The sequence below is a fragment of the Eubalaena glacialis genome, chromosome 14, assembly GCF_028564815.1.
Source record: "Eubalaena glacialis isolate mEubGla1 chromosome 14, mEubGla1.1.hap2.+ XY, whole genome shotgun sequence".
NCBI classification, from domain to species: domain Eukaryota; kingdom Metazoa; phylum Chordata; class Mammalia; order Artiodactyla; family Balaenidae; genus Eubalaena; species Eubalaena glacialis.
In genome coordinates this window covers 40,004,367-40,148,545 of record NC_083729.1, presented here as the reverse complement: position 1 = coordinate 40,148,545, position 144,179 = coordinate 40,004,367, and the positions used below count along the sequence as shown (strand labels likewise).

Sequence of the window (144,179 nt, the reverse complement as noted above, 5' to 3'; positions counted from 1 at the left end):
TGAACTGTCTCTTTATGTCTTTTGCTCATTTTCTACTTGGATTGTGTATTTTTTTTATAACCGAGTTTCAAGAGTTCTTTATATATTTTAGATACTAGCCCTTTGTGGGGCACATGCTTCGCACATATTTTCTCTTTGTAACTTGTCTTTTTAACATGTTTTTCTTCTTAACAAGCTTTCCACAGAGAAAAACTTTTTAATTTTAATGAGGTCCAATTTATCAATTTTTCCTTTATGGATCATGCTATTAGTGTTAAGTCTAAGAACTCTTTACCTGGCCATAGATCCAAGTTCTATGGTTTCTCTTTGATATTGAAGCCCATGCCCCATTTTGAATTAAAAATCTGTCTCTCAAATCCTAGTGTTCCATCATTGAGCTGGAAGTCCCTCCCACTCTCTGGACTCAGCCACCTAATTCTTTGTCCAAGAAATAAAAGACCTGTTACTTCAACACTTGCTCCCCTCTCCCAACAGAGGCAGCACTGCTGGTAGCGAATGGTGTGACTATGAGTTCCTAAGAATGTATCTTCTAGTACCTTTGGGTCGCCCAGTCCCCAGCTGACCTAAAGATACAGTAAGTGCACAAATGCACACAGGGCTAAGGCTGGCGGAAAGGGGCCTCCCAGAGCCCCACCTCCCCCAGTCCAGCTTTAACAGAATGAGGCCACCTCAGTTCTCAAGTTGCTTCTTCCAGGTCCCTGTGTGTCTGTTTCTAGGCAATTTTCTGAGCCAAGCAGGGGAATGCAAACAAGGAAAGTGTCTGGGATATACCCTATAAATACTGAGCTAATGAATGGGGACGAGGGCTTGTGGGAGGAGGACCAGGAAGGGGCCTTTCTGGGTTCCTGGCACCCAGGTCACCCCCAATGGCCCCTGAAAATTTTATTCTGGATTCCCTATGCTATGGACTGAATTATGGTCTCTCTAAAATTCATATGTTGAAGCCCTGACCCCCCAACATGACTATACTTGGAGAAAGGGTCTTCAGGAGGTAATTTAGGTTAAATAAGGGTGGGGCCCTAATCTGATACGACTGGTGGTCTTACAAGAGGAAGAGAGATCTCTCCATGGCCACATACTGAGGAAAGGCTATGTGAGGATAAGCAAGAAGGCAGCTGTCTACAGGCCAGCAAGAGAGCTCTTACCAGGAACAGAATTGGCTGACACCTTGATCTGGGACTTCCAGCCTCCAGAACTGTGAGAAAGTTAATTTCTGTTGTTTGAGCTGCCCAGTCTATGGTATATTGTTATGGCAGCCCAAGCTTTGGTACAAAGAAGTGGGGTGCTGTTGTAACAAATACCTAAAACTGTAGTAGTAGCTTTGGAACTTGGTCAGAGGCAGAGGCCAGAAGAGTTTTGAAGTGTATGCAAGAAAAAGCCTAGACTGTCATGGAGGGATTGCTGGTAGCAATACAGATATAAAAGCCTGCGCCTGGAGGCTCTCAAGTCTGCCCACCTGGACCACGGCTCTCAAAGCTGCCAGAATGCAGAACTCAGGCTGCCAGCTGACCGGGCCAACACCATTCATCCATAATATCCTATGCCAGAGCGTTGTGCTGGGACAGAAGGGCTGGGAACCCTTTCCTGGAAGTAGACATTCCCAAGGCTCCCACCGCCACCATGCTTGCAAGATGGGACCCACTTCCATCCATCCCAGGGTTCCCAAATTTCACTCTTGTATGTCATGATTTTCACTACATCTGTGTTCCATCTTCCATATTATTATTAATTAAGTATACTTATTTTAATCAATTCATTTTTTCACTTGAATATAGGTTTTTCTTAAAAGTAAACTTTATGTCTTTAACAATGCCATAAAATGGAACATATGATCCTTGCAAGACAGGAAACTCTACAAATATAAATGCAATTCATCCATTCAAAATATATTTATGTGGAAGTGTTAACCAACCCTGCTGTGGTAATCATTTTGCAATATGTAAGTGTGTATGAAAGGGTTCAGAATGAGCCTCCCCAAAAAATGTTACTTTTGCATGAGGATTATTTTGAACTAAAGGCAATCAAGACCCTGCGGGTTCAAGGGAAACTACGTGCCTCCCCTAACTACCTAGGAGAACATAATTGGGGATCTTCCCCAGAATAAAAGTTATTATCAGAGATAAATTTTATCTGAATGACCTGTCTGTATGGCAGGGCAAATATCTAATTACCAAACTTCTGCTCTTATTATCATCCTGTGAATGACCCTCCTGTCCTTGGAAGCTCAGGCCCCTATCCCACTCCTTAGCCAGGATGGCACTGATACCTCAGTTTACCTTTCTGTCTCTGAACCTCTCATGTATGTGGGGTCTTCGACCCTCTCATATATGTGAGTTCCCATAAATACCATAAATACATACTAATTAAAGTTGACTTTCTCCTGTTAATCTGTCTCACACTGATGTGATTATTAGACCAGCCGAAAAAACCTCTGTAGAGAAAAGCAAAAGTGTTCCTCCCCAACATGCATCATGTCATCACACTGTACACCTTAAACTTACACATTATATCTCAATAAAGCTGGGGGGGGGGCGGGTTGACTTACACCTCCAAAATATGCATTGCCTCCATGTAAATTTCTGGATGGCCTACTCTGTGCCAAACAGTGTTCTAGCTAATGGGAATGGGCAGTCTGTCTTCTCCCTGGGATTCGGGGGAAACTCCCATGGAGTGGGGTTAATGGCAGCTGTTTCAGGAGGTTCTGCTTTAGTTAGGTAAGGGGAGTTCAGTTAAGATTTCAAATGTTTTCACTCTAAAGTAATCCTTATACCAGGACAGTGATCCCTTCACTCTCATACTCCATATCTAGCCCATCAGCAAATGCTGTCGGCATTACTTTCAAAACATACACAGAATCCACCACTCTTTACCTTCTCCTCTATTACCCTGGTCCGAGTCCCACCATCTCTACATTGGATCAGAGCATGGCCTCTGAACTAGTCGTCTGGCCCTGTCCTGTCCTGCTGCAATTTATTCTCAACTCGGCAGTTAAACTCAGTGTTTCAAACTTGTCAGAGAACCACCAAATCTACCGGGTGAATCTCATTTGGATACCGATGAAAACGCATCAAATGTGAAACAAACAAATAAATGTGTGTTTAAGACAATCTGCGAGATTTTATTACAAACTGGCTATTATATGATACCAAGGGATCACCGTTACTTTTGATACAGGTGAAATAATGGCATTGTGGTTTTATAAGAAAGTGAGCTTTTTTTTTTTTTTTTGAGATGCACATTGAAGTAGGAGTAAAACAATGTGAGGTCTGAAATTTCCTTTAAAATACTTCAGCAAAGAAAAGAGACCAAGAAACTGACAAAATCTTGTTAACTGTTGAATCTGGGTAATAGCATATGGGAATTCATTTTACTATTTTTCTCTACTTTTGAAGTACTTTGAAATCTTAACATGTTAGATTATGTTATTTCTGTATTCAAACTTCTCCTAAGTACTGACAGGGTTTAGAACATGCTACCCCAAAATACAGCATGTTGGTATATGTATTGAATATTTTAAGCTGAAGGAATTTGAGAAAATGGCAGATGCAGGAAGTTCACTCTGACCTTCCCCCACCCTTCTCTCCTGAAGCAGGTCATAAGACCCTCAATGCGAGGTGCCCTCCCTGTACCCAGAGGAAAGAGCAGCTTAATCTCCAAGACAGAGGGACACCCAGAAAAACCCTAATGACAAGCCCTGTTGAGTTTCCCCCAGTTACTACCCTGAGCTTATACCTGCTTTGTCCTGTGGGTGAGGAGCAGTAATTTTCCCTCTACCTTTCTAAGTTCTCGGCTGAGACCCTCTTATAACAAAAAGACAGATTAACAGGAGAAAAACAAAGTTAATTAGGTGTGTATGTATGAGAGCCCCACAAAGATATGAGACCCAAAGAAGTGACCAGAGCAGAGAGCATTTATACCTTTTGGACAAGGAAACAATACATTTGTAAAGGATTGACCAGACAAAGGGGCTTGGACTGGGGGCAGTTAATGGTGAAGACGAAACAAGGTTTATTTACATAGCCTTCTAAGCCCTAAATTCCCTGACTCCGGTGATAAGGATGCCTCCCTTCCTGCTGGTACAGGGAGGGTACATTTCACATGTACCTGTTGCTGCTCTCAGGGAAGAAGGGCGAAGGGGTGGGTGTCAGAGTGACCTTCTTGCTTCTGCTGTTTTCTCAAACTCCTTGAGCTTAAGATATGTAATATGCCAAGGTGCCGTATTTTGGGGGAGTGTGTCCTAAAACCCATCAGTTCCATCATGTTTTCTCACGACTTTGTACTCTTCATCAAACCCAGCATTAAAACACTCAGGTTTAACTGCTTCTTCAGTTTCTCATTTCCTTAAGAAGGCTCCCGAATCATGTAGAACTTACATTAGATAAATGTGTATACTTTTCTCAATCTGTCTTTTATTACAGGGGCTCCAGCCAAAAACTTCAAAGGATGGAGGAAAAAGATATTTTTCCTCCCTGACAGTATAAAAAGGAGCATTTCATTCCCTTCCTGCCTTCCTCTCCGGCTGCTTACAAGGCCTGCCCCTCCCCGCCCCGCCCCCGCCCCCGCCCCGCATCCCCCCAGTCTCCAGCTACACTGTGACCGGAGAAGCCTGTCCTGCCCCTGCCCTGCTGCGCGTTTTGCCTGGAACTCTCCCCGCAGCTTCCCTTCCCTTAGGCCTCCCCTGACCACTTCATGTAAAATAACTGCCCGCCCCCCTTTACTTTGACTTGTTTTCCTCGATCACACTTAATACCGTATGACACAGTATTTTACCTTCTCCTTTAAAAAATGTCCTACGACTCTCACTAGAAAACAATCTCCAATAAGGTAAGGTATTTATTTTTCATTGCTGTGTCCCTCAGCTGGATCAGAGCCTGGTGCAGGACAGGTGCAGTAAACATGCCTGAACGAATGAATGAATGAGTGGAAGCACATAGCGTGGACACACAGGCACACAGAGCCAGTGGGGCTGGGGTGCTGGGAGAGGTTTGCAGCCCCAGGGCCACGTAATACCCAGAACCGGTCCGCTCCACGCCGGTGCTGGGCCTGCGTGCAGCCTTCCCATTCCCTTCCAAGGAGTTCCCTGGGGTACCCCGTGTCATCTTCCTTTAAAAAAAAAAAAAAATATGTGTATATATATATATATATTTATTTTTGGCTGCGTTGGGTCTTCGTTGCTGCGCCCGGGCTTTCTCTAGTAGCGGCGAGCGGGGGCTACTCTTCGTCGCGGTGCGCAGGCTTCTCATTTCAGTGGCTTCTCTTGTTGTGGAGCACGGGCTCTAGATGCGCGGGCTTCAGTAGTTGTGGCGCATGGGCTCAGTAGTTGTGGCTCTCAGGCTCTAGGGCACAGCCTCCGTAGTTGCGGCACACGGGCTTAGTTGCTCCGCGGCATGTGGGATCTTCCCGGACTAAGGGCTCGAACCTGTGTCCCCTGCATTGGCAGGCGGATTCTTAACCACTGCGCCACCAGGGAAGTCCCTTCCCCCCCCCCCCCCTTCCTGTGTCATCTTATGATCTCAGTCAGGGTACCCCAGGCCACAGAACTTTTTAAGGAAAACTTATCCTCAAAAAGAAAGGGGTCAGAATATTGATCCTTTGCTTCCCAAGAGGCTCCTGCAATGGTGTCCTTATAATTTGTTGTCCAAACTGGCAAATGAGTCTGAAGGGGGCGCTGTTATGTATCATCAGCATACTGGGCACAAACGGAATGGTCCAACCCAAACCCAGACATACAGCTACCCTCCCCAGACTCCCTATGCAAATATGCTCTCGCTCCATCCTCACCAGAAGTCAGATTTAGAGCTCTAAGCACAGGGCGGCGCAAACTCTTGTCTTGCAAAACACAAAAGACAAAAACCAAAACACACCGGCATACACCTTTCACCCAGAACAAAGGGCGCCAACCACACTGCATCTGCTTGAGCACAGGGAGCAGGGGGGGTCTGCAGGGGGTGACCGACAGAGCACAGGGCAACTTTACAATGGCAGCCTTTCTAGCTAAAAGGATAAAAAAAAAAATTGGATGTCTTCACCAGATATAGCTAAATCAAATTGACCTCTGAAGCTAAACTATAAAATATTTATCAGAACAGAGTTATACAAAGTGTTATAGAGATCAAATAGCTCCCTGTTTCCCCCAAATGCCCTAATTGAAAGAATTAACGCATCAAAAGAAGGAATCCACAGGTCGGAAGGGCTGTGTGTAAAGAGTGAACTGCAAAAGCAATCACTGGCTGCATGTTTCCTGCAGGTGTGTCCCTGCAGCTGAGGTCCTTAGACTTCCCTGAGCCTTATAAGAATCACCTGGGGACTTAATTAAACCTGCAGATAACCTGGGCCCAATGCCAGAGATGGTCAATTCTTAGACCTGAATTGGTGCCCAGAAATTCACAGTTGTAACAGACACATCTCCTAGACTGGTCCAGGAATGGATGCATTGCACAACTTGGGAGGAGGAGGGCTCCCTTTGCGTACTCTATGGGAATGGCGTCCCCTGGGGCTGTGTAATGTCATGGCCTTTTATTGGGCTATCAGCTGATCCCAGCCGTTAGGATCATCAAAGACGGTCCAACACTCACCAAGCAACCTCTGGGGACCACTGGGCTTTCCCTGTGCTCGTCTTATCCATTGATCTTTGTGGGCTTGGCTACTGTGAAATGTTCTGTGGAAACTGATCACTTCTGGGTGAACAAGCAATGAATTTCTGAGCCTAGGAAATCAAGCACCAAATGGGAAGGTGATGCCCTCACTGAGGTCTTGCCACCCATTGCCCTGTCCCTGGGGGACTTCTCTCAGTTGGAACTGCATTGGCCTTCCTCAACTCGCCAACTGTCTTAAGGTTCCTAGAGGAAAACCTCACAACTTCAATGCTGTTTAGATAAGATATTGGGCAGTAAGTCAGTCAATCAGTGAGTCCTCATGTTTAGAGAGGAAAAACTCTTCCTCTACCCTCTTAAGTTCAGTATTGGTGTCCTGTAAGTTAAATGGACAAAAGATAGATTAGCAAAAGGAAACAGATTTTTACTCACCGGTATAAGGGAGTTCATAGAAAAGTGTGACTCAAGAGGTAGGTAGAATCTGGAGCTTATATACCATCTTAATAGGGGATGGGGAGGGGCATAGGGGCACTTCTGGGAGAACAAATGACTTCTACGAAAAGTAAATGGGCCCTCAGGAGAATAGATGGGAGATATGATAGTTTTATGACAATGTCTATTTAGGTGATTTCTTATCTAGGTGCTGACCTGTGCTGACTTCTTGAGTAATAAGTCAGTCTTCCCTATTGGGAAACTCCTGGGGAGGGAATTTAGGACTGTGGGATTCTTTGGGGAGACTATACTTTTAGGAAGATAAAGGAAGTTCAGAAAAAAGCTTCTTCCAGAAGCAGTTAATTCTCAAATGTCTTCAGCTCAAAATAATCCTTATGACACTGTGGTGAAGGGTAGCACAATATGCTACCCTAAAATATTCTGTTTTGGTATATTGGTTATTTTGAGCTGTAGGCACTTGAAAACCAGCAAAGGCAGGGAGAGGTTTTCTCTGAACTCCCCTTATCTACCTAAAGACAGATCCCCCAGAAAGAACTCAATTGTCATAAATCCCCTTCCAGGGAATTTCATCAACCATCACAGGAGAGGAAACTAGAAGTTAACAACACACCCAGACAAACTTTGTCACAGATTATCATACCTCCCATTTACTCTTCTGGGGGCCCATTCATCTTCCCTAAAAATTTACTCTCCTCTAAGAGGCCTACATCCCCTCTCCCCTTTCCCTAGTAAGATGGTATTTAATCCTGAATACTAAGCCATCTTGGGGGGCCTGGGTATCGTCCATGTACACATGAGGCATACATGTTCATAAACTTCTGTTTGTTTCTCTCTGGTTAATCTGTCTTTTATTACAAGGGACTCAGCCAAGAATTCAGAAAGGTAGAGAGACAAATTTTCTTTCTTCTCTAATGGTGGCATCTTCTGGACCTTTCATCATCAAGCTGAGACTGGCACTGGGCCTGGAGTGGGAGGAAGGGGGATGGGTGGCCCAGAGGAAGGAGAGGACATCCCCTTGGCCCTCCAGGAGCCCCCGCTCCAGTGGGGAAGGTGCTGTCTCCACGCTGAGGAAGTTCCTGGCCAGACCCAGGAGTCACAAGTCAACCTCTTAGGAGGAGATGCGGGTGGGAGGATGCAATAAAGGCAAAGAATATTACGTGTAATGAACAATGCAGCAACAGCTACCGTGGCTTGACACTTACTATATGTCAGAGACGTTAAATGCGTGATGTGAAATTTTCATTTGATTTTCACAGCAACACTGTTTTTCAGGTAAGGAAGTGAGGCTCTGAGAGGTTGAGTAAAGTGCCCAAGGTCACACAGTAAGTAAGGGAGAGACAGGGACTTGTAACCCAAGCATCCTTCGTCCCTCTCACTGAAGGAGAAAATCTTGAGATGCCTGCCTTGCTCCTCCTCCTATAAAAACAGCCCTTTGGGTAAACTGAAGGTGTGAAGAGCATCCTGAGAAGTGTTGCAAATCAGTGCTAGGATTCTCCACATCTTCTCAGATTTAATTAGTCATAAAATTAGCTTCCTCAAGAAACCCAAACTCCTCCCCCCACCCTCCACTGCACATACACATCAGCATCCCACAATCAGCATCTCTGGGCATACGAAGAACTTTGCTGGAATTTCTAGGAATGGGAAGCGCCAGATCAGGACTCGCCCTGATGCACTGCAGATGGTTGGGGGACCCTAGGATACCCCCAAGTGAGGCCCTGAAACACCTGCTTGAAGAGCTGCCGTCCCAGAGGCATTTCTTGGACTTGGCGACGGTTCTCAAGCTGGGCCCTGAGCAAGAGTCAGGGAGGGAATGGGGGTAGGGGGTGTTATGGGTTACTGACAATATTTCAAAAAGCCCAAGTAAAAGCTTCAACGTCTCTGAGACGAGGCTGTACTGCTAGCTAAAACCCCAGTTTCTTCGTTTTCAGCTGGACTTATATCATCTGTGTAACAATTTTGCTCATCTCATACTCACCAGAAGCTTGGAGAGGAGGCTAGACTGACTTCTGAGTAATCAAAATTTGATTATTAGAAAAGAATCCAATTTGCCTTCTAGAGGCATCCATGGTGGAAGAAAGGAACCACACTCATCACAGGAACCACAGATCCCGGGCAGAGGGCAGTGCCTCTCGTTTCCGCCTCCTTCCTTCCTCCCTGTCCGCCTCCCACTGTCTCCACAGTGAACAGAACCAGCACCCAGGCACCCTTGACTAGGGTCCAAGGCACCTCGATCGACCTCAAGAGAAAAGCTCTGTCCCTTTCTTCCTGGTGCAATGCCGGCACAGCGCTGTGATGGAGACCACATGAAAATAAGAACACTTTTGTTTTGCATGTCTGGGTGCAGGAAATCCTCAGCATCTGGCCTCAGGAGGCTGGGTGTCTCAGAAAACAAAGATGTTCTCTGGGCTCTGGGACTGGGCGTTCTGGTGGTGTGTGGTTCTGCATCTCAGATAATGGACATCAGGGAGGCTTCTGGGAGGCAGGAAGGAGGAGAAGACAGGGGGCCCCTGCCGGGCAGCTCTGCCACATACTCAGCCTGGCTCAGCTGCCAGAGGGTCCCGTGCTTGGTGCCTGGCTCCTCTGGTGCAGAGTAACAGGGAGAGTCTGGGAGGTGGCCTGGAGAAGGACAGAGCTATTCTACCAGCGAGAGCCCAGCAGGCCAGGCCAGGGAGGATGCTGAGGGAGGAGATGGGCTTCCTGCCCTGGCCAGCTCACTCCGTCTGGTCTGGGAGCTGCACTTTGGGGATGAAAATAACGTATTTAGAGAACCAGATGGTTAGGACTGAGGAAGGTTAGGACTGAGCTCTGCCTGCCTGGCTGGCTGTGTGGAGAGATGGAGTGGCATTTAATCACGTCTAAGGGTACACAGAGGCTCAGCTTTCCAACAGTGAAGCCAGGCTTATTCCCTGTGAATAAGGGAAGGGGGTTTAAACTGCAATGTGATACATTTAAGTTAAACACAGGGGTACCTTTCTCCAGGGGCCATTCAACACAGTGCAGGTTCTCCCAGCTTAGAAGCACCAGCTCAGTCTCAGTGGGGTGATCCAAGCCTTCTGCGCCTGCTAAGTCCTCTGTAGTCTCACCCCCAAGCCAGGCTCACTTCTCATCCTGCCTCAGGCTAGAGTGCTCACCACCTTGGCCACTGATTCTCTAAATCCTACCCATCTGGAGGCTAAGTGTATGTACCCCTTCCTCCAAGAAGCTCTTGACAGCAGGCGCTGTTGGTTGCCTGTCATATCAGTTTAGATTAGGTTCACTGAGAGCATCACCAACAATAAAATAAAGATGGTTGAAACCAACCAGAAATGCATTTTCCTCTCTCTCTCATTCAAGAAGTCAGTAGGTGGTGGTCTAGGGCTGACAGAGCGCTCCATGTGCCCAGGGCTCAGGGTCCTTCTAGTTCTGGCATCTACCATCTTGAAGGTAGGGCCTATAGTGGTTTTCATGTTCAAGGCAGAAGGCCGGAGGGAGAGGACATTAAGGGAAGAGTACGTGCCAGCTGCCCTTTAAAGAAGGCTCTGGGAGCTGCCCTCAACTCCTTTGTTCACATCTTATTGACCAAAACTTAGTCACCTGGCCTCTCCTAGCTGCAAGGGAGGCTGGGAAGTACATTCTGGATAGCCATGTGCCCAGCCAAAATTAGGGCTCTGTCACCTCAGAAGGGGAAGAGGGATATTGGGGACAAAAATTCTAGCAGAGATATAATTTGTCTGGATGTGGTTCCTTCTCCTACAGGACTCAGGAAGGATGCCAGCTCTAGAGCCCCTTGGCTCTCCCATCTGAAGTACGTCACCCCACTCCTCTTTCCAGATCTCTCATATCCAGACTCAGACCCTTCTCGTCATCTCTGCTGCCACCACCCTGCTCCAAACCACCAGCAACTCTCTACTGCAAACACATGAAAAGATGCTCAACGTCATTAGTCATCCAGGAAAAAAAATTAAAATCACGAGATACTACTATACACCCACTCAAATGGCTAAAATTAAAGACTGATAACACCAAGTGTTGACAAGTGAACTCTCATACTTGCTGGTGGGAATGCAAAACGCACAGCCACTTTGGAAACTAGAAACATTACGCGTATACTTATCAACTCTGTTGTATCAATACTAACTTCTCCCCCTGCTTCTACCCTTAGAATAGTCCAGACTATTCTTTTCTTTTATTTTTTTTAAAATTAATTAATTATTTATTTATTTATTTTTGGCTGTGTTGGGTCTTCGTTTCTGTGCGAGGGCTTTCTCTAGTTGCGGCAAGCGGGGGCCACTCTTCATCGCGGTGCACGGGCCTCTCACTATCGCGGCCTCTCTTGTTGCGGAGCACAGGCTCCAGACGCGCAGGCTCAGTAGTTGTGGCTCACGGGCCTAGATGCTCTGCGGCATGTGGGATCTTCCCAGACCAGGGCTCGAACCCGTGTCCCCTGCATTGGCAGGCAGATTCTCAACCACTGCGCCACCAGGGAAGCCCCAGACTATTCTTAATACAGATTAATCCCTTTAGAACCAACATGTGATCACATTTCTCCCCTGTGCCTAACCTTTCACTGGTGTCCCTTGAAGAGCAAAATGGCTGCTAAGACCCCCAGATGATTTGCCCCTCCTCCTCACCTCTGTGACCTACCACCTCCCACGCTCCTCCCCCAGCAAACTTCCAGCCTCACTGGAACCGAACAGAGAACTGAAATGGAGGTTCAGAGATGCTTACCTGTACTGCTGCCCAGAGTAACTCCTTTTAAAAAGGGCTCTTCCCGTCTCACAACCCCTGGCCAAGAAAGTGCCCACTTTCTAAACTTGCTGTTCCTCAGAAATTCCACACCTGCCCCTGGCTCAGATCTTTCCATTCCTCCGTTCCCTTTTCCCAGAACACCTTCCCCAGGTATCTTCGGGGCTTGCTCCCTCACCTCCCTTTGACCTTGACTCAAGCATCCCATTTAAAATTACAATCCTGAAGAGATATGGGGATATATGTATATGTATAACTGATTCACTTTGTTATAAAGCAGAAACTAACACACCATTGTAAAGCAATTATACTCCAAAAAAGATGTTAAAAAATATTAAAAAAAATAAAATAAAATAAAATTACAATCCTTGCTTACCCTGCCCCCTGCTTGATCTGCCCCCCAGTCCCCCACAATGACGCTCACTGCCTTCTAACTGACTCTATAGTTTACTTATGTCTCTCTTCCTTCCAGGATGCAGGAATTTTTATCTGTCCATTTACTACTATTTCCCTGGGGCCTGACACATGGAGCACACTGGAGCCCCAGACATTTGTTTTTCTTGTATTTCTTGTGTGTTCATTCCCCCTTCTTCCCCAGGCCTGTGAGCTCCTCGAGGGCAGGGACCTTGCCTTGGCTTCCCCGGGCATCAAGATAGGCTTGAAGCATGCCGTGGGTACCCAGGAAGTGCTCAATTCAGGTTTTGTGGGAAGGTACAGCACACCTTGTGATAGATGGACAGTTGCTCTTCGCTCTAAGCCTTGGATACTTCTGCTGAGAAAGCCCCTGGACGCAGGACAGTGACATCAGTCATTTCAGAAGAAGAGGTTATTAAATAAAAGAGAAATTGAAAAGGAAAAGTCAATTAGGATGGGGAGACCGCTGCTCTGTTACATCCGTTTCTCCCTTAGCTGAAGTGGTTTTTGATTGGACTGGCCTCTCTCCGAGTTGGGGCAGAAGCTAATCAAAGGCCGTTTTCTTTCTTTGCAAGGAACAGTGTTAATCAGAATAGTGAGAGCTGGGCCTTCAGGCTCTGCATTTATATAAAAGTGGCCTTGGGGGCTTCCCTGGTGGCGCAGTGGTTGAGAATCCACCTGCCAATGCAGGGGACACGGGTTCGAACCCTGGTCTGGGAAGATCCCACAGGCCGCGGAGCGGCTGGGCCCATGAGCCATAATTACTGAGCCTGCGCGTCTGGAGCCTGTGCTCCGCAACAAGAGAGGCCGCGATAGTAAGAGGCCCGCACACCGCGATGAAGAGTGGCCCCCGCTTGCCACAACTAGAGAAAGCCCTCGCACGGAAACGAAGACCCAACACAGCCATAAATAAATAAATAAAAATTAAAAAAAAAAAAAAAGTGGCCTTGGGGATGAATGTGCAACAATTATCCTTACCAGAGTCCTTTTCAGGAAGGACGAGCTCAAGATTAGTGGTTAATGTGAATCCTGAATCCCAGGAACCCACCCTGAAGCCTGAGGAAATCATCCCAATACCATCATTCTGATACTGTGCTATTTCCAGCTCAAGGTTGTCTGCAAATGGGGCCTGCGCTTTCAAAATGGAAAGAAAATTAGAGAGTGGGCTCTTTTTGGAAGGGGTGGTGGTACTGTTTTTAAAAGTTGTTAACCCAATGAGGGAGCACAGTGGGATAGAAAGAAAAAATCTCATGTTCCAGTGCAGAATCCTGCCTCTTACGGGCTGTGTGACCCACACAAGCCACGTGGCTTCTATGATTCTCAATCTCCTCGTCTCTAAATGGTGGCAATGATTTCTGCCTACCTTCTGGGACAATGGTGTCAATTAAATTAGACTGGGGACTTCCCTGGTGGCACAGTGGTTTCGAATCTGCCTGCCAATGCAGGGGACACGGGTTCAATCCCTGGTCTGGGAGGATCCCACATGCCACGGAGCAACTAAGCCCATGCGCCACGACTACTGAGCCCGCGCGCCTAGAGCCCGTGCCCTGCAACAAGAGAAGCCACCGCAATGAGAAGCCCGTGCACCGCAACGAAGAGTAGCCCCCACTCGCCGCAACTAGAGAAAGCCCATGCACAGCAATGAAGACCCAATGCAACCAAAAAAAAAAAAATTAGATTGTACCTGGGAAAGTACACAGAGAAAGTAGAGTCCTCTACAAATGTGGGGTATAGTATTATTTAGTAAAGCCATATATTGCACCACTCCACACTCCAGGAGTCCCAGCCTGGTTGGGGAGAGGGCTCAGGACACAGAAAGGACAGTGTGAGCCGAAGTGTGAATTGGGGTCACCCTGCCCAGGATTTCTCTGTATTCTTGGGGGAGGGGCAGAGTTTACAATCGCGAGGCAGTCGCGGAGGTGGGTTAGTAGGTAGTATGGCCCAATGGTTAGGAATGGTTAGGAACTTTGGAGTCTGTCTGGGTTGGAGTGCTAATTTGCCAGTATGTGACCTTGGGCAGGTTATGTAAGCTCCCTGTGCCTCGGTTTCCTCATCTGTAAAGTGAGGATAATGGCATATACCTCATTGAATTATTGTGAAAATTGACAAAGATTCTTTCCGTGACCAAACTTTAGTCAGGGTCCTGAACCTTCTTATAGGTCCATCTGTGCACTTTCCTATAAAATCCAATTTTAGCCAGAATGCTGCTAAGTGAGTTTAATCAGAACCCCTAGCTCAATATCTGAACCCCCTCAAGGTCCTCATCCTCCACCATCTCCCAGGTGATGTGTCATCACCCTGCCCTCCTTCAGCAAGAATACTTTTAAGTCGCAGTTTAGCCAGAATCCCCCTTACCCCTGCTGTTTCTCTTAGTAATTTTCCACTCACTCCCCCCCAACCCCCATCCTCACCCCCTAGCTCCTTGGCTATAAATTCCCATTTGCCTATGTTGTATTCAGAATTGAGGCCAGTTTTATACTGAAGTTTCTTTTCCCCTATTGCAATAGTTCTGAATACAAACTTGTTTTTACTGCTTTAACTACTGTCCAGCTCTGGTTTTTCTTTGACAGGACTAAATGAAGTTATGGGCAAAGTGCTCTAAGCTTCCCTAAACAGAGGTTCAGTTTAGAGATTCTCTCTCCAGCTCAAATGTGCTGGTCCTACCCTGTGCCAACCACAGAACCTGACCCCTCTCCTTGGCTTATTTTAAAACAAAGGCAAAAATAAAAGCAAAAGGCACAAGCACTTCAAGGCTATTTTGGTCATAGAAAACTTCACTGAAGTACTGGAAGAGGTGAATATACACAAAAACAACTTAAATTTAGACAGCCTGTGTTTAAAAGTAAAAGTCCCAATGGTGCATCTACCAACTGGCTGCTGCCATGTCATTGGGTCTCTGTTCTTTCCTTTTCGTGAGCAAATGCCACGTCCTGTGAAAAGTAATTCGGCCCTCACTTCCTTCAGTTCCATCCTTCCAGTTCCTGCCCAGGGGTCTATCTTCTCACAGCCAAATGGCCCCTGACATATTTTCCTACACAAAGACAATTTCCTCCCTAAGCAGTGTTCTGGTGCTGTTAAGATGGTCCACGCTGTTTTCTCACCTTGCTACAAACTCAAGAAGGATGAGATTGGAATCTGGGTTTTGAGGGGTTGAACATTAGAGGAGAAAGGAGGAGCTCCCTGACAGAGGCCAAGGAGAAGACAGACAGGCTGGGGAAGAGGATTTCAGGGGACTGGGAAGGAGGAGAGTGGTATAAAGGGGGCCTGGGCAGGGGTGGATGCTCTGGATTACTGGCATACAGGAATATGCCAGGAGGCCTGAAACACCCAGTGATTGGGAGAAAGGCAGCTTTGCTCCTATTTGAGCCTCTGCTGAGCCCCCAGGGCTGGCTTGGTAGAGGAAGCCAGGGGCATCTTCTCCTCCCCAGCTTTTCTGAGCTGGCCCGACCCACAGGTAAAGCAGGTAGCTACTCGTGCTATGGGGTTGGAGCACCCTTAGTTTCCTACTGCTGTTGTAACAAATAACCACAAACTTGGTGGCTTAAAACACCACAGCTTATTCTCTTATAGTTCTGGAGGCTGAAAGTCCAAGATGATCCTTTTAGGGCTAAAATGAAGGTGTCAGCAGGATTGGTTCCTTCTAGAGGCTCAAGGGGAGAATCTGTTTCCTGGCATCTTCCAGCTTCTGGAAGCTACTTGTATTCCTTGGCTCATGAGCCCTTCCTTGCATTAGTCTGACCTCTTGGTTCTGTCATCACATCTCTTCCACCTCTTCCATCATCATATCTCCCTCTGCCTTCCTCTTACATGGACACTTGTGATTGTATTCAGGGCACACTCAGATAATCCAGGATAATCTCCCCATCTCAAAATCTTCAAATCACACCTGCAAAGTCCCTCTGCCATTTAAAGTAATACATTCACAGATTTCAGGAATGAGGACATCTTTGGATATCTTTGGGGGCCATTTATCAGCTGACCACAGATCCCCTTCCTAGAAACAACCCATTTCTGGCCCTTCAAAATCTCAACAACTAGTTTAGGGGTCAGTGTGTGTGTACAGACTCCACTTTGCAGTTGTGGGGCTGGGAGATGCTAGGCAGCTTATTTGAATGGGCTGAACTATCAAACTGGAGGGAAAGCTTCCCTCCAAACCCTGAGAACTGGTTGGGAGGAATGGGTTGAGGCATGGCCCAAAGAAGGGTGTATCCCAGCTGCTGATCCAAGTGCCAGGAGGTAGCTTGCAAGGTCAGAGGTCACACCTCCTCCTGAAGTGTCTTCCCCACTCTCACCATTCACCCCTGCTCTATGGAGGACCTGTTTTGCTGTGTGACCTTGGACAAGTCACTAAACCTCACGAGTCTGTTGCCACTTCTGAAAAATGGAGCCTGGACCACATCATCTCTGAGGAGCCCTTTTAGCTCCAGGGCTTTAGGATCATCACACATGGTCCAGTCCTGGGATTATGGCAGATGAGGAGAGGACCCTGCCACAGTTTGACAGACCCTGATCTCAAGAGCAGAAGCTACCAGTCTGGCTTGGGATGGCTCTGATTTCAGAGCTGGAAGCAGACATCAGCCTTAGAAGTCACAGGAATCAGGAAACCCAGGCTCTAGACTCGGGTCCACTCCTGTTTTGTGATCTTGTGAAAGTTGCTTTTAACATCCTAGAGTGTCATTTTTTCCCCCAAGCATAAAATAAGAATAAAGAATATTTTTCTCACCTATCCCCTAGAAGACACTTCTAGGGGATAGGAAGTTGGAAAAAGCAAGCGTATCATGGTGTCAAAGACAAAAACTGGACCTGTAAGGAGATTAGCTTATTCAGGATATTGCAATAAGTTAGCGCTCCCCAGATGGGAAGATCCGAGTGTCTCAGTGGTTTGCCTTAGACTTTGATAGGGAAGAGTTACAAGTGAGGTGATTAGAAGTTGTAACTACGAGTTATAGGTGGGGTGATTTACAGTTAGATTCGTGTTTGTAATCAGTAGAAGTATCAATTAGCTGAACAGGTAATGCTCATCTATGTCTAGCTAGTTTCAGGGGGACAAACAGTTCTAATCTTAGCTGATTATTCTGAGATAAAGAGCTTGGAAGTTGGTGAGGGGCAAAAGGGAAAAGGTCTGTCTGTGTTTGACCTTTACCAGGGCTCTAAGGTAAGGGTAGAGTCCTTTGTGGGGCATTCAAGGCCCTTTACCATCTGGTCATGCTCTGTATTTCTAGGCTCACCTCCCCCCTCCTCTTCCCCACATACACACACATACTCCAGAGTCCCAACCCCAAACAATGACCATTCCCCACATCAGATGTGTTTTCGGTTCCTTTCTTTGCCTGGAATAATGACTCATTTTTTAAGACTCAGTTCAAGTGACCCCAGCTCTGAGAAGCCAGGCTGAGTTTGGGGATCCCTCCTCTGTGCTCCCAGGCAACTTGTTCTGTGCGCCCATTAGACCACATTAAAGGATGTTTCTTGTCTATTGGTCTCTCCAGCCAGAGCCGAGCTCCTAGAAGGTGGGGCTGGGTCTCACCGTGATTCCTGCAACCTCCATCAAGACTGATTTCCCATAGGTGTTCTTGACAGGGACAGGGTAAAGAGACAAAGTAGGTGATTAAATAGTTAATCCCACTAAGGGATTGTAAGTAGAGAAAAAAAGTATGGGAGTCCCCTGGAAGTTAACGATCACTCAAGAAAGCAGGCTTGCTCAACAGCTAAACCAAGCGGGCTTGCTTAGCAACAAAACCACCAATAGAAGCATAAGACATGCCCCAAAACAAAACAATGGTGGAATGAGACCCACATCCTGCCCAATGAGGTCAGTAAGTTAATGATTCCTAGGACATGCTTCTCTGCATGCACTAAAAACAAAAATATAAGGAAAAAGATAACATTATACTGAAACCTGAGATGATTTACCATATTTTAATATATGTCACCACCTTTTTATTCACTTCCATAGTACCATGACAGGGCCATATAGGGTCAAAAACTCCCCCTCCCGATGTGTAGGAGGAGTTAATGATAGAAGACTCAAAGAATGAGGAAGAAGGTGGTCTTCTCCCCCTCCCCACGTTCCTTTGATTATGAAACTGTAGCCCACTAAGTTCTCAGGGTGGCACTCCCTTGCCTGTCCACTTGTATCTCTCACAAGCATCCTGTACTAATAAATCACGTCTTGCCTGTGGCTTTGCCTCTCGCTGAATTCTTTCTGTGCTGAGACAAAAGAACCTGAGCTTTATTAAGTCCTGAGATGAGTTCTGCAGTTTCAGACCAGATGAGCGGTTTTAATTAAAAAGACAGTGGGTTTGAGTCCCATCCCCTGGGTTCAAGTCCCAGTCTGAGGTGTGGCTGAGTTTGAGTTTCATCTGAGGAGAAGGGCGGTTTCATTCTCAGTGGAAAGAAGCAATGAAAGGAGGGAGGGAAGAAGGCACACAGACATGAAGAACCTTCTGCAACACTGATGACATCATGTGCCTCCACGTGCAGTGTCTCCTCATGCTTAAAAGCCAAGTAGACACCCCTCAGCCTGGCACGGAAACAGCTCCAGAAGGTAGCCGCCAAGCTACCTCCACCCTCCCCTCCCCCTCCTCACCACCACAAACTGGCACCTTGGGCCAGATCGCTCTTTCTCAGCCCTGAACACAAAATGCTTGCCCACCACTTTGCCTCTACTCCACAGTTCCCCACCTGGGGCCCCCCACATTGCCGTGTACACAGGCTCCACCCACCTGCAACCTCCAGGATCAGCTGGTTTCTGCTCACCTTGACATCAGTCTCAGCATTGAAGGAATCCTCAGTCTGGCATCCAAAGTAACTGAAAAACAGTATAAATCTTTACTACAGTCATCTGATACGATATCAAAGGCAGATGATAATAATAGCACAGAGGACGGCTTGATGACACTATCCACCGTGGCTCAGCCCTGCTCCTTCATACTCTCAACCAGCTCACTTCCTGCCCTTTCCAATATAAACTAAATCCAGCCACTCTTAAAGTGTCCACTTCTTCTTTATACCAATTTATACCATAAAAGCCCAGACACCTAGGTAGGAGGTGGAGCTAAGTCTGTCTTCCCTTAGGTACCATTTCCCCACCCTCTGGGAGGTCTGTCCCCTGCCCTCCAGCGCCCTGCTCCCCAGGAGGTACTCCACCCTGGCTGCACACTGGGACCCCCTGGGTCCTACTCCAGGGGCCCTAGTGATTTGTCTGGGGTCTAGGCTGCTGATCCTGATGCACAGCCGATGCTGGAGAGGGTCCCTGTTCTCACTGTCATCTTGTGAGGACGTCTTTTGCTACTGAGTGTCTGTCTGTCTGTCTTTCCTCACCAGACTGCACGTAGTTCCAGGCAGGTTTGATTTTCATTTACCTTTGAAACTGTTGGGGAGGAAGACATTTTCCTCTACCCTTAGAAGTTCTGGCTGGTCTAAGAATTAACTTGATACGAGACAGATTAACAGGAGAAAAATCAAACAAAAGTTTAATAACAAGTATACATGGGAGAGACCCAGGAAAACTAAGTAACTTGCTGAAACCCTCACCTCAAATACCATCTTCAGCTAAAGACAAAAGAGGATATTGGGGGTAGTGATTTGAAACCTCAAAGGGGAGGAAGGCAACTGACATAAAGAGGAAATGCAAGTGTTTGGTAAACAAATGTTTGCTGGGCCCTGCAGAGACAACAGGACACAGAGAGGAATTCTAACAGACAGATTTGCTGGGTTCCTCCCTGTCTACACACCTAGTTCATACCCTAGTCATCCATGGGGACAGCTCCCTTCCTGCAACAGGTGCATTCTTTAGGCAGTTAGGGGGAAGGTCGAAGGTTCTTCCTGGGTCTTTTGGGCCTTAAAGTAATCAGCCTAAATTAATCCTCATGCCAAAGAGAAACATTTTGGGGTGACAAATTTTATTTCCCTACAAATGCCATCCCCACCCCCAAAGCCCAGCACCTGGTTTGGTCTTACAGACCTTTGGTGCCAGAAGAGAACTTAGGGGTGACCAAAGGCAAAGCTCTCATTTTGCAGGGCTCAACTGAGGCACAGAAAAGTTCAACGATGTGCTAGTGGTCACACAGGTGTCCTGGCTCCTGGAGCCCCAGGATTCGTTCAGAGCCTCTTTCCCTAACCAACCCCCAGGCACCACATCCAGGCAGACCCCCTGGGGCACCGCAGCCTGCAGGACTCCAGTAGCCAGCGGATGGAGGAAATCCCTGCCCCATAGCCTCTGAAGACCATTTCTAGGCTAGGCTTGCAGGTTCTTCGATTTTTTCCACAGCTTGTAGAAGCCACAGCAATGCCCCAAGAGTCACAAAGGGCCCTTTTTTCCAAGATCTATGTTCTCCACCAGCAGCGCCAGCCACAGACATCGCTCTTAGCATGGGCGCTAGGGACCCAGGGGCCCAGAGGGAAAGGAAGGGACCCAGGTGGTCTCGCCTGGACCAGCTGCTGGACCCCCTACCTGAGGTGGAAGCTTAGTGAGGAGATTCTGCTGGGAGAGGGGAAGTCTGGGCCTCCCAACCAGGAGGGGGCCCCTGAGAGGGCTGCAAGATCCAGGCCCTTGAGGGCAGAGGTATCATAAGTTGGGGGGGATAGGGGGGGACTCTATGAGGCTGGAGCCCAGATAGGTGGTGGCCAGGAAACCTTTTTTAGGGTGACCAAATAACCTTCTAGATTCCTAAGGCTGTCAACAAATCACTACAAACACAGCTTAAAACAACAGAAATATGCCTCACAGTTCTGAAAGCTGGAAGTCCAAAATCAAGGTGATGGTTGGGCCATGAGCCCTCTGAATTCTCTAGGGGAGGAAGGCTCTAGAAGGGCTCTCTGGACTGCATCCCTAATGGGATGTTGATTGTGAGCAGTAAGCTACGATGTCAGGACAGATCTGCAGAGATTTTGATATAAAGATCCCAGTAGCCCTGATTCAGATAAAGACCCCGCCCCCAGCATCCCTCAATAAATAAGATATGCATAGAGTAACCCAAACCCCAAGATTGTTGTGCAAATAGTCATAAACACTTGCCATTCTGCTGCCCTACATCTGACCCACCCCCCTTAGGACTGAGGATCCCCCTCTGTAACTCTTTATGGGAGCGTCTGGCTTTCCACTGGAGAAGTTGAAAACGCCACCCACTTCCACCTCCAGGGTAGTCGGGGTGCAGGCTCTGCCCCGGGGTTCACTCATCAGGCATCCAGGGCAGAAGGGGGTGCTCATCCTGGAGTGACTTGAAAGGGCAGCACAGAGGTCACTCCCAGTGGGCCCACGACTGTGTCGGAGCTGGGCAACAGGGGTGACAATTTGTGCTAACAGGTCACCTCAGCCTCTGGTGGCCTGTGTCCAGCCTGGGTGACATCTAGTGTCTGAGGCCATGGGGTCCTCACCTCCTCTTTCCTGGTTCCCACCTGACTTCTGAGCTGCATGCTTCAAATTGAAGGCAATTCTGTGAGCTCCCACCCAAAATATTCACTAGATTCTTTTTCTGCTTAAATCCGCTGTTACTAAGAATCTGGCTGAATCACACATTAACTGAGAAAGCATATGAGAAAGCAGTTTGTAAAGTGTAAAGTACCAGGAAAATGTGAACTGTCAGTATTCAAGGCCTCCTGGCAGAAAGTCCTCCCAGACACCCACCCTCACCTGGCCATAGCAACTCCCACACAACACTCCTCTGCCCTTGGGGCCTGTGGGGCCAGACCCCCCAGATCCGCCTGTCTGTGGTCCGCACTGCCCCGGCAGGCCAGGTAATTCCAAAATGGAAGATGTTCCCTGAACCTTATCTTTCTTTCCAGAGAGTCAAGGACATAAGATTGGAAAGAAATATACGAGCAGGGGGGGTGAAATGGGGTTCGCTCTATTTCATAGCCACTGTTATTAGTAATAAATAGGATGTGATTGCTGTCGGAGCAGCTCGCTGTGAGCCCTGGAACACATTTGCCTATCTCATCCTCAAATCTGAGAAAGAGGGAGTGACAGGGATTAAGGTACCCACTGTCCCAGAGAGGGTGAATGATTTGCCAAAGTCACACAGAGCAGAACTGGAGCTGGGACCAGGCCCGCGGTCTCCAGTCCACACTGGGTCCATGGACCTCGACACAGACGGTGCCTGGAGGCGAAGCTTCAGCTCATGGCACATTTCCACCTGCAGAGCACTTGCCATCTTAAGATAAACCAGCCAGGCCCTCGGGTGGCTGTGCCATTCAGCCCAGGGCCTGCGAGCCCAGAAGGTTTGTGATAGAGGGAGGGGGAGCCTGGCAACTCCTAGCACTTTACCCTAGAGATATATTCCCACCCGTGTAGGACACGAAGCACATGCAAAGTTATTCACGGCAGCTGTTTGTAGCAGCAGGAAACATAGGCAACAGCCCCTGTGTCCATCAGCAGGGCACTGGGTAGTGCCCTGCAGTATTTCCACACAGTGGCTACTTCTGCCACTTAAAAAAATATGAACAGGCTCTGTATGACTGCTATGGAGAGATCCCCAGAATGTATTGCAAGGTGAAAAGAGCAAGTGACAAAAGTGGGTGTAGTAGCTACCACTTATGCAGCAAAGGGAAAAAGAAAATCTCTGACTATTTATGCATCTCTGGAGAATACGTGAGACTGAAATATCAGTGGCTTCTGGAGAGGTGAACTGGGTGTTTGGGAGACAGGAGTGGGAGGGAGAATCTTCACAGAATATCCTTTTGTTCCTTTGGAAGCTGAAACTATGAGAATGCATTACCTATTCAAAAAAAAAGTGCACGTGATAGTTTTTTGTTGTTGCATATGTTTTTTAAAAAGGAAAAGAACTAAAAGGATGGATTTCAGATGGACAGTTTTCAGCCATCAGTTTCAATATCAGAGGGGGATATTTGGGGAACTGGAGGACAGGGCAGGTGTGCCTCTCCCGTTTGCACAGCTGCACAGGCATGGCTGCTGCCCTGTGCTGAGCAGGGTCACCAGGAAGACACCTTCCCGGAAAGCATTTCCCTGGGGGAATCACTACACCTGTTATGTCACCAAGAGGGCTACATCCTCTTTGGTTTAGGTGTTGCCTTGTCCCAAGCTCCATTTTCAAAATATACACCCCTTCGCTGTGGAATCAAGGGGCATCCGACACACTGTTCTAACAGTAGTTTATCAAACTTTTTCACCTGGACAGGAGGAGCCCAGGTGAGTTAACAGTTTCTGCAGTGGGTTGAATAGTGGTCCCCCCCAAAAGATATGTCCACCTGGAACCTCAGATCTTCTGAGGTGATAGTATTTCAAGAGGGTCTCTGCAGATGTAATTAAGGTAAAAATAGAAAGATGTGATCATCCTGGATTAGGATGGGCCCTAAATCCACTGACAAGTGTCCTTCTAAGAGACAGAGAGAGGACACAGAGAGACAGAGGGGGAACCACGTTAGGAGAGTGATGCATCTACAAGCCAAGAAATGTCATGGCTTGCGGGAGCCACTGGAACTTAGAGGCAGGCATGGAAGCCTCTGGAAGGGACCAACCCTAACCACACCTTCATTTTGGACTTCTGACCTCCAGAACGGTGAGGAAGTAAGTTTCTGTTGTTGTAAGCCACCCAATTTGTGGTATTTTGTTACGGCAGCTCTTGGAAATGAAGACAGCCTTAGAGCTTTGCTGAGGACGAGGAGGGGGCTCAGGGCACCAAGGGTCCCTCAAGGACTTTGCAAATTAAGGGCTGGCCCTGCTGCTGTGTGACCCTGGGAAAGAAGAACGGGGTGGCCTGTTTGAAGACAAATGTCCAGGGACGGCTGGGCCCCCTTCTGGTCTGGGGCACCTCTTTCCCAGTTCCCTGGGGCAGAAGCATTCCTTGCAGTGGGCGTTTTTCTCTAATGGGGAAGGTGTGCCTGCCTGTCGCTAGGAAACAGGGAGCCGGGCCTGTGGGCTCCCAGCCTGGAGCGCAGGCAGATGGTGACAAGATTAAATAGTGCCTTTCATTTCAACATAGGAAATGTTTTCAATTCTCCTCTCTTCATGTCTCTAAAAAAAGGCAAGTGGCGGAAACGTCCCGCTGGAAATTTATTAACAAAAGCCCAGGCAGCCCAAAAAAAGCAGACTTTTTTTTGCCCCACATGTCTCTCCAACCAGCCTGCAGGCACTCTGTGAGGTTTCTGCCCTATCACCACGACCTGCCAGCCACCGGCGCTGAGCCTCATTCAATCCTCCTAGTCACTGGAGGAGGTAGGGTCTATTGCTATCCCATTTAACAGATGAGAAGACTGAGGCCTACAGAATGAAAGTAACCAGCTGGTAATTTATGAGGCTGGATACTTAATACACAATAGCTCTATCTTTCGTTATATGCCCCTTAGTGATGATGTTTGTGAAAGTACTTGGAAATGGCAATACAAATCCAGAAACTCATTGTTACTAATACAATGAGGATCAGTAACTACAGGTCTGTGTGTACAATAAGCACAGCAAAGAGGAAACAGCTTTGTTTTCTCCACAGATTGCTTTGGGGGCAAGGAACTAAGTGGACCAGGAGAGACTAGACACAGAGGTTAAGACACTGCAGGTCAGAGTCTGCTGGCTGGGTCAGCGTCTCCTCTGATCTGACCACTTTGGGTACAGCTTCAGGCTCCACAAAACCCAGTCTCTCACGTTGCTCAGCCACTAGCAGTGGCTATGCTCCCCTGGCACAGTCTCCTCACTACTGTGTGCTTGTAGTGCGGCAGAGGAAAGGGGGAAGATTGCAGGTTCCCCAGGACCCATGGAGTCAAGTGCTCAGACTACAGATGGGTAACTGGGAGAACAGTGGGGCACAAAGAGAGGAGAAGAGAGATGTGTTGGGTTTTAGATCCATCAGGCTGGAAAGGATAGAGGGATGGCTTGTTGGACAGACATGGCCCCAAATAGTCCCTATTCTTTTCCCAACCTTACCTCCCTCTGACCTAAAATAAACACTGCTCACCATGTGAATTGTTCCTACAATCGTCATCCCTTCAGTGTCTACAACCTCTCTCCTATCAAAGTAGTTTCATATCCATCATATCACATGATGCTCATCTGAGTCCTGGCAGATGGGTGGAGCAAGTGCTGACATGCACCCCCAGCCTCATCGTGTACAAGGAGAAATTGAGGTCCAGACCCATCTCCTTACCTCATCCTCCATTTCCCGCGGTTTCTGGGTAGTGTTGATTCTTTCTTTGTAATAATACTTAAAATTCTGCCTCCTTTTTTTCTCCTAATGCCAATATCTTAATTCAGGTTCTCACCAGGCCAAGGCTGTGTCTGCTTTAGTCTCTCCCCAGACCAAGCTGTCCTACATGCTGACCTTCAGTGATGCTTCCTAAAGCTCTGGGTCAGCATAGTCAGTCATCACAGCACTCCACAGTGTTCCTTATTTACAACTATCCAAAGCCTCTTTAATTCAATGTCACCCAGCTACTTTGTCTTATTACCTCTACTTCACTACACACACACTCTGCTCCAGACAGACCACTCTCTAACAATGATGCCCATTCCCTGCCTCAGTGCCTTTGTACATGCTGTGCTCCCACCTGGCCTGCCTTCCCTCCACTCATGGAGGGCTCTCCAGTGGCTAGTCATTCTTCAGGATACAGAGCGAATCAACCTCTTTCATCAAACCAAACCTAATTATCACAGAGATTTTTCCCTTCTCTGAATTCACACTTATATGCAGGGGACAACACTTCAGCACTTGGTAGCTGGCCTCTCCAATGGCCCCCAGTGATCCTCAACTCCTGTGCAGTCTTCTCCTTCCATGAGTAGAGCTGACCTGTGTAGCCAATAGGATGTGGCGGAAATGACAGTGTGAATTCCAAGGCTAGGTCGTAAAAGACAGTGTGACTTCTGGTTTGTGCTCTCTTAGATCACCTACTCTGGAGGAATTCAACCGCCATGTCAAGGTCAGGAGGATGCTTAAGCAGCCCTGTGAAAAGGTTCATGTGGTGATGAGCTGAGGTTACTAGGCAACAACCAGTACTAATGGCAAGCATGTGAGTGAGCCACCTTGGAAATGGATCTTCCTGTCCCAGTCAAGCCTTCAGATGACTGTGGCCTTGGCCGACATGTTGGCTGAAACCTCATGAGAGACCCAGGGCCAGAACCAGCCAAGTAAACTGCTTCCAGATACCTGACCTACTGAAACAGTGTGAGATTATAAATGTTTATTGTTTTAAGTGGCTAAGTTTTGGGGTAATTTGTTATTCAGTAACTGATAACTAATATAAATGTCTTGTTCATGAAGTATCTTCTCAAATCTATTAAAATGCAGGGACTGTGATTTGTTCCTTGCATTTCCCATGACTCTTGCCACAAAGATGGACACTTCGGAACAAGCACAGCATGAGGATGTACTTGCTCATTCATTCACTCATTCAACAAATATTTACTGAGTACCAATGTGCTAGGTACTGTGTGTACCAAAAGGGGCAAAATAGATCAGCTTTCTACCTAGAGGAGCTTATGACTCAGTCATTAAATAATCACAAGAAAATATGTAATTACTATGAACATGCTATGAATACAAAGTAAAGGTAAAATGGACAGGGGGACCACATTTACACTGGGAGTGGGGAGTAGTCAAGGAAGGCTTCTCTGTGGAAGTGATGTTTAAGTAGAAGCCTAAAGGATGAATAGCAATCACTCAGGCAACAGGAAAGGAAGCAGGGAAAGGCATTCCAGGTGTATGAGTGTCTTCGGAGCATAAAGACTTTGGTGGGAAGCAGAGCCAGCCAGGGGGACATCAGCATGTGACAAGGTTGATGAGGAAGCCTGGGGCCAGCCATCAGGAGTTCTTTGAATCACGTTAGGTAGCTTGGATTTTATTCTAAGTGCACTGGGCAGTCACCGGAGGGCCTACAAGCAGGGGATCCACGTCTTTGGGAGGAAGTTATGAGGATAATGTTTTGGAGATGGTTAAGAATAGTGTAATGATGGGACTTCCCTGGTGGCACAGTGGTTAAGAATCCGCCTGCCAATGCAGGGGACACAGGTTCGATCCCTGATCAGGGAAGATCCCACATGCTGCAGAACAACTAAGCCCGTGCGCCACAACTACTGAGCCTGCGCTCTAGAGCCCGTGAGCCACAGCTACTGAGCCCACGTGCTGCAACTACTGAAGCCCGCGCACCCGTGCTCCGCAACAAGAGAAGCTACAGCAATAAGAAGCCCATGCACTGCAGCGAAGTGTAGCCCCTGCTCGCTGCAACTAGAGAAAGCCCGCACACAGCAACGAAGACCCAATGCAGCCAAAAATCAATCAATCAATCAATACAGTTAAAAAAAAAAGAATAGTGTAATGACAATGGTCAGTGGCTCCTGCCATCACCCTGGAGGGAGAGGACAGTGGCTTGGGGTGGGACAGTGGCAGAGGGAATGAAGAGAAGTGGACAGTTGCAAGAGATATTTTGAAAGTAGAATGGGCAGGAACTGGAGGTGGACAGAAGAAGGGGCAAGGCAGGTGTTAAGACTCACAGGTTGAGTGGTTAATGACGCAGAATCCCTCAGCTGACATTCTGCAGAGGCTGCCTTGGCCGGAGCCCTTTCCTACCTGGAATAAAATGGGACACCTTCCTCTGGCCCATGATCTCATTTTCACTTCCCAGCAGCTCTTGCCAGGCCCAAGTAGCCCTGTTAGATCTGCCCAGCAGCTGTGCCAGATCTGTGTGCCCCACAAGGCGGATAACAATATCCATTTTTGTTCATTGCTGTATGGCCAGGGCCTAGCCCAGTGTCTGGTGCAGAGCAGGTGCTCAATTAATATTGGATGAATGAATGTACACTGAATAAATGAATAAATGAGTGCATGTCGGTCCTCCTCCCACCTTTCCCTTTGATCCAGCCCCAGAGAGCTCCTGCCAGGGCCTGAGCTCTGAGCCCTGAGCCTTGCAGGCTGGCTTGGGGCAAGTGGGAGAATTCAGGAGCCAGAAGGGGCACAAGTCCCAGTCTGTTGGTCTTACCTGAAGTCCCTTCCAGTCCTAGACCTCTTCCCTGGGTCCTGGCTCTGGCCCCAGTTGCCTGCCATGAACCTCAGAGAGTCCTGGTTCATATCCTGAGACCCGCTTCTCACCAGCTCTGCTCAGCTCTTTGCCAAACAGGAAGAAGGCCTTATTGAGCCCCGCTTCTTATAGCTTACCGTATATCAGAATCACCTGGGAGCTGGTTCAAAGTACAGCTTCCTGGGGCCCTTGCTCAGATAATCTGATCCAATAGGTCCTGAGGCCCAGGAAACTGCCATTTTAACAAGTGCCCCAAATGTTGCAGGTGGTTCCTGGATGACACTGTGAGAAACTCACTGTAGAGTGTTGGGGCCTGGGTGATGCCCAGATCAAACTGGGCCAAGCTAAGCAACCTCAGAAACATGGCAACAGGTGGGCTGGGAATCCGGCTTTGCCCAAATGTCAGGGTCCTCTTGGTCATTAGAGGACACACCTGGGCCAGGCCCTGGGCCTGCTGACCTTAGGGGACCTCCCACATCATAGCAAACATTAAAAGGCACCCATACACTATTCTAAATATCTCTTTGCTCCAGAAAATTTGAAAGGACTTTTATACTTTTCAGCTTTTTAAAATAAATTATCCTTATTGTTCTTATTATCAGATATAAATACATTATATAATAATATAACTACTTGTTTATTAGCCATTTATATGACAGTAGTGTTGAACTGTAGGTAACCATTGACATTTTCTGGGCATTTAATTAACATTTACTGATTTCAAATTAGAAACTTTTGTCTCTTAGAACCAGTGCATTTTAAACTCAGGTTTCAAATATTTTCTAGGGGCCCTTAAAAAGCCAGCAGACCTGGGACTTCCCTGGTGGCTCAGCGGCTAAGAATCCACCTGCCAATGCAGGGGACACGGGTTCGAGCCCCGGTCTGCCAAGATCCCACATGCCGTGGAGCAACTAAGCCCGTGCTCCGCAACAAGAGAAGCCACCGCAATGAGAAGCCCACGCACTGCAACGAAGAGTATCCCCCGCTCGCTGCAACTAGAGAAAGCCCGCACGCAGCAACGAAGACCCAACGCAGCCAAAAAAAAAAAGCCACCAGGCCCAGGGCATGGTGCCCATAAAGAGGCACCACGCCACCTAAGTCAGCTTTTCTGAAGCCATTCGGGGCTGGGTGGGAGGCCTGGGTTAACACAGGCGCGGGGAGCCTCCGTGTTGCCACACAAGCCCCGGGAGCCATCCTGACGCTGCTGGGGTGGTGAGCACAGTAGTGCTGGGCTCAGCGTGGCAGATGTCCATCTGCCACCTGGGCACTAAATATAGCGCATACACAGAGCCCTCTCTGCCTGGGACCTGCAGAGTAGGCTTAATTGGCTGGAATTGCCACAGAGAGAAGCTCTGTTAAAAGGAGTTGAAAAAAGGCTTCGCCCCAAAATTCTGGGATGTGGAGGTTCATAATTAGACAATGGATTTTTTCCTGCCAGCAACACAGTATTGCTGGGTTTAGTCACTGATAAATCCTTCAGCTTGATGATCTCAGGTGTTGAGGTCAGGCCTGTGTAGGTGTCAGGGGCATACTTGCTTTCCACGGTGACCCGACAAAGTAGGACGTTTCCTCCCGAGTGTTCTGATCCTTAGTGCTATGGACCCAGTGAGTGTGTCCCCCTAAAATTCATGTGCTGAAGCCCTAATCCTCAGGCTTTCTCTGAAGGTGGGACCTCTAAGGAAGTGATTAAGGTTAAATGAGGAGAGGGACTTCCCTGGTGGTCCAGTGGTTAAGACTCTGCACTTCCACTGCAGGGGGCGTGGGTTCGAACCCTGGTCGGGGAACTAAGATCCCGCATACCAAGCGCAGTGAGGCCAAAAAAAAAAAAGGTTAAATGAGGACATAAGGGTGGGGCCTGATTCAGTAGGATTATTGTCCTCATCAGAAGAGACACCAGAGCGCTCCCTCTCTGCGCTCACAGGAAGGGGTCATGTGAGCACACCACACGAGATGGTGGCAGCCTACAAGCACAGAGAAGGGGCCTCAGAATGAAACCTACCTTGCTGGCACCTTGAACTTGGACTCCTCGGCCCCCAGAACCGTGAGAAATACATTTCTGTTGTTTGAGCCGCTCAGTCTGTGGTGTCCTGTTACGGCAGCCTGAGCTAACCAGCACCTCCCAGCCCAACCCCAGGCCCACCCAGCCAGGGCCTGTATTGTAGCAGGATGCCCAGGTGATTCAAAAACACAACTCAGAACAAGGTGTTGGTCCCCCTGGCTAGCAGTGATTTACTCCTGAGTATGAATGAGGGATCCTAGGTGGAAACTGCCGAATACCTTAGGGTGGGAAAAGAGAACACTTCAAAACTAAACGTAGCTGCTGGCCTGTCAGATTTGTCCAAGGCAGTCTTATACAACTCCATTCATGGGTGGTCTGATCTGGGGCTCTGAACTCAGCTAGCCTGGAGGTGCAATGGGGAAGTCTTTAAATAGCCTTCAACTGATCCAGGGACACAATTTTTCCCAAAGGAGGGGTAGTGGTGTTTAGAATGCATATCTTGTCTTGTTGAAGAAATGATAACAGATTTAGACTTTTTTGCCCTTTCACCTCCACATGCCCTGGGTGACTGTTGGCTTGGCGGGGATTTAATCTATGTACAGACTCTAATCAACTGCTAACGGCTGCCTGGAACGCTTTGTTGAAAAGAACTTTAAGGCCTCCTCTGGGATCCATGAAAAACAGAACCTTGATGAATTGGCAGTGTCTGCCAAGAACATGGGGTGGGAGTGACTACCCAGTATGTGTTGATTCCACTCTAATGCAAACGGCCCTTACAACCAATGCATAAAATAATTAACCAAGTGATTAGATCTGGTTCTGCTTGTGCTATTATCATTTATTTGTCATATATTGTCATTTATTTGTATAAATAAGATTTCTTAACTTTACTCGTAAAGAAAAAATGAGAATAATTAGAAAAAAAGTTGGACAAGAAGAGGAAGTGGGGGAATTAGTCCTACTAGATAAGTACCATAATTCATTGATTCTGCTCTCTGTCTGTTGTTGTTTTTACAATTTAACATCTCTGAAATTGAGGTGTGTCATTGAGGTACAGTCAGGAGGTAATTGTCATCACCTGTCCATACACAAAAACACTGGCCAAGATTGTCAGCGACTTGGAAGGAAATCCTGGAGACAGTAGTGGGGTATTCTTTTAAGAAATGCTGCATCATCAAAGTGGGACTCTTGAAGGCACAGAGGACAATATTGGTTGGAAAAACAAGGACATCAATGGCCAGAATCAAAATATGAATGTGAAGATCTTTTAGAACTACTTTAGTCAATTTATTTTGCTCATACAAATTTTCTTTCTTATATATGTCCAAGTGTGATATATGATAAACTTCTGTGTCCACATAAGTCTAAAAGTGCTCTTTCCATAAGTATAAATTAAAGTTTTAAGTGGTAAGAAAGCATTGTGTTATGGTTTGACAGCAGTACGTAAAATAGTGGTGCACTTTACAATCAATGGCATCTTGGATTAAATGAAAAATAGGTATTATAAAGCAACAATAAATAAAATGTGCTACTAGAGCATAACAGATTCATTCATTCATTCTTTTAGTCAACAAGTATCTATGGAGTACTTAGTATATGCCCCTTCTAGATGCAAAAGAGTGTCAGAAAAGAAAATAAGTTTCTGCCCTCGTGGGGGCTTTCGTGTTGGCAAGAGTAGATAGACAATAAATGGACGCACAAACAAGTATATAATACTTCAAGGTTGGTAAGTACAGGGTAAGAGAATAGAAAGTCAGGGTACAGGGTAGGATTTCTATTTTATATAAAGATGTCAGGGAAGACCTTCCAAGAAGGTGGCATTTGAGTACAGACATGGAGGAGGTGAAGGAGAGAGCCTTGTAAGTAGAGGAAACAGCATGTGGTAAGGCCCTGAGGCAGGAGTCCTCTTGGTTTAGTCAAGGAACAGAAGGGGGACCAGTGTGGCTGGAGTTCAGCAAGCGGGTGGGTGCATGGAAGAGAATAAAGTTCTGAGAGGTAGCTGGGGGCCAGATTAGGTGGATCTTGGAGACTTCTGTGGGACTTTGGGAGCCACTGGAAAGTTCTGAGCAGAGGAGAACAGGATATGACTACATTTTAAAAGGATTACTCTGGCTGCTGAAGGGAAAATAGTCTTGGAGAGCAGGGTGGAATCAGGGCTGTCACAGAAAGATTGGTGAGGAAGCCATTGCCATAACTCAGGTGAGGGATGATGGGCAGTGCTGGAGGTGGTGGGAGCTGATTGGATTCTGGAGCTGACAGATCTTGATAGAGTGGATGTAGAGAAGAGAGAAGTCAAGACTTGAAGATTTTTGACTTGAGTTATAGAAAAAAATGGAGCTGCTGTTTCTTGAGTGGGAAACGTTGTGAGAGAAGCAGGTTCTGGGAAAGACAAGGAGCTTGAATTCAGAAATGTTAAGTTTGAAATTCAGATGAAGCCTCCAAGTGGAGACTGAAGGGACAGCTGGCTACATGGGTCTGGAGTTCAGAGGAGAGATCTGGGCCAGAGAAATAACGCCATATACCATCAATGCACAGCTGATACTTAAAGCTGTGAAGCCAGATGAGATCTGTTTGGCAGAGAGAAGGGAAAATGTACTAGGATAGCACAGGATGGGTGCCATGAAACAGAGGAGGGGAGAGGAGGAAGAGCCAGAAAAGCAGGCAGAGAAGGAGGGGCCAGAGACACAGGTGAGAAACAAGAGAGGGCTCTCTCCAGCTGTGTCCCCAGAGAGTGCTTGCAGCAGACCCATGGGCCAGAACAGAAACCCCACACATAGACACCAGTACTTGGAGAAATTCAGTATACAGTAAAGGCAGCATTTCAAACCAGTGGGGGAAAAGGAATTATTCAATAAATGAAGTTGGGGGAAAAAATGAAGTTGGATCAGGATAAGTTTCAAATGTGTCTAATATCGAAATGTACAAATAAATAAAAGTTAAAAACATACTAGAAGAAACCACAGGGAAAAGATTTTTGAATAATCCTTTGTTGGTGTAAGACAAAACCAAAAAATCTCGAAAACAAAGACTCATAAATGTGCCTACATAATAATAAAAACTATACGAAAACCATCTTTAAAAAGTCAAGTGACAAGTTGGAAAAAATATTTACTACTAATTTAGGGCTAATTTCCATCATTGTAGAGGTCCTAAATAAAAATTAATAACAATAACAATAATAAAAGAACAATAACCAATAAAAACATGCATAAAGATTGTGCACCAACCACCCAAGGAAGGACAATACAGCTGGCTTCTGAGTCTCTCTGAAAGATGTTCAGACTCACTCACGATAAGAGAAATGCAAATTAAAACTACATAAGAGAGACTTCCCTGGTGGTGCAGTGGTTAAGAATCTGCCTGCCGATGCAGGGGACACGGGTTCGAGCCCTGGTCTGGGAAGATCCCACATGCCGTGGAGCAACTAAGCCTGTGCGCCACAACTACTGAGCCTGCGCTCTAGAGCTCACGAGCCACAATTACTGAGCCCACGTGCCACAGCTACTGAAGCCTGTGCCCCTAGAACCCATGCTCCACAACAAGAGAAGCCACTCCAATGAGAAGCCGCACACTGCAATGAAGAGTAGCCCCTGTTCGCTGCAACTAGAGAAAGCCCGTTCGCAGCAATGAGGACCCAACGTAGCCAAAACTAAATAAATAAATTTATTAAAAAAAAAAAAACTACATAAGAGAACAGTTTTCATCAAATGAATTATTAAAAAAAAAAATAAAGTTTGATAAAACACTGATTTAGGGACACCATTCCCTGTGGTGGGAGTGTCTATAATCGGTAAGGCCAACATGGAGAGGGATATGGGTGATATTCATTACAATTAGGAATGCATAGGCTCTTTTTTAAAAAATATTTACTTTATTTTATTTTATTATTTTCTTTCTTTCTTTCTGCTGCGTAGGGTCTTAGTTGTGGCACATGGGCTCTTCGTTGCGGCATGTGGGATCTTTCACGGTGGTACTCTTCGTTGTGGCGTGCGGACTTCTCTCTAGTTGTGGCACACTGGCGCTCGAGCGCACGGGCTCAGTAGTTGTGGCGCAGGCTTAGTTGCCCCGTGGTATGTGGGATCTTGGTTCCCCAACCAGGGATCGAACCTGCATCCCCTGCATTGGAAGGTGGATTCTTAACCACTGGACCACCAGGGAGGTCCCTGTTTTGTTTTGTTTTATTTTAATTTTTTTCTTTTTTCTTTTTCTTTTCTTTTTTCTTTTTTTTGGCTGCACCATGCAGCATGTGGGATCATAGTTCCCTGACCAGAGATTGAACCCGCAACCCCTGCACTGGGAGCACAGAGTCTTAACAAACTGGACCGCCAAGGAAGTTCCTGGACATTGTTTTGAGAAGTAGATTTTCCTACCTTGTTTGTGAGGAAAACTGAGGCTTACCAGAAACTTGACCGAGCATCGTTGACCCCTCTTAGGGTCCCCAACTGCCTCCCACTGATTTCCTTTTCTGGCCATGCACCCCATTCTCAGGGGGCCCCAGCAGCCTTGTCTGTACCATGTGACTGTCCTCTGGCCTTAGCTGATTGATTGACCAGGAATGTGATACTGAAACCAAACTGGGTCAAACAGAATCTTGAGAGACATGAGACTTGAAATTAAAGAATGAGAGACACAAAGATAAGGAATCACTGAGGTCGAGACAGGTTAGTAGCTGCACTCTGGAGAAAGGCCACTGACTTCTACAGTTGAGTTGTGGTTGTCAGCCCTGCCATGTGATCCTTCCAACAAATTCCCCTTTTGGCTTAAGCTAGCCACAATCTGTTTCTATTGCTGCAACCAAAAGAGCCTTAATTAATAAGCAAGAATCAGAGGTGGGATTTGAATTTTAGACTCCAAAGTCCTGCTCTTTTCTACTATATGACACCATGACTCCTGGGAACCATTTAGTCACACTAACAAATATACATATCCACCGCTCTCTATTCTACAAAGGCTTTTAGTGGGATCATTCCAGGCCCAAATTACTCTGGCCATTCCCCTGGAAAGACCATGTGGAGAAGGCAAACCCCTGGGATGATATAGAGAGGCCCAGCCATCCCAGTGTGCCCGCTGAGATGTTCCTGCCAAGGCGCCAGACATGTGAATGAAACCATGTTGAATGTTTCAGCCCCAGCTGCCGTGTGACTGTGGCCACTTTAAAAAAAAACACAAAAAAACAGTCTTTTCCCACTTAGCCTTATTCTGAATTAACATATGTGAACAACCTAGAGTGTGTCATCTGTATTTTTCTCCACTTACACGTAATCATATACCAGCATGTATAAATGCATCTATATGTATATATGCGGACACATTGGCACATAAATGTGTTATGACTTTACCAAAAAAAAAAAAAACGAGATTGCATCATGCAAAAAAAAAAAAAGAGAGAGAGAGAGAGCCCCAAGCAAGACCAGCACAGGGGCCACCCCACTAAGCCTGAGACACCTCACCACACAGTGAGAAATACGATGATGGTTGTTTCAAGCTACTAGGTTTGAGGATGATTTGTTACGCAGCGATGGATAACTAAACTAGATGGCTTCTTTGGAAAGGTGGTGTGTAAGATGAGAACTAAAAGATTGAGGGGAGTAGAGCGGGGGACCCTGGGGGAAGGCCAGCCAAAGCAGAGGGATCAGGAAAGAGCCTGGTGCATTTGAGGAGCTATAAGAGGTCAGCGTGGCTCAAGTGCCTGGTGATGGAGAGGGTGGTACCAGATGAGGTGAGACGGGGAGGTGGGCCCTGATCACGCAGGGCCCTGCAGGTCTTAGAAGGAGCCTGGGCTTTATTCTAACTGCCTCGGACGCCACTGAAGTGTTTTAAGCTGGGGGACGACATGATCTGATGTGGAGTTTTCAGATGTCTCCCTGGGTGTTGTGTGGGAGGGTGGATTGATTAGAGGCAGGCGATGGGAAAGCAGGAAAGACCAGTTGGAATGCCTGTAGCAGTCCCTATGAGAGGCAGTGGAGGCCTGACTGAGGGTGGTAGAAATGAAGGTGGGAGAAGTAGAGGAGCTCAGTGCACATTTTGGAGGGAGAATAAACAGAACTCGGTGATGGATTGGATGTGGCGTATGAATGAGAAGGAAGTGCCAAAAATGACTCCCAGATCCCTGACTTGACAACTAGGCGGAGGCTGGTGCCATTTACCGAGATGGGGAAAACTGTGGGAGGACGAGATTTGGGTTAGGGGTGCCGATCAAGAGTTCGCTTTTGCACACTTTACGTTGGAAATGTCAGGGAGATATCAAGTGGAGATGTGTGTCAGCAGTTGAATATATAAGTTTACATTTTCGAAAAGTGATCTGGGCCAGGGATATACTTTTGGGAGTCATCAGCCTACAGATGACATTTAAAGCTCTAAGAAGAAGTGAGATTTCCTAGAGAGGGAGGGGGAGAGAGAGAAAAGCTCCAAGGGACAGGAAACCCCAGCAAAGAGCCTGACTGACAACTTAGGACTTCCCTTTGGAGTGCAGGAAGCAAGATCAAGATGTTTCTGCCTTGTAGCTGCTTGGATATTTGAAGACGGGGTGGTGTCCCCCGAGGACCCTCCTCTAGATGACATCCTCCAAGTTCCCTGTGTCTTTCCTGGGAAGGCATGCATGTAAGTCCATCACCAACTGTGCCATCCTCCTCTCAAAGTTCCTTTAACTGAGTGTAAATGTCCAGGTGAGACTGAGCAGCCCAGAAGGGAAAGAGACCAGCTGATCAATGTGAGAGACACTGAACAAAGAGTGACTAGGGGACAGCTGAGGACAGATGGGCCACTCAGGGTTGTTGCTGAGGGATTTTCCATTGATTTTCCCATCTGTGGGAAAGGGCTGGAGATTCAGAGAAAGCCCCATAAACAACGGAGTGAGCTCAGGCACTCTTACTGCCTGACAGCCTCAGTGGCAGAGAACTAGATTGTTTCCCTGGGCAAAAAATAAATAGTGGAAAACTTCTAACAAGACCGTCAGCGGGCTGCTTGCCTGCTTGATAGCAAGACCTCAAGATGGATTGTTTGGGAAAAGCCAAAACCTATAAACACAGAGCAGAAAAGTTCTCCATCTTTTCCTCATTTACTCCACAAACTTTTTCATTGCTGAGATGCCAAGGCCCAAATAAATACACAAGCAGAGCAATTGTTCCAAGTCCTGACTGGAACAGGAGGCCTGTATTCTCCACCAATGCTGTTCAGATTCACCATGTGAGTTTTCTGCTGTGGTTACGACAATTTATAGATAAGGAACAATAAAAATGTGTGTGCACACGTGTGTGCACACGTGTGTACACACATGCACATGTGCACACACACATACACACACACACCACACACCATACCACACACCCTCCAGACTCCTGGATGTGGTGTTTGGAAACTTGTGCTCAGTATAACTTTGGCAAGAAAGTGTTCTTCATTCCTCACTTCCTTTCTTCACAGCTACCCCATGTGGATGGAGTCTTTGCAGGGACAGAGACTTGGTCTAATAACACTGCAAAGATTCCCTGGGAGAGGCCATCAGCGCTATTGAGACCAGGGTTGATTTGTCTTTTAGATACTCCAATCTGAAGACGGAGGGAGACCAGAGAAAGACCAGACCATATGATGATCTTAGTGTTTTAAAGAAAGGCTTGGCCTTTCCTTGGGCTCAAGGGAGGGAGTATAAGGATAGTCTTTCTAGAGCGGCGCTTCTCATAGTGTGGTTCCACCACCCAGCAGCAGTATCACCTGGAAACTTGTTAGCAATGCAAATTCTTGGGCACCACCCCAGACCTCCTGAATCAGAGCCTCTGGGGGCGGGGCCTGGCGATCGCTTGAACAAGCCCTGCAGGGATTCTGGAGCACGCTCATGCTAGAGAAACTGCTCTAGCGGTGGGACTTTCTTACCAGTAATGAACTATATCTTCATGCTCTGTTAGGTGTTATGTGCATATAATTTTATGTTTGGGAAGCAAGGGGGAAACCTTATTTTTATAATACAAACTACAGGATATTTTGGACGGACAAGAAGAGGGGACACAATGGCACATTAGAATCCCAGAGGTAGAGTTTTATGTTCACCAAAGTGGGGCAGGGCTAAGGTCATGAAACCCTGATTTAGAGAAAAGAAAGAAGGTCTCTCCACGGCAGGCCCTGAAGGCTCAGTTCCTGGGGGTCCATGCAGTAGGGCCTGTGAGAGAAGGCCCAGAACTCCTTCCTGCCTCACATGAAGGGCCTGGAACAGGATTTTCTTCAGGCCTGTTAGTTAACCAGCAGACCTTATGGGGGAGTAGTGTGCATGGGCATGTGCATACTCACCGGTGTGTGTGCACCTGTGTGTGTGCATGGGGGATGGGCAGGGGGAGAAACAAGAGGGTGTGGGAAACATCGGTCATCCCACTACCACCAGCAGCTCCAGCCCCAGGGGTGGTGTGGTCTGCAATGTACCAGAGACCCCAGAATACAAAGGGGGTTGATTTCTAGTTTCCAGGGACTCCAAGGATGGTTCCTGAGCTACTTCCTCACTGGCAGTGGTTCCCAGATTCAGTACCCACGCCCCCTCCCTGCAGAGAGCCAATGATTCCATTGGCTTGGTGCAGGGCCAAGAAATCTGCATTTTAAACAAGCCCCTCCCACCAAGTAATTCTAATACAGGAGTTTGGCAGTCTGTACCTAGGATATTAACAGACATTTTTATTTGGGGAGATGGTAATGCTTGGGGGAAGGGAGGGGTGACACTGCGGAGCCAGGAAGGTAATATCCTCAGACATGGGAGTATCTGACGGGTTTCGTCATCCATTCAGTTACTAACTAGCAGTGAGACAGAAGGATAGCCTAGTGAGAAATGTCACTGCCAGACACAGAGTGGTATTCGTTTGGGCAGTACATGTCAGGTCGTTAGTTGATCCTGGGAATGCCTGGGGGTTGCCTAGCCAGCCTGTATCAGAGGCATGCTACCTGTTCTTTCTAGAAGGGAGGCCTCACAAGGCCAGGGCAGCCAGGTCTCTGGGTTGAGAAAGAAGCTTGGGGGAGTCAACAGTGGGAATGAAGCCTCTGAATGTCCACCAGAAGGTCAAAGGATCACGTATGCAACATCGATGGAATGGACAGGTCCATATAAAGGGGATTTGATCAATTTTGTCATGCGTCTCTCCCAGACACCTGCAGGGCTCTCCAAGAGAGCCTTCTGTGATGACGGAAATGTTCTGTATCTGTGCTGTGCAATGAGGTAGCCACTAGCTACGTGTGGCTATGGAGAACTTGAAATGTGGCTAGTGCAACAGGAACTGATTTTTAAACTTTAATTTATGTAAATGCAGGTTTAAATACCTTCATATGACTGCCATATTGCATAGCGAGAATCTCCAACCAACCCTAGTGAAAATCTCAAATTATCGTCTCAAGGCTGGGATGGAGGCAGCTCACCAAGGGGCCCACCCTCAGTGAAATGGCGGCTTTTTCCTAACCCAAGGGAGATCTGGGTGTTTAGTACGCCAGAAGCTGTGGATGTGAAGCATCCTGTCTCCTTCCAGCTCTTCTCTGCTCTGAGAAGGAGGGCGGTCTCTGCTCTGAGATGTCTCCGTGTTATTTCACAGTAGCCACACCTGTTCCAGGGCTGTCAGCCTTGCCTGGCTCAAGGTCAAGGGGTCCATCTGCGGCTGGAATACGAGCTCTGCTCTGGAGCTGTGGAAGGAACGTGCAGGGGCAAACTGGGGGAAGGGATCTCGTGTCCCTTGCTTGGAGCAAGCCTCTCAATTGCTCCCTCACATGCTCTCCATTTCCCACTTAAAAGATAAAAAGGAAGACCGGACATAAAATAAAATAAAACTCGTCTAGATGATGACATTTTTAAAAGGCAAGTACATAGACACTGTGAACATCCAGTTGTGAAAAAAAAGATGAACTTTCAGCTCGCCTAACAAGGCCGCCCTAGTGGTCCATCAGGATCCCTGGGAATAAAAATCCCTCACACGGGCAGAATACTGGCCTTCAGCTACTTCAGATTCAGCCCTTCTCTGCCGAGGTTGCCAAAAGACTCCCAACTTCAGCTCCCACCCAGGCTGCCCACAGCAAGGCTAAAGCCTGTGACACTGGCCCTAAGCTCCAGACCCACCTGAGGCCAGGCATAGAGCAGGGGGTGGGCACAGACCTAAGTGAGGGTCAGTTTGTGACCTGGGCGGCCGCAGAACACAGAGTGGAGATAAAAAGGGGCACTAACTCTAGTACTCAGTACCAGGAAGATGGGGAAGGGCAGGAGGAGACTCTGATTCCGGCCTCCGGCTCCTTGAAAGTGGGTCCCGGAGGGAAGTGTCTGTCCTCAGCTGGAGCGGTCCTGGCCCTTCTTGCAGGACAAGGTGTCTGGAAATGCCACCCAGCAACGAGTAGCTTTTCAGGTGTTACCTTTCCAGGGTGAGGGCCTGGATGTTCTTCTCAGAACATTAGAAGAGACCACCGCTCTGGCCAGAAGAGCTCTGGTGTGGGCTAAGGGTCACACAGGGGAAGGGAGTGAGAGCAAACTGAAACCTTGGGGAAGAGCAGGCTGCTGTGAAGACAGTGACACAAGTCACTCCTCCCTCCCACCTTCACAGACCAGCCCCCACCGTCGCAAAGAGAGAACAGTCCCAAGGGGCCGCTCCAAAGGTACGAATGCTCCGGTTATGACCAGAACGACTGGCTGGCTCTAGCTCTTCCGGTCAGGAGTAGAGCCTCTGATGGTTTAAGGATAAAGAACGGTAGAAGAACTGTGAACAGGGGCCAGTCAGTCACGTAGCTTTGCAAAGGTTGCTGATGAGGGATGACAAAGATCTCAAGCCCAAGGCCATGGCAAGAGGCCAAGCCTGGCATTTGGAATCACCAGTGCCTGCCTCCCCCCTCCTTCTCCTAGAGAGGCCGGGTGCTGGCAGGTCAGCCTCTCAGGGTGTGACTCATGTCTCCCTGCCTGGGATGCTGGCAGCCACCCTCAACCAACAGCCCGCCCTTGCAGGCCTGTTGGAGACAAGACTGCTCACCGCTTTTATTTATCCCCTGTTCCTCGACCACCTCTCCTCACCCCAACCCGTGACTAATGTGCTCCCACCGCCCCAGCAGGGCATGCTGGGAGGGCATCACCACCACTGCAATTATCTGGATCATTCAATCCCAAAAGAGTCTCCCCACTCCCCAGCATCAGTTTTGTTTTGAAACTGTGATTGTTTTGAACCCCAGTGGTTCAGATGCGTGGTCTACACAGTGAGAATGAATCTTCAGTCACTGGTTTCCTCTGGCTGTGAAGGGTAGCTCCGACTGGCCAAGAATTCCTGCATGTTACCTATTTCACCATGGGGAGTAACTCAGAACCCCAGAATTGGTATAACAATTATTTTCAGCTGTAGACAGTTGAGATTCAACAGATGCAGAAAGAAGCCTTCTCAGAGCTTCCCCTATCTGACTAAAAGCAGAAATTTTGAGAAATCAGGACTGCCATAAATTCCCTCTTTGGGATGGGTCTGCTTCTAAGAGAGAGACCAAGAGCAAATATACCATAATTTAACAATCTATTAACTCTCTCTGGGGGAGTTCTGGCCCTGAAGAAGTGGTAAAGTCCACTTGTACCTGTATAGACAAACATTATCACAGATTCTCTTATCTCCCATTTATTCTCCTAAAAAGCCCATTTGTCTTTCGTAAAGAAACCCATTTGTTCTCCCCATAAGAGCCTTTTCTCTCCCTTCCATTCTTCTACTAAATTAGGTATATAAACCCCCAATTCTAACCACCCTTTTGAGTTACTCAACACTGAGCACTTCCACATGTATGCATGATGCACGTAAATAAAACATTTTCTTCCTGTTAATGTCTGTTGTCATTTTAATTAACAGGCTCTGGAAACTGAACCTATAAGGGTAGAGGAAAAGTTTTTCCTTCACTACATCACCATCCTCTCCTACCTCAGAAACATGGTTATTTTACAGCTAATGGGATTTCAGAAATGAGTTCATCCAGTGATATACATAAGAAGCATCAACATCTTTTAAAACTCAGACGGGTCCAGGCCGCAGAGATACCCACCAGGAAGACTAGTACGAAATGTAAGTGCCCACTCACGTGCCTCACCTCCTCTCCTGCACACAGAAGGGCCTAACTCCCTGGACAGACATTCAAGGCTCTCTGAGTCTGTCCAACACCCTCCAGACCTGCCACCTATGTCCCTGAGCTCTCCTCTCAGCTTTTTGGTCAGACTATTACTCCAGCCTGACATGCCCTCACCACTCCTCATGTCTCCTCCTCTTGGAAGCATCTCCATTTCCCACCCTGGTTCCCAGCCTAGTTTACAGTGAGCCCTTCCTCCACCAAACCTTCTCTGCCTGCGCCCAGGGCCAGTCGTGCCTGCCCGAGAGCTCACACGGCACTGTGACATTGACTTTGGGATTTAACGGGCTGTGGATTTGTCTATTTATTTTGGAATCTCCAGGAGGGCAGGGGCTCTTGCCCACAGAGGGTGCTGAATAAATGTGAGGCTGTGAGTTGACACTGCACCAGCTTCTCCCCGTGGACCACCCTCAGGGGAAACACACTGCACCTGCGGATGTTTGCTTTAGGAACTTGCCCACCTTAGCTCCTTTACAGATTAAACTGACATTTTCCATTTGTGTAAACATTCACAATAAGACAGAAAGGCCAGCCTGCTCTCCAAACAGACCAGAGAGGAACAGGGACTGGGTAAGTGCTGGGGGTCAGGGGAGGGGACCGTCCTGCACCCGGGATGACCAAGAGTATGTAGGAAGCATATAAGAGGTAGTAAAAAAGGACTACTGGTGTCAGCCAACAGAACAGGAAACATCAAAGTTGTGATTTTAAAAAAACTCAGGGAGCCAATTCGGAGCCCAGCTTCTTCCTTCTGCCAGTTTCATCTGCAAGGACACAGTTGGCTGGAGACAGGTGGGGTTGCCAAGTGTGGACACCGGGAGGGCAGACATTGGCCTGCCGGCCCCTGCCATCTCCTGCACACTAGAAAGGGCACTGCCCGCCCAGCGAGGCTGCCCAGCTGGGAGGGCAGTCCTTGCCATCTGCCCACTCCCTAGGGGCACACGTACCTCCTTGCTGGTGGAGGGTTCAGCCCAGAGACCAGTCCTGCCGAGGTCTCTCTCACCAGGAGAGTAGGTGAGGAGGTGGCTGGGATCTGTAGCAGCTGCTGGCAACTTGGGGGTATGGGACAGGCAGCTCTCTGTAGGGACCTACAATCCAAAGTAAAGCAGCCATGACCAGGAGTTCAGGGCAGCCCCAGGTGAACGATGGGGAGCAGCTGCGTGTTCACAACCACCTGTCTTCCACTCTCCTCACTGCTACAGTCAGCACAACTTACCTCTCTTTAAAACCCTGCCCTTTGCCTCAGGGCAGGCCCCTTTCCTTCTTCCCTGCTCCATCTCCCTGCCTCCCCTGACATACTTGTTTCCCCCTCACCCCTTGCACTGAATTTCTTTCAGTCCCCTATACAATCATTTCTGGGGCTCAGTGACTTTGCCCTTATTATTCCCTCTATTAGCAGTACCCTCTCCCTGATGTCTGGCAAACTCCTATGCATGCCTCAAGACCCAGCTTAAATGTTACCTCTTTGGTGAAGCACTTCCTGACTCCACTATGCACTGTCTTGTCACTATTATGGTACTTATTGCATTGTTTGGTAACTGTTTACATCTGTCTTGTTCCCTCTCACATCTAAATAGTGAGGTCCTTGAAGCTAGGGGTTATTTCTTTAAATCCACTATGTACCACAGTGTCTAGTACATAGAGGTTGTCAAGAAATACTTGTTGAATGAATGAATAAATGTAAATTCTGCTTTCATCCTTCTATTCCCTGTTTCATGACCTTCAATGGTGCCCTCTTATCTGGAGACTAAATTCCTAGCGATTGAACTCACACACTTTCCATACACATCATGAAGTAATTACTCCCATGTTTGGCATTGTACAGAAATACAAAAATGCAAAAGTGTCTCCACCCTGAGTTCCAAGGAGTAAGACAAGAGCCCAGATGAAACAATGAGGAAGGCAGTGGATGCCACTGGGACATTCCAAATGAAGTGAGCATTGCATCCAGCAGGGATGGATCCAAGACGGTCTCCTGGGGCATCAGGACACATGCGAGTCAGCCTCAAAGGGTAGGTAGATTTTATTTTATTTTTAAAATATTTATTTATTTTTGTCACACCTGGTCTTAGTTGTGGCATGCAGACTCTTAGTTGCGGCATGCAAACTTAGTTGTGGCATGCATGCAGGATCTAGTTCCCTGACCAGGGATCAAACCTGGGCCCCCTGCACTGGGAGCACAGAGTCTTACCCACTGGACCACCAGGGAAGTCCCGGGTAGGTAGAGTTAAACAGTTAGACATGGGCTGGGGGGCATGAGGGCCTGGGAAAAGGGCATTCCTTGTCCCACAGGCAAAAGTATTTAGGATACATTTGGGGGCTGTCTGGCTGAAGCAAAGGCCACGTGGAGGGAACAGGGCTTGTCCAGGGCATGGCTCTCATCAGCCCATCACGTGGGCTCCAGAAGGACTCATTCAGGGCTGGGGGCCCTCAGGGCTTCTGAGGAGGCACCCTGGGGGGGCAGATATTATCAGCACTCCAGCTGTCGCAGCCCAAGCAGGGGGCGAGGGAAAGGAGCAAGGTGGGAATGTTTTAGAGTTTCCTCACCTCTCCAACATTTCCTAAAGTCCATACCTAGTAGGAGCTTGGACCAAAGGGGCATCTCAATCCACCAGCCTCCAGCAAGGTAACCCACAGAACCTCTCCCACCCTCTCTCTCCTCAGTAGATGGGGACCTCTCAACCACAAGACGCACAGATATTTCTTAGGCACTGTCTACTCGAAATGTAGCACGTGAAACACGGTGGGAAATAACCAAGGATAGAAGACACAGACCTCTAGTAATTAACCACATACAGGAGAAAGCACCCACAGAGCCAGGCCAAGCCAGGGAGTGGTGAGTATCAGGTGAAGACAGGAAGCAACCAATCTCAACTTTTCAGGGAGACCATATAAATTATTGTCCAGACCAGGCAAGCAAAAGGGGGAGCTATTAATAAATATGCTACAACATAGGCATGAGCAGGGACCATCCCAGGCCAACCATGATGGTGGTCATCCTACCCATTTGATTCTTAGGATTCCAAAATTTCCATCTCCAGACCTGTCCTTGGTCCTGAGCTCAAGACCTACAGTCAGTTGCCTGCTGGGCAATTCCATCTGGATATCCCACAGGCTACTCAACCACAATGTACCCAAACGGAAGTCAGCAGTTCCCCTCCTCCCCTACCCCTTACCACTGGCTTTACCCCCTTCTGCGCTCCCCACCTAGAGAAGCAGCACTGATCTCTGCTCACATGTTCCAAACCAGACCCTGGAGTTGTCCTGGATTGCTCCCTGCCTCACCAAACCCAGGCAGTCACCTCAAGAGCTATTGGTTCTCCCTCTGCCTGTACCTCTCAAGTCCATGTTCCTCATGGCAGCAGAGAGATCTTTTTTTTCTTTCTTTTTTTTTTTGGCCGCACTGCGCAGCATGCGGGATCTTAATTTCCTGACCAGGGATCGAACCCGTGAGCCTGCAGTGGAAGCACAGAGTCTTAACCACTGGACCACCAGAGAAGTTCCCAGAGAGATCTTTAAAATACACAAAACCTCAGTGGCTCCCCTTACACTTTGATACTTTTGGGTGGTAGGTGAGACCTTTTGGGTCCCCCCCCCGCCGCCGCCAGTGCTCATGTGTTCAGCTTCACCTCCACTTGCCATCCCACTCCCTGTCGGTCAGCTCTGTAGAAGCTCTATGCTGCCGCCCTCCGAGCCTTTGTTCATGCTGCTCTCTGCCTGGGGGGCCATTCTGCCTCTGGTTCTCCTCTGCCACCAGCTGGACTTCAGGTAGCACCAGCTGCACAAGCCACCTTGCTCATTAAGCTGACCTTAAGCCTTAAGCTGACCTAAGTGACCTTCCTGCTACTGCAGCCATTCATTCATTCACAGAAAACAGTGTCAGATGTTGGGGCGTTAGAAATGCATATAACAACATACAGAGATAAAGCAAATGTGGCGAAAATGCAATCAATCAATCCATCTAGGTGAAGGACTTGGGGTGCTGATTGTACCATTCTTGCAACTTTTCTGTGGGCTTTAAGTTTTTCAAAATAGAAAACTAGGTAAAAAAATGAATAGAATATGGGCCTGAATAGAAATTCATTCAAACCTAAGTTTACTGTGACCTGATTTGAGAGGACCAGTATCCACCGAAATTCAGGCACAAGGTTTGCTGTTAAAGTTCCACATATATCAGTAAATTTGTTGTGTTTACATTTAAACATATACATGTTTAACTGGGGTGGGGGGAGATTAGAAGAAAAAACAGATAAGTGGACAAAAGAAAAGAAAATTATCCATAATCTCAGCACCCAGAAATAACAATTACAACTATTTCAGAATATGCTTTCCTGGTAATTTTTGGGTGTAGATGTATTTTTAGATACAAAATGGGTTATGCTACACACAGTTTTGTAACTCCTTCTTTTTACTCTGCAATATATTACAAATGACTTTTCATATTGATAAATACATTGGCATTTTAATAGCTGCACTGCTTTCCATGGAATAGGTGCCATATAATTTATGTAACCCCATGATCTTTCCCCTACACACATGAGCACGAGCCCCAGCTTCCTGATTCTGACACCTCCCATAACTCTAACCCAAAGAGGGGGTCAAAGTCAATGCTGGCCCTTTGTTTAGGGAGGTGATACGTTGCTATTTGGGCTTCAAAGGAAAAAATGAATACTGACAGATTAGAATTAACTGGGAAAAGCTCCTCGTCTCAAATGTCACGAGCATTTTAATAAGTAGAGTTCAATCTTCCTGGCAGCTCTGCTCGGGGCGGCCAATAGAACTTCAGGCCACGCCTGGCAAGGGTGAAAGGAGCTAAAAATAGACCCAGAACTAAGCGTCGAGACTTTTCTGAATTCATAGGCATAAAGGCTGCCCCAGAAGGACTTGCTGCACCAACATTTTCCAACTGCTGCGTGTCATGGTGCCTGAAATTCCTAAGGGTTATGGTTTTCTAAAAGGCTCCTGTTGGAAAGTATGCAGCTGTTCTGTGAGGAGGGTGGAGTGAGTCCCCATCAGGACCCAGTGGAGAAAGTCAGGGCTTTGGAGTCAAACAGAGTGGGGCTCAAGTTCCAGTTTTGCCCATCACCAGCTGTGTGACCTTGGGTCAAGTCCTCAACCTCTCTGAGTCTCTGTGTCCTCATCTACAGCAAGGGGATAAAAGGCCACATCTGCCTGTTGTGAAGGTAGAATGGGATGGTACCTGGAACAGAGTTTAGGAGGCAAACAAATGCAGCTTATTGTTATTACTAAAGACTTGAATTTTTTCTCAGATTGGCCAGGTGCCATTTTAGGAGAGCTGAGTTTTCTCAGAGTTGGTGGTAAGCGTGAGAGAAGTGCATTAGAGTTCCCACACATGATACACGGCCCAGGAGACAGGGCTGCACACCCAGGGCCACTGGGCACCCTTCAAGCAGGCTGGATGCATGCTGGAATGGCACAGGGACCCCTCACTCTTTGCCACACCTACAGCACTCACAGATTTAACATTCAGGACATCGAGTATCCTCCAGTTGATTCTGAAGATTCGTGACCTGTGATAATTTCTGTTTGGCTGAGGCATTCATTTGGACCACATGGACTCAGGGAGCAAACGTGTCTTGTAGATTTCCCAGGAGTGGCCCCTAATGAGGCTTTGCAGCAGACATGACCCCAGCCCCTGACCCCAGGCCTGACCTCTGCCGAGATCCCAGTGGGGCTTGTCACGCAGGACCCACTCACCCTGATTGTGATCGCACCACATCTAGGGCCTCTGGGAGTGGAGCAATGAGTGGGACAGACTTGGGGAGGATGACTGATGGATGGGTCATACTGGCACCATTGACTGGCAGGGCACAGACAGTGTCACTGCTCTTTAAATGGGTGCTCTGGACTGAGGTGGCTTTTACCTCTGTCTTTGTTTCCTAGGGCTGCTGCAAGAAAGCACCACAAACTGGGTGGCAGAAAACAACCAAGATGCACTGTCTCACAGCTGTGGAGCCCAGAAGTCTGAAACCAAGGTATTGACTGGGTCCTGCTCTCTCGGAAACCTGTCGGGGAGAATCCTTCCTTCCTCTTCTAGCTCCTAGGGTTTGCGGGCAGCCCTCGGCATTCCTTGGCTTGCAGATGCATCACTCCAGTCTCTGCCTCCATTGTCACATGAGGATCTTCTGCCCGAGTGGCTCTGTCCTCTTCTTATAAGGACACAGGTCATATTGGATCAGGGGCCCACCCTACTCCAGTCTGACCTCATCTGAACTCATCACATCAGCAACAACCCTGTTTCCAAATAAGGTCACGTTCTGAGGTACTGGGAGTTAGGCCTTCAACATATCATTTTGGGGGGACACAAGTGAACCCATAATAACCTGTAAACCCATCTTGAGATGAGCATTCTCTCTTCAGTGCCTGAGCCCAGCTCAGAGCAACGTCAAACATCCTGTCCGCAGCCAGGAGAAGAGTGCTCAGGACAGGCCCTGGTGAACTCTGGCTCGTGCCCTGCACCTGTGTCAGAGGCACATCGGAGGTGGGGGATGGAAAACAGACCCACTGAGATGGTGTAGACGGACGCGTCGCCTTCCCTTCTCAGTGATCGTCGTGACTCAAGTCCTCCTTGTGTCCTGTAGTGCACCCAGGGTGCCAGGGGGCCCCAAAGTCCTGGGCTTTGCCTTCTGGACACTTAACAGCCCCTGTAAAACAGGGAGTGAAGAAACAGAACAGAGAGAAGTGTCCCCCCGTCCCCTCCTGCTGGCTCAGCTCATTACAGCCCAGGCAGGATATGTGGCCAGAGGAATGGCTTGAAGGGGTCTAAGACCCCACTTCCTGCCCCTGGGACACCCAGCTACCCCTGGGGGCCTGCCAGGGCAAGAGGCAGGCAGGGACTTCCTGATCCAGTTGCTCAGATAAATTTGAAAGGGGAAAGTGATGACAAAGCTCTTTGCACATTTCTTAATACATTTTAAAATCCTTAACAAAACAAACCTCAGGGCCTGAATAAATTGGCTCCCAGACGCTGGCCAAGGAACAGGCTGCTTGGAAAGAGTGGGGAGTTGGAGAGGGGATGGGTCAGTGAAAAGGGTGAACAAACAGCCTGTCCCCGCACCCAGCGCCAGGCAGCTTCCTAATGAGGTGCCTCTGTGGACAGTCTGGGAACCCAGAGCTCCCAGATCCCCCATGCAGGCAGCGGGGGGCCTCCCTCCTCACCGCTCTGGTCCCCTTCTCCAGAAGCAGCACCGGGACAAAGGCTATCGGCAAATCCCCCCCGACGCCCCCTGAGAGGGAGCAGGACAACGGCTCAAGCCTGGCCTCCCACCTCACCTGCCCAGGAAGAGGCCGGCCTTGAAATCCCCCCAGGGAGGTGGGTCATCTCAGAGGCCAAAGGGCAGCTGCTGGCACAGCCTGTTGGGAGCAGAGCTGGAGGAGGCCCTCGCCAAACCTCTCCAGGCTACAGTCTACCCTGCGGCGACTGACACCGGAGGGGTCAGGTCGGAATCTCCCTCCTGGTGGCAACGACCTCTCAAGGCTTTTTCCTCTCACTGATCTTCCCAACTCAGCAATGTCTTCTCTAACAGGCTTGGGGTGAGGGTGAGTCTTCTTTCTCTGAGGGCACCATCCTCTGTGACTGACCCCAGCAGCGGTCAGACTGGTCTGGCTTTGTGTCTCCCGCTTCAGCCCCTGGTCTGCCCACTGGACACCAAGTGGAGACGCTTGACATGGACCCTGCAGCTCGGGGAGAAGGCAGGGCTGAAGATAGAAACGCCAGAGTTTGGGGGGTAGGATTTACAGACCAAGAAGTTCCTATCTAAGGTTTGGCCTCAGATAGGAACAGGGACGGGTCTTCCGTTGTGACAGGAGAGAGGGGCAGGTGGGCAATGGGGGGGACTGGGGAGAGGTCAGTGAAGGAGTTTCCCCCTAATGGTTTGTTTTCTCCATGAAGGATGAAGTGGAGAGGGAACATGGGTGTGAGGGCAGGCAGGACAGGGCTCCCCTAGGAAGCCGTGTGACGATGGCCTGCTGGTGTCCAGTGCACACGTGAGGTTTGGCGTCATAAAGAGAAAGAGGCCACGCAGCCCAGATACAAGCTCTTCTACAGCAGCTCTCAGCTTCTCCAGCACAGCGGGGAGGAGCTGGGGTTTAACAGAGGGGGAGGGAGGCAAGGAAGTTGAGGGTAATTGCAACAAAGGCTTGATAAGATGGACCAGGGACTCTAAGCTGGGTAAGGGAGGGTGGGGGAATGGCAGGGTCAGCATGATGCCACCCTGGGCTCCAGGCCTATTGACAAGACTTCTTGGGACCACTGAGGACAGCGTGCCCCATCCAGGTGCAATAAACCAGCTCCTCATCTGAGCACAGTCAAGCCCGTCCTCCGTGTCCCCCACCCTGGGATGAGGAGGGGACAGGTGAAAGCAGGCAATCACGTGTGTCATGATCAAAAGAAAGGTATTTTACAAGTTATCTGTGGCTAATAATGACAAAGTGAAGCTTGGGAATGATTTTCTTTTTATTGAGCCTATTGAAGGTTATCTCTATCAGGTCACTTTATCTCACTTACACCGGCTAAACTTTTTCAGAGAAATGCCTAGAGTTACACCAGCACTGTAGATAGTGGGCAAAATCAACAGTGTAGCTTTTTATGCTGACCCGTGGTGTGCAGCATCTCAAGTAGCCACAGGGGCTTTCCTCCTTGTGAATGGCAATGCTTTATGGATCTCTGTGCCCAGTAAATGGCTCACGTTTGCTATTCCAGCTGCAGACCTTTGTGGCACATGGAGTTGGGGCCACGCAAATTCATATTCAGAGGTTGCCATGGAGATCCCTGGACGTCCACCATCATCTCTTTTCCTCTTCTTCCAGAGTAGGAGCTAGAGCCTGGAGTGGTTGGCCAGCCCACACTGCTTGCCAGCCTCCCTGTGGGAGTGCACAGCCATGTGACTGAGTTTGAGAAACTTGTGTGCGTGATGTGTGCCACATCCATGCCAGTGTCTTTGGCAAACTGGGCCTCCTTTACATTCTCTTTCCAATTTCCACAAACTGGAGCACAGAGGAACCTGCAGCCTGGCTTCAGCCAAGGGCAAAGCCGAAGGGATGGCAAAGAAATGAGATGAAGAGAACCTGGGCCTCTGAGCACGGCCAAGCCACCCACCAACCAGGAAAGCTCTCTTTACACTGTGTCTTAGGTCAGCTCACTTGGAACAGACGGTCCCGGAGGCGTACTAGGCTACACCACTCAGGAACCAGCCAGGTGCAAGAGCAGAAGTTGAATTGCAGTGAAGTCGGACGAGGGTCCTCAGCTGGTCCAGAGGGGAGCTCTGGATCTAGGATGGCCCTTCAGAGTTGTCCCAGATGGAGACAAAGGGGTGGGACCTTCGTTCTCCATATCTACCAGTCTTTTTGGGATGCAGGCTGCCTGCGCAAGGGCCATAACTTAGGTGAGGCAGCTCCTTTCGCCAAGGGTAATTCTCAGAGATGGACTCAGCTATGAGCCCTCAACAACTCCCCACCCCAGCCCCCCAGCACTGGGGAGGTGGTACCTCAGTCTTAAAGGCGGGATCTGGGTGCTGCCCTACAATATCCACTGCAGATTGTCACTAAGGGAGAAACTTCTATGTTCTTTAAGCCATGGCTTTATTGTTGGGTCTCTATTACAGCAGTCTCTCCTCACCCCCATCTAATAAAGGTCTCTGCTTGTTTACAAGTGCACATCCTGCCCTCAGCCAGAGAGGAACTCCCTGAGACACACACTAGGTCAGTGGTTTGCAAGGTGTGGTTCCCAGACCAGCATCACCCAGAAATTGTTTTAACTGCAGATCTCATGTTTCATTCCAGACCTACTGAGTCAGGAACTCTGGGGATGGGGCCCAGCCATCTGTGTTTCAACAAGCTCCCTAATGCACAGTGCAGATTTGAGAACCACTGCTCTAGGATTTCTTCCTTTAGACTCAGAGCACTAACCACCATGTAGAGCACACGGTGGCCTGGAATAGTCATTCCTTGAAGTTCTGGGGCTGTGCATTAAGGTGTCTGGGTCCCCACCCTTCCCCTCTGAGCTGGGGAAGGAGTAGGGGGCAGAGAGATCCTCACAGCTTCGGGGCCAGACTGATCTGGTTTCCAGTCCCAGCTGTGTCGGCTACTGGCTGACTGACCTTAGACAAATGGCTTGCTGGGCCTCAATTTCCTCATCTATACAATGGGGATAAGACCCATCCTGCCTAATTATTGTGGGACCAACAAGAGAGAACAACCTTAGTGTCTAACAGTGCCTGGCTTCTGGCACTCACTCCATAACTGTTAGCTCCGGGCCTTCAGTATCCTCCAGGGCCCACCTGCTTTGTTCCAATAAAGATTTCCAAGAGTAGGTCTAGAGCTCATTCACAGGAGAAGGTAAATTACCAGTGACTAAAGTACTGTGACCCTCCCAGGGGAATTTGCATTTTAGCTGCAGTCCAAGGATCAAATTACAACTTTTTTTTTTTTTTAAATATTGGGTGGTGAGGAGGGGAGGCTTCCTTCCCAGCTCCTGAAATCACACTCCCTCGGGGCTCTCCTGGTATCCCTGGACTCACCCCTGGTATGTCTGGACTCCTGGTATCCCTCCCCCAAAGGCCTTTGACCTTGAGGAGGCTCCATTCTAATAAAAGTGCCTGTTTTTACAGACAGCTGAGCAAACCAGCTGGGCTTCAAGTGGTGACACTTGGAGTTGTCAAAGGAGCCCCAAGCGTCCCATTTGGATCAGAGTGCAGATCCTCTCCAGACCTGCTTCTTTCATTTGAAAGTTGAAAATCATCCCCAAGACATCTCATGACCCAGATCTCAGGGTTCTCCAAGGTCAGCCTGACCCAAAGACAGAGAAAGTAAGGAATTTCAGGGACAACAGGGAGATCTCCTGCCCCTAAAAACCCTCTCCAACCTGCTAGTCAGGAGCTGATAGCCCTTAACCCGGGGCCAAAACCGCCCACTCTGCAGTAGGAGAGCAGACACCTGAAGAAGGGCCAAGCAGCTGCCATTTGCATCAAAGATGAAGTGACTGACAGCAAGCCTCTCCTGAGAGCTCGTCATGGTAGGTGGAAGCTCTGGGCAGCTGAAGAGGGAGTGTGGTCAGCTCAAACCAGCCACAGATTCCAGTTCGCTGATCACACTCAACTCAGCATGAGGCTGGCATTTCATCCCAACTCTTGCTTTTCCCTGAGGTCTTCATTAATTCTGCAAGCTAACTTTCTGCATTCTGTGTCAGTGGCCAGTTACAGGAGGAATCCATTCCTGTCACTGTATCCACCATCCGTCCCCCTCCACAGCCCTGCTCTGAGAGGCTGCATGTTTGAGAGGTTCAAAGGGTGCATCGGGGGAGTCAGGCCTTGCGATGTCTGTCTCCAGGGCAACCCAGTGGTCAGGAGGGATCACTCAACTCTGTTGTGTCTTCCAGGTCCTGCAGAGATCTTGTGCCACGTCCCGAAACAGGGAAGCTTGTGCTGAGTCAGTACCAGTTATGACCATTGATATTAGGACAGAGAGTTCTGGAACTCCCCAAGCTCTTTCCCACCCATCTCATCTGTCCTCCACCTCACCCCTGTGAGGAAGGGAAGGCAGGCTTAGGCAGGAAGCAGGCTCAGAGAGGCTAAGGGATTTGCCCCAGGTACACAGCTAGTGAAGGGTGAGTTGGGGCTAGTTTCTAAGTCTCCAATCTCCAAATCTGGGGCATTTCCCATTGCTGAAGGAAAAGTCCCAGCAGCAAAGCCTAGAGCAGGTCTGCTCATTCCCATGCCATCCACCAAAGAGGAAGAGGAAAGAGGGAGGTCTGGGCAGAACAACACCCTGGAATCCATGGGAAGAGCCTGCTGTATTTATTTCCCCAGAGCTGATAATTATCATTCTCCTTCAGTGCTGCCCAGACATGTGTTTTGAGATCTTATAATGGCTTTCTCTTGTGGTTGGGGATAGCACCTTACTTTTCCAAGGAGACAGAGGTCTGGGATTAGATGAGTGAAGACACTTTGTGTATTAAAACTTTTCTCCATTAAAGACTCCAAGATGGATCAGGATGAGAGAGTCTGGATTTAGAAGAGCAAAGTAGACAGAATCTAGCCTCGGAGGTCACAGCCACAGGCCTGGGGCCTTAGAGAGCTGGGAACTCATGGTCTCTAGAGATACGACTGAATGTTTACATGAGGTCATGTGCATGCCACCGCCCTGCTACAGTCCTTCTGGAAGGGAGTGCGGGCATGGCTCGCCTGGTGGACTGCCCAGCGCAAGTGCAGCTGATCCCTAAATGTTCCTGCCAAAATTGGTGTCTCTTCAGACCAGTCTAGTCAGTTGCCTTGAGGCAACTGAGGTAGCTTGGCAGGCTCTTCTCCCCGCAATGTCAGAACTGGAGCCAGGCTGACTCCTTCAGAGACTGCTTTACGGAGCAAAGGATGTCTGCTCTGTCTGGAAATGGGATCTCACATGCCCCATGCTTCCCTGGGATCCCTGGGACCCTCAGTGAACCTTCCTCCTTTACTCTGAGCGTTCTCAGAGATACACTGTGGTGGTGAGAGGGGTCTAAGCACCTGTGATGTTTTGACAGTAAGAGAAAAACTTCTAGGTTTGATGTAACACACAAAAAAACCCTCCTTATCTTAGAGAGGAAAAGGCTACTCCATGACACCATCCTAACAAATACATTAAACGGTTTTCCTGGCATTAGCAGATGACAAGTATGTCCTGTAACTATTTCATGCCCACTTCCCATGAACATGTTTGCTCATCCTTAGAGCAAAGATCTTTCTTGTTGTTTTCTCAGAGAAGCTACTTCACCATACCCAAAACACTACAGTCTTAGCGGCCTGATAAAGATCTTTAAATATATTTTGGTAATGAAAAGATGCTCAACATCGCTAACCATTAGCGAAATGCAAATCAAAACTACAGTGAGGTACCACCTCATTCTGGTCAGAATGGCCATCACCAAAAAGTCCACAAATAACAAATGCTAGAGAGGGTGTGGAGAAAAGGGAACCCTCCTACGCTGTTGGTGGGAATGTAAATTGGTGCAGCCACTATGGAGAACAGTATGGAGGTTCCCTAAAAAAACTAAAAATAGAGTTACCATATGATCCAGCAATCCCACTCCTGGGCATATATCCAGACAAAACTATAATTCGAAAAGACACATGCACCCCTATGTTCACAGCAGCACTATTCACAATAGCCAAGACATGGAAACAACCTAAACGTCCATTGACAGATGAATGGATAAAGAAGATGTGGTATACATACACAATGGAATATTACTCAGCCATAAAAAAGATTGAAATAATGCCATTTGCAGCAACATGGATAGACCTAGAGATTATCATACCAAGTGAAGTAAGTCAGAAAGAGAAAGACAAATACCATATGATATCACTTGTATGTGGAATCTAAAATATGACACAAAAGAACTTATTTATGAAAAGAAACAGACAGACATAGAAAACAAACTTATGGTTACCAAATGGGAAAGGGGGTGGGGCAGGGATAAATTAGGAGATTGAGATTAGCAAATACAAATTACTATGTATAAAATAGATAAAACAAGGTCCTGCTGTATAGCACAGGGAACTATATTCAATATTCTGTAATAAACCATAATGGAAAAGAATATGAAAAAGAATATGTACATATATATAAAACTGAATCACCTTTCTGTACACCAGACACTAACACAACATTGTAAAACAACTATACTTCAATAAAATAAAAAACAAACAAACGTAAATATATTTTGGTAGCTATTATCAAAACCTCATTTAAGAACATGTTCAGTGGATAAGGGCTTCTTCATTTTGCACGCATACAGGACCATGTGTAAAAGCAAAATGGTTAATTTCCAGTCTCCGTTGGATCGAAACAAGTCATGGATGAATAACAGTGTGATTTAAGGAAGGGCCACTGGTCCATCCCTTGAGTGGTCAGAGGCCAAAAGGATTTGAGACATGGACATGCCAGGTCAGGCCAACTCTTGGTTATAAATGAGCCTCTAGCTGATCTTGGCTTCACATTTTTTTTTTGTCACTTAATGTTTCCTGAAAAACTGAGATGCCTGTGACCGCATGAGACAAGGAATAGGAATATAATTCACCTTGACTTCTGAGTTATCAGTATTTTATTTTCCTGGAACAGACACTGTTGATATGCTTCCCAGAGCTCCTAGACCTCCCCTTGATCGTTTCTGTGCACCTCCTCCCCAACTTCCATGGGCCTACACCAGTGGCTACCTTAGAAGACAGCCCTTTGGTCACTATTATTCCCAGCTGAAAGCACCTGGGAGCTTGTATGCCCTGGGATAGCCCGTAGCCAAGGACAGACTCCTGCAGAAATAGGGCAGATTGTAGTTTCCCAAAATGGCCACAGCAACATCTCTGGTCCTACATGTTCTTCCAGAACCTTACTGCTGCCCCACCAAGAGCTGGAGACTACTCCCCCTCCCTTTGAAATCGGGTGGGCCTTTGTGACTACCTCAACACAGAATGTGGTGAAAGTGACGCTGTATGATTCATGAGGCTAGGCTATGAAAGGCAATATTGCTTCCATCTGCCTCTCCCTCTCTAGACACGTGGCCTTGGAACTCAGCCACCATGTTGTGAGGAGCCCAGGCCACGTGGGGAAGGTATGGATGGATTTGTTGGTCTCAGCCTAACTGCAGCTGGGATGGATCGCCAGACATTTGGGTGAGTAAGCCTCCAGAAGATGCCAGGCCCCAGCCTTCCAGCTGCTTCAGCTGAACGGAATGAAAAAGAGATGAGCTATTCCCACCAAGTCCTGCCCCAAATTGAAGATTCATGAGAAAAATGAGTGTTGTCGTTATTTTAAGGTACCACATTTGGGGATGGTTTCCTGTGCAGCAATAGATACCTGGTACAGATTGAGGGACCTGGAAGTAGGATGCTGCCGTAATACAGCCCCCAAATGGGCCATTGGGACTGGGTGCCAGGTGGAGGCTAAAGGGACCTTGAGGAAACGACCACTGAAAACCTAAAGGGCTTCAAAGGGACTGTCCAGACAAGCTGGGTAGCTGTGGAGATCCACAGCAATATTTCCGGTCCCACAGGCCCTTCCAGAATCACACCACTCCCCACGAAGAAGTGCCGCTTTATCTCTCTTCCCTTTGAAATTGGGCAGGCCCCAATTTTGCCTGACTGAAGAGAGCAAAATTATGACTGTCATTGTTTTAATCCACTGTGTGGGAGGGGCAGGGAAAGATGGACTCAAGGGGCTAATCTATCAGTTACTCTAGACAAACACTTTAAAAACCAAATATACATAGATTATTCCTAAATTTAATAATAAAAAAACTAACAATACCAGGATTTTTATTTACTTTTTCATGTTCATACTTAATTCTAAGCCTTCTCTGGGTGAAAAACTCTAACTTGCTAAGGGAACAATAATTTTATCATTTCAAGGGAATCAGGGTTACCATTCTAAGCAAATTGGGGTGACTTTCTTGCTAGGCCAGAGTTACCCATACACCACATTTTCGGTTGGGGCATGAGATCTGGAGCAATAGACACATAAGGGCATTTTTCTCATGACAACAGGGATAAATTGAGCCCAATTATATTGTAGCTCTGCTTAAACTTGGCGATTCCCAGTCCACTCCCTCCAAATGGGGTGGTCTCACAGCCTGCGCCCTGGATGACACCTTCCCTAATTATCAAGGTTGGTCTGAGTTTGCAAACCTCACCTCGCCCTCCTCCCACCCCCATTCCTTCTGCACTCCATTGGAACTTGTCTCTTGACTGTTTAATGCTATTCTGAATTCTTTTCATGCTCTTCCGGTCTGGCAGGGCCACGCCTCTTGAATGTATTTAAGTCCAGTTGGATTCTGAGCATCCCTCCTATCTTTGTTGGTCTCCCTTTGAGGCCATTTCAACGACAGACACAAAGATGATTCTTGGAGCATCATTTCTAACAGCCTAACGATTGGAAACAAATGAAATGCCCAGTAAAGAAACTGTTGAATCTCAGTTAGGTCACACTCGGGGTAAGACAGCAAGAGGGGAAGTACACTAGCGGCCCAGCCAGGCCTAGGAAAACCTTTACAACAGGCTGGGGCACGGGAGACCTCAGCCACATACAGCACTTGGGATCCATAAGCCACACACCACCTTAAACCAAAACCAGTGCTGACTGCATGAAGCAAAGTCTTACAGCTCCCCAAGAGAGGGGAAAAGCAGTGTGTCTGTTCACTGCATACCTGCTTCCAGGTACACAGAGGCACGTGGGACATAGGCGAAGAACTTACCTCATACCCGCACCCAGAGCCTGAGATACAGAAACCCAGCAACTAGAACAGGCCTGCAATCTCTGTCTCCCTCCCAGGGAAAGACCGAATAAACTCATTCATACCGAGGGTTGGAGGTGGCTCTGGAATGTCTATGTAGGAAGGGCTTAGGGAGGGCAATCTGGTTGAAGAGGAAGCTGGCAGACTTGGGTGGAAGCTGTGTCAGCCTATCAAGTAAGATGTTTTTATTTGTAAATGGAGATTACATCTCACCACTCTCGAAGCCAGCCCTGGGCAGGCACCGCCTCTATCAGAGACCAGCAGCAGTAAAGACCAGGAGCAGTAAAGAGTCGCTGTTAGAGACTCTACTCCATCCCAAAGACCCTCTACTGTGGGATTCAGGCGCCAGAGGTAGGGACAGGAAATTGGACTTGATGAGGGAGGTCCCTTGAGCGCAGAAAATCCCTTGTAACAAAATGTCATCTGGCTTAGTGAGCAGATAGATTGGTAAGAGTGGCTGGGAATTGCTTTCCAGGTAGGAAAGCTGAAAGAGAAGATCACGCCTGGGCAGGCAGAGCTCTCCAGAAGGCCCCACGGTTTATCACCTGCTCCTCCAAGTGCTGAGTCAGCAGAAGACCTCGGCGGTCATTTACTTGTGTATCTAGCCATGTCTGTACTAGCGCCAGCCCCAGACTTGGAATTAATCAGTCTTCTCCTCTGTCGTCGGTGCTTGTCGTGTGCATGTTGAGGAATCACAAGCGAGGAGGAGGAAAATCCAAGCTGCTGGCTAGTGCTGCTTTCAGCTGCACACACAGGGCACACCCCAGGCCAGGGCTGACAACCTCGGAGAGGGTACAAGGACAGGGCATGGGGGAAGGTACTCACGCTTCATGCTGATGGCTTGACCTCGGAAGATTGAGCAGAGACCACGACTGGGGTCGTGGAGGCAGTCCCTGGCCGCGCCTGCTGGGCCCTTTGTGCCAGAGGAGGTTAGACGCTCTGCCAGCTGCAGGCAGCTCAGCTAGCACTGGGTGTGCTCAGGCAGCCCAGCTCTGTGGCAGGTGCTGTGTGTTTGGGGTGAGAGTGGGGTCTGGGAGAAAAGCAAGAAGGCGGGGCTTCCTGAATTAGAGGAAATGAGAGGCTGTGGGCCAGACTCAAAGCACTAGGGCAGGCAGGGGTGTGCATCTTCCTGGCCACTCGGGATCAGAAAACCTGGGCTCCAGGCTCTGTACCACCAGTCAGGGCTCATACCATTTTGATACAACCGTTCGACACATGATTTTAAACTACAACACAGATAATATGTCTCAAATGGCAGCATTTAAAGGAAAGGGCCCAGCAACAGGAAGCTAGATATGAAAGGCCGCAAATCATATGATTTCGCTTTTATATAATGTTCAGAATCGGCAAATAGACAGAAAGCAGATTAGCAGTTACGAGGGGCTGGGGGCAGGAGGTAAGAGAGAGTGACTGCTCAACAGGTACGGGACTTCCTTCAGGGTGATGAAATGTGTTGGCACTAAAGAGTGATGTGGGCTGCACAACTTTGGAAGTGTACTCAATGCCACTGAACTGCCCACTGTCAAATGGTTAAAAGAGTAAATTTTATGTTATGTGTACTTTATCACAATTTTTTAAAATATGGAAGGCCCCACTGATTTCCTGCATGGCTTGAAGGGAAAAAACTCTTGGCCTTCAATCCCCTTCCTCTGTAACATGAGGCTCTCAGGCCTGCCTGTCCTCCAGGGCTATAGGAGTCTGTGCGCAAGAGTGGAAAGGACACAGGCCAGGGCTCCAATCTCACCCACAACCCTCACTTGCTGTGGAACTTGGGCAAGTTACTTAGGCCCTCTCAATCTCCATGTCGCCATCTGTAACTAGGGTTGTTGGGAGTCCAGACTTCTGATGCGTGAGTTTGAAAAAAAAATTTTTTTTTTAAATCTACTTATTTATTTTTGGCTGCATTGGGTCTTCGCTGCTACGCTCGGGCTTTCTCTAGCTGCGGCGAGCGGGGGCTACTCTTTGTTGCAGTGAGCAGGCTTCTCAATGCGGTGGCTTCTCTTGTTGCGGAGCACAGGCTCTAGGCACGCGGGCTTCAGTAGTTGTGGCACACGGGCTCTAGAGCACAGGCTCAGTAGTTGTGGCACACAGGCTTAGTTGCTCCGCAGCATGTGGGATCTTCCCAGACCAGGGCTCGAACCCGTGTCCCCTGCATTGGCAGGCGGATTCTTAACCACTGCGCCACCAGGGAAGCCAGAAAAAATTTTTATAAGAAAACAAACATTTATAAACCGAGCAAAAAATGTAAAAAAGTGTGTGTGACGTGTGTGTGGTGTCTGGCATAGATACCAGGGCTCTCATTAAATGGAAGCCCTTATTAATTATTATTAGTTAATAATTAAGTATTTTAAATAAAACTACTCAAAGTGAAAGCAAGTTGTAAAATAAAACCCCTAATTAAACCTGGAATTGTTAGTAGCATTTCATAGAAAAATGGGATTTGAATCAATCCACTTGAGATTTGAGAGGTGAGATTTGGACAGGTAAGTGGGGAGGGGAAGGACAGGGCATAAATAAGCAAAGGCTTATAGATGGGAGCATCTGAGGCCAGTGAGAAGACTAGTGTGACTGGAACAGAGTATTTGAGGCATGTGGAGAAAGACCAGATGTTGGGCTTCCTTGAATACTAGGCCAGGAAGTTTGGACCTTATTCTGAAGGCACTGAGGAGTCATGGATAGTTCTTGAGCATCTGAGCAGTATGATGCTCAAGCAGTATGATGACTATAGTGACATAAGAGGATACATCTATCCCACTCTATGCAGAAATAATTTGGAGATGAGCAAGGAGACCAGCCTGGCTTTAACTCAGTACGAGGTTAAATGGATGGGGCATGAGTGAGGGAACTGACCAATCTTAGAAACGCCCAGTGGAAGAATCCACAGAAGTTCTTCTGGGCTCCAGACTCACCTGACACCACTACTTCTTGGCTTCTGGCATCAATAGCACCAATCTGCCTATTTCTCATCTGTGGGTGTTTTCCTTGAAAAACTTAGAGAGTAGTAGTGTCCAAGAAAATGATTCAAGGGACATATGCAGATCCGAGATGATGAGCCCAGGTCAGGAAGGATACGCACAAAGCTGAGGGTGAGGAAGGAGCTGGCTTTCTTCAAGAGAGGCTCAATCCTGCTTCTGTGGGTTTGGGTGCCAGGCTTGGGTTAGGCATGAAGCTCCAAGGCACTTGGGTTGGTCTTGCAGGTCTGCAGGATGGTAGCCAGAAAGGCTTGTCAATCCCCAAGTGGCAGCCATATGGCACTCCCTGGCAGGGAAAGTGGGCAGTTGCCGATACCATATGTTCATAACCACCTCCATATTCCCAGCAAGTGGCCCCAGGTCTATTGCTACAGATCTGGAGCTCACCTAGTAGGTGACCAATCCATGTTAAGATATGTGGGAACAGGGCTTCTCTGGTGGTGCAGTGGTTGAGAGTCTGCCTGCTAATGCAGGGGACACAGGTTCGAGCCCTGGTCTGGGAAGATCCCACATGCCGCAGAGCAACTAGGTCCGTGGGCCACAACTACTGAGCCTGCGCATCTGGAGCCTGTGCCCCGCAACAAGAGAAGCCGCGATAGTGAGAGGCCCACACACCGCGATGAAGAGTAGCCCCGCTTGCCACAACTAGAGAAAGCCCTCGCACAGAAACGAAGACCCAACAAGGCCAAAAATAAAAATAAATAAAACAAATGTGGGGTTTAAAATGTTCTGATTAAAAAAAAAAAAAAAAGAGTTGGCTGTTTATTAAAAAAAAAAAAAAGATATGTGGGAACACAGTTAAACAGTTACCCTGCAGAAACCTGGACACTGAATACTACAAAACATTGTTGAGAGCAATCAAAGATATGAACAAATGTGGTCACAGCTCATAAGACTTAGTATTGTTAAGATGTCAATTCTCCCCAAATTGTTCCCTAAAGTCAATGAAATCCCAATCAAAATCCTAAAAGGCTCTTTTGTAGAATCAACAACCTGATTCTAAAATTTACATGGAATAACCAAAACCACTTTGAAAAAGAAGAATAAAGCTGGAGGAACATAAAGATAGACAAACAGATCCATGGCACAGAATAGAAAGTCCAGAAATAGACCCAGGTATAAAGGACAAGTGTTTTTTCAGCAAAGGTGCAAAGGTAATACAGAGGAGAAAGAAAAGTCTTTTCAACAAATGGTGCTGGAACAACTGGAGAGCCAAATGCAAAGGAATGAACTTCATACCTCTCACCATATACAAAAACTAATTCAAAGTGAATCATAGACTTTAAGGTAAAGCCTCCAATTATAAAACTTGTAAAAGAAAATAGGAGAAAATCTTTGTGGCCTTGGGTTAGGCAAAGTTTTCTTGATGTAACACTAAAAGTATGAACCAAAAAAGAAAGAAACTGATGCATTGGACTTCATCAAAATTAAGAATTTCTGGGCTTCCCTGGTGGCGCACTGGTTAAAAATCTGCCTGCCAATGCAGGGGACACGGGTTTGAGCCCTGGTCTGGGAAGATCCCACGTGCCGCGGAGCAACTAAGCCCGTGTGCCACAACTACTGAGCCTGTGCTCTAGAGCCCGTGAGCCACAACTACTGAGCCCATGTGCCACAACTACTGAAGCCCATGGGCGTAGAGCCCGTGCTCAGCAACAAGAGAAGCTACCATAATGAGAAGCCCGCGCAACACAACAAAGAGTAGCCCCCGCTTGCTGCAACTAGAGAAAGCCTACACGCAGCAATGAAGACCCAAAGCAGCCAAAAATAAATAAATAAATAAATTTATTTAAAAAAATAAACTAAGAATTTCTGCTATTTGAAATATACTGTTAAGAGAATGAAAAGATAAGCTACAGGTTGGGAGAAAATATTTGCGAATCGTGTATCTGATAAAGGACTTGTATCCAGTATATATAATGAACTCTCAAAATTCAATAAGAGTATAAGCAACCCATTTTTTAAAATTTGGCAAAAAATTTGAACAGACACTTCTCCAAAGAGGATACAGATGGCAAATACATGAAAATATGCTAAACAACACTAGTCATTTTGAAATGCAAATCAAAATCACAATGAGATACCAATACACACCTATTGGAATGGCTAAAATTAAAAAGACTGATCCTACCAAATGTTTGAAAAGGTGTGGAGCAACTGGAACTCTCATACACTGCTGGTGGGAATGTAAAATGCTATGATCAACTTAGAAAATGGTTTGCTAGTTTCTTATAAGTTAAATATTCCACTCGTAGATATTTACTCTGAAGAAACCAAAGCATATGCCCATTCAAAGATTTGTACACAAATGTTCATAGCAGCTTACTTGTAATAGCTCCAAACTGGAAACACCCCAAATGTCCATTAACTGGGGAATGGAGAAACAAATTGTTTTATATTCATATAATGGACTACTACTCAGCAATAAAAAGGAATGAACTACTAATATAAGCAACGATATAGATAAACCTCAAAATAATTATGCCAAGTGAAAGAAGCCACACTAAAAGAGCACAAGCTGTTTCATTCTAGAAAATGCAGCTAATTTGTAGTTTGATCAGTGGTAGCCTGGGAGTAGGTGGGGAGAGAGGGGCAGGAGGGAGAAATTATAAAGGGGCACAAGGAAACTTTGGGGGATAATGTTCAGTCTTGTGTTGATAGTTTCATGGACATATACACATGTTAGACCTCATGAAATTGTACACTTCATATGTGTGCAGTTTAATGTTTGTAAATTATACTTCAATAAACCTTTTGGGGGAAAAAACAAACCTTTAAGTTCTTTGCATTCTATTTAAAATAAAAGCCAAAATCCTTACAGCAGTAAAGCTACATAGCTGGCTGACCTCTATTCATACTGCTGTTTCCCCAACTTTCAGAAGAGTGCTTGGAATACGGAAAGAGCTAAATAAGTATTTGCTGAATGATTGCCTAGGGCCCCAACTAATCAATTAATTGCTTTACAATTGTTGTTAAGAACGAGGTGGGTTTCCTCAAATGATTAAACACAGAGGTACCACATGATCTAACAATTCCACTTCTAGGTATATTCTCAAGAGAAATGAAAACATATGTCCACACACAAAAAATGTACTTAGTAGCCAAAAGGTAGAAACAACCCAAATGTCCAACAACTGATGAATTAATAAGCAAAAGATAATATATCCATGCAATGAAATATTATTTGGCCATAAAAAGGAACCACATACCACAACATGGATGAACCTTGAAAACATTATGCTAGATAAAAGAAGCCAGTTACAAAAGACCACGTATTATATGACTCCATTTATATGAAATGTCCAGATTAGGCAAATCTATAAAGATAAGAAGGAGAGTTGCTGCTTGGGGTGTTGACAGGGTGATGGGGGGCGATAGTTAAGGGGTACAGGGTTTCTTTTTGGGGTGATGAAAATGTTCTAAAATTGTGGTGATGGCTTATCTATCTGTGAATAAACTAAAATCACTGAATTATACACTTAAATGGGTGAGTTGTATGGTGTGTAGATTATATCTCAATAAAACTGCTTAAAAATAAAGAGCAGGGGGGCTTCCGTGGTGGTGCAGTGGTTAAGAATCTGCCTGCCAATGCAGGGGACACGGGTTCGAGCCCTGGCCCAGGAACACCCCACATGCCGCGGAGCAACTAAGCCCGTGCGACACAACTACTGAGCCTGTGCTCTAGAACCCGCAAGCCACAACTACTGAAGCCTGTGCACCTAGAACCTGTGCTCCGCAACGAAGAGTAGCCCCCGCTCGCTGCAGCTAGAGAAAGCCCAGCAATGAAGACCCAACGCAACCAAAAATAAAATTAATTAATTAAAAAAAAAAAAAAAGAGCACGGGAATTCCCTGGCTGTCCAATGGTTACGACTCCGCGCTTCTGCTGCAGTGGGCGCTGGTTGGATCCCTGGTTGGGGAAATAAGATCCCACGTGCCACGCGGTGCAGCCAAAAATATAAAAATTTAAAAATTAAATAAAATAAAGAGAATCCTGAGGATTAAAAAAAATAAGACAAATAAAGAGCACGGTGGTGTGTGGGGAAAGGCACGACGCTTGCTCAGAGTTTGAGTGGAGAGTGGTAATCCCTTGTTATCGTCCGTTCATGGGCATGGTTAGGACCCCATCAAATGCCCCCTGAGAATGGAGGTGGCTCAATGTGCCCAGCAGAGAAGGGGCAAAGGGCTCAGAGAGGGCTCTGGATTTGCTGAGGTCACCCTGAGGGTGAGCTCCGAATGGAGGAAGGGCCCTTTCTCTATGGACAAGCAAATGAGAGCAGATGGTTGGCGGCCCTGCAGCCCACAGCTGGGGTTCTCACAGCTGCCTTGAGCTGCACTGAGCGACATGACATCCCCCAGTTGCCTCACAATGATAATACCTTCTATTTATACCAAACACCTCTCCTCCCAGGAGAGCGCTGTGTTTTCCCAACATTGATTCAGTAAGCCAGCCAGACTGAGTTGAATTGAAATTCAATTCAACAGCCACTCACATCAAGCCTCCCCCTTGCCCCTGCCTGTCCGCTCCTTCAGACACTGCTGTGACACTCACAGTAAAATAGGGAAGTTAAGACCATTGGTCTTCTACACACCCACCCGACTTGAGGGTCCTCCACCCCCAGCCTGCTCCAGACCTGGTGGGGGTGTGGGATTTGTGTCACCCCAGGGCCCTTCTCTCACAGGAGAAATACAATGCAGAAGAGAGGGGTCTTCAAGTGTAACATTCTCCCCTTTCCATAAATAGTTAAACCATTAAAACTCAAAGGTGAGAACTGCTAATGATAGGAGATCAGGCACAAAAGAGAAATGTATCTCAGGTGGCACTGGAGGCTTTTCCACGTCTTAATTCATACCACCTAGGAAGCTGTCTATTTCATCCAGGCAAAATGGCGACACAGACTCCTGGTTGGCATGATCGGAGGGCTCTCCAGTGGGCAGAGACCCCTGGCTCGCTGGAGAAATGAGAAGAAAGGGGCTGATGGGCTCTGCCAGCCCTTTCCCCTTAGTACAGATGCAACTGGCCCTGCCAGTCTGTATTATCCATGGCCTGAGGGACAGAGAGCAGGGAGGGGCCCAGGGAGGAGCCTGCACTGATCTGACTGGATTGATGGATGGACAGACGTCCCCAAACATCCCCCCACCATCACCACACACACACAGCCTCACCCTCTCGTGCCTCTATCCTGCTCTGATGTGTGGCAGAGGGCCATGGACCAGAGGGATAAGGATAAGGGGTCTCCAGCTCACATGTCCACTCCTGGCACTGCTACCCACAGTCAATGAATCAATCAAGAGCGAGTCCATTTTTAAACAGTGTGTGCCTGTCCTGGGCTGCCTGCTGTGGGGAAGAGTACATCGCCTGCCCTGCCTGGGGAAATGCAGATGGCTTGAGAGACAGGAGCCTGAGAGCACCTCCCAGAGCAGGAGGAAGGCACGTGGCACAAAATCCTCAAGGGCTGCAGTTCTAAAGAGCTTTTCTCACCCAGCCTGGGATCTCAGGGTGGGGAACAGCCTAAGGGTCATTTAGTCACCCCCCCACCCCCCGGCCAACCCCAGCCCTCACCCATCACCTGCATCCCATTGCCTGCATCCCATTGCCAACATCCGCAGCATTGAGCAGAAGCCCCAGTGCTGGCCATCTCTACCAAGGCCTTGCCCACCTTCCCCCTCCCCTCATTACCAAGGCCCCTTGCTGCTGCCTGTGGTCAAGGACCCTTACCCCATCTACAGCCTCTGTAACCTCTAATCCTTGAAAGGACATCAAGGGATAGGGCAATGAAGCCTCGGGAATCACACGAAACCCATCCTTCAAGAAAACAACTTATTGGCTCTTGAAAAATCAGGGGTTCATGATATGAACAGAACATTCCTCAGACCACACTCTGGCCCCCCTCCCATAGACAGAGAGGGTGCCCAAGCATTGGCCTCTATCTTGTCGTATTTAAAAGACCAGTTTAAGAACATTAGATTTCCTATGTGGAAACTCAAAAATATTTAGGCGTTGAAAATAGTCTTGCAACTACAATTAGGAAGCTGTCATTCATATCTATTGGATTTATAAGATTTAGGCAATAATAATAATATTACTATTATGATAGCAATATAAACAAACAGTTAGGTCTATTATAGCTTTTTTTTTTTTTTTTTTTTTTTTGGTGTGCCAAGTACACTTATCCATGCTGTAAAACAGAGTGAACATTTAACTAGAATAATATTAGAGAGAGGCATTCTCAAGTGGAGACTTGGTATGTGCAGGGCAGGGTCCGTGACAGCTGTTTGTCTATGTGTGAAAGAGAGACAGACAAGCAGAGAGACACCCCAGACACTGCTCAGAGAATGGGAAGGGGCACTTAAGAAGCCACTGTTGATGAGGTTGGACTTGGCCACTCTGGGCTCAGCATTTAAGAAGGGAGCTGGGGGCTTCCCTGGTGGCGCAGTGGTTGAGAGTCTGCCTGCCAATGTAGGGGACGCGGGTTCGAGCCCTGGTCTGGGAAGATCCCACATGCCGCGGAGCAATTAGGCCCGTGAGCCACAACTACTGAGCCTGCGCGTCTGGAGCCTGTGCTCCGCAACAAGAGAGGCCGCGATAGTGAGAGGCCCGCGCACCGTGATGAAGAGTGGCCCCCACTTGCCACAACTAGAGAAAGCCCTTGCAAAAAAAAAAAAAAAAAAAAAAAAAAAAAAAAAAAAAAAAAAAAAAAAGAAGGGAGCTGCCTTCTCACGCAGCCCCAGGGAGTTCTGACCTCACTAGGGGCTAGTTATGGGAAGCACACCTCACCAACCATCTGCAGGGGGACTGCTGCTTGCAGAGTAACAGCCACAGGAAAACACTGGCGCTAAGAACAAATGTCCTCCAGGAAACCAATACGCACACATAGAGGGCAGGGACAAGGCACCAGAACAGGAGGTCTGGATTATTGCTGTGACTTTGGCCAGCTGCCTAGCAATAATAATCCTAGACTTTTATGAAGATTCGGAGAGAAAGAGAAAACTTGGGAGCAAGGCGGGGTGGGAGTCACCCAGACCCAAGACAGTCAGTGTGATCGTTTAATTGACCCCGCTCATTTGACACTTGAGAGGCTGAGACCCAGAGAGAGAAAAGGACTTGCTTAAGGTCACATAGTGGGCGGGGGGGCAGATAAAGCTCAGTGTCCAGACTCTGTGTTGGTTCACGAACTTGGGAGTTTCCTGGGTGAAATCGAAACTGGGGGCAAGGAGAAACCAAAGAAAAAGGCAGACCACTCCAGATTGGTGGGTGGCAGGTTTAATAAGCAAGGGAACTTACACACGAGGCTTGTCTTGCAATAGATACAAGACGAGTAGATCTCTGCACTTGCCCACCAAAATCTTAAAAGTTTATAAAGAGGCTTTAACTGGGTTCAGTTAGTCTCAATAGCACATTGTTCTCTCAAGGCTGCATCCTTGGAAAAGTTCCCACTGTGGGAACGGTGGGCAGAATGTACATTCCAAGGACAGAGGAGGGAGTGAGGAGCCTCTGACTGCCCGGGTCCAGCTAGCAGTCATGTCCTCTCAATGACCTCCTCTGACACCCTGGGTTCAGCTCTCTCCACGGTCACCCAGGCCAGCATTCCCACCATGATGATGGGTGGGCAGCTGTTACCTCGCCCAACTCAGCCCCAAAGGTCTGGGTCTGTGAAGAGATAGACCGTCCTATAGCCTTGACCCAACCTGAAATTCAGCCCAAACCAGCTTGCCACCTCTCAGCACTGCTCTGGGGGAGGCTGCCCAGGCAGAAAGCATGGACAGATGGACTGAGGGACATTGCCCAGATGTGCTTCTCCCAGCAGCGGAAGAGGAAGGCTGTTCTGAGACACGGCTCCTTAGGGGCCTTAGGGGCAATGGGATGGGGCTCCTTAGGTGTGATCATTCCTGGGTGTTGGATTGCACCATTGCAGTCACCAGCCCAGGAACAATTCCAAACCAGTGAGGAACATCCTGCTGGAGGCCCTGGGGACAGTGAGGGCACAGCCTTGGCATCCAGCTGGTCTCCTTGAGTCATGCAGGGCAATAAAAAAGGAATTTGTGTTCAGCTGCTGTGGAGACAGAGTCTGGCCGTTCCTCAAAAAGTTAGACATAGAATACCATATGACCCAGCAATTCCACTCCTAGGCATATACCCAAAAGAATTAAAAACAGGTGTTCAAACAAATACTTGTACCTGAATGTTTGTAGTGGAGCTACTCACAGCAGCCAAAAGGTGGAAACAGCCCAACTGTCCCTCAACAGGTGAATGGATAAACAAAATGTGGTCCATCCAAACAACAGAACACTATTCAGCCTTACAAAGGAATGAAGCACTGAATCAAGCTATAATGTGGATGAACCTCAAACACACTATTCCAAATGAAAGAAGCCAGTCACAGAAGGCCACATATAGTGTGATTCCTTTTTTTTTGCCATGCTGCACAGATTGCGGCTTGCGGGATCTTAGTTCCCTGACCAGGGACTGAACCCGGGGCCATGGCAGTGAAAGCGCCGTGTCCTAACCACTGGACTGCCAGGGAACTCCCAGTATGATTCCATTTAGATGAGTAGGTAAATCCACAGAAACAGAAAGTAGATTGGTGTTTGCTAGGGTTGAGGGGAGGAGGAATGAGGAGTAACTGCTTAATGAGGATGGGGTTTTATTTGGGGCGTTGGAAGTGGAACTAGACAGAGGTGGTGGTCGCACAACATTGTGAACATCCTCAACACCACCGGTCTGTTCATTTTAAAGTGGTTAAATAAAAAAGTTTAGGGGCTTCCCTGGTGGCGCAGTGGTTGAGGGTCTGCCTGCCAGTGCAGGGGACACGGGTTCGAGCCCTGGTCTGGGAAGATCCCACATGCCGCGGAGCAACTGGGCCCGTGAGCCACAACTACTGAGCCTGCGCATCTGGAGCCTGTGCTCCGCAACAAGAGAGGCCGCGATAGTGAGAGGCCCGCGCACCGCGATGAAGAGTGGCCCCTGCTCGCTGCAACTAGAGAAAGCCCTCGCACAGAAACGAAGACCTAACACAGCCAAAAATAAAATAAATTAAAAAAAAAAAAAAAGTTTAAAAAAGCAATTTGTAGGCTTCAGTAATCAGAAAATCCAGGCAGGCACTCATAGAACCTCATCAGGACTTAGTCTCTTTCTCTCCATCTCTCAGTCTGCTTCCCCCTTGGCAGGCTTGGCCACACGTTGGCTTCTGGACCCTCCACTCAGACGTGATCCATAGAGCTAAGGTTCCCCACTGAATGAGAGCTTTGCTTTCCCCGAAGGATCCACCAAAAGTCCCAGGTCTAAGTCTCATTTGCCTGCTCATTTGTTGTAGCAGGTGGATGGAGTGCGCTGCTTGGCCAGGCTGGGTCTCAGCCCGTCCCTGTGGCAGGGGTGGGGGTGAGCTTCACAGGACCTGCCTACTCATCCCCTCCCCCCCAGACCAGAGAACTGTGAAGGGGGAGAAGGTGTTCTCCAAAGGCGGTCTGGGTGGAGTCTGGGTGGGCAGAAACCGCCAATGTCTACTCTAGGACCACAGAGAGCATGGCTTCTCCTGTCTCTCTCATTCTTGATCCCTTTCTCCTCTTGCTGAGACATTTTTGGAGGACACGGCACAAGAGGAATAATTCCTGTGTAAGTGGACCTGACTACGGGCCTCAGGTCCCCTGGCACAGCCCTGATTTTCAGTCATCTGTCCCAATGCCACATTTGGATCAGACCATGTGTCCTGACTCCAGATTAGAAAACATGGCCGGTATCTCTCACAGCCACACTGACCCTGTGGACCTTTCCAGAATCATCTCTTCAACCACCTAACAATCTTAGCCACACCAGCACATGCTAATAGGAGTTCTCTATCTTTTTCCTGCCCCTTCCCTCCCTGGGGGCTGCCATTTCTCTCACACAGGATCCAAGTCCTCCTTTCACGGACCTCCTTCTGCAACCACTCTGGCCCGTGCCAGGACCTTCCTTTCCAGCACTCGTTTAGCACACACTGTTAGAACCTCCCATTGTAGACTTGGTGATGATTGACCAAGGAATATACCCAGCCACAGGCATTCACTCCAGAAAGCTTCCATCCTCTGGAGCAGGGAATAACCCACCTCAGGGACCCCACTTCCCGTCCGCCCTCAGGTCCTGTGCTTGGATGAAGGAACGCTGTATTTGCTGAGCTTCTCAGGAAGTAAGGAGGGGCAAGGAGAAGGTGGGTACCAGGCCCTTTGTCTGGGCCCAAGTCAGGCAAGCATCCAACTTACATTCAGAATTTGCTGAGTTTCTACAGTGTTCTTTTTAAAGAATTAGTGCTGACCCCACGTCAGGGAACTAAGGAAGCCACTGTCTACTTACTTGAAAATTTAATTAACCATCTCTGCCTAAGAAACAGGGCACTTCTCTCTAGAGGACAAGGGAGGTGATTTTCAGTCTTTCTGAAATGGGAGGGAATCCAGTGTCCTGGAGGCAAGGACAGGAGGCACATGAAGAATATAGTCAGGAGAGTGCCCAGTAGGATGGAGGGGCTGGGAGCTGGATAAGGAGGCTGACCTCACCTCGTTCACTGCCCAGCCCACTTAGCTTCACTCTGTTCCCCATCAGCTCCTAAGCCCTTAACCTGGCCCACCTGCCAGTTCATAAACATGAAAATAGTCTAGGCGGATTGTTCCCTCTCTGGGGAAAAAAGCAAACTGCACAACAGAAAGCATTTACGATCACAAATTAATCTCCAGTGAGATCCTATTAAATGCAGATTTATTCCTGTGTGTTGTGTCCTCCACCGAGAATGTTTCACCCAAAATGTTTTTTTATTGCCTGTCCCACTAACCACACAGCCCTGTGGACTCCACTTGTTGGACAGACTTTGGAGCCAGGCTGCCTGGGTTCAAATTCCAGCTCTGCCATCTGCTAGTTGTGTAACCGTGGGCAAATTACCTGACTTCTCTGCGCCTCAATTTCCCCATCTATAAAACAGGGACAACAGGAACACCTATCTTATAGGGTCGTTGTGAGGACTAAATGCATTAATACATCTAAAGCATTTAGAATAGTGCTTGGCATATAGTATGTGCCAAGAAAATGTTAGCTTGTAACAAATTACTCACATATTTTGTCTGCGATAAGGTTGAAATTCTCTTTTGTAATATAAGTGAGGCTTTCCTTATTAATCCATGGGAAAATATTTACAAAGGTTTTCATAGATTAACTTGGTCCCCAATCCATCTTTGTAAATCAGGTCTTAAGTTTCTCAGCTGAGAATTCTGTAATCACAAGAGTGTTTGGGATATCTTGGGGTGAAGGAGGTTTGCTGTAATTTCCACTTAATGGTGTGTCTCAGGTCTCTTGGGGCTGGAGACGGGAATTTGAGTCAATTGTTTGCAGTGGAGTCAACATAAGCAACTTCATTAACTGGGGTTTGTTGCTGTCTTTCTCTGCTGGAGTGACTGCAGTGATGTCTTCCATCTTATACCTTCTAGTGTTTTCTGATGTTCCCAGGGAGGCTGCTATTACTCAACAGTAACAAGTACAATTTAAATAACAAGTACGAGAGTAACAAGTACAACCCACACATAGAAAAATGTTCAGCACGTTCTCCCTCTCTCAGCAGCAGAAATGACCAACAGGTCAGAAGAGCTCAGCTCAGCACCTCTGGCCACTCCCGAGCTAGGAAGGACACATGATTTCTCTCTCCATCAAAAGGACACTCCTCCCGAGAAGACTTTCATGATGAACCAATGAGCTCATGGGCATGAAGGGCTTTGAAAAGTTATTTTGGTTACAGTCTAACTACAAACAATGCTAATGATAGCTTGTTTCACTGATACCAGTCCAAGTTTAGTCTTTAGCAAAGTGGGCAATGGATGTTTTGAAGATGACACAGAGCAGGTAGCTTCTCCCCCTTCAAAGTTTCTACATGACCAAGAAAAAGACACATCGCAAAAGAGTCAAACCCCATTGATCCAACACTGCCAACTGGTATTTTATTATAATTCAGATATGATTGGTGATTGGATAAATTCTTCATTTCAATTAAAATATTGGCCACTGGGGAAGTGAATAGGGAAAGGATATGAGATAAAAGGAAATTAGAAAATAAGAAAAAGTGTTTCATTACTCATTTATCTTTTCATTTCTTTTCCAAAATTTTTGGTTGAGAGAAAATTCAGAGACCATAAAATTCACCATTTAAACCATTTTAAGGTGCATAATTCAGTGTTTTTTTTAGTATATTCACAATATTGTGCAACCATCACCATTATCTAATTCCAGAACATTTCCATTACCCCAAAAAGAAACCTCATATCTCCCAATTCCCTCCTCCCCCCATCCCCTGGCAATCAGTAATCTATTTTCTATCTCCTATGGTTTGTCTGTTCTGGACATTTCATATAAATGGAATCATATGATATATGGTCTTTCTTTTCATCATTTCTTGAGCATCCATTGTGGGCCAGTATTGTATGAGTGTTTGCCCTCCCTAGCCAGGGAGGAAGACCTGTAGCAGTAGAATTTTCCTGCTGGGGTTGGGGGCGGTGGTTGATGGTGTCCTGGCAGAGGAGGTGACATGTTACTGCTGTGTTGACAAAGGAAATGGAGTTTCCAGTAAAGAAGAAGGAAGGGCATTCCAGGAAGAGGCAACGGTGTAGAGATGGTACGTGTGTGCTTGAGGAAGGCTGAGAAGTTCCTTGAACTGCAGCTCTAGCATCAGGGGTACAGGGAGGGGAGGAGGACACTGGAGAGTAAGGAGACAAGGTAGCAGGTTGGTAAGGTCAGAAAAAGCAGAGACTTGAGGGCTGCTCTGAAGAGACTGGGATTGCTCCTCTAGGCTCTGGGAAGCACCAGGGAGAGGCCGAGGGTGTGTTTTAGGAAGGAAGCCGCTGGGGAGGGTGGATTGCAGAGGGACGACTCTCAAGTGGAGGACTTGGGAGAACAGCAACAGTTCATGCGAAGGAATGCTAGAACTCCCACCACAGCAGTGGCAGTGGACTCAGGAAGGATGGTCCACTTGGGAGCAATTTCTAAGGTGGAATGGACAGGAGTTGGGTGTCTGCCTAGATGTGGCAGGTGAGAGGGAGGAAGTCAGGGCTCCAGACCAGGCTCCCGTCACCCACAATGAGACCCTGGGAGAATTAGAGGCCACCTGAGCATCCAGCACCCTCTGCTTAGCACGTGACATCGGCTTCCCCTTCCTCTGAGGCATTCTCCTAGGGCTTCCAGAGCCCTGCAGGGGCAGGGCCCCTGCCGGCCCCACCCACCCCCAGAGCACCCTTCCTCAGTTCCTCCCAGCTGTCCAGAGGCCTCTGCACATGCTGTTCCCCCGGTGTGGCTGCTCCCTGGCACTCGCACGCCCTCCTCTTGGTCAAGGCCCGCACATCTCTGCCCTGTTTGGTCGAATCTCCCTGTACGCATTTTCGCAGAGCCATGAAGCTTTCACTCACAGTACTGTTATGTTGTTAATTTCTCATTTACTTCTGTGATTTGTGATTCCCCAGCGGCCTGAAGTGGTGTGAAGGCCGGAACAACGTCAGTTTTGGCTCTTGTAGCTGGCACTTAGCAGCACACCTGACATGTAGTTGATGCCCCATAATACTTATTGGAAAATGGAAAAGAAACGAGCAAATGAGCCTGGGATCTTTCCCATGAACCTGAGGCCCTTTGAGATGTAGTCTCGCTTTGGGGAAGTGGGAAGAGAGGAGAGAGTCACTGGAATCCCAGCATTTTCACGTAGGCCTTCCCACACCCCCAGCTGGGCTTTTCTCCTCATAAAATCTGCTAATGAGGAATGCTAAGGAAAGCCATGCCTCCCAGAGTGAATCCAGCCAGTGCTTCGCTGGCTTTTTACCCCAGGTTACAGTATACTATGCTTTTTACATGTCACATAATGAGGGCTCATATGAGAAAGCACCTCCCAGATTGTAATCCATCTACAACAGTGCTTTTACTCAGCGCTCTCCTCCCGGCTCAGCAAACTGGGGAGACTGGAAATTTTCTGGCAAACTTTTCCAGAGCTGGTCCCTTTTGTCTCCCTTTTCATTGACAATTCTCATCTGTTCTACTACAAGGGCATGAGCTGCTGAATAGGCTGAACAGAAGGGTCTGCAAACCTGGGGTTTCAGGCCGACATCCTCGGGGGCCCTGGAGATGATACAGACACATTTTCATGACTCTGCTCCTGGGAAAGACTGACTCTGGGTTCCTAGGCTTCCAGGAACCTCCCTGACAACAAGGCAGGAGAGTCTGGGATAGAAATGGAATGTCTTCCAACTCTGAAGAGGTATCTCTTAAGAATTACTCATAAGAAAGGTTTTTAATGACATCACCTCTTTGTGCCTGAGCTGAGCATCCAGGATACCTGGACACAGTCATGATTCTGCATCAAGGAATGGGATGTTTGTTGCTGGGTCTGGCTCAAATAATTACCCGTAGGCTGAGGGCGACTAGCCAAGGTCACCTAGCCAGTGAGTGGCAAAGCTGGCCCTAGAGCAGGCTTTGCATTTCTTTTACCTTTCCTCATGACACAGGAATTATGGCCAAGTATATTTCCAGACTCTGACCCTGTAAGGCCCATTTCAGTTGATCCAATGGCCCAAGCCCAACTTCCACAAACTCGAGGGTCCAGGAGGCTCACCTGGGAAGTCTGTGGCCCACGCAAGTTCCCAGACCCAATCCCTAGATATTGGGATTCTGCAGGTCTGGGTTGGACCCTGGGCACTGCATATTCAGTAAGAGCTCCAGGGAACTTGGATGCTGGAGGCTCCAGGACCGCACAGAGAGAGAATACACTCCACTTCACACCCAGCCAGTCCAGTGGGCTTTGGGTGGACAGAGATTGCAAATGCACTGCGGGATGTGAGCACCTCTGACTGTCCCTCTGGGCCTTAGCTTTCTTATCTATGATTCCAACTACCCCCAATGGCACTCCACCCTCCTTCCTACTCCATCCTAAAATGATCTGTAATGAGTCAGAATCCTTAGTAGCACAGTGCCTGGCACAGAGTAGAGTTTCGGAAATATTTGTTGTATAGGTGGAAGGAAGGAAAGAAAGAAGGGAGGGAAAGAGGGGGTAGGGAGGAATGAAGGCAGGCTGATCACATTCACATATTTATCTGTAGAGAACACCTTCTATCCACAAGGAGCACTGCTGCCCCTAGAAGCCCTATTGACTTTTGTAATACTGGAAAGGGGTCCCCAAGATTCTTCTTCCCACCCCATCCCCACAGCTACCTCCATCAATCCTCCAGACATCACCCCCACTCCCACACCGTCCTCCAATATCTCTACCCACCAAGGCTTATCACTGGGCTATTAGCAAGGGAAACAGCATATTTCCCTCTCAATTGTTTAAGGTGAGCATGATGCTCTGTGCTTTGATCCATCTTCAGCACAAGAGTTTTAACTGATGTCTAATGAACAAATCTCGTCTTTGCACGTGTTTCACAACCACAGCCCAGTTAACAATCTGAACAATGGTTTCGTTATAAGAACAACTGCTTCCAAAAACTGCCCGCTCTCCAATGCTGCCTTCCATTCCTCTCTCTTCTTGGGCTCGACGCCCTTTTTTAAGAGTTGCCCAGCTAAAACAAATGCTCGAATCTCTAAAGATCAGTTCAATATTCTTAGACTTATGACTCATTCAAACAATGAGATATTAGCTATTGTAACTCCAAAGCATCTTTCTCCTTGTGCCCTCTTCCTCTGCTTTGTCTTTGCTTTTGGGTCTGGTAACCTAGTGTTTTTGAATTAGAAAAGTTGCTGATATTTCAGCTCCCTCAATTGCAAGAATATGTAGGAATAAAGTGGAAACACACACACACGCACACACACACAGAGGTAAGTCAACCATCATGAGACCATAAGGTATAAGATACCCGAGAGAGGGGAAATTGGGGGATGAGAGGGAAAATTTGAAGCAGAAGAAGGAGTCAGGCCTGTTGATTGTCTCACAGTATTTGAAGGTCTAAAGTCTCATCTCAGACTGATTTCAGTCAGGAACTTTTGAATATTCAGAATATTTGATTAGTGAAGTGGGTTAAATACATAAAGGCTAATTCTCTCCCATGTAAGACTAGAGATAGGCATTTCTCTGTTATGCAAGCTCATTTCATCATCTTGCTCTACTACAATGTGGCTTCCTTCCTCAAGGTCACCACATGATACAAGATGGCAGCTGAAGTCCCAGCTATCACATCCACATTGTAGGATGCATGACCGAGGAAGGAGAAATAGTGGGAGGATAAAAGGGCACCCTTTCCTATGGTATTATCTTTGTTTATTCAGCCTTCCTGAAAGTCGCATATAATATTTTGCTAGAACTTAAAAACAGTCTCCCCTAACTACAGAGGAGGCTTGAAAATATAGTCTTTTAAGTGGGCACATTGACACCACAAATAAAATGGGTGTTCTGTTGCAGAAAAAGAGGTGGAGAATGGATTTGAGTGGGAACTAGCAGTCTCACTGAGAAGCCAAACCCAAACATCTATTGATATTTTAATAGGAAACTAAAGAATGATGCAAAAAGATAGGGGAAAGGGATGAGGGGGGAACCTTAAAAATCCAGGAATACCTGCCAATGTGAAATTTAGCTACATCTGCATTTGGAAGGGCACTATGCCAACAAATGACTCTCTCTCTCTCTCTCTCTCTCTCTATATATATATATATGTATATGTATATATATATACATTTTTTAAAAACATGAAAGTAATGTAAGCTCCATGATCATTAATCAATCCAGGTACCTGTAATAGTAGGTGCTCCACAGATATGTTTGAATTGAAATATTTGAAATATTTTTTGAATGACCTATAATGTTAAATTAAAGAGTAAGTTTAAAGTGGTATGTAACATATCCCATAATTTTAATAAAATTAAATATGTATGTGTAGATAGACAGATAGAGCCAGCCAAGCAGGCAGGAGAGTCATTAAAATGACTGATAATAGTAATTCTCTCTGGATAATGGAATGGAATTTGGAGTAATTTTTGTTTTTTCCTTTTTTGTTTTTTTGAATCTTCCAATTATTCGAAGTTATTTATATGTTACTTACATAGTCTTTAAAAAGCTATATCAAAATCTGTTTGGGACAAAATCAGTACACGTATGGCCTTACCTACAGAACAAAAAATCAGATTTTAAAATAAGAAAGAATTGAAATAGACATTTAAAAATCACTTCTTAATAAAAAGTGATTTGGCATTGTGAGAGAGGACTCATGGAGACATTTAGACAAGAAACCCACAGCTTTCTGGACAAGAAAATTAGGAGGCAAGGAGTGGTCTCCAGTGGCCTCATAGCAACTCCTCACCCTAGGATTCTGGGCTTCATTTCCAAGCTCCTTATAAACAGACAGGCGTCAGCGACTTTATTGATCCTCAAGAATCATGTTGATATAAAGATGACACAGTGCATTCTTTGCAAAGACAGTTGTGGAAACTGGAGCCCAGGGAAGTTTTAACACTAGAGCCCTTGACCGTATACCCAATATGTTCCACATCTGTCCCTCTTTTCCTCTGCAGCCACAGCTAACCCCATGTGGTGGTATATGTGGGGAAACTAAAAGTTTGCCATAAAATTGTCTTCATTAAGCCCAAGTCCATTTATATTAGATACCTGATTCTCACTCTGGAAGGAAAGCATTCATCTTTGAGTTTCACAGTGTCAGTTATTACATGCATTAACGTCATATTGAGAGACTGAGAGGCCAGAGAATGAGGTCATGGAATATAAAAGACAGAGACTCTTCCCTCTCTTCTCACTCACATCTACTCTCTGCTTGACACAGTTCCTTGAACAAAATATGCTCTTTCCTGCTTCACTTTCTTGCACCCAGCTCAGTTCTCCTGGCTGGGATGTTCCCTTTCTTCCAATACATGTGAACCTTACCCATCCTCAGAACCAGCCCACATACTGCCTGCTACCCAAAACTTTGGACTCTTGCAGCCCTCATCACAGACCCCTTTCTCTGACCTCCCATGATCAGTACCACACAGTCAGCTCCTACCTCTATCTGCTGTAGCATAGTCCTTACTGCTTCCCATATGCATATCTTGTCTCCCCAGCCAGGCTTTAAGCTCTTGCAGGAACAGCAGAGCTCATCACACACACACACACACACACACACACACACACACACACACACACACAGTTCATAGCACACTGTTTTGTAGCTGGTAGATCCTCAATAAATATATCTATTCATTGATTATTTGGAAATATATCAGGAGGCAGATGTACAATCATAGGCATTCTTAACAAGTTCAGTTGCAAGACAGAGAGTCTCATGATCCAACTATATTTTGTCTACAAAAGACTCACTTAACATCCAAAGACACAAATACATTGAAAGTGAATGGATGGGAAAAGATATTCCATGCAAGCAGTAACCAAACGAGAGATGGAGTGGCTATACTAATATCAGACAAAATAGACTTTAAATAAAAAGTTGGTACAGAGACAAAAAAAAAAAAGTCATTACATATTGCTAAACTGTTTCCCATTTTTCCTTTTTTTTTATTTTAAAGAAATTATTTTTCTTGGGATAAGTTCTGTTTCCATTTTTTTCAGTAAAGATTTGCTTGATTAGTTGCATTTGTATTTGTTTTTTTACAATTCACACATTTAAAATGTACAATTTGAAGCTTTTTACTATATTCACAGAGCTGTGCAATCATCACAATCAATTTTAGAATATTTTTTATCACTCTCAAAAGAAATCTCATACTCATTAGCAGTCACTCCCATTCCTCTTTAATCCCCCAGCCCTAAGCAACCACTAAGTTACCATGTCTTTATGGATTTTCCTATGCTGGACATTTCATACAAATGAAGTCATACACTATGTCATCTTTTTGTGACTGGCCTCTTTCACTTCAGATAATGCTTTCAAGATTCATTCATGTTGTAGCATGAATCAGTACTTCATTCCTTTTTATTGCTGAATATTTCATTGTATGGTTATACCACATTGTACTGAACTGTTCATCAGTTGATGGACATAGGGGTTGTTTCCACTTTTTGGCTTTTATGATTAATGCTGCTATGAACGTACACACACAAGTTTTTGCATGAATGTATGTTTTCATTTATCTTGGGCATATACCTAGGAGTGGAATCGTCAATTGATTGCACTTGACCTTACCTAATTTTCCTGATTAACACTCCTGCCATTGTGTTTTCTTTTACAAAATACAGAAAGACAGAGAGACAAAGACAGGCAGAGACAGAGAGAGGCTCTACCTGCTCTGGTGTCTTGTCTGAAGTTCTTGAGGACATTCAGAATCAAATGATCTACAGCTGAAATGATGGCAGTCAAAGTGATTGGGTCAAAATATCCTACAGAGAAAAAGTTTTCTGGAAGAAAAAAGGTCTAACCTGAGTTGAGCTGCATGTATGAACAGCTGGAGAAGAAGAGAAGGAAGAAGACGCTCCAGCAGGGCCATAGCATAAGCAAAGTGCTGGTGACTGGGCTGAGTATGGAGTACTTGGGGGATAAGTAGCAAGTAGTAGAAGGTGAGGTTAGAATGATTTGTTGGGAGTCACATGATCAAGGGCTTTGAATAGCAGCCACAAGTGTTTGAGACTAAATTTTTATAGTTTTGAAGGAACCATTGGAGACTGTCATCTAGGGACATCAGTCACATGATCAGATCAAATGGGCATGATCAGGGCAATGATGGGCAGGTGCAGGCAGGATAGACCGAAGCACGGACACATCTGTGATAGCAAGCCCCCATTCTTTGGAGGCTGTTGCAGCAATTCAGGGCTGAGGTAAAAGCTCTGAGGGTAGCCAGCTGGAAGCCAGTAACTTATATGGATTCAGTGGGCAAAAAAACAGCATTCATCATGGCACTGGTTCCCCAAAGGACCCGAGCCTATGTTCAGGGAACTCATCATTTCCCTATTATATAAATTGATTAGGTCATTCACAGTTGAGATTGATGCCAGGGGTTTGCTACTAATCAAGCTAGAATAACAAGCTGGAGGACAAGGCAGGCCCTTTGCCAGCTGGGCAAGGAGCAGGTCCAGAGGCACAGAACACTGCAGCAAAGCACTCTGTCCCTGACCTGGGAGTCTGGGCAAAGAAAACCACTGAGAGATGTGGCATTGCCCTTCAGCTGCATCTGGAGACTCCAGGGCCAACTCCTGGAATGACACTTCTAGGACTTCTGTCAGAGCTGACCAGTCAAGTGGAATCCAGCCCTGGAGGTCCACGGCTAGGCTGTCCTCCCTGCCTGCAGAAGCTTGTAGAGATGGGGGTATGGTAGGGATGGGGGAACAGGCTGGGGTGACACCAGTGGTGAGCCCAGGGGAGGCAAAGGCTTGAAGAGAATAGTTGAAGTGCATTTTGCCAATAGTAACAATAGTCTGCAATGGCAAAAATTTGTGTCTACGTAAGGCTCCCACTGTGCTCCAGAAAAAGGAGGGGAGGGCTGTATATTCTCAGTGGATGAGATGTTCTCCCTCTCACACAAAGGTTCCCCCTGCCCCTTTCTGAGAAGACCACTGTGAAGTTAACCACATGCCATCCAGTACCAGTAAGGCTGATTCTGACTATGCTAGGGGTGGATCCTCTCCCATTGGTCCCTCCCCTAACACAAAGGGGAGTATAGTTGGCTCCGTCCATAAACTGGAGGAGAACTTCTAGGAAGATCCATGCCTCCGATGTGCCCTGGTTTGGGAAAAGCAACATCTGAAGTCAGATGCCTTTTAGCTTCTGGACAGCTCTCTTGCCCAAACCCCACCCCTACCCCCTGCCCTCCAGTCTCCATGTCGGGGCATGCGGTCAGAAGGACCTGGTTTCCAGGCTTTCAGATGCTCAGTGAACGGTGGAGGCTTGCTCAGGAACGACTTTGAGTCCTCTGACGCTTAGGGGACTGACAATGCCACTACTCTGGGTCGGCCTTAGCTTGAGTGTTTTCTGCTGTGGAGACCAGACCGCCCGAGATTTGGGGGTGGGGGGCTAGTGCTGTATTTAGTCACGGTTCACCCACCTAGGGTAGCTAAGCACAGCTTCCATAATTATCTTCATTTTCTGTTATCTGTATCGTCTCATCATCATCAGGGCCCCCCTCTCCTGTGGAAGCGGGACGGACAGAGAAGGGGCTGGCTGCCAGAAGAGGACGGTTTTCTGTCTGTACCAAGGACGTTCCTCGACACAGAACTTAGAGATCCCGGCAAAGGCGGCCCGCGGAGGGCGGAGAAGCTCCCGCGCTGGGGCCGAGCCCCACGCCGTGTTTCCCTGTTGCCACGCGACGGAGGGGGGGACGATGTACCCCCCCCCACACACACACCCTCCTCAGCGCTCAAGAACCCAGCCTTCCCGCCGCCGGCCTCGGGGGAGCCGGCTAGTGGGCTCTCCCTGCACCTCCTCTACCCACCCTGCCGCAGCCAGGTTCTTATCCGGCGTCCCCCGCCCTGGACCGGAGGGTCAGAGGGTTGGGGTGACGAAGGGAGATCCAGCAGCCGGTGGGCCTGAACGCTTCCTCCTCCCGTGGCCGCTTGGTCCTCTACTCGCTCTTGACTCCTCCCCCGTCTCTATTCCGCAGCGTCCCCTCCCTGTCAGCACTCCGCTTCCGCGACCGCACCTGCCTTAGGGGTTGAGGGGACACAAGGGAGGTAGAAAGGGAAACCGAGGGTTTGGGGAAGCACAGCGCAGCAGGGTGACCGGCTCGTCCCGCGCCGCGGGTCCCCGCAGCCCCAGCTTCGCCCGCCCGGCGGCTGCGGCACCGATGCGCTGTCCGCGGTGCTGACGCCGGCCGCCCGCTCGGTCGGGAGGGGGAGGAGACGCCCTCATTCTCCGGTCGCCCCGAGTCGAGTGACCTTTTCCCCGCTCCTAAGCGGGATCTTTTCCCCAAAGGAACCCTCCGAGACCTGGCGCTGTGGATGGATGCAGGAAGAAGACACGAGCGACAGGGAACTTAAACTTCGGACTGGAGCTGGAGAGCCCGGTGTGAGGGCATTGGCGTCTTTCGGCCTCCAGCACCTGAGACCGCAGGACAACATCAAGTTGAGCAAAGTTTGGCGGCAGCTTGGACAGAAGGGAGGGATTCCGGGGCCGAAGCGCAGGGAGGGACAGGGACTGGACGGTGTTCCCTGGCGGCGTGGTAGCCAGCACCGCAGTCCGGACACCTGCTTCGGTGCCCCGCATTAGTGCAGCCAGAACGGCAGGGAGGCGTCGCAGCAGCCCAACTCCCCACCCCTTCTCTCCCTTCCTTACTCCCCACCCCCCAACACCCCGCCCCGGGCGCCGGTGACTCCGCCTCTCCGTGCCGGGCGGCTCTCCGGCTGGAGCTGGAAAGGGAGCGCTTACCCGGACTCAGCTCGGTTCCGAGGCTCCGAAGCCGACGCCGCCAGCTCAAGCCCGGGGGCGGGAGCTGGACTGCCCACGGAGCCTGCGCCGGGGAGCCGCTGAGCCGGGAACGTCTCATGGGACGCGCCCGGGGTCTCTCTTCGTGCCCTGCTCTCCCGTCCCTGTCCTAGGCGCCCGGGCTCTACAGCCCGCCCCGCCCGCAGCCCGCGGCCTGTCTGGAGAGGAGTATGAGGCCCGGGGCCCCGTGGACGCCGGCCACAAGGCGGCAGGGGCCTACCTTGAGACCCCCGCGCCCGAGGGCGGTGGGTGAGGAGCCGCGGCAGCCGGCCAGGCGTCGGGGCGCAGAGAGGAGCGCCCCAGCTCCGGCGCCCGAAGGGCCGCGGGACCCGTGTGCGGCCTGAGCGCCGAGGAGGAGGCGGAGGCGCCCCGCCGTCCGGGCTCTGGAGGAGGCGGCGAGGGGCTCCGCGGCGGCCCCCGACCCCTGGTCACCATCCTCACGTTTCTGCTCCCGCGGGGGGGATGTCGCGGCCCGGGCCCCGAGCGCCGCCCCGGCCCCGGGGCTGAGCTCCGGACCATGTCCTCCCGCAGCCCCCGGCCCCCGCCCCGCCGCTGCCGCCGCCGCCTGCCGCGCCCCTCCTGCTGCTGCTGCTGCTGCCGCCGCTCACACCTCAACGAGGACACGGGCCGCTTCGTGCTGCTGGCGGCGCTCATCGGCCTCTACCTGGTGGCGGGCGCCACAGTCTTCTCGGCGCTCGAGAGCCCGGGCGAGGCGGAGGCGCGGGCGCGCTGGGGCGCCACGCTGCGCAACTTCAGCGCGGCGCACGGAGTGGCCGAGCCGGAGCTGCGCGCCTTCCTCCGGCACTACGAGGCCGCGCTGTCAGCCGGCGTCCGAGCCGACGCGCTGCGCCCGCGCTGGGACTTTCCCGGCGCCTTCTACTTCGTGGGCACCGTGGTGTCGACCATAGGTGAGCGGCGCGCCCAGCGGGCGACTTTCCTCTCCGCGTCTTTCACCTGCCGCCCTTTCCACTGCTCGGGGCTCGAGCCGCGTCCCTCGGCTCCCTCTTCCCTTCTGAGGCCCCGTTGCCTACTTTCATTTCGCCCTCTCCTCCCCACCCGTCCCCCTCCTCCTGCTCCGTCTCCCTCTTTACTGGCTTTCGGCGCGGGAGGTGGCCTGAGAGGCCCATCTCTGGCGCGCACCCAACGGTGACTGCCTGGCAAAGAGGCCAAACGGGGAGAACCCTCACCGGGCGCTGGGCAGACCGGGGGCCGCCCGCGCTCCAGCACTTGCCAACTGCGTGACCTAACCGCTTGTGCCTCAGTTTTGGCTTCTAAAAAAGGACTTGGGAGAACATGTATCAGGGGCCTGCTGCTTCCTTCTTATTTCTCACGCCCCCTAGTCCTCGGTTTCCTCATCCAGGTGATTTGGAAGGCCCTTCCTCTCTCCACTCACAGCGTTGTTATCTCCTTTCTCTTCTTCTTTCTTCTTTTACACGCGTTTTCCCTCAGAGTCCTCCAGCCCTTTTACCCTGGGGAAGGCGACCATTTCCCCAGAAGAATCCCTAGATCTCCTTCGCATCTTTTTTTTTTTTTTCTTTACAGTCTACACCACCCCATTAGACTTGGAGAATAGGACTTCAGCCGCTCTGGTTCTGGTTTTCTCCTCTTACTCCCCCCCTCCCCACTTCCAACTTCCCCTCCAATTTCTTGACCTCTCTTCTTTGTTACCTTGCTATCTTTTCCAACCAATAGTGGCACCAAGGGGGTAACTTGGGTGCAGGGGGTAGTTTCTCTGTACTTTCCATCATCCCTTCCTCTTATTTTTGGTAAAATAGTTCATGATTTTGCAACTGTACAAAAAATGCTGTGTAACTGTTCCTCGAAGCCCCCCTATTTCTTTCGCTCCTCCTCTGAGCCTCTCTTGTAGAGATTGTGGAGCCATCACTGCTCCCCACTCCACCCTGCCTCTCTCTTTATTCTCCTCTCACTCACTTTCCCCATCCCCCCCCCCCCCCCGTTTCCCTGGGCCCTGGGTGTCACGTGAAACAGACCTCTTCCCGTTACTGTATAGAGTGCAGAATAAATACAAGATTTTCACTTTGGCAAGACTTTGTGTCTCATCTACTCCTGCTTCCAGTCCCAGGGTGGAAGAAGGCACTTGGCTGGTCATGCCTCTAGTCACCCCAAAGCACTATCCCCTGGTGGTAGTTTTGGAGGAGGGGACTGGATCCACTGGGCTGAGAGGTGAGGGATTGCACCGGCACGCCTTCTGTGGGTGGGTTCTGGGCTGGATTGGTATGCCAGCTTAGAGACGGGGGGAATGGACTAACTGACCAGTGTAAGCCATTGTAGGTGGCTGCTGGGAGGCAGAGAGAAAGACTGCATCCATGTGCAGAATATGAGCAGCTAGAGATGGCTCTCTGAGTGTATATGTATAGTCTACGAAAGGGCTTCCTTTCAATGAATTTTCATGTGTCATGTTTGATCTGATGACTTTAAATAGAAAAGGCAAATGTGGCCCAAGTCCAAAGTACACACAAATTGGATAAAAATACCATTTAAAAGCTATATCATGTTGTTATGGTGATTGAAGATATAAAATGACCCCCTTAAAAAAAATCCCCTTTTAAGAGCTGCATCAAGTTGCTATAGCAACTAGAGGGGTTTTTTTTTTTCTTTTTTTTTTTTTAAAGTGCTTTAAAAGTACTAAAGATGCTTAGTCCTGGAAGATGACATCATGTGTTCATAGCTCATTATTGATTTATGCTCTTCCTCTTGTAAATACACCCTTTTGCTTTCACCTAGAGGCAACCTGTGCACATATTGGGCAGCCACAGCCTTTCTTTCCCAGCGGTGTGCTCTGACCTTGGCTTCCTAATGGAACCCACAGGTTAAGGGAAAGGTGGTAGCAGTGTCCCCTTCCCCTACAGGCCATGAGTCTATCCAAATGGGGCCTCATTCCAGTGACCTGTGGTCTCTGTGCCTTTCTGATGAGCTCCCATCAATGCCTTCATTCACTGCCCAGCCATGGCTTCTACAGCTTCTCTCAGTTCTTTGCACAAAATCAAGTCAGTGTGTTGGTAAATTGTTCCAAGCCCGAGCCTTTAATCTACGAGCAGGATTGGCTGTTCTTTAGTCAAGCAGAAAGAAACTATGTTCTCTTTCTTGATTTGTGTTTTGGGATGTAGGCAAGCATTGTAGGAGGTTATGCTGAAGCTGGTGGCTATGTTACAAATGACCCAGCACATTGTTTCCAAAATCTGCTGCAGGGAGATATTTATCTCTGAGAAGAGCTGCACTCAGGGCCAGAACCAGCCAGTGGACAGCTCAGCATTGAACTAGCCCCTTTGCAGCGGTGCCAAGAGAGCCACACAAGTAGCAGGGTCTCTGGCAGTTATCCATCTGCTGACGTGGTCTGGGGCAGTGGTTCAAACTGGTCACTTCTGTCAGATAAGTTCTGCTGAATCCCAAAGTAGCATGATTTTTATTTCAGGCTTCTCTTGCAAAATGTACTTGGATGAGATTTAAGTAAAGACCTACATACGTCAGTTTCACTTCTGTTTATGTAGTTCCTTTCCCTTAAATGCCCTGAGTCTTCAGAGACAATTATTACTGGTGCTTTTATGGATTCAGCAGCTCAGGGAGCCAAAGCTGAATCCAAAATGGGCAGTCAGTATTCTCTATCTGCCACCTCATCCAGCGAAGAGGAAAATTAGCATGCACTCAGTTTTATTTGAATATCACAGTGTGTATGGTCCATGCAGCAGTGTGGACCTTTTCTTGTATTGTATAGACCCAACTAAATGATTCTTCTAGACTTCAGTATAGAAAACCCTTTCTTCATTCATCCCATAAATATGATATGTTGTGATATATTGTGTATATCAGGCCCCAAGTGCTAATATGTTGAAAGGTTAAAGCTTATTCTACAAGACAAAGGTTGAAGCATATTCCAACATGGGCAGTTGGATTGCAGTGTTCATGGGCGCCACATCTTGGCTAGCCTCACTAATGATGATTGGAACAAGGAGGGGTCCTTTGGTCCAATCCCATGTGGCTCAGAGTGTTACGGGACGTGTCTCAGGTCACAGTTAATTATGTATTCAGCTGGGTCCAGAATCCAAGTTATGCAGTGTTTATTCTACCAGTTTCATTTATATAATTGGTGGGCACATTCCTGTTTGAGGCTGAAGTATTTAATAACGGGTGTGTGTGTGTGTGTATCTGTGTGTGTGTCTGACAGACACCACAGCAGGGCTGAGCAAAAGGACTGGTCTGTTGGTCAGGCCAACAGCTGATTAAGTCCAGAGAAAACTTGAAGGATCAGACACATCTTAGAGGTCAGATAGACTAGAAGCCTCTGGTAAGTCTTAGACAGCTGGGAAGGCAAGAGCCAGTACCAAGAAAGTTAGAGACAGAAATGCTAGCAAGTAGGAGACATTCGGGTAAATTCTGGTCCAAGGACAGCAGCCACTTTCTCTCTGCCTTCTTTTGCACGTGTGTGTGTGTGTGTGTGTAGGGGAGGGGAGGAAGGGGCAGGAATGGGCCTTCAGCTAGAGGGAGACACAGAAGAAAAATTCAGGTGTGGTTGTGTGTACTCATGTGAGATGAAACACCATGATGAGGTAGAATATTTGTCCTGACATTTGGCTTGAACAAGGCCCATATCCGGAGCTAGGTAATTTGCAGCTGTCCACACAACATAGACCCAGTGGGAAGATTTGCCAGTGATTGTTCAGTGGTAGTTGAGGCTGAATAGAAAGTCAGTCTGAATAGCTTAAGCAAAATGAAAATCCACTTTGTGGTCTAAATTATTCATATTGATTGCTTACACTGAACTGAAATCCTGGGCAATTATTATTTCTGCCATTTATGCTGTATGACATATTCCCAGGGGGTTGAAATCAAGTTTGTTTTAACGTAAATACATCTATTTATTCATTCCTCCATTTAACAAAATCCAAGACAAGTAGAACTCATAACCATGCATGTGTCGCCTTTGGCATGTTGTTATCTGCATCTCCCATGATTACATGAACTCCTAAAGAGAAAGACACTGGCTGGTGTTCTTTTAGTACTAAATAGTATTCTTGGAGTCAGGCCCTAGCTCAAAGATATTCAAACAATCCAAAGAGTATTAATCCATCATTTCACATCCTAAAGGATGTTTTATTGGTTTACTTTGAAAAGATTAAAAGGAAACTCTCCACTGGGGTTTTAATTATGCAACTGCTGTCAGATTTACACATAGGGAAGAACATATTTAAAAGTCTCTCTCAAATGGCAGCTTGATATAAACAGAAATATTTTTGCTTCCTTTTATTAGGTTTTCTGGCAGCATATTTTAGCTATAAAGCTAAAACCATGCCGCTGTAGCCGGGATGGTGTAGGTATAAGAGATGTCACTTTTGGCACTGCATAATTTAGCTTGCTACTTTCAGAATTAGGCATACTTAATTATTCAACTGCAAGATTAGTAACAAGTCCTAACTTTTTACTTCTTTTTTAACATGGAGTTTTTAAAATGTTTTTGCTTCAAAGGAAACTAAGACATTATGAGTCCGAAATGTCACTACCACATTTACATTCGGTTTTCTTCCGACATGTATGTAATCCAGCTGGAGGCGGCTCTGATGCCGGGAATGAAATACATTACCCAGAAGGAGAGGAGTACCTTTCCTCGCTTATTTCTCTCATCAGCTATTTTTTATTGGAAGATGATGCTATGACAACTTTGAAGGACATTTAGGGGAAAAAATCCATCATTAGATTCGAAGCTGTAGATGGAGAGCAAGGAAATACATTCTAATTCACTGCTCCGTCCTCAGCACCCAGCACTGAACCCAGCACATTGTAAATAGTCAATAATTATAATAACTCATAATACTCTGCCCTAACATAACTGTTTTCATTTTTGCAAGTTCCCCTGCAGTTCTTTGTCACCTTTTGTAGGAAAAAGAAAGGGAACTACTTGACAAGTGCTGAGCTGCTTTTGGTAACATTTTTTTATCAGTGTTGTTTCCATGTTTCCACATACTAATTTTAATGGGTGCATAATATTCTATCTAACTGATGTTCTGTAATTTACTACCCCTATTGCTGTGTAGCTGGGTGTGGTTCCCAATTTGGGGGCTGTTATGAGTAATGCCACAGTGATCATCTTTATGATGGCCTTTTCTTTACACAATATCTCCTTCAGTTGAATTCCCAGCAGTGAAATTGATAGTCAGGGCACACTACCATCTTCATGGCTCTTGGGGCCAGTCCCTTTGGAGTGAAGGACTGTCTCATCTCTCCTGAGCTGAGCCTACAACCTCTACAAAGCCTAGAAGAGACTGGACAGTTACCCAGCAAATTGCCCCATGGAAACAGGCCACAGATTCACTTGGTTTCCTCCAGGATTGCACTCACTCCCAGGGGCTGAGCTGACCACTGAACAAGTCAGTGACTAAAGCATCTTCAGCCTCCCTTACTTTAATGAGAGCCACTTCCTCTGGGAAATTTTGGATGAGTGGAGAAGGGCAGGAAGGAAAACAGGAGCAGCTGCCCGGCCATCAAAGACAGAGAGGGGGTACATGGACCTTCTTCCTTCCTGTCCCCTGCATTCCCAGGGATGTCTGCCACCACTCCTGGGCCAAGCCAATTGAGGGAGAGGGTTCTTCCCTTTGGTCCTGACTGTGCCCAAGGACCCCAGCCTGGACTGGCCCAGAATTGTGCCACATAGAGCAGACACCTACCTCTAGAGTATTCCAGCTGGAAAGCACCATAAAAATCTTCCAGAACTTTCCCCAGGGATTTATACCATTTTGTCAACAAAAGCCAACAAGCAGCCTATTACAGAAAACAGGGGAGCTGGAGCCCCACCCATCAGACCTCCCCTTAGATGCCATGTACTCCCTGAAAGCTTCTCTGAGGAGCCCTAGTGCTCCTCCAGGACCAACCTGAAGAGGGTTAAGTTAGCCTTGTTCCTCATTTTACATAGGTTCAGAGAAGGAGAGAGGTTGTTCAAGGTTGCACAGCAAGTCAGAGGGGCATTTGCTGAGAGCTGGTGCTGACCCAGGACCTGCCTATGTGGACTCTGAGGTCCTTGAGCTCTCATGCCGCCTTGGAAAAGTTTCCTGAATACTGCTGAAGATCTGTCTGTCTGTCTGTGTCTCTCTCTCTCTCACACACACACACACCCACACACCCACACACCCACACACCCCAAATGATGGGACAAGTACAGAACCAGGTCTCGCCATGGCTCTTCTGAGCAGATACCAGTCTTCCCAGAAGGGGTGAAAGTTAAACAGTACATCAAAGACAAAGGGGAAGAGCTTGGAGGGAGGGGGTAGGGCATCTGAGGCGCAGCAAGGGAAGTCGAGTGCCTTGGAGGGTCCCCCAGGGAGAAGCTCCTGCTCCATCTGAAGGCTGTGGTGGAGCCTCAGGGCTGTGTTAGAAGGTGGAGCTCAGTGCCGCCACCCCCGTCAGCTACAGAGGGACTCTCCGTGCCCTTGCGTGGTGACCTCAGATTCAGAGGAGGTGAGATGGAGCAAAAAGCCATTGTGTTCCTGTGCGCAGCCCCAGCCCGGGGTCTTCCCTAGTCTCCTAGCCCTCCCCTTGCTTCTGCCCAGCTCCGCTGACCTTCCCAGGATCCAGGGCTTGGCCAGGGGCTGCCAGCCAGCCAACCAGAATGTGGGGCTGAGGTGGGCGCGCTGGGCAGTCTCAGGCTCTGATCTCACCTGGGGTCAGTGGCAGGGTTTCTACGAGGTGAAGTTTGGGGAGGCATAGGGTCTTGAGGCTCTGAGGACAAAGGACTTTCCATGGGACTGAGACAGTACAGGAGAGGTGCTGGTAGAGAGTGAGAGAGAACCGAAGCCCCTTGGCTCACCCCAAGCCAGCTCTTGGCTGCCACCACGGCTGTCAGGCTCTGGCCCCAGGAAGTTCTGTCCTAAACCAGGCCATTCCCTAGCCAACCGCCAGCTCTAATTCTTGGGGGACCATAGCAGCCAGTGGCTCTGGTAAGGATGTTCTGGACCATCTGTGAGTGTCACCTCCTCCCTGGGCTTGGGCAAGCCCAGCTCAGGACTAAGCTCACTAGCAGGATGGGTGTGCAGGGCCCTGTGAAGGATTAAGCTCCGGGGGACCCACTCTGTCACTTCCCCCAGATCCCAGGTGACTCCAGGATGGAGCTTCCAGTATCTTGTAATTTGAAGTTTTACAGTGTCTGGATACAATGTCATTATTCTCACAGTAACAGATATTGCCGACCAGGAAGGCAGGGTAGCACAGAGCAGTGCTTCTCCATCAGTAAAGTGCATGCAAATCACCAGGCTCTTGTCAAAGTGCAAGAGCACTTTCTGTTCAGTAGGTCTGGGTGGGACCTGAGACTGCATTCCTCATTAGCTCCCAGTGACGCCCATGTTCTTGGTTCCCAGACTGCACTGGGCATAGCACGGGAAGAGAGAAGCAGCAGTGAGTCAGGAACTGGCAGCTTGGACCCGCTCTGCCCCTCACTGGCCGCACGGCTGTGGACAGGACACGTCACCACGCAGGGCCTCAGTGTCTTCATTCCTAAAAGCAGGGAGTGCCGGGGTCACTTGGGTCCCTTCCAGCTCTGATGTTCTCATATCTGGGAAGGCTATTCGCTCACATCCTCTGGTGCAGTTTAGTGCAGGCTAAAGGCACCAACTCTGCAGACTGGGTCCCAGTCCCAATTCCGCCACTGACAAGCCATGTGCTCCCAGTGAGAGGATGTGCCTCTTCTTACCTCAGTCTCCTCCTCTGTAAAGTGAGGATAACCATCCTCCCTCCCCCACGGGCACCTACGAGGGTTGAATGAGCTAATCCACGTGTGCGGCATCAGCTCCTCAGAACTGGGCAAGCCTCGTGGGTGAGCCCTGGGCTGCCAGCCTGCACGGGGGGAAACCGAGGCCCAGTTCATCGCCGACCCACCACTCTGCGTACAGCCCTCTGGGTCTCAGCCGCCCCTGCACTGTGGCATCTGCCACCCTCTCATCGGCCGCTGTCTCTGGGGCATGTTGCTGTCCTACGCTGTTACATAACTGGCCTGGGAGGGTGCTTTGTAAAATGTATTTTCTTTGGTTCCTCAACTAGAATGTCTTTTTTTTTTTAATATTTTTTTAATTAAATTTATTTATTTTTGGCTGCATTGGGTCTTCGTTGCTGCACGCGGGCTTTCTCTAGCTGTGGTGAGTGGGGGCTACTCTTTGTTGTGGTGCGCGGGCTTCTCACTGAGGTGGCTTCTCTTGTTGTGGAGCACGGGCTCTAGGCACGCAGGCTTAAGTAGTTGTGGCACATGGGCTCAGTAGTTGTGGCTCGCGGGCTCTAGAGCACAGGCTCAGTAGTTGTGGCGCACGGGCTTAGTTGCTCTGCAGCATGTGGGATCTTCCTGGACCAGGGATCGAACCCGTGTCCCCTGCATTGGCAGGCGGATTCTTAACCGCTGCACCACCAGGGAAGCCCTAGAATGTCTTAATAATTCCTCATGTGTGTGCTCTTTGATCTCTTTAAAGAAGCTGTTTGGTGAATAACTGAACAAGTGACTGAGCGGTGGTTTAGACCATTGTCCCCCGGTACGTCTCTGCTTCTCACCCCCAGAGCAGAGCCCTGGGGAGCCACACCCCTGCCCACCATCCTGGTTTAGTGGGCTGCGGCCTCTTGGCAGTGCTTGGGCTTAGGGGGAGGTCGTGGAGCTGAGACCAGCAGAGAGGCCAGATGGGGCTGAGGCCAGGCCTCGCTACGCTTCTCTGAGGCGACTCTGGTGTTGGGACTGCGGGTGGAGGAGGCTGCAGGATGGCACTGAGGTGAACAGCCCCATTTTGGGTGGGAGCCAGGGCGCTGCTCCAGGTCCCCAGGCCCAAACCTTATTCTGTACCCTTCACCCTGGGGCTACTCAACTCCCCTGATGGGTAGAAAAAGCATCCCCTGTCCTAGGGCAGGACAGGGGAGGCTGCAGGGCCTGCCAGCATGTTCCCTCTCCACACTCCACCGTGGCAGCAGCCAGGGCCTTTGTTCCGGGGAGCAAGAGGGTAACCGAAACATCGCTGGTCTCACTGATTGTCACCCCGCCACACACATACACACACACACACGTCGTGCTTGCCCGTCTACTGTGTTTTTACCCATGTTTACTCAGGAAACTCCCCCAAACCCTAGGACAGCAAAGAGGATGCTATTATCCCATTTCACAGACGAAGAGACAGGCTCAGAGAGGTTAAGCGATTTGCCTGGGTTCACACAGCAAGGAGTCAATGGCAGGATAGAGGATTCAGGGCTCCTGACTGTATAGCATCCTTTCTGTTGCCCCTGAGCCATGCACGACCACAGAGGGAGAAGAGTCACAGCCCAGTCTGGGGTCTGCTGGGGGGTGGGGGCAGAAGAGGTGAATATGAGGTGGTGTCAGCAAGGGCTCAAGCACAGTTTAGGGATTTGGATTTGGCTGTGCTGTGCTCCTTGTAGCCCCAATGGCTACACTGAGCTTTCCATCCTACACAACCCTGCTCCCTTTTTGAGGGAGGCTGCAGGCAGGCAAAGCATGGTGCTTCACGCAGAGCTCACTACAACTCTGGGAGCCTTTGATGGGAACTTTGGGGGCCAATTGCACCAAGCTCTTGCCCAGAGAAAGGACCTCATGAGCTGAGGGCCCTCAGCCTTGCACTTGGGATAGCAGCAGTGGCCACAGAGCGGCGGGACCAGAAAAGCAAATAACCAGAAGGTCCGCACTTGAGCACATCAGCCAGGAAAGTCTGGGCACATGGCCAGCTCAGGACTGTCCAAGGTCATGTCCTGGAGGCAAACCCACCCAGACATTGAGGGAAGGCATGAAACCAAGCACCTGCTGGTGCACCCCCAGCTCTAGCCACTCTTAACTTCTGGCCATCCCTCCTGCACCCCACCCCTGAACCCCAGGCACATTCAGCCTCCAGGCCATTGCTCAGGCTGTTTTCTCCACCTGGAATGTTCTTCCCTTTCTCTCCATTTTCCACCAAGTGAACTTGGACTTCAAGGCGCAACTCAAACGAGGCCACTAGAGCGAGACCTTCTTGGAGCCCCTCTTACTGCCCCCAGACACGTGGTCACTACCTGTTTCTATGCCAGTTTCCCTGGCAATAATACCAGCCTCTCTTCGGTGGGGTAAGGTATGGTAAAGGCTGGCACCGGACCCAGAACAGAGTAGGTATCCTTTCTCCTTCCTCCAGGTCAGGAGCTCTGTCTTAGTAGTGCTTGTCACTGCTACAGTTAATGACAATAATAGCCATATGGCAGCAGCCATGCATTGAATGACTACTGTAAAGTGGGCACCGTGTCTGGAGATGGGGATAATTGAAAAGCAAAGAGGTAGTTTCTGCAAATCATGGAGCAGAATGCTTGGCACAAAGTAGGCGATTAATCAATGTTGAATGGATGGAATGAATAAATGAGTGTGAGTAACTGAAAACCTTGGACTGCTGGAAATAATAAAAAGAGAGTGGAAAAAACTGGGCCCAGGCTGGGCTCCAGGAACCTCCCAGCACCTCCCTCTCCCTCCCCGCCCTGTGGAGCTGGAGGGGCTGGCTGTGCACTGGCCCTTCTGCTGGGCCGTCGCTTTAACCATCTCTCAGTGGCTGGCAGGTGTGCAGTAGACAGCTAGCTCATTCTGGCTGGGGCTCCCCTGGCGGACAGTGCTGTCTCCGTGGCTCTCTGAGTCAGCTGGGTCCTTGTCCTACCCTGCCTGGGGCCCGGCAGAATCATTGGATTGATAGCAAACCAGACGATTCTGAGCCTCAGCCCCCAGAGCCCCAGGAGTGGTGGGAAAAGTTCAGTTCTGAACAATGAGGCCAGGCTTCTGGGCCCAGCTCTCCCACCGACCCAGATGCCCCATCTGGCCCTGGCCTTGGCCGCAGCTTCCAGCCACAAGGAAGCCCTGCTGAATTCTGCCTCTCGGCTCAATAGTTCTACCTTTTCCATCACCAGCCCATAGCACACCCCTTAGAAACTAGATGTTGGCTCACAAATTGGACAGAAGTTTTATCAGTAACTAAATGCAATTCCAGAAAACAAATCCAGAAAACCACCCCTATCCACACAGCCCAGCACCATCACAATGCCTCTAAAAATACTTGGGGAAGCTTTTATTGGAATGGGGTGTCCCAGCTTTCTGGAAAGTTGCAGTTGAGATAAACACAAGCCCCAAATCGCACTCCGCGTGACTTTTCCCTAATCCTTTCCAAATGGCCACGACCTCATTCCCTTGCTGCCAAGTGTTCTGAATTCTGAGCACCTCGTGGTGAGCTGCTCACACCAGGACCTGCCAGAAAAGCTTCAGGGACAGCCCAGGCCGGAGAGGGAAAGGAAAACACAAAACTCTGCCCATGTTGAGTGAAACTGCGGGGTCTGATCCTCCCAGCGCCCAGGAGCCTGTCTCTCCTGTTCTCTGCCCCATCCCCCAGTGCCTGGCACCAGGCTTGGCACATGGGAGGGGCTCCACGAATATTTGTGGAAAGAACATAAATTTGAATAATTGGCCGTTTCCAAGATTTTCAACTCTACCTAGGCACCAGTTTAAGAAAAAGTAAAATACGAAAATCTCCACTTACAAATCAGATGATGATTCACTTTGTAAAAGAAAGCTTCAATTTGCAAAGGTATTCACTCCGGGGCTTCTGTATGTAGCCAGGCACACCAGTGCATTTAAAGTGAGATGCAACGTGCAGCCAGTATGTCAGGAACCCGGCAGCCACATCAAGTCCCCTTTACTGCCATTGCCACCTTCACACAAACCCCAAATCCCTGAGGCAGCCCAGTGCCTAAAGTCAAGGGCTTCTGGTCGAATTAGTGAGCAATACACATGACCCAGTGGGCAATTCAGAAGTGTGTATTTCAAGAGCTAATGTGGGTGGTGTGTCTTGTAGTGACGAGCTGCCCAGGTCCACTGGAGCAGTCCAGCCGACGGAGCATATGCCCAATGTACGGAAAGTGCCTTATAAAGCTCTTCGATGTGCATTGTTCAGGCAGGCGGGTGGGTATTGTATGTGTCTCCATTTTAAGAATGAAGAAATCTGCAACACCAAGAGACAGTTTGCAGTGCAGTGTAGTGGTTAGGAGCAGGTGCTGAGGGCCCTGGCCTGGGTTAGAATTTCAGCTCTGTCATTCACTGGTGGGGTTGCCAGGGAACATCTCCTGCTCATTCACTGAAGAAGTCTGGCTCACTGCCTTCCTCTTCACCACTCTCCAGTCTCCCAGGCGTGATCCATCCAAGACCCGGGCCTCACGTTCTTTGACCATCTCACCTACAGCAATGTTTTTCTCTGTCCCACTCTGGCAGGTACTCTGTTCTACCCATGTCCTTGCTATGACCAGTGAACTGCACTACCTTCAGAGCTCACCTTCTGATCACCCCCTCCCATCCTTCCAGCTCTCATCCTCTGTTGACCCAATAGAGTATTCCTTGGACCCCAAACGGGCAGTCTCCTACTATGTTTCCGTCATCTTTTTTGGGCCCTCATTTCTTTTCTAATCGAGCTTAGATTCACTCCCTCTGCAAGGACCCTTAACTTCCTTGCCTCTCTCTCTCTCCCTGCATTGTGTCCCTGTCCCCAGCTTGGTACCATCAAAATGCCAGCTTTCCACCTATTCCTTACCTGTACCCAAGCCGCTACACATGGCTGGAGAAAACCATGCAAACATGCTGACTGGTCCAACTTTAAATTAGTGACCCTGGGGACCAGCCGGACACTCCATGCTGGCAGACCCTCCTACTATCTTCCTATTGTGTCAGTTCACCACTTATCCCTCTTCTTCCCACCTCCAGCCTCCCATAGCCCTCACTCTCTGCTCACACTTCACTGAGAAAATAAAAGTCATCAGACAGGGACTCTCATCTTTACAACCGCAAATCCATTCATCATGTGGAGCTGCTTCTTCCTTATGATAGCAGACAGATTGTCCACTTTCAAATGCCTGCTTCACTGGGTCTCATCCCCTCCAACTTTCTCAAAGACTGTTTCTGCCATGACCCTTCCCATACATTGTCAGTCTGTCCTCCATTGGCATGCAAACATGCTGTCTTTTCTTCCTTCTTAATAGACCCCTCCCTTGACCCCTGCATCACCTTCCAGCTACCTCCCCATTTCTCTGCTCCTCTTTACGGGAAAACTTCTCCAAAGAGTAGTCAACATCTCCCTTCCTCCCCTGGATCCACATGGATCCAGAATCTACCCCATATTTCCACTGAGTCTGCTCTTATAAGATCCCCCATGGCCTCCCTTCTGCTAATCCAATGATGACTTCCCTGTCTTCATCTTACTCAGCAACTCAGCAATATTTGACACCACTGGCCATTCCTCCTTGAAATCCTCTTTTCTCTTGGCTTCTGAGACATCATGCTCTCCTTGACCCTCACTGGCTGCTATCCTGTCTCCTTCACTGAATCCCCTCCTTTGTGTGATCTCTCATTGTTAGAGGGCCCCACATTCAGTCCTTAGACCTTTCTCCCTGGATTCTCTCTCCAGACAATGTCACTTAACCTGTAGGGGAAGAAAACTTTTTTCCTCTATGCCCTTAGGTTTTATACCTGGAGTACTGCAAATTAAACTGACAAAAGACAGATTAACATGAGAAAAGTCTTATTATGTATGCATATGGAGGGCTTCATAGAAAAGAACTGACATCCAAAGAAGCAGTTAAGCCTGAGGCTTATATACCATTTTAACAAAGAGCAGTAAATTGTGGAGAAGTGATAAGGCAAAGGCAAAAGGGTTTGGCCTTCTAGGAGTGGTAAATTGTGAGAAGGTAAATATATGGGGGAAAGGAAGGTAAGGGTTATTTTAGTAAGGTTTGTTGTGCAGACTCCAATTTGTACAGTCTTGGGGTGAGAAGTGTCTCTGGTTATTAAGAGTTGTTCTTCTTTCCTGGTATAGTTGAGGAGAGGGGGGACACCTTCACAAAGGAAAATTTATACCCTACCTTTGGGCAGATAGGGGAAGGGTAGAGAGCTTTTCCTGAGTCTGCTGTTTCTCTATTGCCTCCAGCTCAAAATAATCCTTATGCCAAAGTTGCATATTTTGGGGTCACATCCTCTGATCCCCTTCACACCCCATGGCTTTAAAGCCCACCTATCTGCTGATGACTTCCAGAAGAATAACCCCAATCTTCCACACTATGCTTCAAGACCATAGGTCCAAGGGCCAAAATAGAACTGTTGATTTCTGCTTTGTTCCAGTCTTCCTCATCTCAATAAATGGCACCATCATGAAGAGCTGCCCTGATTCCTCTTTCTAATTTTCCATATTCATCATCAAATCCTGTCAGCTCAATCTGTAAAATACATTCCTATTTCATCCCCTGTCTCTGTGCCCATCACTACTGGTCTACTCTGATCACAACCACTGTATGTTGCTGGGGCAACTAAATCAGTCTCCTAACCAATCCTCCAGCTTCCTTTCTGCTTCTTGACAACCTCTTCTCCACACAGCAGCCAAAGAGGTCTTTAAAAGTATACATCAGTCAAACTCTTCCCTTATTTGAAACCCGCCAGTGATTCCCCATTGCAGAAAATCTGACTCCTCACCATGACATGCAAGGCCCTGTGTGACCTGGCCCTGCCTCTTCTCAGCCTCACTGGTACTGCTCTCCCCTTTGCTCAACTCACTATGGTGTCCAGACTGGACTTATTAGACCTCAGGGCATTTGCATTTGCTGTTCCTGCTCCTGGGAGTCCAGCTCCCTGGGTCTTGGCATGGCTGACTTCTCAACCACATTCAAGCCTCAATATCTAAAACTAAAATGTCACCCCTTGAGGAGCCTTCTTTAACTACCTGACTATAATCGTGTCCCCCACTCTCCTCCAGCCGCTGTCCATCACACTACGGTCTTACTAGAGCATGTACCACTTTCCTAAATCATCCAGTTCCTGTATTTACTTGTTTGTTGCCTGACCTCTAGCCACTCCCTGCTCCATGAGAACAGGGGTCTCATCTCCTCACCCACTGTTATATTCCCAGCGCACAGCACAGCACTTGGTGTTTGTTGAACAAATGAACAAACTTCCAAAGCTTCTGTTTTAACATCTATAAAATGGGAATAAAACAGTGCCTATCTCACACGGTTGTTGGGAGAATTGTATGAGACCATGAATGTAGGTGCTTCATGTGGCCATGGCATTTAATAAGCACTCTAATATGAGCTAGTGTTTTTATTAATAATTTGGCTGAGATCACACAGTAAGTGGTAAAGCTGGACCCCAAATCCTTTGCTCATTCCAGCGTGTCTGATGCCACCTCTCAGGTTGCAGGGTAGGCCTGTGGGAGCAGTGTGAGTGAGGTCAGGACCAGCCTGCCTTAGGCATGTTGAGGACCAACAACAGGTAAAACTGCTTTAATAGGTTTAGGTCATATCAGAGGGTCTTGAAAGCTGGGCAGAAACGTCTTAGACTTGGCATGGGGAGCAATAAGGAGCCATTACATGTTCTTGAGCAAGAGTGTAAAGTGATGATGAGTGTTTGAGAAGAGGATTCTGGCTGATTAGTCACTATATAGTTATGCCATTAAATCAGGCAATCTAGTTAGTGTAAATTGCCGGTCTCTAGACTGCCTGGAAACAACCAGATAATTTGAAGTCCCTTGTTTTGGCTGTTCACTTTGAACATTTAAATCAGCCCACTACGAGCTGTCCCCTTCATTTTATGGGGAGCTTATGTATCTCTATAGGTGGCAAATCCTTGAGTTTGTAATATCATCTCTGAACTGCTGTGTGATTCCAAACTCATTCAAAAGATTGCCAATGCGTATTGTTTCTTCATGAGCTCTAAGTGGCTCATGATATTTGATAGTTCTAATTTTATAGGCAGTGGTGTACACACTTTGAACAAAGAGCAGAATTTGGCACATTTGACTTAGCAGCTGTGTACAAATCTTTCTCACAATGATGTCTGCCTCATGGGGTTGTGGGGAGGACCCCACATAATAGGCCAAGGGTCAATAAATGTTTGTTGTTTTATTTATGTGTGTTTATGCTGAATATTTATGTGCAGAGTGATTTGGGTGGAGAGGGCTAGGGATAGGGGCCGGGGATCCTGTGGCCTTTGGAAAGGAGAAGAGAAGGTGCGAGAGATGTTCTCAGGAGCCAAATGGCAGGATCTAGTGCAGCACTCAACATGACTCAATATGACCCCCACTAATCTTGGTTCTCACTCTCTGTTCCCCCCCCATTTCTTGACATCAAGATCACACATGAAGATCCAGGGAAAGGGGCTGACCATGGGCCTGGGGATCTCTATGATGCATCCAGAGATTTGTGTGCACGTCTAATAATGGGAGGAAGGGGGATGAGGATGCTGCAGGTGCACAGGAGGTGGGAAGTGAAGTCAGGCTGAGGCTGGGGGAGAAAGCCCCTCCTCCAAAGCTGGGTTCAGCAGGGCAGCCCTCCCCTCCCTGCTCAGAGGTTGCTGAGGGCAGCCTCCTGTGCCCTGCAGGTGAGAAAGGCGCTGGGGGAGGATGGCCTGAATGCAATGGAGGTTGGGGTGTAGCAATGACCTTAATTCATGTCGTCTTTGTCCCTAGAAATCACCATCACCTTCTTCTAAATCCCTGGTTTACATCTTTTTTAATGTTTTTCCATAAAATTTTTTCTTCTTTTATAGCTGTTTATGGCTGAAGGACACTCTAGCTTCAACTTGGTGCTGAGTACTCTGATTAATTCTATCCCAGCTCCTGACCCTCCCCTCTCCCCAGGGCTGAGCAGAGAGGAAAGAGCTGATGCAGACCCAGCAGAGAGAGGCCCAATTCTCTGTGTGAATGAATGAGCCAGCATCTGCAAGGCCCTGGCTGTTCTCCCTTGTAATTTTTCCAGGGTTTCCACCCACAGAGTGGTGCCACTGAAGTGACACGCATGTCATTTAGAGATCCTCCCAGCCCCTTTGAGCTATGTGCAGGGCAGCCTGTGGTTAGAGTTGAACTTTCAACCAATGGCTTGCCTTCCCCTGAACTGGCACCAAAATGTTTTTATGCATCAAGGAGTTAGAACAAACTTGATGTATGGATGCAGTGCGTGTGTGTATATGTGTGTGTCACTGATTTCACATTTTGTGTACAAAAGTGAATAAGTAGACAAAGTCCCTGCTATATGGAGCTAACATTCTAGTTGGGGGAGGCAGTCAGTCAACAAATAAGTGTCGGACAGTGATAAATGCTACTGAAAGAAAAAGGTAACAGAATGAAGAGTGATGGAAGAGGGGGTGCTTTTTTTGACAGGGTAATCTAAAAGGGTCTCTGATGACATGACTCTTGAGCAAAGACATGGAGTGAAGCAAGGGAGCAAGCCATGTGGCTACTTGGAGGAAGAGTATTCCAGCAAGTGCAAGGTCCTTAAGTAGGAGCTTGCATGGTTTACTGGAGGAGCAGTAAGGAGGCCAGTGTGGCTGGAGTAGTGTTTGAAGGAAGGTCACGTGGAGAGTGTTAGAATGTGAAGTCAGAACAATAGCCAAGGACTACATCATGTAGGGTCTGTGGTCCATGGCCAGGCCTTCAGATTTTACTCTGAGTAAAATGGGAGCCATTAGAAGGTTGTGAGAAGAGGAATGAGATGACCTTATATGTGTAGGGGAGCAAGTGTAGAAGCATGCAAACAAGTTAGGAGTCTTTTGAAATATTTCAGGTAGGACATGATGGTGACTTGGACAAGAGTGTGATGAGCAGTGTCAGAGAAAAGTGATTAGATCTTTCAGAATATCTTTCAGAAAACATATATTCACTGGGTATAGAAATCTAGGTTGAATGGCTGTTTTGTTTTTTGTTTTGTTTTGGGGTTTTTTTGGCCATGCTGCATGGCATGCGGGATCTTAGTTCCCCGACCAGGGATCAAACCATGCCCCCTGCAGTGAAAGCACGGAGTCTTAACCACTGGACTGCCAGGGATATCCCTTGTTTTTTTGTTTTAATTTCAGCATTTAGAAGGTTGTTTCCTGGCTTGCACAGTTTCTGACAAGGAGTCTGTGATTTTTATCTTTGTTTATGTGTAAGTAACACGCCTTTTTTTCTCTGGCTGCTTTTAAGATTTTCTCTTCATTCCCTGATTTTCAGCAATTTGGTTTTTTTTTTTTTTTTGCTTTTTAAAATATTTATTTATTTAGCCATGCAGCATGGCTTGTGGGATCTTAGTTCCCCAACCAGGGATCAAACCTGCACCCCCCTGCAGTGGAAGAGTGGAGTCCTAACCACTGGACCTCCAGGTAGTTCCCTCGGCAATTTGATTTTTTTAAAAATTAATTAATTAATTAATTAATTTTTGACTGTGTTGGGTCTTCGTTTCTGTGCAAGGGCTTTCTCTAGTTGTGGCGAGCGGGGGACACTCTTCATCGCAGTGCGTGGGCCTCTCACTATCGCGGCCTCTCTTGTTGCGGAGCACAGGCTCCAGACGCGCAGGCTCAGTAGTTGTGGCTCACGGGCCCAGTTGCTCCGCGGCATGTGGGATCTTCCCAGACCAGGGCTCGAACCCGTGTCCCCTGCATTGGCAGGCAGATTCTCAACCACTGCGCCACCAGGGAAGCCCGGCAATTTGATTTTGATGTGCCTCAGTATAGTTTTCGTGCATGTGTTCATCCTACTTGGGGCTTATTGAACTTCTTGGAGCTGTGTGTTTATAAATTTTATTAAATTTGAAAAAATTTTGACCATTATTTCTTCAAATAGTCTTTTTTTTTTTTTACCCCTCACCATCTCTTGTTCAGACTCCAATTACACATATGTTAGACCACCGATATTGTTTCACAGGTAACTGAGGCTCTTATCTTTGCTTTCTTTTTTGTTTTTCAGTCTTTTTTCTCCTCACTGTGCTTCATTTTGAATAGTTTTTATTGCTAGGTCTTCAAGTTCAATCTTTTTTTTCGGCAGTGTCTAATCTACTGTAAATCCTATCCAGTGAAATTTTTATTTCACATATTATATTCTTTATCTCTAGAAGTTCCACTTAGTTCTTTTAAACTTTTTTTCCATTTCTCTCCTCATTACATTCATCTTTTTCTTCAAATCCTTGAGCGTAGTTAATATATTTATAACAGCTGTTTAAATGTCTTTGCTCATTCCCTAATCTCTGCCATTCCTGGTTCTGTTTCTGTTGACAGATTTTTCTCTTGTTTGTGGATTACATGTTCCTTCTTCTTTGCATGTCTGATACTTTTTTATTAGAGACCAGAACACTGTGAGTTTTACGTTTTTGATGCTTGATTATGTTGTCTTCCTTTAAACAGGGCTGGACTCTGTTATGGCAGACAGTTAAGCTTCTTATAGATAAGTGTGATCTTTTCCAGACTTGTTTTTAAGCTTTTGAAAGTCAGGTCTAAAAGAGCGTTTTCTCTGGGACTAATTTAGCCACAGTATTAGGCATAACCTTTCTGGGGCTCTCTGGAATGCTTTGTGTATTCACTGAAACCTCTCCACCCTGGCTGATGGGAACTCAGGTGATTCCTGCTCTATGAGAATTCTGGGAATTATTTGGCTTACAGCTCTTTGGCAATTGTTCTTTCCTGGAAGTTGTTTTTTTTTTCTCCCTTGGTTTCACCCTATATGTGCACAGACTGTTATTCAGCCAAATACTCAGGGGAACCCCTGCACAGATTTCTGGAACTCTTTCTCTTGGTAGTTCCTTCCGCTCCCGTATGCTACCCTGCAAGTCTGCCTTTTTTTGAAGCTGCCTTGTCCTCCTTGAACTCAAATCTCTGTTTCCTCAATTGCGTGAGACTGCTGGGTTCTGGATCTCCCCTCCCTCTACTGTTATCTGAAAATTGCCTCCAGGCAGAAAACCAGGGCAAGCAAAGGTCTCACCTTGTTTGTTTCCCTCTCTCAGGAACCATAACCTTGTACTACCTCTTTTCCAGTGTCTGAAAATAATTATGTCATAAATTTTGTCCAGTTTCCTAGTTGTTTATGTTGGGAAAGAAATCTGGATCCAGTTATTCCCTCATGACCTGAAGCAAAAACCAGTGGTTAGATTCTGGATATATTTTGAAGGTAGAGCAGCAGGATTTGCTAATGGATCAGATGTAGAGTATGAGATAAAGAAAAGAATCAAGAAGGACTCTAAGATTTTTGACCTTAACAACTGGCAGGATGGACTTGTCATTTACTGAGATAAGGGAAGCTTTAATAGAACTAAGGAGGGGGTGGTTGGGAGGGAGATGAGAAGAGCTCAGTTTTAAAAATATTTATTTTGAGATGTCTCTCAGACTTCAAACTGGATGCCAGTTAGGCAGTTGGGACTGAGATGCAGATTTAGGATTTGTGAACTTATGGACCACTGGTTCTTAACGCTGGCTGCAGCAATATTAAAGTCACTTAAGAAACTTTAAAAAAAAAAAAATCAATGTTCAGACCTGACCTTAGGCCAATTCAATCAGAATCTCTGGGGTCAGGCCTGGGAACTGAGATTTTTAAAAGTTCTCCAGGTGATTCTAATGTACAGGCAGGGATGAGAACCACTCTTCTAAGTGTTATTTAAAGCCCTACCAAAGATCAGCTAGGACAGTGTTCTCAACCCTGGCTGCACATTAAAATTACCTGGGAAGCTTTTAAAAGGCTTGATCACCCCACACACCCACCCCGCCAACTCAACTGCATCATACTCTCCAGGGGTGGGGCTTAGGAATTCATATTTTGTTAAACTCCTCAGGGAACTCCAATATACAGCCAGGGTTGGAACCACAGAGTCCTAGGGCATGCTCGTGGGACCCAGAAGAGAAGATGGAGGCTTACTGGTCTTGAAGATGAAGGAAGGACTGAGCTAGAGAGAGAGGTCCCAGGCTTTCCTCAGATGTCGGAACTGTGGCTGTCCACCCACATTTAAGAATTAGAATCGAAACTCTGACTGGAAACTCAGTGTGCACAGGTGGGGCTTGTGGATTCCAGCCTCTCTCTAGGTCAGTGGGTGAGCAGCCAGCCATTATCTGGGTGGTGTTGCCCAGACCCAAGCCTCCCCAGGGCTCTTTGGGACAGTTCATCTCCCTCCCCTCCTTGGCTATTGTCCTGTCTGAGCTGCACTCACCTTCACCAGTCACCACTCTCACCTGCCGTGCACCTTCCCGAACGAAGTCTGTTTAAATTCCTCATCCACTGGAAATCTCCCTCCCCCTTCTCAGTGTTTGAGCCTTTACATCCCTTTACCATCATAGGGATGGTATAGATTCATTTCATAGAATTTCATAGAAGAATCATTTCATAGATTCTTGGGAGGGAGAGTAGATACGATCAGGTGATTAGATGATCATTTTAAATCAGAAGTCTCCCAGCCTTTTTAAGTGTGAGGATCACTTTAAAAGCTAGAGATATTTTTACAGAACCTGTCTGACAGGAGTCACATATACTTCCAGTACCCATTCATTAATAGGGAAAATATATATTGACACACAAATTCCTCTGAACTAATTCAATACCACTTTTAAATGCATCTTTTCGTCATCGTAAAACCATTTACATATGTTTGGACACCAATAGCACAAGGATGTAGGAGAAAGTTATGACAGCTGAGAACAAGACTCACTTGAACAAATCAATCCAGACGCCTTTGCCATAATTGCAGAGTCATAGGCATCCAAGTCAGATGACTGGGACCCATGGCTCTAGGCCCTGGGAAGCCATTGGAAGTTTTGGAATGGGGGAGGGGCTGTTCCGGGGGCCCTTAAGTGCTACTTCCTTTACAGCTTTTCCCCATCTGGTCTGGTCTGTAGTTGTCTCTTTCTCTGGGAGATTAACGTGGGGGTGGATTCTTCCCCAAAAAGCACCTGGGTAATGCCAGCTGGCCTCCTGAACAAATTAATTCCCCAAAGAGAACAAAAGGAGCTTAGTGAAATTCAGTCTGGGGTTGTACTCATTTCCCCACCTTCCTCTTCTCTATTCTGCCTTACACCCTATCTTTAGAAACTCTGTTCCTTGTTCTCTAACAGCACAAATGGTCAACATTTCTAAGCCCCATGCTAAGTGCTTTTCACACTTTATCTCCTGCAATCCTCATCACCTCCTGTGGAAGTAGGTACCATTCACACCCACACTTTACAGATGAGGAAACCGAGGCAAAGAGAAGTCAAGTGGCTTTCTCAGATCAAAGAGCTAGTAAGTGACCAAACTGAGATTCTAACCCAGGTGGCCCTACCGCCTCTGCCATCCCACCCACCTCCCACCCTGCCCTGGGCGGCAAAGTTGGTGCTGCTTGAATGATGAGGAATTAAGAGACATGAAAGGTACTTAATAAATGACTGAGGGACTTCCCTGATGGTCCAGTGGTTAGGACTTGACGCTTTCACTACTGGAACCCGGGTTCAATCCCTGGTGGGGGAACTAAGGTCCTGCAAGCTGTGCGGCGTGGCAAAAAAAAAAAAAAAAAAAAAAAAAAGGACTGAATTGGGGAAAGACATTGGCCTGTATCCAGACCTCCCAAAGGGTCCATCCTCTGGCAGCAGCCTCCCTGGTTTCCTCCAGGGAAACCTCCTTTACAGTTCAGGGTTCTACAAACTGGCCCAACCCCTCCAATCCCAAGGGAGTTAATGTTCCCCTTGCTGCACTAGCTGTAGCCGAGCTAGACCAGGTACCGCATACCTCCGGGTCCTCATTACGTTACCTCTGCCCAGAATACCCTCTCCCATCCATCCCCCTGCACTTCCCCCAAGTCCACGCGCTATTCGAGGGCCACTTCCTCTGCAGAGCCCACCCTGATAATGCAGGCTTCACCAACCCTCTTTCTTAACTTCACTTCTGCTTATGATCATCTGACCACCCACCCCGACCCCTCACTGCCTTATCTTCTCACAGGTGTGTGACTTCCCGCCCCACCATGCTGTCAGACCCTGACTGTAAAAAATAATGACAAAATGAGCTGTCTGTAATTCATTAAAATAATACATGCTCATTAGAATTCTTGAAAAAGAAGTGAAAGGGGAAAAAAAATCCCCACATTTTCACCACTAAAATAGAATCACTACAAGCCTTTTTTTCTAGACAAAAATTTGGGGTCCTGCTTTTTATATACTGATATATGATGTAGAAATAAACTTTTCAAGCATCCCTGTTGTTGGATACGTAGTGTTTCTTGGAGAGGATGTGCTGTAGTTTGTCAGAAGCATGACTGCATCCACCCACCCCCGCCCAGGACCTAGCCAGGGACCCCCAGGAGGGCCCTGCTGAAGACTTTGTGAGTGAGTAATTGGGTCGTCTGGGGCGGGGTGGAAAGCGGGTGAGTTATGTTCGGTGCGTGGTACATGTTAGCTACAGGGGGGCCATTTAGGAGGCTGGAAAATTACAGAGAACTCCTGCTGAGCCCACATCTGCCAGCAAAGGGCATTTAAAACAGATCCCAGGAAATTACAGTTTTTGCAACCTATGAGTTACTCAGACAGGAAAGCACACAGGGGTGATGTATTTTGGTAAGAACATGGAGTACAATGGTGCTAGCCATCTTGAAGGCCTGGGAAGGTAGGGTTTGAAAGAGACAGGCTTTCCTAGGTGCTGCTGTCACTAAGCAAGCCCTGTCCTTTGGAGCTGACGTGGCGAGCATTCCACACAGAGAGATGCGGGGCTCCCCTGAGCTATGAGGCCTTGAGAGACAGGCTGAGACTGCGCTAAGAACTGATATGATGAGAATTCCTTTGGTCTGTTTTATCCCTGAGACACCATGTGTATGTCAAGGGGGAGGCAGGGGATGGGGCAGCAAAGGGGGGGTTCGGGCATGTCCGTGCCTCCAGCGTCAGGGTCAAGGTCGGTTTCCTCTGAGATAGTGAGTCAGTCTGAAAAAAAGAGGTGAAATTGGGGGTTTCAAGAATGTTACTTGGGGACTTCCCTGGTGGTGCAGTGGTTAAGAATCCGCCTGCCAATGCAGGAGACACGGGTTTGAGCCCTGGTCCGGGAAGATCCCACATGCCACGGAGCAACTAAGCCCGTGCGCCACAGCTACTGAGCCTGCGCTCTAGAGCCCGCGAGCCACAACTATTGAGCCCACCTGCTGCAAGTACTGAAGCCTGTGCACCTAGAGCCTATGCTCCACAACAAGAGAAGCCACCGCAATGAGAAGCCCACGCACCGCAAGGAAGAGTAGCCCCCGCTCACCGCAACTAGAGAAAGCCCACTCGCGGCAACGAAGACCAACGCAGCCAAAAATAAATAAATAAATAAAATTTAAAAAACAAAAAAAGAATGTTACTTGGCCTTTTGCTGCCACCAAGAGCCGAGGGAGGGCAGGCCCTGGGGACTCAGCACCACATCTGGGGGAGCCTGCTCCCAGGAGCAGTGATGGGGCATTCTCCTGGCTCCTTGGTGGAAAGAATATCTGCCCTCCTCCCATCAGTGGCAGAATAGCTATGAGAACTGAAGCCAGTGGACCATGCCTCACTCCTTGGCAGAGGGATGGGAAATAGAGACTTTAAAAATGTGGAACATCCTTCTCCAGATCTCCAGAATCACAGCAGCAGGGGGAGAGGAGGGATGAGCCATTCCCCACCCCAGCTTGCTGGCCCAGCTCCCAGAAGACCAGTCCGGGAGCAGCATCCAGGACCTCCTGACCATCCTTTCTCCCAAAGAGCCAACAGGGCACACGCCTGGGGGAATGCCCCCTATTGCCTTCTGGGGTATCTGTCCAGCCAGGGGGGCGGGAGTACCCAGCGGGACAGCTGAGCTTCCCACAGGTTTCTGCTCTGAAAGCCCCAGACAGTGTTGTCACAGACCCGCAAGGGGAGGGCCAGCCACCGTGGGGTCACTGACCCAATTTCTGACACCACCTCCACCACTTACTTGCCTTAGACCATGCCTTTCTGAGCCTCAGATTGTGCATCTGAAAACAGGAGAGTGTTATAGATGCTTGTATATGCCATGTATAGATGATGTATATGCCACATCATAGATGCTTGAGGGAAAGGTACATAAACTGTGGGAAAATGACCTCTAAAACCATAAACCCTGCAGAAGCCTCATAAGGAAAGTGATGCAGTGCAGTGATCAGAGCTAAAAAAAAAAGTGGTTGTTATGCATGCTGTTGTAGTGGGGTTGTAGCTATTTGTGGTAGTGACAGGGTCTGCTACGTAAGACCCTGGCGGATCTTTCTTTCATAGTTCCATGGACACCCCTGCTCAAGTAAATTAAAGTTCCCACCTCAAATAATTCCTTTAAAGAGCACACATTCACATGTCGGCACATAGACTGACCCATGTATTTATCCACCAGGAGTAGAAAGTGTTTCCATAGCCAGCACTGAAAACCCATAAGCTTCTCCCTGTCTTTTCTTGCCTGTCTCTGCAGCGTCCTGGCTTCCTGAAGGCTCGGGCTCTCCACAGCAGCCCAGCAGCCTGGGCGCCTCCCCCTGGCTTTGGTACTCTCACCTCACGCTATCCCTGAGGACCTCAAGGGTCCCCGTGCAGCAGCGATTTCTCTGATAAAACAAGAACCTATGCAATGTGGCCAGGGTCCAGCTGAAACCTCCCGTAGGCTCCTGGCTGGCTGCAGGAGCCCAAAACAGCCCAGGGTTGCTGGGACCCACTCCCAGGAGACCATCCCCTCAGAGCTCCCAGGAGGACAGGTGGCAGAAGCGCTTTACAGTTTATGAAGGTATGAATCTAGACTAAATTTTTTAAACAAAACAAAACCCCACTTTTTATTCTGGTTTTTGAGCACCTACTAAGTACCTGGTATTGTGCTGAATCTAAGTGAGATTAGCATCTTCGGAGGGGCCAGTGGTGCAACGGATAGAATCTTCTGATCTGTAGTCAGACGGGTTAAGTGAGATGAGCATCAGGACTTGTTTGCAAAAGCACCAGTCCTTGGTCTGGGCACGTTCTGGAGAGGTTGTGAGAGCAGTCATCCTCCTCACAATCCGTGTGTGCCAGGTAGACTAGACTCTGGCCTGGGAGCCCGAGCCCCACGTAGGGGTTAGGAGAGCCAGGCATCAAAGAGAGCTTGCAGGGAGGAGGAAGCTGAGAAGCGTGGGGCCTGAGAGTGTGGGCCCTGCTAGAGGAACCCAGCCGGCCGACAGAGGCAGCTGTTTCCTTGGATGCCCCCATCTCCCCCGGGAGGTTATTGCTCTGGGTAGAAACAGTCCCCTGCAGTTAGCAGGATAAATATAAACACAGCCTCCTTCCCCATCAGGGCTTAGAAACTGAGCTTTGCATCTGAGCTCCCTGCAGCCTTGGCTGCTGCAGAAACAGAACGAGCAAGGGTGCAGCAATGCAGGGCTTCTGCAGCCCAGCAAACAGGGGCTTGGGCTGCGGAAACAAAGTATCACAGGCTGGGTGTCTTAACCAGCAGAAATTACTGTTCTCACAATTCTGGAGGCCAGAGGTCCAAGATCAAGGTCATCAGAAGGGTTGGTTTCTTTTGAGACCTCTCTCCTTGGCATGTAGATGGCTGCCTTTTCACTGTGCCCTCACATGGTCTTCCCTTGGTGTGTGTCTGGGTCCTAATCTCTTATAAGGACATCAGTCATATTGGATTAGGGCCTACTTATATGACCTCATTTTACCTTAATTACCTCTCTAAAGACCCTATCTACAAATACAGTCACATCCCAAGATACTAGAGGCTTCAATATATGAATTTTGGGGAGACAAGAGGTCATTGAGGCCATTCCCCTGCCTTCAAACTGAAACATGTCAGGACCCCTCTGGGTGACAGAGAGTCAGTCTGCATTTTAAAGACCACCTTAGAGAAAGAGGGTCCATGTATTTGGTGGGACTACTATGACTTGGAGATTTCTGGAAATTGCTGTTGCTTATTATACATGACTAAAAGCCAGCTTACTTCCACAAAGGATTTGAACAAATTTAGGTGATAAAACTAAAATAAGCTGAACTGTACCTTCTAAGAGGGCAGGACTGTATCCTAGCACAGTGCTTGCCCCTAGCAGGCGCTCAACAGATCTTGTGGACAGAAGGAAGAGGACGAGGGAGGGAGGGAGCTGAAAATAATTAAGAATTGATGAGAGATGTGCCACGTGCTAGACGCCGTCCTATAGCAACTGATCACTGCACTGGCTCTGAGCCTCTACTGAGCCGGCAGATGGACGCTCAGCGTTCACTAAAAGGGAGCTAGTGAACGAGTGCCCCTAGGAAACCAGCACTTTGGATCCTGAATTCAGGGAGAAACAAATCTCACAAGTCTTAAATAAGGGGCATGGGCAATGATATTTTTTTCTTTGGTTTTGCAAAAGATACAGACGTGGCCTTCAAGTGGATGTTTCTACCACCCCTTCCTAAAGGCATGAGGTAAAACATTAAATCACAGTGAAGGCACTTCTGTGGGGAGCAGGTAATATGGTCCATGGTTGCTATTTTCTGATGACCTGACCTAATACCGAGATGGCATTTGGAGTTTCCACAAGAGGGGACTTACTGCTTAGGGTCTCTGGGCTCGTTCAAGCCCCTAATGGGGTGAGCCTATGCCCTCCCACTTCCCAGGTCAGACACTAAGCCCCTTGGTACAGCAGACACACCTCATGGTTGGCACACGGTAGGCATTTCATGATGCTACAAAAGTGAGTGAACAGGTGAGTGCACATGTGAGGGAATACTATGGTCTAAATACTTGTGTCCCCCCAAAATTCATATGTTGAAACCTAACCCCCACGGTGTTGTTATTAGGAAGTGGGGACTTTGGTAAGTGAGTAGGTCATGAGGGCAGGGCCCTTATGACTCGGATTAGTGCCTTTATAAAAGAAACCCAAGTTGGTACATATATACAATGGAATATTACTCAGTCATAAAAAGGAAAGAAATTGGGTCATTTTTAGAGACATGGATGGACCTAGAGACTGTCATACAGAGTAAAGTAAGTCAGAAAGAGAAAAACAAATATTGTATATTAACGCATATATGTGGAACCTAGAAAAATGGTACAGATGAACCGGTTTGCAGGGCAGAAATAGAGACACAGATGTAGAGAACAAACATATGGACACCAAGGGGGGAAAGCGTCGGGTGGGTGGGGGTGGTGGTGTGATGAATTGGGAGATTGGGATTGACATGTATACACTAATATGTATAAAATAGATAGATAATAACAACCTGCTGTATAAAAAAATAAATAAAATACAATTCAAAAATTCAAATAAAAAAAATTAAAAAAAAGAGAAACCTGAGAGAGCTCCCTTGCCCCTTCCTCCAGGACTCAGTGAGGACTCAGTGGAAATGTGCTGTCAGTGAACTAGGAAGAGGGCTCTCACAGACGTTGAATCTGCCGGTGATTGGATCTTGGACTTCCAGCCTCCACAACTGTCAGATATAAATTTCCGTGTTTATAAGCTATCTAGTCTGTGGAATTGTGTTACAGCAGCCCAAATGGACTAAAACAGGAAGTGAATGCCTTCAAAGCAAGATCTGACACTTGACATGCAGTTGTGAAATGTTAGGTATTTTCTCCAAGACAGAGGTCTGCCCAGCTAGGCATTCTCCCTTCTCTGACCTCTGCAAGGTGTGTAACCTGAGTGAGGAGCATGTTTACTGAGTGTCCACTCTGTGCCGAGCACAGGAGCCGCCCCATGTAACCCTTGCAGCCATCCTGGGAGGTAATACTGTCTCCATTTGACAGATGAGGACATGAAGCCTTGGCCAGTAGCTCTGAGTGAGTGCTGGGGGCTGAGTGCAACCCAAATCTCTGAATCCAGGGCCAGGGATTTTAACCACTGTACTCTGATACTCCAGCAATTGACTCAACCTTCCTGTGTTAGTCTGTTCAGGCTGCTATGACAAATATGCCACAGACTAAGTGGTTTAAACATTATTTCTTTCTCACAGTTCTGGAAGCTGGAAAGTCCAAGATCAAGGCGCTAGCAGATTTGGTGTCTGGTGAGGGCCCGCTTCCTGGTTTCCAGATGGCCGCCTTCTCGCGGTGTCCTCACATAGTGGAAAGAGAGAAAGGGAGCTCTCTGGGCCCCTTTTACGAGGGCACTAATCCCATGCATGAGGGCTCCACCCTCATCTAATCACCTCTCAAAGGTCCCACCTCCTAGTACCATCACATTGGAGGTTAGAATTTCGACCTCTGAATTTTGGGGGGACACATTCAGTCCATAATACTCCCTGAGGTAAAGTAAGTGAAGTGCCTGTCTTGGCTCTGGCCTTCCCAGGTGTGGGTGTCCCAGCTTTCCCCATAAGCTGCTTCAAAGGCAGTCCCCCACACCCATTCATTTCTTCCCCTTTCGGCACCTCTGCAGCCCCCTGCAGTCTGGCATCCACGAGGCTGTACTCCCTCCCCTCACGTCTACAGCCAGCTTCCTCCCCAAATCCCAGGGGAACAGTTAGGGTCCCATCTTACTAGACCCTTCTAGAAGTTTCTGATCCCCGCCCCCTCCCCTCATTCCTGCTTCCTCCTCTAGCTTCAGTGACTTCATTCTCTCCTGTGTCTGTGCCCTCCCTTTGGTGTCCCTTCCTCAGTCCCCTTCTAGCTAATGCCCTGCTCTGGGCAACCCCACCTCTTTGATGCCACAGCCTCTGAATTGGACTCCCTGACCCACCCCTCAGGTGTCCTCAGCACAGCAACCAGAGGGACTGGCCTTTTTTTTGTATTACTGTCATGTAAAATTTTTAGTAGATACACATTGATTGAGTGTATATTAACACTGTATACAAAATACAAACTGATATGCCCTCAAATATTTCCCTTGTTATCACTGAAAGATTATAGGCTTGAGAGATGAGGTTGAGAGAGAGCAGAGGGGCTCAGACTCGAGGAAGTCAGATGCCACTTATGTCACATTATCTCCCATGGATTCAATTTTTTCATCTATAAAATGGGACAATGATGACATTCTTTTTCCTGGGTTATGGTGATGATCAAATGAGATAAGACGTAAAAGTTTGCTCTATTCATTGTCCAGAGATATTAAAAACTGTTGATGGCTATTCTTATCATCTTAATACCTTCTAAACTGGCACAAGATTCTGCTCATAGAGGAAAAAAACAGTTATATTCAGCATCTTAGCTGTCCTTTGAAATCTACTTGAATATTTATTATATTTCTTCCTCTTTTTATAAAACCACTTGTTTATCTGTTCGTCCCTCATGTTAAAATCAAACGAGTGTTAGGTTTTCTTCTTTTCTTTTTTTTTTATTAATATTTTTTCTTTTTTTCTTATTAGTCATCCATTTTATACACATCAGTGTATACATATCAAGCCCAATCTCCCAATTCATCCCACCACAACCCCCACCCCCCACTGCTTTCCCCCCTTGGTGTCCATACGTTTTTTCTCTACTTCTGTGTCTCAATTTCTGCTCTGCAAACAGGTTCATCTGTACCATTTTCTAGGTTCCACATATATGCGTTAATATACAATATTTGTTTTTCTCTTTCTGACTTACTTCACTCTGTATGACAGTCTCTAGATCCATCCACGTCTCTACAAATGACCCAATTTTGTTCCTTTTTATGGCTGAGTAATATTCCATTGTATATATGTACCACAGCTTCTTTATGTATTCGTCTGTCGATGAGCATTTAGGTTGCTTCCATGACCTGGCTATTGCAAATAGTGCTGCAATGAACATTGGGGTGCATGTGTCTTTTTGAATTATGGTTTTCTTTGGGTATATGCCCAGTAGTGGGATTGCTGGGTCATATGGTAATTCTACTTTTAATTCTTTAAGGAACCTCCATACTGTTCTCCATAGTGGCTGTAGCAATTTACATTCCCACCAACAGTGCAAGAGGGTTCCCTTTTCTCCACACCCTCTCCAGCATTTGTTTGTAGATTTTCTGATGATGCCCATTCTAACTGGTGTGAGGTGATACCTCATTGTAGATTTGATTTGCATTTCTCTAATAATTAGTGATGTTGAGCAGCATTTCATGTGCTTCGTGGCCATCTGTGTATCTTCTTTGGAGAAATGTCTATTTAGGTCTTCTGTGCATTTTTGGATTGGGTTGTTTGTTTTTTTAATATTGAGCTGCATGAGCTGTTTATATATTTTGGAGATTAATCCTTTGTCCTATGATTCATTTGCAAATATTTTCTCCCATTCTGAGGGTTGTCTTTTCGTCTTGTTTATGGTTTCCTTTGCTGTGCAAAAGCTTTTAAGTTTCATTAGGTCCCATTTGTTTATTTGTGTTCTTATTTCCATTACTCTAGGAGGTGGATCAAAAAAGATCTTGCTGTGATTTATGTCAAAGAGTGTTCTTCCTATGTTTTCCTCCAAGAGTTTTATAGTGTCCGGCCTTACATTTAGGTCTCTAATCCATTTTGAGTTTATTTTTGTGTATGGTGTTAGGGAGTGTTCTAATTTCATTCTTTTACATGTAGCTGTCCAGTTTTCCCAGCACCACTTATTGAAGAGACTGTCTTTTCTCCACTGTATATCTTTGCCTCCTTTGTCATAGATTAGTTGACCATAGGTGCGTGGGTTTATCTCTGGGCTTTCTATCCTGTTCCATTGATCTATATTTCTGTTTTTGTGCCAGTACCATATTGTCTTGATTACTGTAGCTTTGTAGTATAGTCTGAAGTCAGGGAGTCTGATTCCTCCAGCTCCGTTTTTTTCCCTCAAGACTGCTTTGGCTATTCAGGGTCTTTTGTGTCTCCATACAAATTTTAAGATTTTTTGTTCTAGTTCTGTAAAAAATGCCATTGGTAATTTGATGGGGATTGCATTGAATCTGTAGATTGCTTTGGGTAGTATAGTCATTTTCACAATATTGATTCTTCTAATCCAAGAACATGGTATATCTCTCCGTCTGTTGGTATCATCTTTAATTTCTTTCATCGGTGTCTTATAGTTTTCTGCATACAGGTCTTTTGTCTCCCTAGGTAGGTTTATTCCTAGGTATTTTATTCTTTTTGTTGCAATGGTAAATGGGAGTGTTTCCTTAATTTCTCTTTCAGATTTTTCATCATTAGTGTATAGGAATGCAAGAGATTTCTGTGCATTAATTTTGTATCCTGCAACTTTACCAAATTCATTGATTAGGTCTAGTAGTTTTCTGGTGGCATCTTCAGGATTCTCTATGTATAGTATCATGTCATCTGCAAAGAGTGACAGTTTTACTTCTTCTTTTCCAATTTGGATTCCTTTTATTTCTTTTTCTTCTCTGATTGCCGTGGCTAGGACTTCCAAAACTATGTTGAATAATAGTGGTGAGAGTGGACACCCTTGTCTTGTTCCTGATCTTAGAGGAAATGCTTTCAGTTTTTCACCATTGAGGACAATGTTTGCTGTGGGTTTGTCATATATGGCCTTTATTATGTTGAAGTAGGTTCCCTCTATGCCCACTTTCTGGAGAGCGTTTATCATAAATGGGTGTTGAATTTTGTCAAAAGCTTTTTCTGCATCTATTGAGATGATCATATGGTTTTATTCTTCAATTTGTTAATATGGTGTATCACATTGATTGATTTGCGTATATTGAAGAATCCTTGCATCCCTGGGATAAATCCCACTTGATCGTGGTGTATGATTCTTTTAATGTGTTGTTGGATTCTGTTGGCTAGTATTTTGTTGAGGATTTTTGCATCTATATTCAGCAGTGATATTGGTCTGTCATTTTCTTTTTTTGTAGTGTCTTTGTCTGGTTTTGGTATCAGGGTGATGGTGGCCTCATAGAATGAGTTTGGGAGTGTTCCTTCCTCTGCAGTTTTTTGGAAGAGTTTGAGAAGGATGGGTGTTAGCTCTTCTCTAAATGTTTGATAGAATTCACCTGTGAAGCCATCTGGTCCTGGACTTTTGTTTGTTGGAAGATTTTTATTCACAGTTTCAATTTCATGACTTGTGATTGGTCAGTTCATACTTTCTATTTCTTCCTGGTTCAGTCTTGGAAGGTTATACCTTTCTAAGAATTTGTCCATTTCCTCCAGGTTGCCCATTTTATTGGCATAGAGTTGCTTGTAGTAGTCTCTTAGGATGCTTTGTATTTCTGTGGTGTCTGTTGTAACTTCTCCTTTTTCATTTCTAATTTTATTGATTTGAGTCCTCTCCCTCTTTTTCTTGATGTGTCTGGCTAATGGTTTATCAATTTTGTTTATCTTCTCAGAGAACCAGCTTTTAGTTTTATTGATCTTTGCTATTGTTTTCTTTGTTTCTAGTTCATTTATTTCTGCTCTGATCTTTATGATTTCTTTCCTTCTGCTAATTTTGGGTTTTGTTTGTTCTTCTTTCTCTAGTTCCTTTAGGTGTAACGTTAGATTATTTGAGATTTTTCTTGTTTCTTGAGGTAGGCTTGTATTGCTATAAACTTCCCTCTGAGATCTGCTTTTGCTGCATGCCATAGGTTTTGGATTGTCATGTTTTCATTGTCATTTGTCTCTAGGTATTTTTTGATTTCCTCTTTGATTTCTTCAGTGATCTCTTGGTTATTTAGTAACGTATTGTTTAGCTTCCATGTGTTTGTGTTTTTTACGTTTTTTTCCCTGTAGTTGATTTCTAATCTCATAGCATTGTGCTCAGAAAAGATGCTTGATATGATTTCAATTTTCTTAAATTTACTGAGGCTTGATTTGTGACCCAAGATGTGATCTATCCTGGAGAATGTTCTGTGCGCACTTGAAAGAAACTGTAATCTGCTGTTTTTGGATGGAATGTCCTATAAATGTCAATTAAATCTACCTGGTCTATTGTGTCATCTAAAGCTTGTGTTTCCTTATTAATTTTCTGTTTGGATAATCTGCCCATTGGTATAAGTGAGGTGTTAAAATCCCCCACTATTATTGTGTTACTGTTGATTTCCTCTTTTAGAGCTGTTAGCAGTTGCCTTATATATTGAGGTGGTCCTATGTTGGGTGCATATACATTTATAATTGTTATATCTTCTTCTTGGATTGATCCCTTGCTCATTATGTAGTGTCCTTCCTTGTCTCTTGTAACATTCTTTATTTTAAAGTATTTTATCTGATATGAGTATTGCTACTCCAGCTTTCTTTTGATTTCCATTTGCATGGAATATCTTTTTCCATCCCCTCACTTTCAGTCTGTATGTGTCCCTAGGTCTGAAGTCTCTTGTAGACAGCATATATATGGGTCTTGTTTTTGTATCCATTCAGCAAGCCTGTGTCTTTTGGTTGGAGCATTTAATCCATTCACGTTTAAGGTAATTATCGATATGTATGTTCCTGTGACCATTTTCTTAATTGTTTTGGGTTTGTTTTTGTACGTCCTTTTCTTCTCGTGTTTCCCACTTAGAGAAGTTCCTTTAGCATTTGTTGTAGAGCTGGTTTGGTGGTGCTGAATTCTCTTAGCTTTTGCTTGTCTGTAAAGCTTTCGATTTCTCCATCAAATCTGAATGAGATTCTTGCCAGGTAGAGTAATCTTGGTTGTAGCTTCTTCCCTTTCATCACTTTAAGTATATCATGCCACTACCTTCTGGCTTGTAGAGTTTCTGCTGAGAAATCAGCTGTTAACCTTATGGGAGTTCCCTTGTATGTTATTTGTCATTTTTCCCTTGCCGCTTTCAATAATATTTCTTTGTCTTTAATTTTTGCCAACTTGATTACTATGTGTCTTGGCATGCTTCTCCTTGGGTTTATTCTGTATGGGACTCTCTGCACTTCTTGGACTTGGGTGGCTATTTCCTTTCCCATGTTAGGGAAGTTTTCGACTATAATCTCTTCAAATATTTTCTCGGGTCCTTTCTCTCTCTCTTCTCCTTCTGGGACCCCTATAATGTGAATGTTGTTGCGTTTAATGTTGTCCCAGAGGTCTCTTAGGCTGTCTTCATTTCTTTTCATTCTTTTTTCTTTATTCTGTTCCGCAGCAATGAATTCCACCATTCTGTCTTCCAGGTCACTTATCCGTTCTTCTGCCTCAGTTATTCTGCTATTGATTCCTTCTAGTGTAGTTTTCATTTCAGTTATTGTATTGTTCATCTCTGTTTGTTTGTTCTTTAATTCTTCTAAATCTTTGTTAAACATTTCTTGCATCTTCTCGATCTTTGCCTCCATTCTTTTTCCGAGGTCCTGGATCATCTTCACTATCATTATTCTGAATTCTTTTTCTGGAAAATTGCCTATCTCCATTTCATTTAGTTGTTTTTCTGGGGTTTTATCTTGTTCCTTCGTCTGCCTTTTCATCTTGTCTGTCTTTCTGTGAATGTGGTTTTTGTTCCACAGGCTGCAGGACTGTAGTTCTTCTTGCTTCTGCTGTCTGCCCTCTGGTGATGAGGCTATCTAAGAGGCTTGTGGAAGTTTCCTTGGTTTTTTCATATTCTGGGACATTTGTGTAACTTAAACTTTGCCCTGAGAGTGTCCATAAGAGGTCTGCTGACCAACTCTTTGTCCAGTGTTTCCTTTATTTTTCCCTCTTCTCTTCTCCCCCACCTCCATCTCCCTGCCTCAGGGCCTTTGCTCTGGCTGTTGATTGGCCTGGAACACCCTTCCCCTAGGTGTCACCTCCTTCCAGTCCTTCATCAGATGTTACTTCCTCAACGAGGCCTGCCCTGACCCACCCACTTAATGCTGCAACCTGCCTCCTCCCTTCCCCAGGCTCTCCCCACCCCCTCAGCCAACTTGTTTTTCTTCTTCTTCTTTTAAAATTTTTATTTATTTATTTATTTTTGGCTGCATTGGGTCTTTGTTGCTGTGTGCAGGCTTTCTCTAGTTGCGGCGAGCAGGGGCTACTCTTCATTGCTGTGCATGGGCTTCTCATTGCAGTGGCTTCTCTTGTTGCAGAGCATGGGCTCTAGGCGCCTGGGCTTCAGAAGTTGTGGCTCGGGCTTCCCTGGTGGCGCAGTGGTTGAGAATCTGCCTGCCAATGCAGGGGACACGGGTTCGAGCCCTGGTCTGGGAAGATCCCACATGCCGCGGAGCAGCTAGGCCCATGAGCCACAACTACTGAGGCTGCGCGTCTGGAGCCTGTGCTCCGCAACAAGAGAGGTTGCGATAGTGAGAGGCCCGCGCACCGCGATGAAGAGTGGCCCCCGCTTGCCGCAACTGGAGAAAGCCCTCGCACAGAAACGAAGACCCAACACAGCCAAAAATAAATAAATTAATTAATTAAATAAAAAAAAAAAGGAAGTTGTGGCTCACGGGCTCAGTAGTTGTGGCTCGTGGGCTCTAGAGTGCAAGCTCAGTAGTTGTAGCACACGGGCTTAGCTGCTCCACGGCATGTGGGATCTTCCTGGACCAGGGCTCAAACCCGTGTCCCCTGCATTGGCAGGCGGACTCTTAACCACTGCGCCACCAGAGAAGCCTCCTCCTCCTCCTCCCCTCCCCCTCCCCTCCTTCCTTTTCCTTCTCCTTCTTCCTCTTCCTCCTCTTCCTCTTCTTCTTCTCCTTCTCCTTCCTCTTCCTCTCCTTCTTCCCCTTCTTTTCCTTCTTCTTCTTCCATAACACTTGCCACTTTCCAATATGCCACGTAGCTTACTTGAACATTATGTTTGTAGTTTATTATCCATCTCCCATACTGAAATGTAAGCCTCGTGAGAGAACTTTGTCTTGATCACTCATGACTCCCAAGGGCCTGGTAGATAGTGGGCCCTCAGTAACTATTTGTTGAGTGAATGAAAGCCTCCTTCACAGGCTCCTCTTCTGCTCTTTAAATGCTGGGGTTCCCCAGGGGCCCCCATTCTCATACTGTACATGCTTCCTGGGATGTCTTATCCACATGACCCTTGAACCCAAGTTCCAGCCCAGACCTCCAAGACTCTCTCCCACTGCCTCCACCTGCTTGGGTAAGGCATCTTTACTATTCAGCCAGCAGCACCTCCTCTAGGAAGCCCACCCAGACCTCTTCTCTTGTTTCCTGGCATTCTATGATGTCTCCCATATATATAGCCAAATAAACTGGAAGACTTGGAAGGAATTTCTTTAAAAAGAAATAGTGAATAGCATCTCATGGAACGCTAAGTGCAGAACTGTCTTGAGAAAGACAAAAGCAACCTCTGAGAGCCAGGAGCCGGCCCGGCACTCACAGCTAGGCAACAGGGAGTGTGGGGGTGGGGTTCTGACCTTGAACATAAGCAATTTCCCAGGACATCTACATCACATGAGGCCACCTTGGGACCAGGGGGGAGTGAGAGTAAAAACCAAACCACTCACCGGTAATCATGTCTGAATGGAGACCAAATAAGAACATCATCCAACCACAAAAATGACCAAACACCCCCATCTGGTTAACATGAGCGACTGCTGCTTCTTTACCAATCCCAGCTTTGGCCTTGCTCCATCATTCCCCCTTCTAGGTAAGAATTATTAAAATACCCAATCCTGGAATCACCCCTGCTCCCTGCTTTGGTAGCATCCAATCCAGAGCAAAGCCCTGCTTTCTTGAGCCCTCCCCCAAGTCACCTAACTCAAGCCCAAATCCTGAATGAGTCCTTTCTGATACCTGCTGACGGCGATGCCCCCCATGGTGGACAGTCTCCCTTGTTAAAGTGAGTCAGTAGACTCAATTTTGTTCAACTGCAGGTGTGTACCTGGTGGCCTTTGGCAGCAGGGTATGGACAATATTGTACATCTGAGTATTCCTCCCCTCCCCCATGCCTGGCACACATCAGGTCTCAAAAACATGTTAGATAAATTAACTGAAACTAAGACGGAAACCACATTTCTGGTACGGAACCTGCTGGTGGTCACTAGACAAACCGCTGGTTCTGCCAGGAAGTTAGCAGCTGTTCCTTGAGCTCCTGCATTATAAAGTGTGAGAGGAAACCTAAGACACGGGTCATGTCCTCATTGGCAAGGCACACAGAAACACACAAGGTTAAATAATCCTGTGGGACCACAGTCAGTAGTACAGGGGCCATTGTGAGCAGCACATAATTAAATGCCTGATGAACTCTAAGTGCTGTCAGGTGACAAATGCAATTCAGGTAGGTGAACAGAAAAGGAAAGAAGTTGTTGCAGACTTTGAGAGATGGGGAATGGCGGGTGCAAAGGCACGGAGGAGGGAATATTCATGGTATGCTTGCTGGACACTAGGTTCTTTCAGGCTGGGATTCTGCCTGTCCTGCTCACCTCATATCCCCACAGTGCCTGACACAGAGCAGGCTTTCAATAACTACCTGGCGGATGAATATGTGTGTGTATGGATCAGTGAGGGGACTCGTGGCCCTGAAGAAGAAGGTTCAAAGAGAGGAGATGATGCTAGAAAAGTTGGGGCCTTGAATCCCAGTCTAAGAAATTCCGGATCTTCCTGTCACTTGGGAGCTCATTGTGGAGTGAGCAGGAGAGAGATCTGGGCAGAGCCGTGCTTCAATGCAATCAATCTGGGACAATGTGCAGAATGGACCAGAAGGAGAAAGAATGTTTTCAGAAAACCAGAAATCTGGGTCCCAAGTCATCAGGGCCTCTCTGTGCAAATGGGGAGAGGGGATTAAAGGCAAGGTCATCACCATGAGGTGGAAGGAATGTGGGATTTGGAGTCGGCAGACCTGAGTTGGAATTTCTGGGATGTTGGACAAGGTCCTTAACACCTCTGAGCCCTAGCCTCCGTCTCCTGTTGCTTGGGATCTGGTACGGACTCATGCCATAGGCCCAGGGCAGGCATTTTGGCCACAGCAAGTCCTCCTGCATGGTACAGTTGTTTACATGTTTCAAAACAAAATCACAGGGTCCTCCCTGGTGGCGCAGTGGTTGAGAATCCACCTGCCAATGCAGGGGACACGGCTTCAAGCCCTGGTCTGGGAAGATCCCACATGCCGTGGAGCAACTAAGCCCGTGCACCACAACTACTGAGCCTGAGCTCTAGAGCCCGTGAGCCACAACTACTGAGCCCGCGTGCCACAACTACTGAAGCCCACGCGCCGAGAGCCTGTGCTCCGCAACGAGAAGCCACTGCAATGAGAAGCCCGCGCACTGCAAAAAAGAGTAGCCCCTGCTCGCCACAACTAGAGAAAGCCCACGTGCAGCAATGAAGACCCAATGCCGCCATAAATTAATTAATTAATTAATTTAAAAAAACAACAAAAACCACAAAATCACAGCCACGATCTCTGAACCAAAGGCTGAGTCAGGCCTTAAGACGTGGAATGGAAAGAGCCGTGAATGTGGGGCTTGGGACCTGAATGCTGGTGGTGTTCTCTCACTGGTCATTTTACTCCTCTGAGCCTTGGTTTCTATGCCTCAATAGTGACCAGAAGCCACACACTGCCGCAGCCTCCGGGAGCAGCTCTGGGGATCCCTCTGTGAACGCACCAGCGGAGTGCGGCGCATAGCCTAAGGCTCTAGCCGTCCAGCCCCTCCGCCCCTCGCTCCCCGTAAGCCAGTGACCAACCTCCCTTCCCCGCAGGGGGGCTGGGAGCAGAACATGCGGTAGGAACAGCCGCCGCCCCCTTTGCAGAAGGAGGCGCCCTCAGCCCTTAGCCTCAGTCCAGGGGCACAAGTCTAGGCCGTCCTGACCCAGCCAGGCCCTAACGGAGCCCTTCGTGCTGGCTTACCAGCCTCTCGGGCTAGGGGCCACGTCAGCAGGCCACGCCCAGGGTTCCCCGGGACCCTCCACAGCGCTCCCGTGGCTGCAGCTTAAAGTGCGGTTTGTTTTCATCGTGCCTTCTTGGCTTGCTTGCTCCTCTGGAGCAGCCCGCCAGACCGCCCTCTGTGAGAAGAGGAATGGCGAGGCGGCCAGGCACCAAGGCCAAGTAAGCGGGATGGACTCGGAGCCCTGAGGAGTGGCCCCGAGGCACGAGCCTCTAGGGCACTGGCCCCTTTCTTCGCGTCTCCCCTCAGCCTGGGCGCAGAGGCCCTCCTTCAAATGTGGTTCACAGCTGCGTGGGCAGCGATGAGCCCGAGCTTCGCCAGGTGGATAAAAACTGAATTAACTGAGAGGAGTTGGAACTGTGCACGTGAGAGCAGGGGCCTTTGCTTGACAGGAACCACCGCAGATTCCCTTTGAAAAATCTTCTCCTGGGCTTCCCTGGTGGCGCAGTGGTTGAGAGTCTGCCTGCCAATGCAGGGGACACGGGTTCGAGCCCTGGTCTGGGAAGATCCCACATGCCGCGGAGCAACTGGGCCCGTGAGCCACAACTACTGAGCCTGCGCGTCTGGAGCCTGTGCTCCGCAACAAGAGAGGCCGCGATAGTGAAAGGCCCGCGCACCACGTTGAAGAGTGGCCCCCGCTTGTCGTAACTAGAGAAAGCCCTCGCACAGAAACGAAGACCCAACACAGCCAAAAAAAAAAAAAAAAAAAATCTGCTCCTCTCTGATCTAGGATTTGAGATGAAATGTGATTCAGCTGACATCGTATTGACACTTCCGGGTTGGTGGACCTGCTTTCTCCCCACAGCAGGTGTGTCTGCCCTTCTGAGAGGTGGCCTCAGCCTCACCACAGCCCTGTGTGTGTGTGAGACCCTAAGGTGGAGGGAGCAAGGCCAGGGCTGGGCGGGCTTCAGGGCTTTCCTCATCTCACTGCCCCAGCGCCGGCTCTTGATGGCCAGACTTTTGTCCCATCAGGGACCGTCCCTGCCTTCCCTGGCCTTGGAGCCAGTCTTCTCCCCAAATTCTGGGCTGAGGCTAAGGCTCTGCTCCTTTCGTGGTGGGCAGGAGGGGCGGTGAGCTCATCCCTGGAAAGGATTAGTCATCAGAGAGACAGGGACAGATCTGGGGGGCAGGACGGAGGACGGGCTCTATGTAAATGAGTCATCTTCCCTCCAGCTCCGAGGGCCCGAGCTTCACAGCTGCTCCAGCTCGGGCCCCAGGAGAGATTGGTAAGCGGGAGCTTCCTGGAGGCAGGAGTAGTTAACTGGCTTTTAATAACTCATTTTGCTGAATGATTTCTGGTGAGGAGAGAAAACCTTAATCCCACAGATAAAGCGCGTAGAGGGGGCAGGTTCAATCAGCCCCACTGGCGAGGAAAACAGAGCCGAGGTTCGAAGCTGATTCTTGGGGTCACTTGCCCATCACTCCTAAATTACCGAAACTTTCCTAATGTTAAAAATCCCCGACCTGCAGCCTGCGGGGTTCAGCCTTCTTTTCCTAGCCCCTCTGCCCTCTCAGCCATCCCCACACGCCCCCTGCTCTCAGCAAACAAAGATCATCCCAAAGGCCCCCAGAGAACAAGCAAAATTGAACAGGAGAATGGAAGGGTCCTCTTTCTCCATGTGACTTGTGTTTTTCTGTGTTGCCTCTTTGTCCTGAGTCAGGGAGCAGCCAGCAAGAGCCCAGCCCCGCACCCGGCTGCGGTGGGAAGGAACCCAGCGCTGCGCCCTCAGGGAGCTGCCCATCTCAGTTACAATTTAGACAAACCCTCCAGCGGCAGCAAACGTCGCAGCCCACAGTCTCAGCTTTCCCACCACAGGGCCACTCTCCGGCGTCCCCCTCCCCCATTGCCACCCTTGATTTCAGGATTGGAAAAGGTGGTGCCTCCCCCCCACCCCCCCACCCCTCCCCCCCGGCGCAGGGACCAGAGCCTGAAGCCAGCCCAGAGGTGACGCTGCCACTCACCGGGGACCGCCGAGGACACAGAGGCCTGGTGAGACGCAGGGACAGCAAGTTAGCGGTAGAGTCGTCTTAGGTGTGTGTACGGGGGGCTTGTCCTTTCCGCCGAAACTCCTAGTCCGTGGTTCGCCCGTTCCTTGCTCCACCTTCGGCTCTCCAGCTGCAGTGTGAGGGCTGGGGCCTCGCCCGGGCGTTTCCCAGTTAAGCTTGCTGCTTCTTGAGCTCACCAGGGAGCCACCTCCTCGTTTACTCCTCACAGCAACCTTACGAAGTAGGCGGTCATCAGGCCACTTTTAGGGGGAGAAATAACGTGTCCCCATTGGCCCATCATTAAGTGGAGGCGCCAGAGCCTGACGCCACAGCCTCTGCTCTCAACTCTCCAAGAAAGCTGATGCTGGCCCTTCCCAAGCCTGCAGGAAGGGAGACTCCCTGAGTTTATCTTCTGCAGCTTGATGTTTCCAGGGTTTGTAAGTCTCTACAAGGCCAGACATGTTGCTGGATGCCAGGCCCAGATGATGGAGAAGCTTCTTGCGGTGTCGGGTGACACCCTCACAGCCACAGTGCTCCTGCAAGTTCAGCCTGAGTACAACGTGGATAGGAGGGTCTCCCAGCCTTGTCCTTCTCCTTCTGCCACAGGTTCATCCACTCCATCGGCAAGAGTTACTAAACGTTGTCTGTGGGCTAGACGCCAAGCTGCACGTGGGAACCAGCCAGGCTGAACCCAGCCCCTTACCCTGGCCCTGTGCACAGCGCTCTCCCAGCAGGGCACACCTCTCTCAAGCCCAGGCCTCTACTTCCTCCCTCTCGAAATCCCATCCACCCTACAAGACTGAACACAGATACCTTTTCCTCCATAAGACTCTCCCAGTCACTGCACCAGGAGAACATCAGCCCTGCTTCTGACCTAAGCTGGTCTGGGGACTAATTTAAATTTCCCAGGCGATTCCATTTCGGAGCCAGAGTTAAGAACTGCTGCTCCAACCAAAAGCAACCTATGTCTCTTTCTTCCAAACTCTTGTGCGTTTAACTTTCTCCCTTATCACATCGCAAGCTCCCTCCTCTAGTTTCACACCTGGGCTCTGCCACTTGCTTGCTCTGTGATCTGGGCAAGTTATTTAACCTAAGTGTCTTTATTAAGTGTGACTCAGTTTACTAATCTCACAAATGGGAATGATAATAGTTCCCATTGTAGTTCATCAAATCTAAGACACCATCAATTATAAATGCACCAATAACATGTACCATTAAGAATTTAGAATGCTGCCAAATAAACTATGTCAAGTCATTGATCGTAAGATGCATCCTGATTTCAGGGCTGTTAAAATTTGAGGAAAAAGGCTGTGACTTAGAATGAATGCTACCCAGTGCCTCACAGAGCTGTGAGGATGGAATATGCATTGATACACATGAAGCTTTGGCACAGTGCCCGGAAATAGTGAGGGCTCAACACGTTTCAGCTATTATTATCCCCTCCGCGTTTCCATTTGTCACTAAAGTTCTTCCAGCCTTCCTTTCATTCCCAGCCCTCCCAAAAGGTTTGGCCAGGCTGGTCAGTTGTCCTCCTCAGGGGAGGGACTTGGAGAAGGATGACATGGGCAGCCTTGAGGTTCCAGGCCTGGGGTTCCAGTCCCAGGGAAGTGTCTCCTCTCAAGCGTCCAGCCCTCCTCCACGGAACGTGGCCTGGAGCTTCCCTTCTTCTCCCCAAGAGTCCGTGTCTCAGCTCCAACCACAGAGCAGCCCGATGGCAGCCCCACCCTCTGCCCACAGCCCACTCCACATCTCCCACTGTTCCCTGTTTGGAGAGGGAGAGGCGCTGGAAGACTAGGCTGCTGGCCTGGCCTTGGGTGGGCAAGGCCCACTTCTGTGTGACCTTTAGGCTCCTTGATTGTTAAAGTGAGCCTGTTATCCCTCCTCCAGCCAGTTGGGAAGGATCCCGGGAGAGGGGGATATTAGGAGACGCTCCCCAAAGTAGTGTGCCCAGCAGACAAGTAGGGCCATGGGTAGGGCTGCCAGATTTAGCAGATAAAAATACAGGACTCCCAGTCAAATATGAATTTCAGAAAAACAACGAAGCATTTTTTAGTGTAAATATGGCCCGTGCAATGTTTGGGATGTACTTACATTAAAAATTGATTTGTTTATCTGAAATTCATATTTATTTGGGAGTCCTGTATTTTATCTGATGAGTCCTAATGAGTCCTTTCCCCTCCTCTGCCCACCAACCCCACACCTCAGCCTTCTCACTCTCCCTGATATTTAACTCTCACCCTTGAGATGTTCTTGAAACTTTTATTTTCAGTTATTCAGTCAACAAATAACTATCAGTGCCTAATTTATACATGATTCCCTTGCTCACTGTGGAGAACAGAAAGAAGAAGACGACTTTATTAAGGGCTTATTAATGTGCTAGGCACTATTCTAAGTGTTTTGCACATATTGGCTCAGTTGAGTACAAAAATACAAATATTGTCATCTCCACTTTACAGATAAGAAAAATGAGGCACAGAAAGGTCAATTAATTTGCTCAAAGACACACAGCTAGGAAGTAGTGGAGCTAGGATTCAAACCTGAGCAGCCCATATAACCTATACTTCCAAATAGCCAATAAAATTTGGTCCCTACTCCCAAGGGGCCCCCAATCTCATTGTGGAGACAGGCCCCTGAAGGTAATTAATACTATAAGTCATCTGTGCTTGGTACTCAAAATAAGGTTCACTGACCAGCTGCAGTGGTCTCACCTGGGACCAGGTTAGAAATTTGGAATTGTGAGCCCCACCCCAGAAGCTAACAAGATCCCCAGGTGGGTCCTAGATAATCGAGTTTGAGAATCACTGCTCCAAACAAGTAGAGTCACAGTCTATTCATTCACTCAGCAGACGTGGCCCAACACCTTCTACATGCCAGGCACTGAAAAGGCATTGCAGTGTTGCAGTGACTTTTTAAAGCGTGGGAAATCCTTGAGAATGTTTTTAAATGCCTCATCCTTAATTCTTCATGAGGATAGAGTATGGCATTTCCCAAATATTACTCTTTGAAATACTCAAGTCACCTGAGGTGACTAAATACACTCGATGGTCAAATTAGTTTGGGGAACACTGGATAGTGTTAGCATAGCCCTGGTGGTTTCATAAATCACATTAACACGGTGAGTGCTCTAAAACTGCAGTAAATAAACGTGTTTACTGCAGTAAATAAATGTGTTTCACTTTACTTAAAATTTCTTTTTCTTAATCATGGGCATTCTCTCCACCTCGCATTAAGTCTACTGTCTCATCTTGAGGAACACCCATTGGCAGGTTGTACTACAGTTCACAGAGAGGGCTTGCATCAGGAGGTCGACGTTCTACAGATGAAGAAATAGAGGCTCAGAGGAGTTAGAGTGACTTGCTTCGATCACTTGGCTGATAGAGGCTACAACAGCAGTCAAAGCTTTGAGTTCAAGTCTGATACCATTTCCTTGACCCTGGGATGTTTAACCAGGCCCTTAACCATCGGCACCAGCTGGAGTGTGTTTGGTTGCCTGTCACAGAAGGCTTAGGCAGGAAAAGAGATTTATGGGCTCATGTAACTGGAAGTCCAAGGGTAGGTCAGGCAGCCTGGCCAGTTTGATTGGACAGCTCATTAGGGTTTTCAGGATACATTGACAGCCTTCTGCAGTGTCAGCTTCATCTAAGGCTGGCTCCTCACGGCCACAGGTGGCCACCAACCACTCCTGAGGCTACCTCCTGCTCCCTCCACACCCAAGGCAGCTCTTAAAAGTGAGAAGCATTTAGGGACTTCCCTGGTGGTCCAGTGGTAAAGAATCTGCCTTCCAATGTAGGGGACATGTGTTCGATCCCTGGTCGGAGAACTAAGATCCCACACACCACAGGGCAACTAAGCCCACGGGCCTCAACTACAGAGAGAAAAAAAAAAAACCCTGCATGCCACAACTGGAGAGGGAGAAGCCCGCCCGCGCGCCGCAACGAAAGATCCCTCGTGCCTCAATGAACATCCCACGTGCCGCAACTAAGACCCAATGCACGCCAAAAATAAATAAAATAAAATGAATAAATAAAATAAGTAAATATTTTTTAAAAAGTGAGACGCAGGGGCTTCCCTGGTGGCGCAGTGGTTAAGAATCTGCCTGCCAACGCAGGGGACACGGGTTCCATCCCTGGTCCGGGAAGATCCCACATGCCGCGGAGCAACTAAGCCCGTGGGCCACAACTACTGAGCCTGAGCTCTAGAGCCCATGAGCCACAACTACTGAGCCCATGTGCCACAACTACTGAAGCCCACGCGCCTAGAGCCATGCTCCGCAATAAGAGAAGCCACCACAATGAGAAGCCCGCACACCGCAATGAAGAGTAGCCCCCGCTCGCCACAACTAGAGAAAGCCCACGCGCAGCAACGAAGACCCAACGCAGCCAAAAATAAGTAAATTAAATAAATTAATTAATTAAAAAAAAAAAAAAAGTGAGACGCATTTAACCCAGAAACTATCAGAGAAACTCTCCTCTCATCTGATTGGCCTGAATGGGGTCACATGCCCATTCCTGAGCAAATCTCTGTAGCCATGAAAATGCCCTGCACTGACTGGCTTAGGCCTATCCATCCTTGAGCCAGTCGTGGTAAGGGACTGGATTTTCCTGATTGGCCTAGACTAACGGAGCCCACCCCTGGCAGTTGGGTCAGTTCTCCAAGGGGCCTGGCTGCTACACTTTAGCTGGGGGCGGGGGCGGGGGCGGGGGTGGGGGGGTGTGATGGTTGTTAAGGAGACAGCTGCAATGTCCACAACAAGGGTTTTAGGTCACTTGAAATTTAAACCAACAAATCATCATGATGTATATTTTAAATATCTTACAGTTTTATATGCCAACTGTAACTCAATAAAGCTGAAAATTGTTTTTAAAAAAGAAATTTAAATCAAAATATTTGAAATTGGGCAGATTCCAACCAGTAGGGTCATCAGGGATACAGCATAATACTGTTTCTTAAAGGAAGGGCTTTAGCCCATTCACATTAGAATCATCAGGGGACATTTGTTAAAATGTAGATTCCTGGGTCCCTCTAAATAAGCCTCTGGAGTGGGACCTGCCTTGGAATCTGCATTTTAATCATGCATCCCAGTTGCTTGGATCAGCTCTGGTTTACACCTGTTGTCCTGGGGTAATTATTTGCTCTCAAAAGTATCCCAGATTGGATTATAAATTATATTTCCCCTCCACCAAGTTGATACTGCAGAGCCAGTGGGAAAAAGTCCCCGAGGTGATGAGCTCAGGCTTCCCATCTGGCGCAGTGGAAAGGGCTTCAGGGTCAGCTCAGCCACTTACAAACGGTAACTCGGCCGAGTATCTTCAGTTGCCTTGGCCCACGTCCTTGCCTGCATTGTTGGGGTTGATGATGCGTCCCTCTCAGGGTGGTTGGAGGGACTGGATGAGGGGACATGCGTCCAGTGTCCAGCACAGAGGCTGCCACCCAGGGCCCGATTCAGACCAGTGCTGGTCTCTCCATCTCACTTCAGGCTCTCGGAGCTGAACTCCGGAGGCCCTGTCACCAGGGCCCCATTTGCGAAGGCGGCACCAGACAGGCTGTGGGAATGAGCTTCACAGCTTTTGTCAAAGTGGCATAATAAAGCCCCCAAGTGTCTGCTCTTTGCAAACTGGGATGGCAGATCAATTGTGGCATAAACAAAAAGAGGCTTGGTGTGAACCCGGGGACAGATTACGCCTGCCTCCACAGGGTGTGAGTGGGGGAAAGGGGGATTTTCGGGGTGGCTGGGTTTGCCTTTTCTCTGGCTGAAGCTTCAAGGCCCCTCTCCAGAGCCAGCCTGGCTCCCCAGAGCCTGGGGGACTGTTCTTCCACCCTGGGAAGCATCTGGCTAGGCAGCAGCACTTGGCACGGACCCTACTGCCCTCAGCAAGAGGCCTGGCCCAGGGGTCTCAGCAGCCCAGAGCTCTGAGCCTCTTGGCGTTGATGGGGCAGGAGGGTAGACTGTGCCCCCTCCGCCCTGCCTCTGGAGCTGAGCCGACGTGGGTCTGTAGGAAAGCAAAGGGAGGTGAAGTGGGCACAGGAGCCAGACCTCAGGAATCGGGGCAGTGAGAGGGACACTTGTGTTGGGTGCCCTCTGTGCTGGACGGAGAACCTTCTGACCTGCCTGTCCCCTTCATTCTGGGCAGAGAGTGCCACAGCCAGTCAAGCACTTGGCATCATTTTGGGCCTGGAGTCACAGCCATGAGGACACCTCAGGACAGGTCTGGCCCAGCCTCTGCATGGGGGCAGCAGGGTAAAGCCGTGCCCTGGCCCAGGGCTGAGCCACTGGCAGCAGAGGAGTGGGGACCTGTGCAAAACCTCTAAGAAGGCAGCCCGGATCCTCTGTGCGGTGTCTATCTGGTTTTCCACCAGAGCCCTGAGCGCAGCGCGAGGCCTGCCAAACCAGGTCTTCAGGAAGTGTTTGCCGGAAAAAGGAATGAGCAGGTGGATGACGGTGCTCCAGGTGCATATCTGGTGGTGCTGTTGTGCAGAGGCCCTGGCAAAGGCCACAGCACTGTGGGGAAGGAGAAGCGTGGGTGGAAAAATAAGTCTCCTTCTGGGTTCTGTCATCCAGGTAAGAGGCAGATCCTCAGCAAGAAACCCAGACTCTAAAGGGGGTGCTGGGGCAGAAGCCAGGAGTCCAAACATGGAGGAGTTTGGAGGAATCCGAAGATGCTCCCCGAGAGTGGAGATGGCTTTTGACTCGGGGCTAGGTCAGGCAGGGGCAGTCCTGTGAGGAGCCCAGCGGGCAGATGAGTCCCCTGCCTGGGGGCAACCGGCTGGACTGTGGGCCAGAAGCAGTTGTCCCTTCTGTGCCTCACTCCTCCTGCTGTCCCCAAGCCCTGGGTTGAGTCTGGTTTGAATTGCCCCGCTGTCTTAGCTGTGCCACGGGAAGGGGGATGAGTCCACCTTGGTGAAGACATTAAGGGAGGAGCAGTGGCCCCTCTCCCCAGCAACAGTCAGTGGAGAGAGAGCCACAAGAGGAGAGTGGACTCTTGGGGACAGGAGTTGAGACTGAGGGTCAGCCACCGCCCCCCCCCCACATGAAAGTGCTCTCCCAGCTGCCAGCCCCCTTGGTTTTCTAAGAGGCGTGGAGGCCCTGCGGTGCCCTCGGAAGACAGTCTAGGGTGGCAGAGAGAAGGTGGATGTTAGACACCAGCCAACCTGGGTTTCAGGCTCAGCCCCACCATTTCTGGGCTGTGCAGCCATGGCAACTACTTAGCCCCTTGACCCGAGGTCTCCTCATCTGTTAAACAGGGGTGTGCCTCCCTCACAGGTTGTAGAGATGGAGCAAAACGAGACCTGCGGGGCTGGCACTGTGAGTGGTGGGCCTTTGGAACCAGTTTATTAAATGGGCTGGCCCGGGAAATGGCTTTGTCTTCATCTATGGTTTTGAAGAATTCTCCTTTGGATTCCTTAACAACATCTTGGATAGATGCTAGAGTTTTCCAAATAATATTTTTTTAAGTACCACCAGTTTTAAAATTGAGACCCATTCTCAGATGTCCAACCCAATCTAAATCCCATCTTCAAATTCACTTCTAATCAAAGCTCAGCCTCTCCCTCCAGCTCTGACCTGGCCCCTGGCTCAGGGACCTGCAGTGTGGGAGGGGTCATCTGTTTGTTTCCTCTTGGTCTTACATCACTGGTGCCACTATCATCCTTTCTTAGCTTTTGCTGGTGGCATCACAATGCCCACTGCTAGGACAGACATACCCTTTTGTGGAGCTCATGTGGGTCTTTGGAGATTTCCCCCCAGTACAGGGACCACTGCCCTGCACCTTTCCCTGAGCGGGTGGTGCTTCCTGTGACTACGTCGCATGCTGTCCCCTGCCCTCCGCCCCTCAGGCACCCTTGATCCAGCAGGCAGCCCTCCCGGGCAGAGTCTCTTCAGATGTGGCTGCCGTCTGCAGAGTCTGCTTGACCCATATCACTCTCCCCCATCCTTGGTGCAAGGTGTCCTGGGAGTATAGACCGCTCCCACTGGTGCCCTCTTCCTGTCCCTGCCTGTGTGGGCTGCTCCGGTCAGCCTCTGACCCAGAGAACTATCCAGCACAGCGTCAGACTCCAGGAGACACCTCTGGCTCTCCCGAAACCCTCACCATGCTCCACTCCAGTGCTCCTGGGTAAGCTTTCAAGTGTCTGCAGCTCAGCCAGCATCCACTGGGAAATGAGCTGCCAGGCTGCCCTTGCTGCAGCCTGACGTTCTCTTCACCATCACCACCACCACCATCTCTAGACCTGCGGGTGCCACAGCACCCCTCCAACTTCAGGACCGTCTCCCATTATCCCTGGATAATTTCTAACCTTTCTGTACAGCCTGGAAGTGGGTAGTAGGGGTTACTAATCACCAGACCCATTTTGCTATTTTAATCGATATGACAGATGTATCTAAAACCTCTCTTTAGAATGAGGGCTAACATATTACATGTCACTCTTAGCTTTAAGACTTTAGCTGAAAATTCTCAAAAATAGGAAAATCCCATTCAATATCCTCTTAGGCATAGTATTAATATTCCAGGCTCAGGATTTTTCATTTCTTTAGGAATTTAGCCAAGTGATCCCCCTACGAGAGGTGTTGTTTTCCCTTCATGGGTAGCAGCAGTGCTGTGTATGATGGTCTAAGCACCAAGCTAGAAGCCAGGACACATGTATGGCATCTGTCCCCCACAAGCTGTAGGTCATGTCCCCTCTGCCCCTGCTCCCTCACCTATACAGCGAGGAGCAGACCAGAATTAAGGTCCCTCACAGTTCTAATAGTCTAGGCATTTTGAAGTTTTTCTTATCATGACAGTACGAAAAAATCATAAAACACACAATTTGAAAGTTATTATACAACAAACACCCATGTAACCACCACCCAGATCAACAGAAGATTTCCAGCACCCCAGAGTCCCCCGGGTCCCATTCCAGTCACCACACCCTGCCATCCCCAGAGGAAACCCCAATTCTGACTTTTATCAAAATTACTTCCTTGACTTCCCTTATAATTTTGCCAGCCAAGTATGCATCCCTAAAAAGATACTGTAGCTTGGTTTTGCCTGGCTTTGAATTTTATACAAATGGAATACTTCTTTTGTGTCCAGTTTCTTTTGTTTAACATTCTTTTTGTGAGATTCATTCATGTTGTTGCAAGTAGCAGTGGTTTGTGCTTTTTCTTTGCTGTATAGTATTTCCTTGTATGAACAGACTATGAATTAGGCTGTTGGACACTTGGGTTATCAACCTAGGACTTTTTATAAATATACACACATACAAATACAAACACTCCCACTCCACGTATAGTCATATCGATTCAGAGCTGATTTCTTCATGAATTCAAGAACTTAAGTTTGGCTTTAAAGTGTAGCAAAATCCCTGTATTGAGTTCCTGGTTACACTGCTAGTTTGGCTTTTTTCACACTCTTACGGCCAAATTCTGAATCTAGGAACATAATCCATCTTCCTCGACAGAGGTATCATTATAAGATTTTCTCCTAACTTGAGTCATTAAGCATAAGATGAAGACAATGTCGGGCAATTGGGCATTTCCTCCAAGGAATCTAGAAAATGATTAGCATACAAGTTTAAGGGATCATTCTGAAAAAATCTTTCTCTGGCCTTTTTAGGGAAATGGTAAGCCACCCCTTTCCCAGAGCTGGCACCACCCCACTAACAGTGCACAGGTAGACCTCCTGACGTCAGGCATGCATTAAACAGAGATGCCCCTGAACTTCTGCTACAGAGGTGTTGATAGGTACTATTGTGCCACTCAGACAGATGATGCATTTTCTGCTCGGACTCCAGGCAGCGGTAGATCTTCATGCTAAGGGATTACATCCCCTCCCATAACCAGAGGCAGGCAGCATGGGTCCCACAAGGACATCACAACCGGCAGCTGGCTGAGAGCTCAGGCTGGAGGAGCAGAGCTGCCACTCTGCACTGCCCTGGATGACATGGGCCGAGCATCCTGGCGGGAAGCCAAGCCTTCTGCAGAAATCAGTTGATAGAGAAGCTCCCTTAAAGACTGTGCTTTGAACGAATGGGTAAATTAAGACTTAATTACAAGAGTCAAAGCACTGAGCAGCTGCCCTGGCACAGAGCAGACCTCTCAGGATAAAAGCCACTCCAGACACACGGCAGCACAGAACCCAGCGGGGCCAAAACCTTTCCCTTGGCTACAAGTGTGAGCAAGGGTGATGGTGGTCCTTGGGTGAGAAGGAGCTGATGTCCAGTGGCAGAGCCACGGTTACTCTCTGAAGGTTGTGGACTCATTCTCAAACAATCCATTTGTCAGTTTCATAAACTCCTTTTCAGAGACCATCAAATATAGCTACCTGGACTGAACACACCCTACCTGGTCCCCAGCAATCCTATAAAATGAAGCTTTTTTGGAAGTCTGTCCTAACAAGGCCCAGGTGTGTCACTGGTACATTAAAAAAACAATTTGAGGGATGGGAGACCAGGTGACACTTGTTCGGTTTGTGGGCATCACTGTAGTTTGCATCTGTGTAGTGGTTTCTGTTTTGTGTGTCCTGATGGGTCCCTCCTAGTGACCATCTTGCCTCACCCATGTTGATTTATAGATTCCCCCCCCCCCAGACGAGGGGCCATGTCTCCTCCATCAGTTTAGGGGTTGCCCAGATTAGGAACCATATCCAGTGCCACCAAGGGAGAGAAATGTCTAAATACCACTTGAGCGATGCCACTCAGCATAGGAGCCATGTCAGCACCTGCAGATGCCTGCCCCGCGCAGGGTGGGGACCACCTGCTCAGCCAGGACCTCGCTGACCCCTGCTCTGGTCTCCACAGGTTTCGGCATGACCACCCCCGCGACGGTGGGCGGGAAGGCCTTCCTCATCGCCTATGGGCTGTTCGGCTGTGCCGGCACCATCCTGTTCTTCAACCTCTTCCTGGAGCGCATCATCTCGCTGCTGGCCTTCATCATGCGCGCCTGCCGGGAGCGCCAGCTGCGCCGCAGCGGCCTGCTGCCCGCCACCTTCCGCCGCGGCTCGGCGCTCTCGGAAGCCGACTGCCTGGCGGGCTGGAAGCCCTCGGTGTACCACGTGCTGCTGATCCTGGGTCTGTTCGCCGTGCTGCTGTCTTGCTGCGCCTCGGCCATGTACACCAGCGTGGAGGGCTGGGACTACGTGGACTCGCTCTACTTCTGCTTCGTCACCTTCAGCACCATCGGCTTCGGGGACCTGGTGAGCAGCCAGCACGCCGCCTACCGGAACCAGGGGCTCTACCGCCTGGGCAACTTCCTCTTCATCCTGCTCGGCGTGTGCTGCATCTACTCGCTCTTCAACGTCATCTCCATCCTCATCAAGCAGGTGCTCAACTGGATGCTGCGCAAGCTGAGCTGCCGCTGCTGCGCGCGCTGCTGCCCGGCGCCCGGCGCGCCCCTGGCCCGGCGCAACGCCATCACCCCGGGCTCCCGGCTGCGCCGCCGCCTGGCCGCGCTCGGCGCCGACCCCGCAGCCCGCGACAGCGACGCCGAGGGCCGCCGCCTGTCGGGCGAGCTCATCTCCATGCGCGACCTCACGGCCTCCAACAAGGTGTCGCTGGCGCTGCTGCAGAAGCAGCTGTCCGAGACGGCCAACGGCTACCCGCGCAGCGTGTGCGTCAACACGCGCCAGAACGGCTTCTCGGGCGGCGTGGGCGCGCTGGGCATCATGAACAACCGCCTGGCCGAGACCAGCGCCTCCAGGTAGACGCGTGCCTCGCCGCGCCACGGACCCTCACCAGGCTGGGGTGCAGCCGGGCGGCGTTTGCTTTCCTTCTCTCAGACGCTGGCGCTTTCTTAACCTTTATCCAATAAAATGAAACCAAAAAAAAAAAATTTTTTTTTTAAAGAAATACTATTTGGCCAGGCCTGATGTTATCAAGGGCAGGTTTTGGGGGAGCCTGTTTTCCTTATGGGCTCCCTCTCGGAGAACTGTGGTCCCCAGCAGATTCTCCTCCAGGGACAGAAAAAGTGGCACCCCAGACCCTCGCCCGGTGCACACGGCAGTGAGAAGAGTGCCACCCCTGGGTTTTGTAGACTGGCACTAAACCCCGTCTCGATGCACGTAAGCAGCTGGCAACCCCAAAGCATATGGTGCAACTTTTCATGGCTCTGAATTACCTCCGCAGCATTTAGAATCCTGGCCCAGCCCAGCAGCTTCCTTCTGGTCGTCAGAAGTGATATAGTCACAGTTATGACAGGTGGGGATGGGGAGAGCCATATGTTGCCTCCTGATGTATATATATAGTATAGCCGCTACACACAGAGAATGGTGTAGTATTATGCAATGGGATGAAACATAGCACCAACTTGCGGACCGTGGCATTTCCCAGAGATTTGGGAATTGCAGTGGTAAGGGGCTTAGCAGGCCTTTTCAGCCTGGAGTTAGTCCACTTAGCACAGCACACAGGGAAACTCCTTTTAAAGAGGGAAAGCCTGGAGTGGCCTGCAGGGCCAGGAGCACTCAGGCTGCAGGAGCCCAGCTCCGCTTCAGCTGGCTGATCTCTGAGGCTCAGGGCACATCTCTGAATCCCCTCAACGCTCCTTCCTTTCAGCAGCATCATCCACGGGAATGCTTTTCGTTATTAACCAGGAATGTCTGAGTCTTCCCAGACAAGATTTTTCTTTGTTGGTGTGGATTTTTTCTTATTTTTTTTCCCGTTTAGACAGCCCGAGGGTGCAGAACGCAGTACCCCCTCCAGCTGCCCCTCCTCTGCATCAGGGCTCTGCCAGCTACACTGGTGGGCACCAGGGCCTGCAGCACCAGGAACCAAAGCAGTCATCCTGCAAGTGTCAGAGAATTTGACTCCAGAGCCCATGATGTGTTTGGGACACATCCCATTCTACACCCTGTTTGGCCCCCACTAATATTCAAGTGAATGTGTTTTTTCTACACACACAGTCTGTATTGGAGGTGGAGGAAGGCAGGAGGGAGAGAGCTGGTGGATGGAAGCAATTTTAGGATTAAAGTTTTGCTCTGGATGATCCTCAAGGTGAAGGACAGTTTCTCCCAGACTCACCCTCTACCTCATAGGAGGTCACTGACCTGGAGGAAGGCCAGATACCCAGCCTTCATTGAAGAGATGGGGGTCTTGGACTGTAAAGGAACAATACTCTTTTGGCCCATTTTTTCTCATCCAAAAAGATGACGATCCCAAGGACAAATACCAGAGTCTAGTCAGACACGGTGTGACCCACCAATATATATACAGCTTCTGACAGGAAGTCTTAGGAAAGCACCAGGACACCTCACACCGTCTGCCTGAGAGGCATCAAAAGCCGTAAAATCTCCCTCCCTGGCAGTGAAGGAAGCATATGTGCCTAGAACACTCAGACACACACACACACACACACACACACACACACACACACAGCATTAAGAGTCATACTTGAATGTCAGCCTCCCCTCGCCCCTTCCACTTCATGGCAGGAAGGAAAAAACAAGTTAAGATCTGAGTAACTCTCCAGCTACTTTGGGTAATTTCTTTTTTTGGGGGGTGAGGGATAATTTCTAATTTGGATTGGGATTGGTTTTTAAACACAGACTGTAAGCTGGGGGTGAAGCCAGTGAGGAGGAGCTGGCCAGGACAGAAGTCAGTCTTGCCAGTTCCTGAAGGGTAGGCTTCCAGAGAGCCACGCTTCCAGGATGCACTGTGACGTCAGCCAGGCCAGCTCCATGAGCCTCCCCAACACTGCCACCCTTCCCCCATCTGAGCAACTGCTGCGGTCACACTGTGCTCAGAGAGGCACGCATTGTTTAGGGCAGAGTCCTCTAGCAGGACCTAGAAATAAAGTATCAGGTTTATCCCTTTAAAAGAAGGAAAGATTAAAAGGCATCCAGTTAGAGGTGTCACCTAGGCAACAGGAAATAATCTGGGGATCTGAGCTATCCAGAGGGGAAAGTAGACATCCCCATGACAGAGCCATCTAGACCATGAGGACTTAATAGCAGGCAAAATAGCAGCCAACCCAGAGAAAGTGAGCCCCAGGAAGAGAACAGGAGGCTTAAGACACAGTCATCATGGCTCCTTGAGCTAGACGGGCCAAAAAGGCATCCGGGCAATCTGCTGACCGGCGCGCAGGACTGCAAAGAATCCCATCCCCACAGGCGGGAACAGGACCTGCCTCCAGAGTAGGAAAGCTCATAACCTTCCTTGGCAGTCTTCTCTGTCACCACTGCTTCCTAAAGTCTATTCTGAGTTGCTCATGCTGCAGCCTTAGCTGTTTTCACTTCTTTTCCTATGCTTTGGCTTTGGAAGGAGGCAATTGCAGGCAGCTTGAGCACGCTGCTGAAGGAATTGAAAGCATGGTTCAAGGGAGCTAGGAAAGGGACCCTTCCTGCTCAGCAACCTCCCAGAGAAACACCAGTCCTCTAGTGTACAATGGTAGCTCAGGACTCAGTGGTATGCACGTATTTTTGTCCATGTTCCCCTGGTTCCCCCCTACCGCCGCCCTTTTCAATCATCATTGTCCTTTACCTCAGGCCAAAGGGCTCAGTGCCTCAGATGCCAGGGGCTGCTGGGAAAAGCCGGGCTCCCAAGGTCAGGGGGTTTGTTGGAGCCTAGACCCATGCCTAAAGGGCTTGTTTGACATCCTGCTTGAGGGCGAGCATAGAGAACCAGACCTGCTTGACAAGCTGGGATGGGGTCCTCCCATCGTTTCAGGATTATAGACATTGATAGGGACCCCTTTCTTTGGTGCAGATTCTTCTGAACCTCAGGCTAAGAAAGGGCTCCTTCCTCTTAGATGCTGTGGCCTCTCCCACCATGCAGGGGTCTCCAGTCTGACCCACAGCTGGTAGCTCACTGTAATCACAACGTCCCCAGGCTCCACGAGTTGCTTCCTAACCTGAGGCCCACACTCACCCCTCTTGTGTTGGGGCTCTGGGGCTCCCGTAAAGGTAGCATGGGCTCTCAGACAGCATGGGTTCTTGTCACTCGGCTGTGGCCACACAGAGGCCAGGATCTTAGACTGCAGCCGGGCCTTCTCAGAGCTGAGCAGGCAGGGAAGGAGCCGCCCTTGGTGCCCTTGCTCTCTAAGAAGGCCAGGTGGTCAGGGCCCTGTGTCCTCTGACTGAAGCCAGCGCCTCTGGGCCTGGTGAAGGAGTCGGAAGGCTCAGGCAGCCTCAGGCCTTCAGCTTGTGGAAAATACCACGAAGTCCTGGGCTTTGCCTGGAGTGTCACACATCACAGCATCATGCACACACATGCGTGTACACACACACACACACACACACACACACACGTCAGCCTTATAAAGAGCTACTAGCCCCTTTCCCCACGGAAAAATAATCCTGGTCTGGGCCACTTTAAGGAGAAGGATTTTGCATTTTTAACGCCCTGGAGATCTGCAGGGGCCTGGAAAATTCCTCCCTGTCTTGGGGGAGTTTCATGGACACTTTGCATGTATCTGTGTTTTACACAGACGCCAGCGACCAAACCCAAGCCAAACCCTGGAAAACAGCTGCTGAATGTACACAGGCTCCGACTCTCAGACAGGCCTCCTAGCAGATCCCTCTTCCTGCGCCCTGGGTGAGGGGCGCCCGAGCCCTCCTGGCCACGGCAGCCCACAGAGGCGGAGACCACAGAGGCGGAGACCACAGGAGCCGTGGGCCAGGCGGCTCCACCTTACTGTAACTTTTTACATTCTTCACAAACAAAAAGCACAACTCCACACGCACACTGTCTGGAAAGCACATTCAGACAGACTGCTTGAGGCACTTCTGAGTCCAGAAGAGGCGCTGGCTGGGGCCCGTTTTTTTGTTGGAACGGTTGTTATAAAATGTGCTGGTTGGTGCCACCGAAGGCTCCACTCTGGGGCGGGGAGGGCTGCTGACACCACTCCTGACACCCGGGACAGGCTCATCGGCCTGGACTCAGGGCCCGGACTCTCGCCCCTGGAGCAGCTCTGACACCTGCAGGTACCACGCCCGGCCAGTCTCATCACTGAAGCGGTGAGGTTTCTGCACCGACCTGGCCCAAGACCCCCTTCCCCTTTCTGTCAGCCTCCCCCCACCTCCTCCCTAGGGAATCTCCCCCCCCCTTGCTCTATAAATCATTTTCTATGCTACCCATTCTCTCAGGAGGGGGTTAGAGCATGCTGGGCAAGCCTGCAGGGTTTCTAAGACAATACATTTATTTTTCCGAGCAACACTCCAAGAGAGGGCTTGAGGGGTGTTTAAATTAACGATGAATAAAATGCAGCCTGTCACCCCTTTGAGCTGTTTGCTTTTCGTCTGTCAAAGCCACCTGCCTCCCCATCTCCCTAATCACACCTCCTCTTGGGGGGGCCCCAAGAGATGTCAGCTCCGAGGATGAGGATCGGGCCAGGGTGGCAGCGTCCCAGGGGAGTTACTTTACAAAACAACGGTGAAATCCATCTGAGCTAAGGGCACCAATGGACCTTGCAGGCAGCCTGGCCAGACTGGGCCAAGGCAGATTCTGATGGCCAGGGCTGGAAAGAAGGTAGGGGCATGAGGAACCCAGCACTGGGGGAAATGACCCCAACTGTGGCCGTGGTTTCCAAGCCTGGCTGTGAACTAGATTCTCTGAAGGGAGCTTTGAAAGATATTGATGGCCTGGTCCCACTCCCACTCCCTGATTCTGATTTCAATTTCAATGAGGAGGAGAGCAGGCAGGCAATGGAATTTTTTGGCAGCTGCCCAGGTGATTCTAAAGGGCAACCAGGGGGACTTCCCTGGCGGTCCAGTGGTTAAGACTCCGCATTTCCACTGCAGGGGACATGGGTTTGATCCCTGGTCAGGGAACTAAGATCCCGCATGCCTCGCGGCTCAGCCAAAAAAATAATAATAATAATTAATTAAAGGGCAACCAGGGTCTGAAACGTACACTCTAAACACAGAGCACTCACACTATGGTGTGGAAAGGGCACGCATTCAGAAGCTAGGAGGTCTGGATTCTAGCTCCGCATCTGGCAGTCGGCTTCATCAGATCCTCAGTTTCCCCATCTCTAAAATGGGAGAATGATCTCATCCCCCCACCACACCCCCCCCCACCTCACCATCACCTCGCAGGAGGCTGGGAACTCCAAAAAGTGTAAATGCTCCACAAATACAGTATCACTGTTACAGAGGCATTTCATGATAAGAGACCAGGCAGCCCCTATTGCTTCTGCAGGGGGTCCTTTCTGTGGTGCCAGCTGGGGGAGAAGGCTGCAGCCAGATGATTGCTTCTGCCCACGATGCCTTTGCAACCCTCTCCTTTTTGGCACCTCTTTAATCACCATCGCCAAACTCCACTGAGACTTCCTCTCTCCTCCACAGCCCCCTCCCCAGATCATCTTTTTCCTTCAGTTTGCCCTAGAGATGAGAAGTAATTGACAGGTCACTCAAGTGCAGGCCCTGCCTGCCTCAATCTGCAAAATCACTCTCTGGCTCCCCCCAGCCCCAAAGATTTCATACAGCTGCAGTGATACACAGTGTACTATTTTCCATTCTGGTTTTTTGGTTTTGTTTTGTTTCAGTGCTGGTCAAAGCTATCAAATTGATTTCCTGATCTGCCTAGGAATTATACCCAGCAGTTTGAAAAACTCTAGTCTGTGATGTTTCTGGAAAGAGGCCTTTCTCTTACCATGCTTCCAGCTGAGACCCACAAGCTAGCTGTGGCAGTGGACAGGCCTGGGCTCTGCTCACCCATCAGTCTTCCTCTCTCTTTGGGTCTCATGCCCCAGCTGTGTAGTCAATTCAGGTGGGTGTTTCAGCTGCATGAAGTGGTCCTTACCGTCCTTTCAAGCTCTAAGGCCTATGATTCCTATGACATTTTAGATCCCCAGCCAGCCATCCTGGATGGATTACCAACTCTCTCCCTTTTATGGTCAGTTGGTCAGTTACCTTTCTGTTCTCCTGATGAGAAGATAAGAAAAAAAAAACTTACATTTACTTGGACAAGAGATTTGCATATTTTTCTCACTTAATCTCCTACCAACCTTGGGAATTTGGTACTTTCCCTTCATTTTGTCCTGGGTCAGAGGGGATAAGTAATTTGTTTAGTTTGGGTCCAGGACCCCCCTGCCATGTTAGGGGCTGGAGAGACAAAGTGAGAAAGACAGTACAGCCCTTACTCCAGGCTTGTGGGAAGCTGACAGCGGACAGGGGCCCGCAGTTCTGCAGGAT

General features: G+C 48.3%; 1 protein-coding gene across 1 annotated transcript; it reads left to right on the top strand.

The window, feature by feature from the left end:
* Positions 1 to 84,330: 84,330 nt before the first annotated feature.
* KCNK12 (potassium two pore domain channel subfamily K member 12) lies at positions 84,331 to 137,756 on the top strand. Its single transcript, XM_061168544.1, has 2 exons — positions 84,331 to 84,721; positions 136,855 to 137,756. The coding sequence occupies exons 1-2, from the start codon at positions 84,331 to 84,333 to the stop codon at positions 137,754 to 137,756; spliced, it is 1,293 nt and encodes a 430-aa protein (XP_061024527.1).
* The last annotated feature ends 6,423 nt before the right edge of the window (positions 137,757 to 144,179 follow it).

What these genes read in the sequence shown, in the direction of transcription:
- KCNK12 (XM_061168544.1), top strand. Translation starts at nt 84,331, where the DNA reads ATGTCCTCCCGCAGCCCCCGGCCCCCGCCCCGCCGCTGCCGCCGCCGC. An exon ending in CACCGTGGTGTCGACCATAG is followed by an intron (nt 84,722 to 136,854) that starts GTGAGCGGCGCG and finishes TGGTCTCCACAG; the next exon opens with GTTTCGGCATGACCACCCCC.